Source organism: Pyrgilauda ruficollis, unplaced genomic scaffold, assembly GCF_017590135.1.
Source record: "Pyrgilauda ruficollis isolate IOZ18807 unplaced genomic scaffold, ASM1759013v1 scaffold9, whole genome shotgun sequence".
Classification (NCBI taxonomy): Eukaryota; Metazoa; Chordata; class Aves; order Passeriformes; family Passeridae; genus Pyrgilauda; species Pyrgilauda ruficollis.
Genome location: NW_024531043.1, coordinates 6,091,706 through 6,235,884, shown reverse-complemented (window position 1 = coordinate 6,235,884; position 144,179 = coordinate 6,091,706). Strand labels below are relative to the sequence as shown.

At 45.2% G+C, this 144,179-nt stretch overlaps 4 protein-coding genes across 8 annotated transcripts; 1 reads left to right on the top strand and 3 right to left on the bottom strand.

Annotated features, from left to right (window-relative positions):
• Nucleotides 1-46,068: 46,068 nt before the first annotated feature.
• Nucleotides 46,069-49,023, bottom strand: GP1BB (glycoprotein Ib platelet subunit beta). The gene is made up of 2 exons (XM_041489109.1): nt 48,400-49,023; nt 46,069-47,694 (listed from the first exon to the last, which is right to left on the bottom strand). The coding sequence occupies exons 1-2, from the start codon at nt 48,486-48,488 to the stop codon at nt 46,923-46,925; spliced, it is 861 nt and encodes a 286-aa protein (XP_041345043.1). The 5' UTR covers nt 48,489-49,023; the 3' UTR covers nt 46,069-46,922.
• A 953-nt stretch (nt 49,024-49,976) lies between these two features.
• SEPTIN5 (septin 5) lies at nt 49,977-92,551 on the bottom strand. 4 transcript variants are annotated; one of them, XM_041488284.1, is made up of 13 exons: nt 92,456-92,535; nt 92,312-92,322; nt 71,914-71,977; nt 60,550-60,646; nt 59,936-60,022; nt 59,271-59,394; nt 59,031-59,165; nt 58,241-58,358; nt 57,833-57,934; nt 56,848-56,944; nt 55,459-55,594; nt 53,821-53,923; nt 49,977-53,516 (listed from the first exon to the last, which is right to left on the bottom strand). In XM_041488284.1, exons 3-13 carry the CDS (start codon nt 71,926-71,928, stop codon nt 53,460-53,462), a joined length of 1,071 nt encoding a protein of 356 aa, XP_041344218.1. In that variant the 5' UTR covers nt 71,929-71,977; nt 92,312-92,322; nt 92,456-92,535; the 3' UTR covers nt 49,977-53,459. The 4 variants fall into 4 exon arrangements, with proteins under 4 accessions (XP_041344218.1, XP_041344217.1, XP_041344215.1 ...); XM_041488283.1 differs by lacking the exon at nt 71,914-71,977 and having other exon boundaries at nt 92,456-92,551; XM_041488281.1 differs by lacking the exons at nt 71,914-71,977; nt 92,312-92,322; nt 92,456-92,535 and adding an exon at nt 65,144-65,827.
• Nucleotides 92,552-95,435: 2,884 nt separating this feature from the next.
• On the bottom strand, nt 95,436-130,613 carry LOC121364770 (septin-2). 2 transcript variants are annotated; one of them, XM_041488286.1, is made up of 13 exons: nt 130,509-130,613; nt 125,680-125,731; nt 124,464-124,563; nt 122,929-123,015; nt 122,221-122,344; nt 117,490-117,624; nt 116,883-117,000; nt 112,096-112,197; nt 111,139-111,284; nt 110,052-110,135; nt 109,060-109,117; nt 102,758-102,851; nt 95,436-96,218 (listed from the first exon to the last, which is right to left on the bottom strand). In XM_041488286.1, exons 2-12 carry the CDS (start codon nt 125,704-125,706, stop codon nt 102,783-102,785), a joined length of 1,050 nt encoding a protein of 349 aa, XP_041344220.1. In that variant the 5' UTR covers nt 125,707-125,731; nt 130,509-130,613; the 3' UTR covers nt 95,436-96,218; nt 102,758-102,782. The 2 variants fall into 2 exon arrangements, with proteins under 2 accessions (XP_041344220.1, XP_041344219.1); XM_041488285.1 differs by having other exon boundaries at nt 95,436-96,215.
• A 9,155-nt stretch (nt 130,614-139,768) lies between these two features.
• On the top strand, nt 139,769-143,487 carry CLDN5 (claudin 5). The gene has a single exon (XM_041488701.1). The coding sequence runs from the start codon at nt 139,857-139,859 to the stop codon at nt 140,505-140,507; it is 651 nt and encodes a 216-aa protein (XP_041344635.1). The 5' UTR covers nt 139,769-139,856; the 3' UTR covers nt 140,508-143,487.
• Nucleotides 143,488-144,179: the final 692 nt, after the last annotated feature.

Here is a 144,179-nt window from a genome sequence, read left to right as displayed (position 1 = left end):
CCATGTTATAATTCAATTCTCATGAAGTGGTACTATCAGAGCAACAAAATATACTGCTGTCCTTTCATTCCTATCAATCCATCTGTGTTTACAGTCCATTCTGTAACCACTGAACTTGAGTTTCCTCTGGTAAAAAATCAGTAAGAAAATTAGGAAGGATTACACAGCAAAAAACTAGTCTAAAAACCCACTCTGGTGGCATTTCTTAAAATCTGTGCCAGATGGAAGACTTTCAACTAAGAGAAAAACTTGGAAAAGTCCCATGTCTTCTGGCTGAACTATGAGAAACTAAGTTCCATTGCACCGACATGAAAGGCAGTAAGAGGCAGTTCATAAATTACACTCTGCTGCTGCCATCATGAGTTACCAATTTGTAATTTTGTAGAGATTACACCAAAGCCATGGGCAACATCAACCTGTTCTGAGCTCCCAAACTCATTAACACAGGACCATGTCACTCCCAGTGGCACAGGTAAAGCTATAGTGCATATCCCCTCTTAATAAAGCACAGTCCAGCCACACTCTGAAACCCAGAGCTCCCCTGTGCACAGAGCAGTGTGAGGTTTATGAGCTCACACATCATAAGACACATCAATTCACATGACTGCAAAGTGGATTTTCACCTATTTTGCAAAGTGAATCAAAAAAGCAGAAGTTTTTAACACTTTATTTAAGTTTGATCCAATCCCAATTTTTTTTTTTTTTTTTTGAGTAGCTGGTGACTTGCCGAATGAGCAAACACAAAGCAGCTCACTGGAATTCAGAGGGAGCTTGGAGAAACTGCAAAACCCAAAGGTACGAGGCCCAGCCCATTCATTCCTCCCTCTTTAGGCAGGATAGAACATTCCCATACTGAATTTTCCTCATGAAGGAAAGGAGAGAAGGGAGAGAGCTGGTGTCAGGTGAGGATTTCAGGGTCTGGCTCATCAAATTCCAGGAGAATGACCACCCTCGTAACCCAAAACAGCTGCTGTGTTTATAGTAAACATAAATGATAACTGGGTGGCCTTTGAAGCCACCATGTCCAGTCCTGGTAATTATGGACAAGTGGATACAGCAGTGATGATCCAGAGCATTTGTTAAACGTTCAGACATAATTAAGGCCATTATCAAATTTCTGCCCCTTCAGCAAAAAGGGGGAATGGGGTCAATCGTCTGATACCACTGGCAGAAAAGCAAGGGAGGAGTTTCTTCCCAGAGTAACTCACACTGGGTAAAATTCCTGAGTACCACCTGGTGCAGCAGAGGCCTTCACTTGGACGGAGGCAGGTGATGATGGAAGGCCCCTTGGGCACACCAGCCAAATGGATTCAACACCAGGGCCTCCCACAGAGCTGTCCCAGCCCCTGTCCCTTGAGTCCAGGAGACAGGGTAGTTCAGACACCAAATGCATGTCTTGGAATGTCACTTCTTGAGTGAGGGGAGGGGGCAGTGGCAGCATTACTAATTGCAAGGAGGTATTGCCTGTGTGCACTGGGAAGGACTACCCCCCCAGTGCCACCCCCATCCTGACCCATGGTGACTGGTTTGTGAAGGATGCTTTCCTTTCCCAGACACTCCAGCTTTATGGCAGAGGGAAATACCTGGTTTGCAAAGGGTTATCCCAAACACCAGAGCTGATGAAAAGGTAACTACACAAGGCCTTTATGGTGGGAAATTGAAATGACCCATAGTGAGAATTATCAAACAAAATCTAACCAAGTATGACAGTGAGAAAGGCTGGAGGGATGGGAAATGAATTTTACCTTCTCAAAGTTGGAGACCTAGTGCTAGGATCCATGTAACATGTTTATTTCCTAAATAAAACTATATGATTATAGTGCATCTAAAAATTCTCCAGAAGTTGGCAGGAGCTGCAAATGCCCAAACTGTCAAAACCACACTTCAGCCACACTTCAGTGAGATCAAAAGCACCATCCACAGATACCTGAGCATCCCAAAGGCCTTTTTTATTGTGACCTCACAGGATTTGCTTTCTTTCCCTACTCAGAGGGAGAAGACCACAGGTTGGGAAGTGGACTGAGATGTTAAAATGTGGCATGGATTGCCACATCTACTTACCTGAAGTAAGACCCCTGCAGAGCTGCTCTGCACAAACACAACTTGTTGCTGAGCAGTCTAGCTGTGGAACACCATCTAACTCCTCACTTGCAGGAGTCCCTGGAACAGACTGATACTGCCAGCAGCACCTCTTGCTCCATCGGAGGGGATGTGGCTCCAGTAGGCCAGAGGGGCTGAAGGGATGGGGTAGCTGCTCCCTTGGGAGCTGCTCCCTGAGGTCAGGGCTGGGGCACAGTGCCAGAGCAGCACTGAGAATGCTCAGAGCTCTCTGCTCAGAGGATAAACAGAGGGTTGAAATCTCTGGGGTTGTTAATCTGTCACCTTTCCCCAGCACTGAATTAATTTTTTTAATGTGTTTTTAAAAGGAAAGTAAATAAAAAGAAAAAATAGAAGAGATGATAAATGGAGCCCTTTCTATTCCCTTCATCACTGGGCAATACCACCCAGATGTCTGGCAGGGACAAAATATGAAAAGGTTTTTTTGCCTTGCCATCCCCAAGAACGATCTGGATTCACAGAAGCTCCAATAATCTGTCTATCCCAGATTTAACCTCCTCTCCCTGCTGCTACAGAAGCAACAATGAAGTGGCCCTGCTTTTTCCAAATCATAAAACTGTGGACTGCATGAACAGTGCTGCTCAAGTACAAGCTGATTTAACACCATGCTACGCTAGTCCAAAAAGATCCTGAGTTTCCATTGTGCTGCCTGGATTTTCCTACTAAGAAGCTGGAAGAATGCATCGCATAACCTGAATCTATTCTGTGCAAAGCTTGCAGCTGTTAAAACAGCAAACAGTTTCCCAGAGCGTGTCTGTCTTTGCTGCAGAAGGGAGTGTGTGAGGCTGCCGGCCGCACTGGGCAGTGAATCGGCCTGGGACCCGCGGGACCCGGCCCAACTCTGACCTGCTGTGTGACCTTGACCCTGTTACTGCACTTCTTTGTGCCTCTGCTCCCTTTGCAGTACTTTATCTGGCCTGCCTGTTTACCCTGTCAGTTCTCTGTGCTGGGTTTGTCTGCTGCAGCTCATACACATGACACAGGCAGCGGCTGATACCGTAATATTAACACTTGGTAGCCAGGTTCTGCACAACTCTTCATCCCGGAGCAAGGGACTTCTTTCCACAGCAGTGAAATATGGTAAGAGCTAGTGTAGACTCTGCCATCACCCATAAACACAGACTGACTGACACACAAATCCTGACAATTGTTATCATCTATCTCTAAAAATCACTGCTTCCACTTTAGGGAAGGCCTTCTGAAACCCACTGCCTCGCAGCCAGGTGCTGTTGGCCTTTTGGATGAGAGGTGCTTGAGGAAGCATGTTGCCACAGGGAAAACAGAGTTTCATTCCATTCATCTTCCTTGAAAATCTAACTGAAATAAAGCAAGCCCTTGGCAGCATGTAACAGGAGAGGAATATGCTCCAGAGACTGCTGGAGTGCACATGGTCCTGGTGACACCAGTGGTCCTTCAGCTGGATTGTTTGTTTTCTTCCTAACACAGCTGCCATTAAGGAGCAGAAAATAGACACAACTTCAGCCCCTGCAAAGAGCACTTTCATCTGTGCACCATCTCTCCAACTGTCAGAGCCAAATGTTTACTTGAGGCTCCAGCCAATTACTGCTGAAGACACACCAACAAGAGCTAGTTCAGTGGGAGACATGCAAATGCATGCTGGGGTTCCCGTGAGGGTGTGAAAGCTGCAGACCCATGTGCTGCTCCTCTGAACACACCTGTAATTGCTTCTACCCCAATATTTACCTTCCTGAAGAGAGCAGTGACCAACCACCCAACAGCACCTGGCTACTGTACAAAGCCCCAGTGGAGCTACTTCCTCTGTTTTGTGTGAAGGAGGAAGTGGGGGCAGCTAATAATTTCTTCTCTGTAGCTGTACCACACAAGTAATCAAACAACTGTTGACAGTTGGGAAGGGAGATGTTGGGGGAAGGGGGGGCGGGAAAGGACCATGTGTTAACCTAACTGATAAGCTTTGCCCAGCCACAGCTCAGCCTGTCTTGAAGGTGGGGTGATGGGCACGTGGATTTGTTCTTAGCAGTTCACCTGCTGCTGGCTTTCAGCACTTTTTATTCCGTTGTTTTGTTTACCTTACAGGCCTATTGTCATCACCTCCGCGCTGCCAGCGCGGGCCTCAGGTGCGAGCGGTCCACGAGCGCTTGAGGTGCAGCCACCACAGGATCCTGCTGGTTGTGAAAATTGCTTCCTTTGCTGATGGTGATAACATCAGGCAAACAAACGTTGTGTGGACTATTGAGCTTGTCTTTCTCCTCGGGACTTGAATTGCGTGGAGCATTCAAAGCAGTATAAATACACCTAATGTCCAGTAATGAAGCTGGCGCAGACACGAGCAGGTCTGAGTACCACTTGATGACAGATTCTGTTGTGGGATTATTGCATGAATGGAGGTGCTAAGCATGGTTATTGTTTTCAAGTAAGATTCAAAAAGACTGCTTCCCATCTTTTGAGCTCCCATTTTCAGATGTAAAAATCCTGCCCAATAAAGTCCAAGATATTTGCATGGGATTTTTGGCTCACTGTCCCAATTACACAACACAGGCCGAGGGAAAGGCATCCTGCCTAACTCAATTTTGTAAACTTTCTGCAGATTGGGTGTGGGTGGGTGTGTAATTGGGAAGAACCAGTGGATGTGCCTTTGATACAAAAGTGCCCAATAGATTAAAAAAACCCCATTCAGAGGTCTGTCTCCAATTCACTTATGTGTCCTTAAGAAGGCTTTCACTAAAATACAGCCCACCAGCTTTCAGTGTTAATGAATCACCTGCTTCCCTTGAATTTACTCCCATTGTATTGGCAGAGCACAGCCACATTCCCCCATTATTTATTCTGCTAGACAAAATAAGCAAAATTCTGTGTATAAAATCCACAAACAGTACAGTTTCTCGATCATTTTAGGACATCTTCTCTGTACTTCCTCCTGTATCAATCTACTTCTGATTATGGGTCAACCAATATGGAACACAGAATTAAAGATGGGATTTCCCAGCTCTCCTAGATGGTGTTGACATGGAGACAGTGCACCACCCACCAAGCACAGGCATTCAGCACTGCAGCCATAACCAGTATCTTTAATGGCACCTCCATCACCATTTGAGCTCTTCTCCCCCCTGTCCCAAGTACCTTCCCTATTCTGCTCACACAGCACAAGGGTGGCTGGTTCTCAGGCCTCATGCTCAGAATCCTACAGCAGCCTAGTCCACAGCTGCTCAACCACTCAGGGATAGTGGTGTGCAGCTGCTGAGCCTCAGAGCCAGCCTCCAAGAGTCCTGACATGGATTTTAGTGGGATTTACTGCACTGAAATGCAGAAAATCTTGTTGCCTTTAGGATTAGCCCCTTCATTTGCACATACAGTAGTGCATGCTGTTTGCATCCACTTCCTTGCACATGGTGCTCAGTCCTTCAGTTACCACCAAAGGAACTACTCACAGGACACCCACAATTTTAATTCCATCTATCAGCAGTCATTGCAGCTGGGCAGCTTCCAACTGTTACTGGAGCAAGGACCATCAGGAATTTTATCTCAGTCAACCTAACTTAGGTTAATTTATACTCATTATGAATGATCCCAGGTCATCAAATACAGATTAGTGATACTGCAGTATAGGAGTTTTACAGTGCTCTTGGAACTAAAATGTAGTAATTTCATTACAAATGTTCTAAGTTTCCATTACAAATGGTAAATAACAAGGTTGGAGCAAGGTGGGCTGAGGAAAGGCTGTCTGGGCAGGAGCAGTGTAGCCCTCAGCCTCCATGGCCCCCAGAGCCTGCTCAGGGAGCACAGCTGCACTGCAGGGTAGCATCCCACAAGAATAACAGATAAACACACTCACTTCACAAGCCACTGGGCACTATATTTCTTCTGATGAGAACCATCCATTATTCTTCCATCCTCCTCTCTGTGTCACATTAGTGAGCAGTTTTACAAAGCAAGTCAGGGGACAGCTTTATTTACTCCCAGCTGCACTGCACAGCACCCAGGTCCATTGGTATTGGTTACACATGACCTCGGGTCTTCCATTATGGGCTAATGTCTGCAGCCCTCTGACCTCCGGAAGTGCTTGAGGAAGAGCTGCAGTAAATCAGAGCAGCACTCAGCTGTGGAAGACGAAAGTCTCTCCTTATCAATCTGCCAGCGGGAGAGGAAGGACTCTGGCTGGGCTGCTGAAGGGTGATGTGCTCACAGCTGCTCGGAAAACTCCACAGACAGAAGCAGCCCTTGCATTGCACGTTGCCAGCATGGACTGTAAGAGTGAAGGCAGAGTGGGATGAACCTGGCTGCGTTCCTCTCTCAGCCTGGGCAATCCCAGCCACTCGCTTCACGGGGCAGGTCCTGTCTATGAACGCCTCTGCTTGGCATGCACAGACTCTGCTACTGCCTTCCCTTGAAGGATGCCTGGTCTCACACACTGACTCCATGGCAAAGCGAGGGACAACCCAAACCTAAGGCTGACCCTGCACTAAGGTCTATAATCAATCCTTACCACTCAGCCAGAGGACGTGAGCGGTCTGTGCAGTCTCAGCAAATTCATCATCATGGAGTTAACCCAAGGATGCTATTAAACACCCTGTTGGGCACAGCATGAGAAATTACAGGTGGAAGCAATAATTTAACCACAAAACATCACACTTGCAAATTATCATCAGTACAAGCAGTTCTTCCCGTGAGGGTGGAAACAAGCACATTTGTCACATCCTGTGCCGACAGGTGGAGCCCCAGAAGGACACAGAACAGGGAGAGCATTAGGGAATGAAGCACCAATCTCTGCTGGTCCTGCAATTAGCAGGGGAATTCAAAACTAGTAACAAGTAGCTATCAGGGAGGCCCAAAGAACATTGGGATGGGACCAGGCACTTCTTTGTTCTGGATGGGCCCTGAAGGGGAGAGGATGAAGATCTGCCAATGAAATGCATAACTTATCGCTTACAATCAAGGCAAGAGGACCTTGGAGAACAAAACAGTCAAGGTGGCAATATCACTTTCCTTCCCCATTTATCTCCTACACAGTAGTAGTCCTTATCTCTTTCTCAGAGTGCCTGGCTCAGTCAGGTCACAGGAACTCCTTATCCCAAAACCAATCCTATACCTCATACAGTATATTTCTTTAAATTTTAATTTTGCTGTCCAAGAAACAAATAAAAAAGCAGCTGATCAGCTTGATCAGGTCTGGAGAAGGCTTGAAGATCCAACATCCCATTTCCATCCTTCACCCCTTGTCTCCGTCTCTCTGGGTGCCCAACCCCTAGAGCAAGAATACTACTCAACATAAAAAGCAAGGGAAGACAAGGTAACAAAAGGATTTTTAATATATTCAAATGTGTCATATGCCTAAAAAGTATTCTGCTATGTCATATACATGCATACACAGATCACTTTGTATGTTTTTTTCCTTCTTTCCCGTCTCCAGAACAAACACTGCAATTTTACTCTCCCATAACTGTTTCTTGGCTCCTTCTACACATTCCAGTACAGCAGCATCACAGACTCACTACAGGAAGGACTCACTCCCTCAGCTGATGCAGCTCACTGCCAGACCAACATTATCCTATGTGTATGAGGACTGGTTCTTTGGGGAAAGGCAGGGTGCAACATCTAGCAAAAGGAGAAGCTCCACCCTTAGGATACAGGAAATACTATCAGAAAAATTTTTTTTTTCTGGCAGAGCTGAAGATCCATACAAGATTCTCCAAGGGTGGGGAATCACCTCCTAATGACAACTCATTAGGTCACCTGGAGGGGTTTTTTATGGTTTATATGCTTTAGGGTTTTTGTATTCTATTGCAAAAGGAAGTTTGCAGTGGGGAGGTTTTTGCTCAGCTACAGCTAGAGACAGGCCCAGACCAAAACCTCCTAATTACAGAATCCCAGATCTTGGAAATGCCCACACATGTATTCAGACATCCAAGTTCAGACCCAATTTTCCACTACATAAGGACCAGTAATTGGGGTTTTTTTAACATGTAAATATTAAAACCAACCAGCAACACAAACAGAGACTGCAGAAGGAACACCATGTTTCTATACAAACAGTGCAGGAAAGAGTTTTTAAAAGAATCAGCAGCACTCATTGGGATCCTAGGAGCCCGGATTCCTGAAGACAGCAAACGTGACTCCCCTTTTTTCCTCACCTTAGTAACTATCTGCTTGCTGTTTACTTGGTGTTTCAGAAGTACTAAGCCACAAGATCCTGTCCTGTCAATTCTGTCACATTTCATGTGACAGCTGTCCCTCTTCTACATGATGATAACGACTTTGAAATTCACTTGGCGTTTCAGCTCCCTTCCTGCTTCTCTCAACAGCTACACAAATGATGTCAACACATACAGAACAACAGTGAATCATGAGCTGATAAGCACAAAGTGCACAGGAGTCTGTTTCCACAGGGTGATCCCCAAAAACATTTTAATGCACACATTAAAAAATGTATAGAATCACCATTTCTCATGGAAATAAGGGAACCAGAATTTATTGCTCTGTTCATGTTGAAGGTCCCAGGTGTTGTTAAGCACTGATGCAGATGGATCTTGCAAAACAGAAAGCTAAGCTAGGTAGACCCAAACTGTCTCAAGGACAAAACTGAACTGTCCCACATGTGTGTCTCAGTTGTCACAGTCACCGGGGCTGTTACCTGCTGCTACGCCTGAAGGAAGGAGCAGGACCACAGCCCAGCTCCCCACACCAAACACACATTATGTGACATGTACATACATTTACACAGCCCAGCCCCCCACACCAAACACACATTATGTGACATGTACATACATTTACACAGCCCAGCTCCCCACACCAAATACACAGTATGTGACATTTACATACATTTACACAGCTCAGTTCCCTACACCAAATACACATTATGTGACATTTACACTACAAGCCAGAGTTTCTCAAAGGCATACACTACCAAATTAATGCATAATGATAGCTTATCACAGTCATATACTTTCCCTGCAAATCTAACCTAAGATAAAACACAATATATGGTGTTCTTCAGAGGTTTCTTGTTTTGTAGTTACTTCATCTTTTTCAGTGCACAGGTTGATTCAAATATTTCTCTAACCCAAAAAAAAAAAAAGAAAAGAAAAAGAAAAGGAAAAAAAAGGAAAAAAAAGGCACAAATAGAAACCCAATTTTTTTTTTTGTGGTGCAGGCATTTAATGTCAGTTTCATATTATGGCAACTTAAAGTCCTGTGACTGCCACCTAAGACACTATCTGAAATAAAATAAAAATTGTGGCAAGTCTGTAGCCAAAGAAAAGTATCACCAAGGCAATAAACTCCTGACATACTATCTTTGGCAGTGGAGATGTCCTCGCCTTTCACTGCTTCAGCCTAGTCCCAGAGTGCTTTTATAGAGTATTGTTTTAAAATCAGAATCATTCAATGACCGGATTTATAGCACAAGTGGAAAAATCATGCCAAGGGTTCAGTCCTGCTCCATAAGCACTGCTTAAAGGCCGCCCCTTCTTTATTTTTTAACTTTTCTTTTTTTTTTAACAAGAGTTTTCTGTCACTAACACATCTATCTAGCAGCCATCAGCAGCGACTGGTGGACAGTTAGCATGGGCACTTCAAATACCAGGGCCACATCAGCTCCTGCATCAATTTTACAAGTCTCTAAAATAGGAATAAATGCAACTCAAGTGTGCAAGGAAGCTTTTATATAAATATGAATAAACTGAATTTGAGAGCTTTGAAAATTTGATAGTGCCAGTGAAATCCTGCTACTATGAAGACAACCAGACTTTGCTCCCTTCCGTACTAAATCATTTTGAAATCTGTTTGCTGACTGTTTTTATAGTTACTGTAAAAGTGAGAGAACTTCCAAATTCACACTGCCCCAAGTATTTTTTACCACAGAGAATCTTACTGCAATTAGTCTGGTTTGTAATGGAAAACAGATGAAAGGAGAAATTGAATCAAAACCTTGCCTCATATCTAAGGTGTTTTCATGCCACACATCCCAAGTAATTTTCCCAAAACCAACAACATTAAATTAAAAGCTCAAATATTTCTACCAGACCAAACAAATACAGATTAAGCTGAAATTTAAATGGAAAGTGAAAAGATTTTTCCTTCTCCTCACCTGCCAAGTCTTCAAAGTTCAGGGCTCTGTGTTTCTCTTTCAACACTTAGCAGCAGAAACACCTAGGGTTGAGTGGAGAGATTTCCTCCTCACACTGGCATTATTCATTATTTCTGAAGTGTCGACAAATTTCTTCAACACTACACAATGCACACAAACAGGAGTCCCTGCTCCAACAAATTTACAGTCTGAGGTGTTATCTTTGTTGTGTTTTGGTATATCACCAAAATTTCAACAGGGTACCAAGTGAGCCCAATCCACCTTCCACCAGCAATTTTCCACTGCTTTTAATATGAGCTGGAACAGCCCCAGTCAGACTAAGTTATAGAATTAGCTATTGCAGGAGAGAGCAGAGTTCTTGGCATGTCTGCAAACAGCAAAAAACCTGATTCTCAACAGTTTTGTTTGAAATTAGGTGTATATTTGAATGTTTTCACACATAATACATTTTGAGAACTTAAAGAGCTCCCTTTTCACTCTGTCTTTCAACCCTAGCAGTGCTACAGATCAAGCAGAAGCAGGCAATTTCTGAACCAAGGCAGGCTGGCAGCTGCAGTAACAGCTCCAGCTGGTGGAAGTTGGTGAAAGTTTTGGTTTATTTTGTGCTGAGCTTTCTGCCAGGACATTTCACACATTGGAAGTGTGTATTTTCTCTGACATTACTGAGAGTCTCCAAGTGTTCCTGCAAATAACCCCACAAATTTATTTCAAATTCAAATTAGGGCAATTTCTGCTTATCCAAACCGTTGGACTGAGTTGTTATCCGTTCCTTTTCTCCAGCTGTACCCTGTGGAAGAGAATGCAGTCACACAGCCCTGTGCACTAACACACACAAAAGGCACATACACCTATTTACACCCAAAAAGCTGTACAAGGATAGCACCAACTGGAGATGTTGCCCTCCTGGCTTGTGCTCCAGCTGGGGCATGGATCCTTGTCAAAATTCCTGTGTAAACCAGACAGGATTTTAAATGTTGTCATAATTAATTCTTGCAGTTTAAGCAGCATTTCAAACCACAAGTGAAACAAATTGCAGCTAAAGGCAGTAGGGACATTACTGGGAAAAGACTGAGGAAAAAAAGCATCCTAAACCCACACCCACCACGTCCTAGTGACTACTGATTCACATGATGCCAAAGCTCAGCACCAGCACAGCCAAATGCCAAATGCCACAGCTCACAACAGCCTGACCCCACCACTCCATAACCCGCGCTGAGTTCAGACAAAGACAATGTGAAATGACTGAGAAAACGTCACAGTTTACAGAGCATCTTCAAACTCAGAAGCCAGCAGTATCCACACCCAAAGCCCCCTCCAGCCTACCTGGTGCTGTCTTGTGGTAGAGAGGGATCTGAAAGGGCTTTCCTGCTTGCAGCATTTTGCTGACCTGTTCTCCCTTCCAAACAGGGCATGGCCAGGAACTGCTGTGAACATCCAGACAAGATGCCAGGTGTTCTTCTTCTTCTGTCCTCTAGCACTTCTTGCAGTTATCCCTGCTTACAACCAGTACTTTCCTGATTTACTCAGAGATCTCCTCCTCCCTCCAAGATGAGAAATCCAAGGGGTTTCCATCCTTTTCCTCTACTGCTTTGCTCAGTCACTCAGCCACTATGGAAAGCAAAAATCAAGATCATGAGACTTGTGTGCAATAGAACAGACAACTTGTTTGCCATAAGATGTGAAAGTTTTCTCTCATAATTCTTACATTCAGCTCAAACAAATTCCTCTCTGATCCTTTTTAATGGCAATTTTTTTCTTCTATTTTACTGATATTTCCAAAAGCTCCAAAACGAACATAGGCATAAATAGCTTTCATCAGAAAGTATTCAGTCTACTAATCTAGAAACACTGCTTGGGGATTTAATAAGGTAACTGCTTGTCTATAGTGCATCAAAATACTTAATTTCCTGAACAAAGCTTTTTAATACTTACTAAAATTTTAACTTGTATTTGACTTCCTTTTTTTGAAAAGCTTTCTCAGTTTCTTTCTCTGATGTAGCATCACCCCATTGACTAGACACCTCATGAAGAGCTGACAGGACCAGACTCACTGCTCAACTCTGTTCAGTGTATAATTCAATGTCATCTCTTTCCATCCTAAACTGATCTGTTTACTGTGGAACCACTCTGGGATACAAACCTAGTATCAGATTAGTTATTTGGATAAGAAGGGTTTTTTTTGCCACACCTATCAGATGGAAATTAAGTGTTCCAAGATGCATTAGGTTTAGCTTATTGTGAAAATGGGATCCACTGTGAAGGTCACATGCAAGCTTAGTTTCTGAATGACTATAAAATTTTGGATACCCAGGTTGAAAGCACACGTCCAAGTTTTATATAGAAGCTGCCTTCAGGTTGAAGAAAATAAAAACTCCCAGGGAATGAAAGACTAGCTGACTTCCTTTATAAACCCTGAAAAGTCTTTGGGGAGAAGAGACTTGGACTACACTTTTGACATCTAGAAATAACCTCCTCTTTCTCCCTGTCTCCTACCTTCCACTTGCCCATTTCCCATAAGGTCGTTTCCAAACACAATTGATTTGAAAACTCAGATTATAGTGTTAAAATTGCTGACTGTGTACTTGGCACCCTGAGCCAGATTGGGACAAACCCCTCAGGTCCTTTTTCCAGCTAATTTATAGCAATTTTTGTTGAGACAAAGAGTTATGGCCTGTAAAAGTCTTGCTGTCAGCCTCTCATAACACCCCAGCACCCTGTCAGAGAAGGGACAGAGCCTGGGAAGAAAGTTTCAGCAGTGATCAGCTGGTTTCCAGATGGGTGGCCTTCTACACACTGTCCAACCCCATGGGTCCAATAAACCGGCCCTGATTTTGCACTTTAAAAAAAACAAAGATACAAACCTTCCTCTACTCTCCAATAGGGTTTTATAAACATGGTCCCAGTCTCTGTGTCAAATTTATTAGGAAGAAATTAATTCTGGTGTCTCTCTCTTTGCATGCATGTGGCCAGCCCCTTTTGCTCCAGTTTCTCATTTTTACATGGGTGGAGAGACTTGCATCATGATTTACACCCTTCTGGGTTGTTTTCCCATCAGAAATAAAGAAGGGGCGAAACAAGTCAGCAAGTTGAGGGATTGGCCTCCAAGGTATAAACCACCCACATGAGGCAATGTTTGTTCTCAGTCTGGCATAAATTCTCCTCTTGTCTGTCCTCCCCACCTTAGCAAACCAGAAGAGCACATGATTCAAGAGGTACAAGGCTGATCAGCAGCACCAGTAGTGAGAAAATGGCCCAGTTCAGAGCAGGAGAGCATCCTGCCCCTGGAACAGCACTGCCACTGTAACAGCGCTGCTGCTCGGGGGCTGGCTCTGCCTCAGCACCAAACCACAGATCACACCAAACCCGCACCTACAGATCTTCAGTTCCCTTCTAAGTACAGAAATCTGTACCAGCCTCTAGACAACTATTTATTCAGCTAGTATGTCTGTCTGTTTACATTAATTGTTGCATGCATAATTTTCCCTGTATTTAGCCCAATTTCCCCTTTTATTTTCAGCTTATTACTCTTACTGGCATCACTCACTTCAGCAGTGCAAAGATTTCACACTTGGCATTACCCTGAAGAGAGCCAGAAATGGCTATTGTCACTCTTTTGCCTGGTAGGTGTCCCAGCCAATATTCAGGCTTTGGACTTTCCTCATAAAGCTGCAACTTCAAAGCCAATTTTATTCTTCTCTAAACTCAGTCCAAGAAACATTAGTACTTCTACATAGGAACCATTAGGACTGTTCTCTCAACTGTCCCATCAGGATGATGACCCTGATTATAACATGCTCAGAGACTTCCAAAAAGTGCAGAAGTAGAAAACATAATTGTAGGGGGAGACTGATTGTCTTCACAAAGAGTGAGTAAATGTCATATTTAATAAAGATGTTGAACTAAATTTTTAGGCATCATAAATGTCTGCTCACTAAAACTCATAATTATGGATGATCCTGGAATTTGAGTATGTAGGCTTTGTACTGAAGAAGTTAGTAGAAACTATGCTAAGGAACAGAATTAATTGTAAATATGTGATAATGATAGCACCACTCCCTTAGAGCTCTCTGAAGGATTCACTGTGTGTATGGGTAAGAATGAGCCAGCTGATACTGTATAAATATATTCTTTCTTTAAAAAAAAAACCACCTTTTTATGAAGGTCCCTTACAAAAGTTTAATTATGGTGTGAGAAGGAGACAATTGATAATCCCATCATTTCTCTGATATATCTATTAGAAAAAAAATCCAGATTTGCTTGCCATGACTTGCAGCCCCCTGAAGGCTATGACCAGCTTCCCATGGACTTGGCCATGGCCAGGATTTCATTCTCAGGTATGACTAAACCTTAAAGAAAAACATGTCCCACAAACAATTACAGCATTTTTCATCAACACAAAACTCATCAACCTCAGCAGCACAGAAAATATTTGCTAGAACAATGAATTTTTAGCGGGAGCCTACAGAAATCTCATGACATAGGACCAGGGTTATTATTACTTTTTTAGAGGCATAAAGTTCCCTCACTAGGTGCACTGAAAACCAGAGCTCCCTCACAAAGAAAGAATGCTTCACATCCACTATTAATAAGCTTTCACTGCTGAGGTTCAGGACAGCCACAAAAAGTTAATATCAATCTTTCCTGTGAAGCTCTGCCCATCTGCAGCATTTGGCACAGATTTTAAAGTACAGTAGACTCGAGTTTTCCAGGGAGCAGCCATCATTCCTGTGCTCCCTCTAGAGTGACTACTGGAAGCCAAAAGCATTTAAGCAAAGCTAGATAAAATCAGCAGCGCCCAATGTGGGTTCTTTCTGGTTTCCTGCAAGTAAACAGACATGTTTACAAGGGGCTGTACATTCACATCAATCATAAGGTGACTTTGTTTACAGTAGAGGAATTTCCTGCAGGCTTTTGCTGTCCTGGTTTCTTTCTCTCTGTATTTACTTTTGTTCAAACGCAATTTTAAAAAGCCATAGGTACTCCAGCTCAATTCAAAATGTGACACGCTGAAATCTGAAGCAGGCTATAATTCATGCCCAGATTTAGTTGTTCTTTTTCTTGTTTGTTTGTTTAAGCTAACACACGCCTCCGCATTAAAAAGCCACTTTTCTCTACCCATCCAATTCATCTATACTTGGAAAAAGGCAGCTTTAATTTACCACTCCATTAAGAACTGCTTTTCTCATCAAACCTACAAAACAGCAGAAGACCACCTTATATAGGGATCAGGTTTATAATTCAGGCATCTAAGAGACAGATTCCTCTGGAGGAATTAAAGTAAAAATGTTAGTGAATGCAACTGAAAGACTGGTATTAATAGCACCTGAGCAGCTGGGATTAAGGACTTCTGCTGCCATGAATCAGAGTGAACTATTTCTCCACCACTTCACTGCATAAAAAATTATTTCAGTGGGAATTTAATTTGAAGAAACACTACAAAATTTGGTTGCAAAGTTCAGAACTTGGACAGGGAACCATGTTGGTTGTTCTGAGATACACACTTTGATAAAAAATAATGAACCAAAAGTTCACTCTGCTTAAGCTACTGGATACAGATAGGAAAAGACTGCAGCAGTCAGGCAGCCACCACACCTACTATGATGGCACAGATCCTACAGCTGCTCCATCAGCCCCCTGAAGTGAAGTGCTCACTCTGCCTGCGCTGTTTGCTCTCCATTCTGCTGCATGGTTCAACCACACTTTAGGTCACTCTGAATTATTATCCCTGAGTGCAAGTGTGCACTAAGAGGTCAAACACAGGAAGGGCCAGGAAAGGACACTCCTTTAACACACAGGTTTTAGGAGGCAAGACACATCTAACCCCCAAAGGCTACAAAAGAGAGATGCACAAGAATATGAAGAGCAAAGCTGGAGATTGCCAAGAAGGAAGTATATTGGTGTTTATAAGTGGCAGAAGTGGGAAGTAGCCCCCCTGTTTGCTACTGAGAGGCTAAGTTGCACAAATAGGAGCACAAAAGACTTCTGGAATTTCTTTTCAGTAGTTTCCAATGCACAAGCCATGATTCAGTAAAAAATCAGCCTAGTACAGGCTCTCTTTGTTAGCATCTGTTAGCAAGAATGTCAGCTAATCAATACATTTTTATTGCCAGATACCTACAGGGCTGGAATAGACACTATTTCTGACATTATGTTCAGTGTTCTTCTTACACCTCGTTTTCCTGGAAGCTGTTTTCCTTCAGCTTGTGTGGCATCATTATTCATCTTCACCGATGCTTATCTGCCTCCATAAATTTGCAAAAGGCCATCCAGGGAGCTGAGTCCCTCTGGACAGGCTAACAAACTTATGCAGCTAACTTCTCTTCCTCACCACTTCATGCTTTCAGACTGTCACCTGCACTTGGGTTGGGCTTTGGTTCTTCATGGTGGTGGGGACCCCTGGTAGTTGACTTGCAATGTCCCCACAGAGCAGTTTCCCTGCTGTAGGTGACAAGAAGAAACAGCCAGGACTTGGCAATAGACAACAAAAAAATCTTCACAAAGCTGTAATCCAATTTACAAGCAGCTCCTCGTACCACATTTGTGTGTCACAGGTGAATAGAGCCATGAGCTATATCTGTTAGCAGCTCCTGCTGCAACCAGACTTCTGCAGAACTATTTGGCACCCTGGAGAATATGTTAGCAAGCCTGGAACTGCCTCCTGGAAACTTCCCAGTCTCTCTGTTTGCTTCTCCAGACAGACACCTCTTCTCCCATTCCAGGTACCTGCGTTTTTCTCTCCCATACACTGGCAGAGCCCTAGGTTCTTCAGTGCTTTGTGCTTTTGAGGAATCCTGGCTGCACACTCACAGGGCAGAGATAAACTGGCACATGGTGCTTTTCTGTTCCACAAGTGCTGTGTCCCAGGAGGATTAGCAGCATGAAGAGCAGGACACTGAATCAACTGGGGAGCCCTGTAACCACTTCCTGCTGACCTCTTGGCAAGTCACTCATCTCTCAGGGTCCTGTCCTGCACCTCAGCTACTGAACTGTCTGAAACAGCACCTTAAAGGCACAAGCTCCAAGCTTTATGCCTCTGCTCAGCTTTTCATGTTTCCTTTGATATTATGGCCAAGTCAGAGTATTTGTGAAACTGCATCCCAGCCTGGATGGAGGGCTTCTCCTTCAGCAAGGAAAAACATGGAGTGTTGACACCACAGGGGGCACAGAAGGGAGACAACACCAAAATTTTTTCAAATATGCCCATTGCCATCCTAGAAGCTACAGTGAGCAAGATGTCCTCTAGTCACAGGCTGGTGAAACCAGGCACCCACCAGGCTGTGTCACTTTGCACTAAGGCTCCTCACTCTATAAATAATAGTTATTGGTGTGTGGGCCATAGTCAGTAGAATAAGTACCAAGCATATAGGATATACCACTTCCAAGTTAAGTGTCTGAAGGGAGTAAAATTAAGGTAAAATTCAACAACTCTCATTTCAAATAAAGTGAATAAGGCAATGTCATTTAAATGAAGGGGGACACAGACAACTGTGCCATGCACACTTTGGGAAACACATCAGTATCAACGGTATCTTGGAATAATATATTTAAGAGAATTATTTTAATTCTGAATACTGTCTTGCCTCAGGATCAGTTTCTATTTGTTCCAAGACATGTTGAAACAATAAAGAACATTTTCTCACCAAGCCCCTGCAAAAAATTTTCTCTTAGGGGTTTAAAAAATTGGCAAAAAGCCTTCTGCAAGAAAAGTGGAAATACTCTTTATTGCAAAATCATCACACTCCCTCAAAATGTGCACACAGATATTGGCAACTTAAAAAACCCTCATGTTTAAAACAAGGTCTTTTTCTGGTAAATTCAATGACCACTCAGCCTTTAATTTTAGAAAGGGACAACATCAAGCAAAACTTCCCAGCATAGTACACAAATATATGATTTCTGTAAATACTTACACTGATGAAGCATGTGCTGTATTTGACAGGTAGGTTGTGATATCTTTGCTTAGCTGCAGGACAACGAGATTCTGGAGCTTCTATGTGCTAATACAATCCAGACGATCATCAGGTATTTTGAAGGTTTAGAAATAACCAGGAGATCACAATGAACACCCAAGTGTTTGGCATTTGCCTCACATTATCTGACTTAATAAGTCATCTGAATAAACCTGCATGTACAGAAAACTCAGGGGACCTGATCAAAATGAAGAGCTACTTTGTATCATGTCTGGCTAGAGCTTTAAATTCTTCTAAGGAAACTGGCTGAAGTATAAGAAAAGAGGCTTACTTCTTCTGTGAACCTCTTTAGAGCAGTATCTGCCACACAGAAGATACTGAGGAAGAAGAAACACATCCCTAGCACCCCACATGCCAATATTTTGGATGGAAACACTAGGTGGTAGCCTGAAATTCATCAGACTTCAGAAGAAAAAATGTGAGTTACATTAAGTTCTTTTTAAAATCACTCTTTTGCTGTAGAGAAGACCATAATGGCTGTTGAGCAATATACAGAGGCTCTATGGAATAGCAATGGGTACAAGGACATGCTGCGGGTCTCTTTGGCAGTGCCTGTCACAGTAGCTCAGAGCTAGCCAGCAGCAGGAGGAGGAAGAAAATTAATTGCAGTGTATCAAACAAAAGACCCTGCAGTTATTACCATCCTGAGGCATCCCTGACACAGAGCGGGCTCACTGCAGGAAAAGAAAAAGCAGCACAGTGAACTGACTCCCTTTCCATCGTGTACTCAAAGCCTACACAGGAAACACAGACAAAGCCTCGATAGTTTGCAGGCTCCCAGAGGCACCCTGCCTGCCAAGAGGAGGGGGTTCATCTATCCCATAGACAGGTACAATGTGCACTAGGGATAGGGGTAACAAGGAAGAAAACCTACTGAACGCAAAGCAATGAAGTCACTGAGGAATGGCTTCCTTGTCCTTGCACCTCATGTGAGGATAAACAAAGTCTCTTCCTTCCTTTATTCACAAGTACTCCAGTGAGCCTGGGTTACTTATTTCATCAGAAAAAGCACAATCTATGCCATGAAGATAAATGAGCTACAACTGGAGGTGTTTTCCATGTTTAAAGCACAGTGGGCAGCAGCAGACACCTAAGTACTTGGTATTTCTCCTCCCTGTAAGAAAAGGGTTTCTACAATTTTCTAAGAAAAGCAGAGGAATCCTCAGCATTCCAATCTCCTTGTCATTGTTCACGGTGAATATTTGCGTAACAAATCCTGCATACCTGAATTTCCTTACCCAGGCCGTGTGCATGCTCACACCTGACAGCAGTTCTGCTGTGTTTCCTGCCATAAAGATTGCTTGGCAAACATCAGAGATACAGCAGCAAACTCAGCTATCGTTCTAAGGAATACAATAAATTCTAATGTAAAAATTAGTCAAGTGTTCTTCCTTTCCCCATTCTGCTACTGATTAAAAGTTGTAATGAACTTCACAGACCTCCCACCCTCCCCATCTACTAAAACCATTTGTCTATTTCACTGGTGGGTGTGGCATAACCATTTGCACTGCCCTGCAGCATCAATTCAGAAAAGTGTTTCAGCATACGATTAAGGTCCTCTGAGTACAACACCAAAGGTAAGCAAGTGCCCAAGGACACTGCTGGCCTGGCTGTACCAGTGAATCAAGATTTTTAGCTGTCAGGCTTTGAATGAGCATCTTGCTGGTGTACCCTGGTCTCAGGGCATGGGCAGCAAACAGCAAGCAACACTAGGGCAAAGTAGTGCTGGTGAGCATAACAGAATAGCATTAAAGCCAGGAAGGAAACACTTAAAGATTCAAATCCCAGGATGAAATGTAGGTAGCAAGAGACATCACAGCTAACAGGAAATGTTTTAAAGCCTCCTCAGTATCAAGATAATTGGACCAGAGGATCCACTATGGTCCCTTCCAACCCAAATAATTCTGTGATTCTGAGAAAGTGAGAAAAGAAAGTGCTGGTGGCTTGCTCTCCTTCTCTCAGGTCTGTGATCCCTGAGCTCAGAAGGAAAACTCGAGTGGAGCAGGGAACAACCAGCCCAGACTGCTTCTAACCCCTCACGTCCAGCTGTCCTGCTGCCACACAGACAAGCTGATGTGGCACAAAGGAGCACAATTTGGAGGCAGTGTTGGACTCCTGGGGGCAGAAGATGATCACTTGTGCTGTGCTGCCAACCACTCCTGGGATCCCCTCCAGAGCTCTGCTTGCCCTGTGGAACTAAGAAGCTGACGTCTCTGGGCACCGCACACAATTCTCTCCGTGCTTTGGCGTGGTGTGCCCTAGGAGAGCACACACCTGCAAATACACTCCTCCAGGAGGCAAACAGAACAGGAAAGTAGATCTCCACTAGAAAACAAAAAACCTCCTGATAATAAGCTGTGACTGAAGTGAAATTCTCTTTATGCAAGGCCATGTGATATCCAAAACCAACCCAACTGTCCTTCATTTTGATCTTTACCAGGAATTATTAGCACCCCTCCAGGAGAAAATCCACCTCCTGTATTCTGTTTCCAGCTGGCTCCAATTCACTCATGTTCTAAATGTCCCACTGGATTCTTCTAACATTTTATAAGGTGTCAGCTTAAATTCCTGTAATTCGTGGCCCAACTACGGCTATTAGCATACAGTATGAAAAACAATATTTGGGAATAGGAGAGCCAAACTGTGAAAGTGCAGTCTCTAAATATGGCTGCAGCTTCAGAAAGAGTTTGCAAATGCCCAGAGATTGGGCTGCTCTCATGTAAACCAGGTCACTTAGACATCAGATCTCCTGATCTGATCACATGTGTTGGAGCTTGTAAGAAGCAGGGAGAAGGGGAATATGTGGAGCTACATAAAGCCTCCATTTGCAACAACTGCCAGCATACATTTATCTTGAATATGTCTCCAACAGGAGAAAATAAAAAAAAAAAAAACAAAAACCTCCTGTGTCTGCTTGGTCTAGGACATAATAAAAAGTGGCAAAATTTCTCTCTATCAATATAGACTACTAGGGTTTTTTGTCCCAAGAAAATGGAGGATTCCCTGCTATGTAAATGCTTGTTTCTGATAGCAATTGGTCAGCTAAAAGATGGGGGACTGATAGAAGAATTATTTGGTGAAATCTGATGCCTTCTTTTCTGCCTTCTCAGGTGCAGCCGAGGGCCAGCTGGCTAGTACCTTAACTCTCCCCTACCTAAGCATCTTGACAAATGGGTTTTTAAACAGCTCTAGTCCCTCTGGAGGGGGATTTTCTACAAGAGTACACAGTGATAGAAGAAGAGGGAATGGCTCTAAACTGAGAGGGCATGTGTACATGAGATACTAGAAAGAAATTCTTCCCCAGGAGCATGATGAGGCCCTGGCACAGGCTGCCCAGGAGGTTGTGGCTGTCTCATTCCTGGAAGTGGTCAAAGTTAGGTAGGATGGGGCTTGGAGCAACCTGGTCTAGTGAAAGGTGTCCCTGCCCATGGCAGGGGGGTTAGAACCAGATGGTCTTTCAGGCCCAGTCCAACCCAAACCTTCCATGACACTGTGATAATAAATCAGAAAACCTTGTCTCAATTGATACCTCTCCAAACGGGAGGGGAGTGAGAATAGAGAGGAAGTTTAAGTCTTGGATAAGATCCAGATATTATTACATGGAATGTAATACAACAGAGTGAGAACTAGACAAAGCTAATAATGAAGTAAACATTAATAACAAATCTGTCGTACCCTAAGCAATAACATATCATCTGCCTGCAGCCTCAGTTTAAAATGCCATATGTACAAGCCCCTTCTGCATGTCAGATTTTGATTTTTTCTCTTAGTCACATTCAAATACAGTGTCCCCTGAAACTACCTCATCCCAAAGGAAACCACAACTTTAAAGTGCAAGCTATGAATATCCCCATGGCTACAATGATTCTCAGCAGCATTTGGCATTAGAGCCAAGGTCATTTATTCACCAGCTAGTAAGGGATCATTAGTGACCTACAAGTGCAAGTCTATTACAAACCTGTAGGTCTTAAATGAGCTAACAGCACATACCGTCTCCAACCTTTTAGGGTAAGTGTGAAGATGCCTCTTAGATCAGATCCTCAAGATAGCCTGGGGATACTGATGCGTTCAGGTTTGAGATTCATGCCAAAACAGCCACAAATAAAAATGCTGTGAAAAAAATCCAGTGTCAAGGTGTCTGGTTGGGAAACAAGAGTGCCAAAACCACTTATCTTGTCTGGAAACACAGCTTTTAGAAATTGCAGGCCTATTTTAAGGGTGTATGTGGGACACTGTACAGAAACACTCTTACTACCAAACAGTAAAGAACTAATAAATGTTTCAAGTAGGATGAACTTAAGGTTATCTCCACTTTTTGTTGCTGTTGGGAGTAATACGATACAGTGATATTAATGGACACATTTCCCATGAGTGTCCTGGTTGCACCTTTATACTCCAGTGTATGGTTATTGATGAGCAGTATTGTATGCGCACTTCTTCCCATCTGGGTGCAAAATCTGCACTTGCTATATTTGGAAGCTGAGTAGAAAGCCAGTTGGCCATCTCCCCTCCTTGCCCTCACAGGATGCCCCTTTATAGCCCAGCAATCACTACCCACTAGGCTTTATCTTTAACCAGTCACTCATCTTGATTCAAATGTTTGTAAAGTTTCCCATTAGCCCATTTTCCTCTGTTTCACACCACCAGTATTTGAGCTCCCATTAAACTGAACCAAGGAGACATTCAAACATGACAGATCATCTCAGGATACTTTATATTTAGAAATCAGCCTCAGGCTACAACAGTTCCTGAGATTCCTACCTCCCTTTAGACCCAAGTTTACAATGTACACCCTATGAATCACTTTAATTTCAAATTAGCACTGTATAGTCCCCAAAAGCCACAGAGAAGAATGAGGCTTCCACTGAGCCAAAAACCTCACAAATGTCAGGAAAACATGGCCCTAACCATACAAAAAATCCAATCTGAGTTGTTCTGTTCATTGGAAAGTTGTTCTCACAAATACTTTGGTCTTTTCCCTACTCCATATATTTTATAATTAGTTGCTTGTTTTTATTTAACAAAATACTTTTCTCACACACTGCCTTCAAGGTTACCCTACTCCGGCCCAATGTGAGCTGGCAAAAGATAAACACGAGCTGCCTACCAGATAAATCTAGAGAGGAACACACTCCATAGTAAAATCCTCCATTGCATCTGTTCCCTTCACATGAACAACTGCTGCAATCTGGTATTTCTGTTCCAAGATATTTATGTGTTTCATACACCAGTGGGAAGCAATTAGGGAAGGCAGTCCCGATGCTGCAAAGTGCTCACCAGCTGAAGCGTGCGTGTGTGGGACGATCAGCTGTCAGTCTGAATCCACATGGATTTTGTTACCTGTTGCCCCTGTGCAACACAGTAATCAATATTAAGGGATTACACTCTAAGAACATGAGTGGGGTTCAGTTTTCTCTAAGTGACCCAAGCACATGCTCAACGTGTTTGTATGAGGAGATCAAGTGAAAGATCCATTAGACAATAAAGCAGCACAAGCCCACGTTCCTGTGGGCTGAAATCAAGGGCACATTTTCAAGCACTGAGTAGGCTAAAGAAACTCGATGCCATCTGAAACACCCCTCAGCCAGTGTGTGCTGGCTGGATAGAAAATTCTTATTATCTTCGTATCCTGCTTTGTCCTTGCTAGGTTTTTGTGGTCTCAATAATAAAACAGCAAAGTAACATCCCAGACAGAAAAACTAAAGTGCCACCCCATGTTTTCTTTATGAAATGCTTCATGTATTTGCCTCCAGTAGCTTTTTCATAGAAGCTAAGGATATTCATGGGGAGAGGCGTAGCGAAACCAATCTGTGTCTGGAAAAGTTGATATGCTCCTTACTTGTTGTAACCTGAAGCCACTGCCTTCTTTTTTTCCCCTTTTTGTTTTATTTTTTTTTTTCTTTTTAATTACTGGTACATATTTGAGACCTAAGCCAAAATGATATAAGAAGGAATCCTGCTGTGGCTTTGGTGATTACTTGAACGGGTCCTTTGATGGCAATAAACACCCGTGCTGATAGCAGAGTATAAGATCATTTCAAATCAGGCCATAAAGCAGGAAAAACAGGTGACTGCTGAAAAAGAAAATCCTAATGTAAGGGCACGTGGCAGTCTACTACTGCAGTGTAACCCCAGGTGCTCTGGAACTCCTTGTCAAGGAGGCTGCAGTGCTTTAAAAACTTTCATGAGCTAACCACTGCAACATCCCATGGAAACAGGGAGGTATCCTTCACTCTGTAATCTGGTAGAGAGCTGATGTCTGCTCCCTCCCCTGTGGGGCTGGGGACTCTGATCCCAGAAGGACCAGACAGTGCTCATCCAGGAAGCCTCTGACAGCACTGGGACTAAGCCTGCAAATCCCAGCCTTTTCCCTAACCAGAAATACAGTCCTTCCTCCAAGACGAAGGAAGAAAATAGACAAAGTTAGGTTGATAGGCTAATCTGATGACAGATGCTGTGCTGAATTTCCACATTAGACAGTGATAACAATAATAATTCTCTATTGAATGCACAAAAAGATTAATAATGCATTTATTTTAGTAAATATTTAAAGCACAGTCACATAGTGTCATACCTGAGCACTCAATTTTATGATTTTGTCTCCAAACCCATGACATTAATATTAATATATCATAACTTGTTGGGTTGTTGTTTCTTTTAAATTTGCCTCCTATTTCTGAGCCTTCAGTCTTGTTTTCCAGCTATTACTTTTTTCCTATGACAAGGAGGTTAGAAACTGCCTTGGTTTTTGAAAGCTGAGATTCCCCATTAATTAAATGCATGGCTCTAGGAAATACACCAAATATCACATAACTTGGCATTCTTACCATGTTTCATGTTCAAAGCACTTAGCAAAATTCAGTTAATGGGTCCTGCTAGCACTGCTGTATTTGGAGTTAGTGCAAAACGATTGCTCTGAGCAGGACTTGGGACCCTGACAAGGCTCTTTGGAGGATCAGGCCCTAAGCAAGATTTCTCAGGGTCACTGGAGAACTCATAACTGGGATTACAGTTTTGGATTCCTCCTGTCCTGAAAGCACACTTCTCTTATTTAAGATTTTAGCACTCAAACAGAGCCTCATCCACTCCTGAGCATCTCTTTATACAGTCTAGGTAATTTTTGCTTAGTTTTTTACTGACATACAGCTCTAGCCAACCCCACAATAATAAAGCAGTATACAACATCAATAAAAACAAATCACAAAAGAGGTTTTTAAGTTGAAATACCACACACCTCTGTAAGATCTGGGAAGTAAAAAAGCACAAAATGGCAGCTCTTGTTTCCACACCTGCCTTTCTTTCCCATCCATTCACCCAAAATTTTAACAGAGGTGTTTATTTGGAGAAAGGAAAATTAAAAGTTAATAGGTAAGAAATGCACACTGGGGATTCAGAGTGCCCTGATCTAGGAACAGGGAAGGTCTCGTTATACCTGGAGAGCCCTTTTTCCTTTCACTGCTAAATCCCATTCTTGGACATCCCTTCTGGAAGGCTTTCTGAGGTTGGTAGTGTTTGCACTGCTTTGAAATGCAAGTCTCCCTGCTTTGTTTGTTTTTGAAATGGCTTGAAAGGGAGGAGCAGACGTCCTTGGCTACCAAAGCTGAGCTTTCCCAAAACACAAGCTGCTGCTCTTTGTTTGCTTCTCGTTAATTAGCTGTGTGTCTAATTAGTGACAGGTTCCCTTTGGCTTTCCTGAAACCAAAGCCGCTCCATGTCAGTAGAGGTCCATCAGGGGACTTGTCAGTGACCGAATGGTTTCCAGCTGCTCTGGGGCTCTCCTCAGGAGCACGGTGCACACACACTGCCACTTACCCCGAGGGACTGCTGATAGCCCTGACAAAGGAGATACCAGTCCCTTTATCTGCACTGAACCCCTGATTTCAGGCAGGTCTAATCTGTAATATCCTAATCCACATCACACCTTAATTCACATCACATGCTAATTCACCGTGGAGACAGTTTCACAGCAGGATAGGAAACAGGGGCTTATTTTCTAACCCTCTGCTCTAATCCACTTTCCCTTCCCAGTATTTTGCTCTGACACTTTGGTCAAGATTCACCTCAGTTACTGCAGTCCAATAACACAAAGTTCACCCAAGGGTGAAAACTACTTTTCAGCTGCACAGTGCATCACTCAGCTTTCAGGGCACTCACCATAGGATACTGTTATTGCAGTTTGTTTATTTAAACTGAGGTGAGCTTGGCCTATTACCAGCTTTAAATGCACCTTTTTGGGGATTCATTGAAAAATCCCTTCAGCTGTACATGCTGGTGTGAGAAAAAGGGAGGACACAGCCTTGCACCATCCCAGGGGACCACTGAGACTGCTTCTCCCCCACGAACACACTTCCTGCTCTTCTCTGCTCACTTCCCCCCTACGGGTTTCCATCAGCAGATCCCTAAAGAGAGAGGAGTTTATTTAATTCCCTACTGATGTCAGATCCTGTTGGTGCCAGAATGATTGATGGGCAAGCACCATGACTGACGGGAAGATGCGCTTTCAATTAGCGCTGTGTGGGCCCCTTCCCTCTCCTGCTCTCTCTCCCCAAAGTCCCTCTGGGGCAGTGCCCTCATTGCAGGGTTTCTCTTTGTACCAGAATTCTGTATTCCCTACTGTCTCTTAGATCAGCACACCATTTTACAAAAACATGGCTTATTTTAAGCTGGGCAAAGCTGAACATGGAATTGTCTTGGACATTAAACAATCCCCAAACCCATCAACCCCAGGACACCAGAGAAGACATTTCTCCAAAAGCCACAGAGTTCATAGCATTTTATTCAAAACCTCTCTGAAACCCAAGGTCTGTGAAACATGGCACATGACAGCTCCAGGGAGCCATGGAGCCAGGAGAAAAAGCATAATCTTTACATGGTTTTGACTCCTGTTTTGCAATAACTACTCTAAGAATGGACTACATATAAAAATAGGGATTACTTCAATGAAACACTATCAAATGCAAGGGAGATGGGAATTCATCCTATTCACTTTCTTCTTTCTGCAGAACTTGTAATATCTTAGCTCTTGCTCTCATTCTTGGTTAACAAATCCAACCCCTGGCACAGCCATTTGTGCAAATACGATGGCATAAAAACATCAAAAGAGCATTTTCTTTTCACTTTTTCAAAGGTGATTTATTTGTGTTTCTTGCTAGGTTGCACTAGAAATAATACAGTTTCCTAGAAATATTTTCCTGCACCAAGATTTTCCATGAAGAACAAACAGTGCAATCTAAACATTGACTGCAGCTCAGAAGACTGAAACCATTTTCCTGCGTCAGAGTTTTAGCAATAGCCAGATGTTGATGAACAGCAGGTGCCAACAGAAAACATCAGCTCTGAGCTCACATGCTCTTCACCAGCCAAGTCCAAAGCATGCAGCAAGGTTATTATTTCACTTCCCAGAGTAAAAGTGATCTAGTCAGTAACAATGGTGTGGAGATGAGAGAAATCAGGGCACTAATGAAGAACTACACTGTTCTTGGACAATCAACTCCAGAAACAATAGCACCGGGCTTTTGAAGATGAAGAGATATGTAGAGAGACTTTGCTGGTGATGTACTGGAGATATGAACATCTAAGACCTCCTCTGTTGATCAAATAAAGCTGTTCTGAGGAACTTATATAACATTAAATCATGGCCAGATAAACTTATCTTAAACCTAAATCTTCTGTAATTGGTTCTCTGTGCCCCATCCCTCCATCTGCAAATGAGGTTTGATCATTTCCAGTAGATCTACACATTACAAAGCTCACTTCTCCCAACCCACTGGCTCTATATATTTCCAGAAGCACTGTTGTCTTCTGGAGTTTACAAAGCATCTTGAATTCAATTCTGGAAACACACATCTAGAGCTTGCCTAGAATTTATATGCAATCAATAAATTTGAGACAAACATTTCTGTACTGGCTGGTACAAAGATTCCTTACTTATACAAACTAAACAGTGTGCCAGTATTAATAGCAATTAAGTACAGTAACAAAATCATCACTTCCACCAATGAACCAAATCTTCCTTGTTTTAGACAGGCAACATAACTCAAAGTCAGTAACATTATGCTTGTACTGTTTGAGGAAAAACACTCCAGAAGAGTGGAAAGAAAAAGCTTCTACTAGAGATCCTTTCCCAGATTTCCAGATGGAAAAAGAAACCCCAAAGTATGTCTCTACTGCAGCCTTCCAGCTTCTGTTGCTTTTCTAGTTCAAGTTAAAAAATTTCCACAGTCCACAGAAATGCATGAAAAAGAAATCAAGCACCTGACGTCCTTGGTTTAGGATTTAAGTGATGTGTATAAGCAGATGTGTGAGACTTTCCTGTATGACTCATTGCTCATCCTTGGTCAACTACAATTAGGAAAACAACAGGGTGAATTAAAATGGGACAGAAAACCATGAAGGAACAAAAGCTGAGTCATCAGTCAGCCTAACCCCAACCTCAGTTACAGCATGTGAACTTGGAATAAGTCTGCTAAAATTAGAGCTATTCTTCCAGACTTACATACAGAGATTAGGAGGCAGTTCTGACAATAAATCAGAAGATGTGCAGTAGCATCACTAGTTTCACTGCAGCTGGTGTACTGCAATGCATGCCTCTGGCAGGGGAATGCTATAAACAGTTGAAGCCTAACAGTCAGAACTGTTTGGACTCCAAAGATTGAACTGCTTCTTATAGGTTGCACAGTGAGGGACGGCAGGCTTGTCTACACACTGCCTGCTAAGCAGTCTGAAATGAACAGGAATCTGGCTTCACTCTCCACTGTTCATCTGTTGGGAATAGAATTTCCAGGAAAAAGAAAAAAAGAAAAAAAATTTTTCTTCACTTTCTGTCAGCTTCCCCTGCAATTACACATGGCTCAAATCTAGTGCAAAGGACGGACCAGGGAACAGGGAAATAGGGCTGTCTTTGGAGAAGCAACTTAACTCTGTGCAATGTGGAGTCAGATCCTACATTAAAAAGGCCATACTACAAGCAGGCCATGAGGGAAATAAGAATTTGAGTTCTAATAAAAACAAGGAAAAAGGAATGTCTTTTTAGATATCCCATGCTTTCAAAACCACGACACAAACCTATAATGAATGCCATTAGTGCCAGCCACTGCAACACGTCTGGCTTCAAAGCTGCCCTCGTGACACTATATGTGTTTTGAAAAAACAGCAAACAGTTCTAGCAGAGCTGTGTTTTGGTCAGATTTGGGATAGAGTTAGAAAAAGCCAAGTGCAGGCTAAGTAGGGAGTGCTCACAGAGCCAGTACTAACTCCTAAATAGCTTGTCTCTTGACCTAATAGAAATTCACACTGGAAAATGCTGTACCCTGATCCAGATATGTGTTCTCTGTGAAACATCTCTAAGATCACCGGTAACATGAAGCAAAGGAAAGGCAGAAATATCTAATCCAGCCACTGACCCTGCCAACAACATTTGTTTCAGCTGCAGCAGCAGAGATGAGTGGGCACAGGTCTGTGTGTATGAGCCCTGTGGGCAGGAAATAGGATTCAGAGAATCCTTTAGTGAAGCAGCCCCTTGACCCATTCCCCCAGTCTGGCTGGCTGGAATGAGCAACCGAGTGGATGTTCCGGCTGGGGACATTTCTACCCAAATGTCGCAGAATCTGCCCCAGAGCAGGACGTCCCTTTTTCTCGTCCGCTGGCCTGTGCTTGGCAGAGCAAGCGCATCCCAAGGACCGTCTCCAGGTTACTGGTGCCCTCTGCCGACCAGCGGGAGGAGGAAGAGCCTGATGAGATAGCGAGGGGAAAGAGATCCCAGGCCTTTGCCAGTCTGCGTAGAAAGGCCTCAAACACAACCCACAGACCATACTCTGGCGTAAGAAGCTCCTCCCCTCTCCCCAGTCTGACTGGGTACCCCACGCAGCAACACGTCTGCCAAGGGACGACATGGTCACTGTAAAATCACGTGCATGAGATGACTGAGGTTCCTTCTGAACCTCAGCCCTCCAACCAGCAAAGGTATTTAAAAAAATCACCACCATCTGCGGGTTTGTTGTCAAACAGTGAACAGCCCCCTCAGCACACACTGAAGTGCATCAGCCCCTGCAGTCCTGCACCACAATGGGGCAGGGGAAGGCAGTGTGGCCCAGCAGCACTTTGTTTGTTCTGAGTGAAAGAAGGGATTATCTGAGTGGGGCTAGACAAGTGTCCTGAAGATTCAAGCGATGTCCAGAGACAGCTGAAAACAAGCTGTACTGCAACCACTCTGATGGCAAAAGATAAAAGGGCTGATGGCTTAAAGAAAAGGGCTCATTGCACAGAAGAAATGGAGGGTAAATTGGTCTTTTTATTTCCTGCTCATGTCAGCTGGTGATGAATTAGGAAGAGAAGAAGAACCCTGGCAAAGATCTCCCATAGGCCAATCAGCAGGCTGAGAATTTGGGAGGTTCAGGTCTGCAGGGACCCCATGGCTGCCTTGTCACACATGCCCAGCTGTCTGTGGGCTTGGAATTTGACTGCAGGGTGGGTGAAGAGGCCGGAGCTGCCTGGGGACTGCTGCTGTGACTGGCAGAACAGCTTCCCTCCCAAGGCTGATCAAGGGGCTGAAGGAGAGAGGAAGAGGAGCTCTTTGCTAAAGTGTACAAGCCTCTTGTGGCAGGGTCAGCCAAGCAAGAGGAGTTGCTGAAAATTTTCCCCTGGCCTATCAGGGTTTTTTACAGGACAGAACATTGCCCTCAGCACAGCTTCAGGAGGGGCAGCACATGGGTTTCACACCCCACCCGTTCTGAAGAACAAGCACTTGCTGGCAACCCTTCAGCTCCAGCCTGTCCCTGTACCCAGCAGCTCAGGAGCAGCTGGAGCAGGCTCAGAGCACCTGCACTAGATGGCTGTGAAAAACCCCAAAGCCACATTGTTGTTTGCCACACAGAAAAGGGTGAATCAGCCCTTCCAGACCGATCTGCCACCTTCCAGCTTATGACAGATTCAGCCCTTGGCCACCCACAGCAATTTTATATCCACTTTGTTTGTTAGGGTGTCACTGGGCTGAAGGAGCCTTTTCCCTGACCTGCCTTGAAGCCAGCCAACCTCCGTAAGAGTCGTACTTCCTCACCTGCGTCAGTGCATGTAAGCGTGCATGCCACACTTTAGGTGCCAAAGAAGAGCACTGGCCTTGGCATCTGCTCTGCAGGCCCAGGAGGTATGCACTGAAAGACACCTGCTTTCAGGCTGTGGGAACAGCCCTCTCAGGTCTCCATTAGAGAAGGTGATGACAGTTGAACTTATACAGGTGACTAGGTTTCACCCATAAGAGACAGGCAGAAGGATGCTTTAAAAAAGGGCACACCAAAGAAATGCACCTTCTCTTGGCTTAACCACTGCCCTCCTGGTCCTTGCCACCCACAGTGAGCTAAGGGTGTTCCTTGAGGTAGAGGAACCAGTTCTGGTGGCAAAAGCTTGGCTCAGAGCAAGAGCCAGAACTTGCAATAAACTGTTCTTTACAAGAGCACTTTCCTGCCTATTTTCCCTTTGGTGGCACTGCAGCACCTCCCCTTCCCAGGTGCCCTCTCCTGGACTGGACCTCAATTAACTCACAGCCTCAGGCTATAAATCAAGTCAATAAAAGGGGCTGTAAAATAAACATGAACAGATCTTCCCCTTTCCATTCAAATGTAGTGAAGTGGCAAAGCCTTTTTCCAAGCAGAGCTTAGACACCCTGTACTTCACTGGCTTCACAAGAGGGAATCCAATGTGCTCATACATTAATAGAGGTGACCTGGTCACAGGCAGTGCTAGGAAGTGCCCCATGGCTTGGAGGTCAGCCTCAGGTCGCTTATTCACAATTTCCATGGGGTGGACAGTTCTAATTTACAGCTCACAAGAACTGGAAAATATTTTAGAGAGGGAGGTTAAATAAGCAGTGTTGTTGGGTTTTATTAAAAGGCCTGGCCTACCAGAACATAAAAGCATACATTTCATCCAGCAGACCTACCTGACACCTCAAATAAGAAAGAAAAGTAGATCTTCAGCACCGGAGCCAAAATCTGCTCCAAGGGATGCCCAGGAGGTCAGTAAAGTTGGCTGCATGACACTGTAAACACAAAGGACTAAATTCTGCTGTCAAAGCAGCAGCCATGAGAACTGTGACATTTTCTAATAATTTGCAAAGGAAGGGATCAGAGGATATATAAACTATTGTTATTTGTAGTGCTCCAGTGTCTAAAGCTTCCCTGTTGAAAACAGGGCCACTGCATGCCAGGTGCTGTAAGCCAAAGTGAGAGAAACACCCTGCTTTGAAGTAGTGGAGTCCCTGTAGGCGTGAGGGGGTAAGAAGATAAAGCAAGGAGAACAGAACTTTGTTCTCCTGATGGACCCAAGGCCCTGTATACCCTTACTGGGCTATACAGCAGGATTACCCTTTCAAAGCCTGTTGGGAACAATCTTTTAAAGTAAGATGACCCAATTTAGGGAAAGTTCTGCCTTTCAACCAACTCTCCACATTGTCCAGCAGCACAGCAGCCTCACTCATCTGGTCTACAGAAAAGAAACCAGCTTTATTACTCCAAATCACTGCCAGTTCTCTCCATGCTCCAGAGCCTGCATCAAACATTTTTATAGCCTTAAAAGCCATATAGAACCTTGAAATACATTATCTACCTTCCTGGGTCAAAAACAGCAAACAGTAACTGTAACTCCCCAAATCTATGCACTACCACACCCTTTGGAAATCATCCATCTCCCTTGTAGCTCATAATCCAGGCCCAGGGAGTGTCTAACTCATAACGAGACTGTTTGCTTGGAGCTAAATCCTCTGCATGTTATTGTTAGGAAATGGATGAGGCAACTGTAGCCTGTTTTCATTAGCAGAGGGTCCAAAACCTGTTCAGAACTGAGCTGCTCCTTGCATTAGGGAGTGAGTGACCATATGTGCACATACCAACAGTGGAATGAGAAGGGTTAAAATCCTTAGGTCTGTCCTTTTGTGGCCACTCTTTCTCCTTTATTGTTGGTTGGAAAAGAAGGGCTCATTCAAAGAAGCAGGTGAGACACCTTTAGAGTCAGGAGATGGATCAGAAGATACAGAAAAAAAGAGCTCAAGAGAGGAAGAAAAAGCTGAAGGGGACTGAAATCTTCATTCAAGTCTTTGTCCCTCCTCTATAAATGGGGAACTATGACAATGCTCCTGTAGTTTGTCCAGTTAATTATAGAACAATAGGAGGACCTGGGCTGTGATGGATTGGTGATTTACAAGATAGGACTGTGAGAGCAGAGAATGGCAATTACACGAGCACTTCCACACTGCCTAAATGACAGAGTGTTTGACTAAGGAACTGGCTGCCTTCCCCTGGTGATAAGAGCCGAATGCCTCACAGGCCCAGGTAAACAACACCTTGGCTTCACTCAGTCTGGATGGGATGCCCGTTATCCTTCCCCCCACCCATCCTGGAGAGACACCTAGGGAGAAGGTGCAGCACTGGCAACTGCTCACCTTCCCTGCAGGGAGTGGATGCCCAGGACCAAGATAAGAATCACTGAAATAAGGCCACAGGCAGGAGACAATGGCCGGGCTTGGGCCACAAAGCCATCCATCACCTGGGAAACAAAACTGTTGTCAGCAGGGGTGGCTGCATCCTCCAGGCATGTCAGTTGTCGATTGAGTTGGATGACAGGCACGTCAAGGACAGAGAAGGCCTCCAGGGAGATGCCAGGAAAAGAAGAAAGACCATACACTGATTGTCACTACTCTGCACCAGTGCCAGGAAAGGCCACACTGCTTCACAGATTCCTTCCAGGTGAAGAAAGCATAAATCTCTTGGTATCAGGTTTGATTTTTCTTAACTGAAGTATTTCTACAGTAGCTGAGGATGCAGCACTTTTCCTTGGCAGAAGGGAGTATTGTCACTGCACAAATTAAGGCCCTTCATAATTTCTGACCAACAAATCCAGGCTCAAAGTATTCAGGGATTCTTTTTTCCTCTTTTCTGAATGGTGTGAACCTTTCCCTACAGTCTCTGAGTACCCAAACAAGAATCACCACATGCCTACAGCTCTGATACAAATTTGCTCCAGTTACCCCATCATAAAATAGAGGAACATGGAGAGCACTGATGGCTCCACAGAAGGGTTGCAAGGGAAGGGAGCTGTAAGATGGTATACATATCTCCTTCACACTTCATGCATATCCCACACCATTACTTAGGGCTTGCCTGAGGAACAGTTTATCTGATAAGCCCCTTCAATGATTACTTTTATTTCAGACTGGCAAAGCAGCTCTGTTTGACTTCCCGACCCACTCATGTCTAATTGCCCCATATGGACAAGCCCTTGCACAAGTACCTTGGTATATCTGTAGTTCCACCAAATGATCCACCTTGAGGGAACAAGAAAATTTCCAGCAGGTCTGGCTTCCACATGGAAGTGATACAAGAAGAGTCAGTACTGGCCAGAAGACAAGAATGAAACACATGTTTCTGATCATTTCAGAAGCTCCAAAAGAAGTCTGGTTCAGAGAATGGGCAGAAGTTCGAAGGGGAATAGGGGAAACACATGTCCTGTTTGAATTGTAAGGTCTCATTTTATTATTAAGCCATCTTAGCCACTCTTAACACATGCATGTGAAGTGCCAACCCAGGGCAATGTGCAGAGTAGTTCATGATGCACATATTAGAAGTTAAGACATCCCAGAGTTTGGAAACTGCTGAATTCAACTATGTGGTCTGAGCTCATTGTAAAGAAAGATTAAAATGGAGATGAGTCTGAACTTGGACTCACAAGTACCAGGGCTTAGAGCAGGGTATATCTCAAATTATAGGCCGGTCTCTCTCCTTCCTTTCTCCCTGTTGCAGCTCCTGGGACTTGCCTTCTCTGTGTCATGTGTGGTGACTTTTTGCTTATTTTTCTGCTGTCGGGAGAGATGCCACAAACCTGGAGCTGGGCCCTTCCACCCATTAATCAAAAGCTACAAGTGCTCTGCAGGGAGACAAAACCTCTGTGTGTTTTCTCTGATATTTCTGGAGCAAGGCATGGAGGGCAGGGGGGCTGGGCCAAGGACCCCTAGTTAGATTAACATTTTATTCAGAGACCTATTAATCAAAGTCAGAAGTGGCGTGAAGCAGCACCAAGGGAGAAAAATAGCTGGACAATCAAGGCTCTTTCAAAAAAAACCCCAACCAACCAACCACCCAACAAAAAAAAAAACCCCTCAGCTTGTTCTGATTTACTGCAACTCACTCACAGAACTAGGTGGGAAAGGGGGGATTTGCAGCCTCTATCCAAACAGGACTGGACCATGCAGGTAAATTCTGGCTTTTTTCACTTTAAGCAAACAACTCTCTGTATCCTGCCCTCAGCACCAGTCAAAAAGGTCCCTATCTTTCTTTCTCCAGAGCATAACACGCTTTCATGCAAGCTTATACTTTTTAATTATTATTTTTGGAAGACTGCACAATTACACTCCTTTTTCTTACAAAGAAAGACAGGCACAGTTAACGGGAACAGGTCTGGCCAGAGTTCTGCAGGGCCTTTTGGGGAGGAGATAAATGACCCTAACAGCACAACACGGACAGGAGTCAGGCATGTATGTGTTGGGAGCCTGAACAACCCCGTGTTTGTTCCCTCTGGCACCGGCATTAACTCATCATGAGACGAAGCACAGGGACACAGGTGGTGTGAGCCTGAAAACACAGAGATGCACTGGGCACAGTGCAAAAGGGGTACTTTGTTTTAAGACAGAGATCAGCCAGGGAAGAATTCAACCCTCAGCTCTACAGTTTGCCTCAAGAACACAGCCACTGAAGCTCTGCATGTCTCAGTGAGAGTCCAGTCCCTCCCTGACTTCAGTCTCTTCAGGCTGTTGCAGGATCGTACCTCAAGGACCTCTGAAATCTCAAGGCACAGAAGGGAATTGGGCCCCATGATCCCAAAGGGTGATGGCATTAAGAACATTATTCTGTAGGGGCTCAGCCAGTAGAACCACATAAATTAAACAATCCTCAGAGGAAAACCTTGTGCTTTCCTCTGAAAGTGGGGCAAGCCTTGTGGAAGACAGAGGGTAAGGACTAAGCAGGACAGCAACATTATGACCAGTCACGCCAGGCAGTTTGTGGGAACCTATAGCAGCTGCCTTATACAAAGACAACTCTGCCACAAAGGAGATGGGGGAAACTGTATTCTCATATTCTTTGCCCAGCAAAAACCAAGGCATCTCCAGGAGCTTTGGGTTGGTTTTCTCCCATGGCAAGTTCCTGGCAGCTGATGACAGCAAGGAAACTTAGGGACCTTGATCCCTTCTCTCTTCCTCAGGCTTCTGCCACCTCCAATCCCAAAACACAAGTATATGGAGGAAGAAACAGATTTTTCCTGTACAGATACACTAGACGTCAGGCAAAGAGAGGCTTGTGGAATGCACAGTCCAATGGATCTAGTTTCCCAGAAAGACTGGCCTGGCCTTAGCAGAGGGTTAATTAACTCTGGCAGCTCAGGGCTGGAAAACGTCCACTTCATGCACTGGAGTGCCTGGCCACGGGTGAAGAGAGGGCCAGGCAAACCATAGGGGCAAAGATCCATCTGCAGACATGTATAAAAAGCTTGGCTGGGCTTGTGCCTGGGTCCTGCGGGAGGAACACAAGAAAGATTTAGCCAATTGCTATAGCCAGTGCAGGGTCTTGTGGGTGCAAAGGGAGAACAACAAAACCACAAAAGAGCTAGAAAAACACAGCCATGCCAGGCGTAGGTGGAGACACATTATCATAGGAGGCAGGCGTGCACTCTGCCCTCCCTTCTCTAGGCATCACAAGTGTCATTGTACCTCAGCCTCCATTAAAAATGGCTAGGGGTCTGATGGGGCTTAGAGAAACATTCCTCAGTGGGTACTGGGGTTCACAAGTGGGGAAGCCAAGTGCCTCACTGCGGCATAACAAAGAAATGGAAATCAAGTCACTCCAAGGCCATGCAGACCTGATGAAAGCAGGATTTGGCTTCCCTTGCACACTGAAAGAGGACACTGTCCCATATCTCTGTGCACGCTTGAGTGAAGTGTGTTCAAGACAGGAGACCTCTGTTCCCATTGCTAGTTTTGCACATTGCCAGACTGCAGGATACATTTCATGGTCAACAAGAGCAAAGTCAGAGATTTTTTCCCAGTGCAGCAGCTCCCAGCTGCATCACACATGAAAAAATGCCCTTGTTCCCTGTTATTCCTCTAGCACCTAGCATCTGAGTACTTTGAGAAGACTCCTGGCAGCGTTTTACAAGACTTCTGCAAGGTGGCAGCAGCTGCCCATGTAAGCCCAGGGTCTGGAGACAGACACTGCTTCCCAGACCCTGATGTCAGCCGGTAACACCAACTCTTCCATCCTCTGACTTACTGAAACCTAGCAGGAGATTGGCAATTAGCTTAACCATGAAGAACAGGAGAGCATGGTGCCTCTTCTCCAGTGTGTCAGTTATTGAGAAGGAAGCAAGGAAGAGCTATGTGCAAAAAATGCACCTTGGGCTGCACATCCTTCCCTCTCACTTCTGAGGAAGGTGGTGCAAAATGCAGGGGTGCTCAGTCCCAGCTCTGCAAGCTTCCCCTGCTTCAGTTTCTCCATCTTTGCAATAGGTGCAACAACTGGTATCCAGGTTGGCAAAGCTCTCCAAGATCCATTGATAAAAAGGACCTATGAGACAGCTGGTATTATTTTACTAATTATGTTCCTCACACTTCCTAAAATAGCAGGTTCATCACAAGGTAGGGAAAAGGAGGAACAGTGCCTGGAGCTATTTTAAAGTGTCCCACCATCCAAAAGATAAAAGACAAAATCCTTTATGCTGTGTTAGGACAGAAGAAGAAGCAAGTTGGGAGCTTACCTATCTGCCTGGGAAAGGCGCTGTGTAGCAAAAGGAGAGTGAGAAATTAACACAGAATTTCTGTGATTCCTTGGCTTGCTACTCAAGATGAGTATCACAGCCATAAATATTTGAGGGAAATACTACACCTAAACAAAGGAAAGTAAGGTTCAAACGGAATTGTTTGCAAAGAATAGGGAAGAAAAAGAGAAGGAAGACAGGCCAGGAGGTATTGGACAAGCCAAGGAAAACATTTTGAGAACACCATGCCACTTAGTGCAGTCAAATATATTTCAAAGGCAAAGAAATAGTTTTTCAGAAGTTACTGCATAGCCCAGCTGTAGACAGGAGGTATTCTCTTGCCCCTGCTTTGAACCAGACATATCCTCTCCTTCTGCCCAGCATTTTGCACTCACAAATTTCAAAGCACTTACAGATGTTCAAACTTAGCATACTTCCAAGATTAACTTACTAGATTAAGTTTCTTGATAACTCTATTCCATAAAATAGACTTCAGCTTTTTCCTTCTGCTCAGAAAGGTCCTGCAAATGCTGCTTTGCTATGAGGTATTCATGGCAGCCCCCAAGTTCTACTGTTTTCCTCTCCATTGCAAGTGCAGCAGCTCAAGTGTGTTTTATGTACAACTTGGCACAGACTGACTTGGGTACAGTGACTCCAACAAAAGAGCCTTCCTCTCCTGTGCTCTGAAATAGGGCTGGATTCGCCAGAAAGGTAGGAGTGCAGGGCAAGAGGAGAGAAAGTGAGCACCAAGACAGGCAAAGGAATCCTGGCATTCCTCTCTGAGCCTGTAACCAGATCCTCCCCCCTCTGTTATTCTTGCCACTCATTCTCCATCTGTAGGAATTGCTGAGAAGACAACTAGGCCAGCTCAGTAGGCACTGATTCAGCATTTGTAAATACTCAGTAATCAGCCCAGATCAAGCTCTTGTTGCTGGGAAACTGCCCATCAGGTCTACTCCTTTATTCTGCTCACACCTGGTCTTTTCCTGGTTGTGTGCACAGACTTCATCTTGAGGGCTGTTTGCTGTCAACTCTGCAGTGAGGTTCTTCCTTAGCTGAGTGAGGAAACCTTTTCCAGGCAGCTCACAGCAGCAAATGAACAGCCAGCAGGGAATGCTTCCATACACCTGCCAGGGACCTCTTCATCTTTGCAGAGCTCAGGTCAGACCTTCCTGGCTCAGGAAAGCCAAGGGGAAACGGCCAGGTAGAGAGCAGCCCATTTCATCCCATATGAGGATCATGGAGAATCCACTCTTGGCCCAAGCATTCTGGGGAATTGCTCTTGAGAAGACAGTGCCCCATGGCATAAGCCACCTCCCCTCAGCAGCAGGCCATGAGGTCACTGGTGGTTGCACTACCAAGTTGCATTTACCCCAGACAGAGCCTTCTGGCTGTGCAAGATAAAAAGCTGGTGGAAACCATTCTGTGAACTATTTATTTTTTAATATGAAACCCTCAGCTTGGCACAACCAAGGAATGGTCACATTTATTTTTAAGACACAGATTAAAAAATATATAAATCAATTTACTTGTTTAGCTGTCTGTTTTCCAGTTAACAAATACTGAGGCTCCAATTTTTGGATTAGAGTTATTTTTCACTTAAGAGAGTCAAGTGTGTTGTTAGCAGGCGAGTGAGCATGAAGATGAATGCACCAGTTGTATGCTCTGGGTTTCAGCTGAATTGCTTCCAAGATAGATTTTTTTTTCCTCTAAGATGGGAAACATCCGAGATAATTTCCCATCCCACATGGATTTCACAATTTCCCATCCCTGGGAACATAAAGTACCTAGTACATGGGGCCCTACAGACTTCTACAGAAAAAGGCAAGGCAAGGTAGGAATGCTGGAAACTCACAGACAAACAGGGATTGAAATTACATGCTAATTTTTCCACAGCTAATTAATCACTGGAACAAGTTTAGGGAATACAGTGCCCAACCTTCATCCCAATTTTCTTTCATTTTGACAGGACTCAGATGCTTTCTGTGGTTTTAGAAATACTTGCTTTACTATATATAACTGATGTTACACTACCAAGACATGCATAATCCAGTGCTCTTGCCCCAGAGCTGGGCCTCCCTTCTTAAAGAGAAGATCCAATGCAGTTTGTGTGCACAGCCCAGCACATGCTCCAAAGGCTGAACCCTGAGCTTTACTGCAGTCAATGGCACAGTAGACAGGGCTAGGATTTCACTCCACTGCCTTCAAGTTTCACATGCTTTCAGCAGATGCATCTCCAAATTATTTTTTTCCTGCACATCTGGAACACAAAGTAGGGCACTGGATTATTGCAACACAGAGCAACTTACCCACAGCTGACTTCTTCCAGAGAGTGAACACCACCACAGAGTTCTGCACTTATGAGGAGCTTCCTTTCATATATACACACAGGAAAATACATCTCATGATATATTTTAAATTACAGACAATACAATGCCCTCTCTCCATCTCTACCTGATGTAGGTATATCTCTTTATTCCTCTCAACATAGAAACAGAAATCAATACAGTATTTTTATTTTTTTGCTCAAATCCAGCAATGGACGGAATACCAAACATTATCTGATGTGCTGTAGGAAACTGCATGGGAATTTGCACACTGAAATTCACACGCAGCACTTGGAGAGAGTTTCCCTTCATTTAGGCAGCACAGAAATGACAATGCTGCTTCTTGTGCTCTTTGAAGTCTCAGGAAAAAAGGAAAAGAAGCAAAGGGATCATTAAAATGCCGTTCTTGATGGATAGTGGCAAGAGGGGATGACAGGAGAGGAAGTAATCAAGAACACCAAGGTCTTGCTTTCAAAGCCTCCTGCACTGCATGATCAAATTAATAAGTTTGGTGGGTTTGCTGCAGCTCGGCCATCAGAGAGCCAAACAGGGGAAAGCAGAAAGCTGTATTTTATGTACAACTTGGGAAATGCCAACAGCAGGGGGAAGGGTGTGGAAGAGCAGGTACAGACAGAATAGGCAGCAGCTCACAGCAGAGCTAAGGATGAGGCAAGAAGGACAACAGGAGTTTGGCTGGAAGTGAGCAGCCAGCCCAGGCAAGAGGCTTTGGGCTGGACCTGGAGAGAAGTGTCTTAAGGCAGAAAAACACATACAACTGCACAGGGAACTTGCCCTCCACTTTGTAGGGTTAATGGGTACAAAGTCCCTGCAGCACATGGGGATTTATGGAATCTAAATATAAAGCCCAAGTCCCACTAACTCTAATTTTGTCTCTGTCCTCACAGAACAAAGATTTCATGTTTTGCTTCCCTTCTCTCTCTCTGCAGGAATCAAGGCAGCTGACCCAATATGAAGATTCACCTGTGAGAGGTACAAAACAGCCCGGAGAAAAGCCTTCATTTCACCAGCAGGTTCATTCAGAGAGATCACGACACAGCACATAAGGGGGCCATTGTTTCTGGAATAAAATCTCCATTTGAGCTCTCTTCTTTGGCCATGATCAATGGGAGGGAATTAAAGTCTCATCCTGGGAAAAAAAAATCAGCTTGCTAACACTGTGTTGAAAGATCAGGTAATGGAGATACAGAGCAAGTGTGGGTGCCCACATAATCCTTTGGTGAGCTTGAGAATGCTGGAGGTAAAAGCTCCCCAAACACAGGCACATCCCTTATCATACCCTATGAGAGACAACCAAGTCAAGGGCTAGGGGTCCTAACAGGACTTGTTGGTATTTCACAGTCCTTTGATCCAGATTTTAGTTCCCCACAGCTCCTCCCAGTGCAGGGGCATTTGAATTCCATGGGTGCTTACACAGCTGCCTGTTCAAGCCTCTGCATTTTGATCCCACAGATGCACAGAGCCAACCCCAACAACTTTGAGTCCTCTGTCCTACATAACCCTGGGGCATTCTGAGAGCACTAACCTCTCACTCATCCTCCTGGCCCAATATGAAGACTCACCTGTGAGAGGTACAAAACAGCCCAGGCACCTTCCCATCTCCAACAGGTATGTCAGTGAAAACCCACTGCTCTCACCACTCAGTGATGATGGCAAGAGCTTTTTCTACCACCTGCCAAAGGATGGATTTCCACCCTTCAAAGCTCATCAGACTAAACATCCGCAGAGAACCAACCCCATTTACATCATGGCCACAACATCATAATGACCACCTCCTCCCCCTCTCTGTTTCAGTCTGATGCTTTGAAACAACAAGAAGAAAAGGAGCTTTTTACCTAGTAGTTACTGGTTCAAGAAGCAGTGCCTGCTGCTTGGCCAACTAAGTCTGGAGCATCTCTGTCATCCTCTGGCTGACATCACTTGCCTTCACCCTCTCCCAGGCCCAAATCTCATGTGTATTTTACTAGTCAAAGCAAACAGGAGTTTAAAAGCGATTTGCTGCCCTCTCCTGAGCGAGCCCCAGTGACTGTCAGTACTGCAGTGGCTCAGGAGACAGACTTTCCTTCAGCGAGCACAGCTGCTCCCATGCAAAAAGAATGGTGTTGGTGTAGAACCAAACAGCTGTGACAGGGCATGTTAGAAGTGATCATCAGCTGTGACAGATGAGGATGGCAGATCAGCTACACAGCCTGAACCATTTGGTATCCACAGAGGGCATTCCTGGCATTTTGGTTTTGTAACTCTCAGGTTAATTTTCCTCTGTGGAAATACAAAGAAATACCTCCCAGCATATTCTGTTCTCAATTGTCACAAATATTTCAGACCATAAGCAGACCATGAGATACATAAAGAAATAGAAAAAAAAAATTTACTTGTAGATTTAATTCGTAGGGTAAATTGAGGAGGTTTTTTTGGACTAAACCCACTTAAATCTTTTATGTCCTCCAGTAGTGCTCTATCCTGTCCTTCAGGGTGCATGTAACTTTACCTAGACAGACAGTATGTACACACACACTATCTTCAGAACAAAACACTGCAACCTGCTGCTTTCAATGCACTTCCCCATGATAACTAATCTTTTGCAGAAACGTGTCAAATTAAATTGTGCTCTCCATTAAAGCCCTCCAAAATAAGGCCTGTGAACCTGAGGGAACCTTTGTTTTCATATGCAAATATAGACATAAAAAAGTAAAAGTCACTTCTAAACATTTCTCAAATCTTTGTTTTTCCATGTACCCTAGGACAGATAAGATGTCCCACAATGTGGAATCAACACTGTTTTCTTGGCACTCTCTTTGGGATGCCCTTCATGCTTCAATCCTGAAGGGAAATGAGGGGTTTAGAAGGCCAGGCAGCCTCATATTCGTGACCAAGAAAAATGCCTCGTACTATTTGTAAACAATGCAACCAGTGCCAGATCAGGCTGCCACCAAGGCATCCACTGACAGTTCTCACTTGGGCACACACAGTGCCCAGCTCTGACTGCATGAGAGGGATGTGCCATGCTCCATACTATCTCCAAGCACTGCTGAATCTCCAAGCGCTACATGGAACTGGCCTGTCCCAGCGACCAAGCCCTGCAGTGGGTGATAATGGGGTGCTGCCTGTGTGTACAGATGTGATATTTCCATCGCACGCCTGAGGGTGCAGACCCATGGAAGTGTAAGTAGAACAGGGGCAGGTTCCCAAGGGTCACATGGACACAGACAATCTGTAAACAAGGGCCTGCAGCAATCTTGAAGCAAAACAGAACCACTATCCATATGGTACAGGGACTGTGGGATTATGGGTTAAAATTCTCTAGGCTCCAAAATCAGCTTGCTTTGCTTTCAAGCCTTCTTTTTCTCTATTAAACATGCAGAAGTCACCATAAAGATAACTGAGAAACAAGGCATTTGGAGGAAGGAAAAAGCAGCATGCCTTCCCCAATGTCATCTACCAACCATTTGGTACTTCACTTAGGAAGTGCTAACCTGATTTTTAGACACCTCAGGTTTGGAGCTCTGCATCATGGAGGCTGGAAACACCTTGGTCTGGTCTCCCAGGCTTCTTTAACCTAGTAACTTTCAGAGAAAGGAGCTGCTTGGAAGCATCTGAACCTCTGGCAAGGCTGTCCAGCAGGCCTGGCAGCCCAACCCTGCACGGCATGGACTTGGACTGGCCTTGATACTAGAAAATTATTTGCAAAGCAGCTTAATAGTTTGCGCTTATTATGTTTGCCATGTTTCACCACTGCTTCCCCTTCAAAGCATCTGTGCATTCTTGGACAGTGTCCCTTCAGAATGAAAGCCAGTTCTCCTTTGAACGACATCCCAGCAGATCCTCCACTGGGTAGCAGAGCAAGAAAGCATCTGTGATATGCAGATTCCTGAGCCAGGAGAAGGCAAGATATGCAGGCTCTGGATTTATGGATTAGACATGCTGCCATGGCACACAAATCACTCTGCACTCAGTGCAATTCATTATCACAGTGCCATGGCTGGTCACATTTTTCACAGGTGCAAATAATGCCAAAAAGGCTTTTAAACTTCTGTGTGCCAAGATTTAGTGATGCAGAGTCAGGAGCCCTCCTGCCTGCTCAGGGAAGCAAAACCAAAGTCAGCAGTTGTTCTGTCTCTCTGGACACACTGAGCCATGAAGGATTTTCAGCACCCCATGGCAGCGTAAACAGAGTAAGCTGTCACAGGGCTGGGACTGTGCCTGCTCCCAGTTCAACCTCTCCCAGCAACTGAATCTGTTGAACTGCCCACATGCACCAGCAGCACCTTCTAACCCAGGTAAATTCAGCTAAAAATCCGCAATCCCAAAAGCACCAGGTGTTGCAGTGAAAAGCCCCAGGGGACTCAGGGCAGAGGTGCTGATGGAGCTGAGGCAGGAAGATGGGAGGCCTGTGGGCCCCCTCACGGGGCCTCATGGCGCACCAATTTGGACCTCTCCACAGAGGAGGCTCCTCAGTAGTCCTGTGTGCCTCCTTGGAGGTCATGCTCATAGTGATATTGCAGAGGATACTGGTGCAAAAGGTGCAGTCCCCAGAAGAAAAAATAAATCTGAACCGGACCCCCATTTCCTTGGGCGCCTTGCTACCACATCCAGTCAGGCCAATGCCACAGGGGTTAGTGCTGGAGGGACACGGGGCACAGAAAGGAAATGGCAGAAGGAGACCCCAAGGCAGAGCCCCATGTTACTCACCTCAGTCAGGCTGGCTCCGGCACACACAGCATGGGGAACGTCCTTCTCAGCCATCGACCCCACCTGCGCGCTGCCCGTGAGGGGACCCACAGGCCTCCATCTTCCGCCTCAGCTCCATCGGCACCGCCGCCCCGAGCACCTGGGGCTTTTCCTTGCAACACCTGGTGCGTTTGGGGCTAGCGCGGCCCCCTGGGCTGAGCTGAGCCGAGGTGAAGCAGCCTGAGGCAGAGAAGCCCCAGGACTCTCTTCTTCCCCTCAGGTGGCCCCGGAGTGCCCGGACCGGCTCCTTCAGCTCCTTCCCCCCTCACGGGCTCCCTCAGCGGCCTGGGGCGGCGGTCAGCGGGCCGCTAGGGGGCGCTCGGCGGCCGCGGGGCAGCGCCGCCTGGCGGTGCTCTGTCACTGCCCCGGGTCCCGCACTGCCCTCCCTGCCCCGCGTCCCACCACCGTCCTTACCTGTCCTGTGTCCCACCACTGTCCCTGTTCGCTCACTGCCCTCCCTGCCCCGTGTCCCACTGCTGTCCTTACCTGTCCTGTGTCCCACCGCTGTCCCTGTTCGCTCACTGCCCTCCCTTGTCCCGTCACTGCTCTGTTACTGCCCTCACCTGTCCCCTATCCCATCACCTTCCCCCGCCTGTCTGGTCCCCGCCTGCCCCATCCCCTGACATCAGCTGCCCCGTCCCCACCGCTGCCAGCAGCCCCTGGGCAGAGCTCTTTGGTGGCCGAGCTGCATTCGCGTGTGAGCTGAGTGGGGAAGGGACCCTGTGACTTGGGTTGGGGGCTGAAGGGCACACACAGGTTGTTCACTGCTGGTCCCCTCACAGCCTGCTGGCCCCACCAAATGCCCTCCCCATTCCAGCTGCATCACAAAACAAGCAGCCACGAAGTGGCTTAGGAAGAAACTCCCAGTTTCTCCTGGCCCATGGTAGAAGCCAGCAGCTGCCAAAGTTTAACCCTATGGTGCACTCCAGTAATTTCTCCACCTGCCCTCAGGATTTGTTTTGCTTGGCACAAAGTCTGAGGGTGAGGAACAGTCTCAGGGAGCACAACAACAGGCAAAATACACAGTGCAGAATAGAAAAATAAGCCATTTATATAATTGTGCATAATTTTATTGAAATTTTGCTTTATTTCAAAAATAATTAAGGGACACCATAAACAGCAGTAGACACATCAGTGGGGTTTGTAGTTTTGAGTCTCTCAAGATCAGATCTCTTGTGCCAGGTGCCATACAGGCACAGTCAAACAATTCTTGCCTTCAGGATGAATTTGTCATAAAGATTCAGGGCCCCAGTCTCGCTCACTTAAGTCAGTATTAAAACTAAAGTAGACTTAAAGGAATGCAGATAAGGTAAAATGAGTGGGCTTCTAGACATGCCCTCCCTCCCCTAGAAGAACATTGGAAAAGATGCATCAAGCAAGAAGATATTTCCTTTTCCTTTTCCTTGGGAAACCAAGACAGGAGAAGACTAAATCCCTAGTCCAAAGCTCTTGATGCTGTCTGTGGTAGCAGAAGGAAACTGTATTTCTCCATTGTCCTAGCTCAGTACTCAAACAGTTTGCTGCCCACCTCTGTCCTCACCTGACCCAGCACAACCAGAAGCATCCTGGGGAATATGGCTGGAATACTGTAGGAGGGCAGGGATCGAGCACTGGAGCCCCTATGAGCTGTTTGAGTCAGTTCTGGTCACTGTAGTTCATTACTTCCTTAGTCTACAGAACCACTTCCAGCTCAGACAAGCAGTTAAGATCATGCTAAAGAATTTAAAGCATTGAAAAAACCCAAGATTGATTATTTAGAAACACAGCAAAAGTCTGATCAGTTCAAGTCCTGCTTCAGACTGCAGTCAGGATTAGATGCTGTACTAAATTGTCCCCTCTGGGTATCACAAACTACAGGACTTTGGCACAGCGTCCCCCAAAGGGAGGAGGGTCTTCTGTCTCGTGATGTTAATTATTGCTGGAGGGGTTTATTGAAGAAGATACCCAAGGGTCTACCTGCTGGTCTAGTTCTCGGGTGGTGCTCCGGGCTTCAGCTGTCATTCTCCGAAATTTCTGCAGGTAGACAATGATGAGGATAACCAAGATGCCCTGGAGGAAAAGGAGGATGAAGAGTGAGAGCTGAGAGAGGAGAGCCAGGCTGCAGTACCAGTGCTGGCATGTGGAGACGATCTCATCTTCTGTCAGGTAGGCGATGATGCGGCCCTGCAGGTGCTCCGGGGAGCTGCACCTCACATCCCTGTACAGGCTCCGGTTCTGCTGCCACTGCAGCCAGGAGCGCAAGTAGAGGATGTCACAGGTGCATTCCCAAGGGTTGCCCTGCAGGTAGACCACCTGGAGGCTCCTCAGGTTGTCAAAGAGCCCATTGGGAATAGAGGTGAGCCTGTTGGAACCGAGGTGGATGATTTCAGCCGAGGGACGGAACGCAGTGGGCAGGTTTTCTACAGTCAGGTTTTGCAGTGAGCAGTCAGTAATGGTGGTGGTGCACTTGCATGGCACAGGGCATATGGGTGTCACAAGTGGGAGGAAGCCAAGGAGGGACAAGAGAATTCCACTGTTCATTTTCACCTGCAAACACTTCCCTGGTGAGATTGGATAAGGCGGAGACCAGACACCACACACTCCAGGACTGACACCACAGCCAAGGTCTTTTGTTGTTTTGTTCTGAGGATGAGCTTCTAAAGTTGGGTGAATTTGGTGTCCTCCACTGGCGACGCAAGAGCTGTGAAAAGAACAGAGTTAAAAGAGAGCAAATTCTGATCTCTCACTAGAGGTGAAGGAATTTTCGTGGTCTTGCAACCCTGGATTTGAGGAGGGATAGGAACATGGCTGCTGGAAGGCTTAGCTGCAGCCATCAAATACATTTTCACTAGTCCTCAGAAGTGCACAAGAGCTGCTTGTGTTTTCAGCATTACTGGAGGGGCACTATCAGGGTAGCCAAGAAAATTTCTGTCAAGGAATCAAAAACTAGAATATGAACTTCCTCATGTCTTATCATAGTTCTGGATAACATCTGTAAGCAAAGCATCGTTCATGCCAACTGCAACAGGAGATTCAGAAATAAATTTACTGTTACCACGAGTAAAAAATAGCCTTTCCAGCCTTGAAAAGAAGTAATTAACAGTCTTTGGCTGCAGAGAGGATGTTGACCACTGAGGATGGAGGCCAGTGGAGTTTTTCATGCCATACATTGCTCCAGCAGGTGAATAAATCACTTGTGCTGGGAGACATGGGTCAAGGAGCTTTTTTTATGTTTTTTACAGGCTCATTCATGCCACTGTTGAACAGGAGCAGCTGTAAGTTCTCCAGGAGAACAATTACACATACCTGCAAACAAGGCAGCATTTTTCTGTGCTTGACAAATTGTAATTGTCAATCAATTAAATAAAATTTTTAAAAAGAGTAGAAGGTAGCATTATTGACTTACCAGAGTAGTTCAAGCCTTGTTTTCTTGCTGGCTTTACACCCCAAGAGAAAGGTCTCGAGGCAGTCCAGCCAGTGCAAGAGTGTGTGCATAGCTCTGCTCCCGGATAATCCCCTTGCAGCTGGCTGCCAAGATAAGGGTCAGGCTCATCCCAGGGACACCTCCCACTTGAGGCCTTCCTGCAAGTGTGCTGCATGTCACCGGAAGCTGAGGCTTCATTGAGCAAAGTCTTCCAAGAACCCGGAGCTGACACTGCTCACAAGAACACGTTTGCTGCAAGATGCTGCCAGTACTGAGAATTGTGATTCTGGGCCCACAGGCTCAGCCCAACAGGAATGTTACAAAGTCTCCACGGCACAGTAACTCAAAATGCTTCAGACTGGAAGGTGATGTTACTGGTTTGTACCATACTCCCTCAGCACTGTGACCTTTGGTTTCCCATCTCATCAGGAAAACCTGGCAGAGTGGTGACACCTAGCACTTTCTGGGCGCTGATCCTCAGGTTTCCCTTGAAGCAGTGACACAAATCTACTACTTATTAGTGAAAGATCTGCTGATAGACATGATCTTCCAGTCCATCCGTCTTTCCAGAGAAATATTCTTCAAATGGGCAACAGCCCTTGACAAATGCAGTTACTGAGAAAGACTGACCACAGGCTTTTTTTAGAAGCTGCATTACACAAATACTTCAACAGGTAAGTCCAAGGATCAAAACTACATTCAGGCAGAATCACAACTTCTCATGGCCATCACATTTTCACAGACACTTCTCTGCATCAGCCTGGCCAGGCATACACTACACTCCTTAGCCTAAGGCCACCAGAATCACATTATGGAACTGTCGCCCCATTGAACTCAACTCTGTTACATTGTACTGTGGACATCCTAGAGACCAGAAATTATGAATGCCCTGAATGTGCTCATGGTAAGAGAACTCAGGGGACAAAAAATTGCTGAATGTGGCCCTAACCAAGGAAATTTTTTATGCTCTGAAGAAAGCAAGTAAACTTTAAATTTCTACAAAATTGGAGCAGATAATTCCAGTTGTTTCACAGTGGTGGCCAGGCAGAGTGGGAAAGATAGGCTAACAAACTAACCCAGTTTTTCCTGCAGGGCCTGCTTTCCACTTGGGAGCAGCTCAACTACAGCAGGGTAAGTTTGTTCAGCAAACTTTACCTCATCTCATGTGTTTAGTGCAATGTTTATTCACAGGCAGGTGTTCAGGCCAGGTGTGGCATGGAGCTGATCTAGAGCCAGATCCACTGTGGCTCTGCTGCAGCATGGGCTTGGCAATGCTCTCCTGGCTACTTACAAACTGGATTTCCTGGGACTGGATCCTGCCCAGCTGACCACTGATGATTTAGATACCACTCCTAGGGGAAGCTTGGATGTAGAAGAACCTTCAAGATCATCCTGCTAGCTTCTGGAATAAACAAGCCAGAAATCCCATGCAGGAAACCTGCCTGAAACCTGCTCTGACTGAATTAGATAAAAGGAGAAACAGGGTCAGTTTTGCTCTCTCCTACAAATAATGTATCACCAATGCTGCTCAAGGGGGGTGAAAATTAAACAGAAAGAGGTTGGATTTTTGAATGTATTTATTTCACTGATCAATTCAGGTAGTAAACATTAATAATAATAATAACAATTATCATTTAATAAAATGGATATGTTTAAAAGGTTTCATTTTCTTTGTTCACAATGACAAAATGTTCAAACAGAAATTTACAAAAAAATATATAATTATAATAACCCAACAGATGGACAGGAAACATAGAGCCTAGGAATGGAGCAGGGGGTGAGAAAGGTGCATGGCAGGAGCAAGCCAGCATTAAAGCACAGCAGAGTTTGTGAGGAAGAGCAGGGAATGCCATTGCAGAGCACAACGAGTGGGAGCCCCTCCTTTGAGGGGAGGCATGCAAGGAGGCAGCAAGGACTGCACAGGCAGGACCAGCACAGCAGTGGCACACAAGGAGTTCATGCCATGGATCCATCCTGTCAGGCACAGCGGCCAAGATGTACCAACAGCCCCAGCTGCAGCCTGGGATAGCTGTGGAGTGGGACACCATCCCTGCAGCCACTCACTCAGCAGGGCAAAGCTTGGCAGAGGCATGGGAATGTGCCAGGGGGTGCAGGGATTGTATGTGAGCCTGTGGAGGGTTGTGTGAGGGGAGGTGTTAAATTACTTTCCTATCCACACTTCTCACTGCCAGAGCCACATGGCTAAGCTCCCTGTGTTCAGGAGTCTCTTCTCCACTTACTGTGAGAATTGATGCCACAGTACAACACACTCCTTAAACAGATTCTACCTTCCAGGTCAGAATCTGAACCCCTGATGTCCCCCAAAATCAGTCTCTAATCCCTTCCAAGCAGTCCCTAAATTCTGGCACTCAGGCCAGGAACATCCTACAGAGACATGATTTCAGTGGTACCACCACTCCCCTGTGGAAGCCATCTCTGGTGCCTCACTCCTGCATGGTTTTTCCTAAAGGCAAGTTGAACCATCTTTGCCATCTTCAGCTCTCTGTAGAGGACAGGCCTGTGACCCTTGACTTGATGGAGGAGGCATGTGCACTGAGCTGATGGAGCCTTCCCCAGGTGGAGGGATGGGCAGATCCACCCTCAGCAGCCCTGCCTGGGACCAGTGTGCCCTGTGCTTTCACCAGCACACAGCACCCCATGAAAGGTGCACAGCCCAGCATGAAAGGTGTCAGCTGCTCTATGTCCATGCTAAAGGGAAAAGGTCTCCTTTGTCTTCTAGGAATGAATCCGTTTGAAAGAGGAAAATCTCCAGTGGACAAGGCTCATTTGCAACAGAACATCTCACCAAGATTAGGGTAAGAAAAGAGGGGACAGGTACTTCAAGATGTTTCCTTTTATGTTAGCACAGACAAAGCTGAGAACTCAGCTGTCCATCTTTTTGGAAAACCTGGAGGAAGTTCCTGTTTCAGGCTACTCCACTGCTCAAGTAAGCACATCATGCAAAGAAAGGTTACACTTCCTCTCAGGTGCCTTGGTCCTTCATGTTACTGAAGTCAAGCTGAATCCTTCTGCTCGCCTAGGATGGCACTGTCACTTATGAACCCAAAATAGGGCAGCATGAAAAAGAAAAAAAACCCTGAATATTGTTGAACACTGCTCTTGCCCAGCTTGCACAGTTTTGTCCAAGGGCTTCCATCCTTCCACACGGTGCCAGGGTCTCTCCCCTGCCCCTACAGCCCATGCACTGGCTAAGCAGAGGCTCTGTACAGTGAATAACTGGAACCAGCCAACCTACTCACCTCCTGGACAAACCCTGACAGGGACTCTAATGTCCCAGGGAGGAATCAGACAAATGCAGTGCCTAGTAACAGAATCTAGGGCCTGGCTATTCCTGGCCAACACTGTGCTTCCTACCCAGGGAGATCTACTGGGGAGATCCAGAGATGGAGGAACAGATACAAAAAGGGAAAGGGGGCAGAGGAGTCAGCCAAGGAGCAGAAGGGCCCAGCCCATGTCTGCACTCCCTGGAGTCAGAGGGAAGAGCCAAGTGTCTCTCCCTCCAACAGCCCAGACTCCTGTGAGCATGGCAGTGTTGCTGGCGAGCCCTGCCCTGTCAGGCACATCACACTCCAGGGCTCTGCTCTGGCTGGACTCAAGTTAAAAATACTGCAGGAAGCAAGAACAGGACAGGAGCTGCTGCCCAAAGAGTGCTTTTATCTCTGACCAGCAGACCCACCAGCCTTCCCAGCACTAGGGCAGGAAGAGCCAAGGAATAAGGAGGGGGAGAAGGGCTGAGTGCCCGGCAGAAAGGCAGGGGAGCAAGAGCCAAGCCTGCTGGGCTGTGCTCAGCCCCACTCAATGGCAGTCCTGCACCCGCCAGGCTGACCCAACACCTGCCCACACAGACTGCCTGTAGATCTCTGATACAAGCCTACAAAAACTGCCTCTTGCCCCAGGAGAAGCTTGGAGCCAGCAATGTGCTCATGGGACTGCAAAGCCTGGGGGTAGGGGGCAGGTCTGCATTTTGGGTTGGATTTCAGCCCTAGGGTTTCTACCCCCTCCAAAGCAGTCTTGGCAAGTGCTCTGGATGCCAAAGTGCTTTTCAGGGCAGACACTGAAGACACACTGCAGGTGATGACCAGAGCTAAACCATGAAACACCCTCACCCAGCTACTGCAGGGCCTTAGGGTTCCTCTACCAATGCCTCCAGCCTGCTGTGGGAGGAAACCATGGCAGGGAAAGTGCTCACTCCCATCACCTCCTTGCAGGCAACAGTCAACAACTCAACCTCTCTGCCAGAAAGATGTAACTGAGAAGAGTTTTCTTGTAACCAGCCTCAGGCACTCAGTCTCTTGCTGTTCAGTGCAAACATCCTGGAGTTTTCTTGATAGGAAGAACAAAACCAACCAACTAAACAAAAAATCCATAAAAACCTGGACAAGATACCAGGCAATCATCAGGACTCCTGAGCAGGTCAGTGCACAGAGGAACCCCACGCCCCAGTTCTCTGAGCCAGCACTGTCCTCAGGCTGAGAAGCCAAGCAGTGCAGGTCAAACTCACAGGAGGGTATGGCTGCCTTTACAATCCTTGTGCTGGCCCCAGACAAGGGGAACAGGGACAGAGGCACAGCACCTTAGTTGGGAGTAAACACTTACGTGCATTAACACAGATACTCTAAGTTTGTACACCAGAGAAACCAGGACTTTAAATACCAGAGCATTCCCAAACAAGAGATTAGTATACATAGGAAAGGGGGATCTTTTTCTTTTCTTATTTTTTTAGGATGCCTTAGAGATGTCCCAGGCTAGTTTCTTAAAAAAAAAAAAAAAAAAAAAAAAAAAGGAAAAAAAGAATAATTATTACAAAAGAAATACACATCAGTAAACTGTTAAGTGAACAGCCTCCTCCACAATCCAGCTGGTCGAAAAGCCAGCACTGCTGCTAATAAATTAGAGGGTGCGGGTGCAGCTCTTGCCCACAAGTCTCTATACAATAGGAAACCTTTTCTAAATGTTCACAGCTCTTGCCAGGTCTCAGATGGTCACTGGGGGATCCCCTCTGCCCTCCAGGTACCTGCCTCTCACTGATCCTGCATCTGCTGCTGCATCTTCTGCAGCATCTCTTGCATCCGCCGTAACTGCAGGAGACACAGAAGAGAGAGTCAGAAAGGGAGCAGTGGATCCATGCTTGGCAGCCCCCCGGAGCTGACAAGGGGATCCCTCAGGGAGTATTAACTCCTGCCTGAGCACAGAGGCACCTGTGTCTGGGGTGGAAGGGAGCTGTGTTTCCCTGACAGAGGAAGCCACAGCTTTCAACTCTGTCCTCCACCCCAGGAGCCCACAGGAGTGGGAAGCCTCAGGACCCTCTATGGGGGAACCCTGGAGAAACTCCTGGGATTCCAGCTCCAGCATCCAGGAGGCACAGGCAGAAATGGTACTCACCTCCTCATCCTTCATCTTAATCAGCTTCTCTGTCTCCGTGTCTGGTGTTGGGAGAGGCAGGATAGGAATGGGGCTTTCTATCCTGTTGTCCTGAGTCAGCTTGCTAGAGAGATGGAGAGAAGGAGGAAGAGCAGTCACTCATGGTCCAGGATGGCTGGCTTTGGTGTCACTACATAATGACTGTCACTCCCCATGGTAGAGCCACCAGCAATGCAGCATCACACACCCAACCAAGTGCAGGGGTCATAGGGCAATCCAGTCCAGAGCTGTGGCATGCACTTGGATGGAGAATGAGACCTCCTGTTCAGCAGGTGGGAGTCATGAGACAGGCACAGCACAGCAGCATTGCTCTTAGGGCTGGGGTGCCCATGGCTGCAGGTAGGGGACACAGGAAGGAGATTATTTTATTTCAAAAGACAGGAGTTCTCAGTACATGAGGAGGGAATGGTAGTAGCCAAAGAAGTCTGGGCTGAAATTGGAACTTCACGATGCCACTTGCATGTGTTCACCACTTGGAGTCACCATTAGCTCATTATTGAGACAATTCCAGCCTTGGAGCTTAGGATCTCCTACCAAAACAACTCCCTAGAACTGGCCCTATGCTGCTTTTATGAAACTTGTTCACTGGCAAGGAACTAATCATGGCATGAAAACGGTACCAAACTGAAGCTTCCTCTAGGCGTAGCAACCACTTTTTCACTGTGCTCTTCTTTTAATAGACACACAGCCTAACTAAATAGCAGCTGTGACACTGTTCACCCAGCTCTAGCATTTAGCATAGTTATTTTGGGACTCCATATACTTGCTGCTGAAAAAAACAGGCTTGTCTGCTATGCAAAAGTACAGGGATACACTGCGTGTCAGGAGAATGTGCCAACCTGCACGTTGGCACACATGCAGGACTGCTCCTTGCTGAAGCACAGCCATTCTGCTCTGCAACGTGGCAGCACAGAGCTCCCCAGCCAGGGCTGGCAGGAAGTGCAGGGAATGGTTCACAACAGAGGAGCCAAGACCTACTTAAACACAAATTTTTTCACCAGTATATCAGTCATGGAAGGGAGAAGGAAAAGTAGAGGTCTCAATGAGAAGCCTGTGAGTGTTCTCTTCTGTTTTCTGATCATTCTGACTTAAACCACAGAGCATCAAATGCAAAGGAAAGACAATGCAGAGAAATCTCTGAAACTGTGTTGTCTTACTAATTGCCTGGGCCCTGTTGCCTGAGAAACAACAGCATCCCAAGGGTCATGCTATTATTTAGACATAACTACAGACCATAGAATGCATTCCTGTTCAGCAATGCACACAGCTATCCCTCACCAGAGAGATGGTTTATCCCATTTTATTTGGCTGGATGTATTTAATCCACTGCTCTTCAAAAGAATCTTCAAGCCTATTTCTTTATATCTGCATGAGGAATCCTCAGACAGGAATGTGGATTCTCAGAAGCATTCCTGCCTTGAGTTCAGGCTGTGGGAAACGTGCTTGGATTTGCTATTTTAGTTCCCAGTGCCATTCCTGGAGGCTGCAGCCCAGCAAGTCCCCAGCAGATCCACAGCCTCCTGACCATTGAGCTGTTGTGAGAGCAACCCCAGCTCTACAGAGGGGGACAGACCCTTCCCAACAGAGGTGGGGACCCACCTGGTCATTTGCTGGATGCACTGAGCTCGGTAGTTCTCGTAGTGGACATCGCAAGTGACGTCCTTCAGGTCGTGCATGTGTGTCCGGATCAGCATGTTCCGCAGCTTCACGAAGTCACAGTGTGCCTGGTTTTCCACTGTGGAAGCAACAACAGGAGAGTGCTTGGATATCACATCTCACCAGGCCTCTCCAGGGAGCCCCTTCTCAGCTCCTGGACACAGACTGGACTAAAGGCCCACCCCAGGGCTCCTTCCTCATCGTCCCCTGCCACTGTCCTGGCGCAGGCCTCAATGGTGCTCTGCACTTCTCACCCGGAGGCCAGGCTGCTGAAGGCACCGTGCTCCCAGGCCCTTTTCTGTGTAAAAGGATTTATTAAGCACATACAGCAGAGGCCTGAGAGGGGATCCCATGTAATGGGATGTCACTGTTATAACCACAGTGAGCACAGCTGGTGCTGGAGGTAAAATGCTTGTCTGATCAGAATTTAGGTCTTATCAAAAGGCCCCTGTAGACAAAATCAGCCTCTGAGGGGCAAAGCCAAGAGCAGGCAATGGAGAGCTGAAAGAGCTGCTGTTGCCATGGGGAGCCTGACTCCAGACAACGCTGTGGGAAGCACTGTGCTGCTGTGATGATCTCCATTTGCCTCTGCAGGGCTGGGGAAAACCAGCTGTATTAGGCACAGGTGTTCACAAAGTTGCTCCTACTGCCAAATGCCAGCATCCTAACAGGCACATCCCCCTCTGGAGCCATTGAGGGAGCAGAGCCAACAGCTGAGCAGCTCAAGCAGCCAGCACCAGCCCATGAAGCTTTCGGGATCTAAAGCTGCAAAGTCTTAAAGCAACAAACCAGCAAGGGCAAATCAGCAACAGCAGCAAAAGCCATTCCAGGGTTATTCTGCCTAAGGGCTTTATGAAATTTCTCCCTTTAGAAGGGAAGAAAGTTGGAGACAAACACTGCATCAGCACAGCCTTCAGCCCAGCCCACTGCACTTACAGGAGCAGCAGCAGAGAAGGGAGTGCACGAGGATTTCCCATTGTTTGGCTGAAAGCAACAGCTTCTCCCCAGAAAATAAACAGGCAATGCCCAGCCTGCCCTGCTTAATAAGAAGCCATGTCCTGGTGCACATTAAAGCTTAGGCACTCATCCATTCACACTGGAGCCTCTCTTCCTCAGTCTGCAATGGGAGGGTTATTGATATACTCCCAGTAACACAGACCTCCCGAGCCAGTCCCAGTGCCTCTGTCTCTGCCCTGCCTTGTCCCCTACCATGTCCCAAAGGTGACACAGACAATCCCAGCTCTCCCCTGCCATCCCTGTTGGAAATGCCTGCCTGTCCTTGCCCCGTCCCTGCCTGTCCCTCCTCCCAGTGCTCCCAGGCTCCATGCTTACCTTCCACAATGCCCCAGGGGTAGAGCCGTCCCCGGACCCGCTGGCCTTTCGCCTCCACCACGGTGTTGCTGCCGATGACGGCAAAGGGGGCGCTCTCCTGGAACGAGAGGCACCGCTGAGCCCAGCTCAGTCCCGGCTGCCCATGGATCCCTTCTCCAGGGGCCAAGCTCAGGCACAGCAGAACAGCAGGAGGAAGGTGCTGGTAGGAAAGGCACAGGGACATCCACAGGTGCCACAGAGCAGGGTGCACAACCCAGCTGCAGAGAAAAGCCTAAAACACTGGGATCTACAGGCAGCCTCATTCCCAGCCTGAGCTCAGCTGTCCTGAGGGAAGCTGTGTCTCTGCAGGTGCCTGCATCCCTTCATTAAGGGGAAGCTCTACAAGGAAGCCAGAGCAAAGAGGCTGGGACACCAAGCAAGTGGGACAATGTATGCCAAGAGCAGGAATGTACAGACTGTGCTCCTCTCTGCTCAGAAGGGTGTCAAAGCCCATTGCCCCCCGTGACAGGAGAAACAAGGCAGTACTGCATGTACACACAGGCTTGGGAGGCAGTGAGGACTGGGCTGCTGGGGCCTCCAGATATGCCTGTATGATCATGTTGTGTCCCCCCAATGGAACTAATGTGTCACAGTGGTGCCTAATCACTCACAAATCTCTCTGCCTTGCTGATGGCATCACCCAGAAACAGGTGCTCAGAACTGCTGTACAACCCAGTTTTCATCTTAAACACACAGGCTGGGGCAGATGGAGGAAAGACTGACACTGCCTGGAGGGAGAGCAGAAGGGCCATGAGTTCATGCCACACTTGACTTCATGGCACCAGCAAGAACATCAGCACCTTCTCCAGGCCACCTGCCACATGAGCTGTTCCCTGGGTATCAGTAGCACAGGCCTTCAGCACAAGTAGGGCAGCTCTGGCTCCTTCTGGACTGACCACATACCCATGAGCCTGATTCCCCACACCCTGCTGAGCAGATTCCTTACCTTCAGCTCTCTGTCTTGCTGCTTGAACTCTTCATCTTCATCAGAGTCACACTCAGGAAACTGATACACTTTAATGCCAAATTTGTCTATTTCTTCCCGGATCTATGTCCATGCAAGACAAAAAGATGTAAAAGTGAACAATACAGAAATGTTGGGTTTATTCTATTTGTGCTACCATGGTTTGCTATAGCCTAAAGATGGCAAAAGGATTTGATGTTTCTTCTACAGTCAGCCTCTCTGCTGAGAGCAGAGCACGGCTGCAGCTGTATGTGCAGATACTGTGTGTATATATACACACACAAACATGCTGTACAGACACATAAATACATATATGTCTATCTGCCCTCCCTCCTCAGCTCATCCCTGCCACTACTTCAGGTATAGCCCTGTACAGAAGGAGCATCTCACCCTCTCTTTCAGCTTCCGGATCTCAGAGGGGATCAGGCAGTCGGCTTTGGCAATCAAGGGCACAATGTTGACCTTCTCATGCAGAGCCTTCATGAACTCAACATCCACAGGCCTCAGCCTGCAGCAGGGGTGAGGGACATTGTTAGCAAAGACACACTGGGCAGCTCCCCCTCCAGCCTCTCTCACCCACCCAGCACTAAGGGAAAAGGACAGCACTGTCACAAGAGCCTGCAGCAGCACTGGGAGAGCCCTCAGCCAGGGCTGCACCTCCAGGAAAGCTCCCTCCAATTTTAGCTGCTCAGTGTCTCATACAGACACTGGCTGGGTATTTGCTCCCTTGCAGGCCAAATACTGCCCATGTCACAGCCTGGGGTCTCCCTCCAGCTGTCCTGTACCACAGGCAGCCAACACAGCCCCTTCAGCTGCTCCAGGCTAGGCTGACACATGAGCCAGCGAGGGCAGGGACTGAAGGCAGCTTAAAACTCCCTTTCCTACATATCAGTCCAACTTAGCTAGATAGGAACATACAAGTCTGCATGGCATTATTTCTCCTGATTTTCAAATCAGGCTGTAAGGCCTGAGGGAGATCTGCTGTGTCTGTTCAGGCAGTCTGTCCTGCCAGTGAGGGGAAGGGAGTGATGTGATGCTTAGCAGAGGGAGAACATCCAGACAGCTCCTCTCCTGTGCAAACAGCCCTGGCAATGTACAAACTGCTACAGGGCAATCCTGAGGCACAGGGGTCTTCCCTCTGGACTGAGTCACCCCCCAGGCCTGGAGTTTGGGCTCTCACCCGTGCCCGAAGGGAGAGATGAAGTAGAGGCAGCAATGCACTCGGTTGTCCTGGATGTTCTTCCGGTTCAGGCCACTCTCATCACGGAAATACTGTTCAAACTGCTGGTCAATGTAGTCAGTGATGGGCTTCCAACTGGGAAGGGCAATTCAATCAAAACAAAATCATCAGTAGTGTCTCCTGTCTCCCAATGACTGTGAGGTCAAGGACTAAAAAGGGAGGCAGCTGTGCCCTGCTCACCACTCAGTGTTGTTAACAGCATCTCCAAAGCCTGGTGTGTCCACTATGGTCAGCTTCAGCTTGACACCCTTCTCTTCAATGTCCACTGTGTGCTTGATGATCTCCACTGTCTGGTTGATCCTCTCTTTGAACAGGAGCATGTGAGTTAAAGCCAGGCAGTAACACTGGGGATCCCCACTACACCCAAGACAAGCCAGCTCCCTTTTACCACTGAACACAGGGGAGTAACACAGGTTTCAAAAACCCCAGATCATGCTCTAAGGAGCCTCAAGGGGGTGGTACTGCAGGGGCCAGCAGCAGGCAGACAGACTCCAAGATACACAAACCTCTGAAGTGCCTGTAGCCCAGCTGTTCTGAACATTCTGTCCAGTCACCGTGGAAGGGGAATCCCTACCATACTCCAGCATCCAAGAACAAAAGACAAATCTCAGTATCTCATCCCAAAGGACTAGTGCTGCTCTGCAGCTTCATCTTCCCTTCAAAGGACAGAAGAGCCCTACAGCCAAACCGTTTTTGCTCAGTTCTAGTGCCTTAGCAGACACAAAGGAGAGCAGAGCCAAACAAGAGGGCTGGGATCCAGCCAAGCTTGTAGCTGCTGCTGAAGCAAGGAACCAAATTGCTAGTCCTTAGAACAGTCCCATTCACCCCACTTTGCCTCAACTTACCCTCTGCATTGAGGAGCTTTCTGTCTTTGTAGAGGTCTGTCAGGAACAGACTATTCACCAGCGTGGATTTGCCCAGACCCGACTCTCCTAATTGACAGAGCGCAAAGGGGAGGAGGAATAAGCAAGCAACATGACCCACTAATTGACTTACAAATGAAACTTTGAACAAGGCTTTGAATCCTGAGCCAGAGGAAGCAAGAGAGACAAGCTGTCAGGAGCTGTTTATTTGCACTACATTTTTCCAGCAGTGGAAAGACTTTTGATGCAAGATGTCTCAATCCTTGTAAAAATGTGATCTCCCAGCTCCCCCATTCTTCCTCTCCTTCCTTTCCCTCGCTCCCTGTTCAGCCCTGCCTTCACCACCCAGAGCAGTCACTGTTCCTCCTTTTTGGAGGAAAAGCTTGCTCGAGTGGTTATGGGGGGTCAGGAGGGGCCTGTTCCTCCTGGGGGAACTGCCACAGGCTGGGGAGCAAAGCAAGGCCTGGGACAAGGACCAGAACAGAGTGAGGGGAGGATCCAGGCTCTATGGGAGCACCTAAGGAAAGTGAGGAGATCTGGTTCCCTCCACATACCCACCGTGAGGCCCAGCCACCTCCATCCACGGGCAGTCTCACCTGCAACCATCAGGGTGAAGTCGAAGCCCTTCTTCACGGATTTCCGGTGGACCTGGTTGGGCAGAGTGGCAAAGCCCACGTACTGCTTCTCATGGTCCTGCGGGGCAGAGGTGCATGGCAGCAGGTCAGAGTGTGCCACCCCTTCTGCCTGAGCCTCACACAGTGACAGGGAGTGGGACTCAAAAAGCCCCTGGGGCAGAGCCAAGGGCTGGAGGAGAGGCGGGTCCCTGTCCTGGCAGCAGTGCAGGGCAAGGCACACACCTCCTCTGGGCTCAGGGACTTGGCCCTTCCCACAGGTGAGCACAAAGGGACATGTCCCAGCCACAGCCCTGCTTGGCTGCTCTCCCAGCAGCTTCCCAGCACAGAGAGCACAAGGGAAAAAGCACATCCCACCATTCTCACCAGAGAGCACGTCCAGGCTGCTGACAGACAGCCTTCTAACTCTGCTTCATCTGCACAGTCACAGGCTCCCTTCACAGCAGTGTCATCAAATGCCACCTCTCCCCAGGTCATTTTCACATCCCTCCCTCCAGAGGCACGTGTGCTACATGATGGAGAGCTCTGTAATTAGCACCCCCGGGCTTGCACAGTCCTGAGCCATGTCTAGAGGAAGGTACAGTGGCTCAGCTTCTGTTTGACCTGAGAGGGGATTATTTCTTGCTGTGTCACAGCCACTCCTGGCTGAATAAGAGGAAATCCTGAGTAATCTCTTGTGTTATTTCTGAAGAGACCAAAGTTCAAGGAGCATGGGAAGTGGAAGGATGTGGAAATATTGATAACAGAACTAAGATAATTTTGGTGATGGTATTACTTTTAGTATTACTGGAGTGTCACCCACCACCCAACCACTCCAGACAGAGCCCCTTGTCACTGAGTGCTCCCTCACAGCACAAAATCCACAGGCACCTCACAGGCATGGCACATGCTCTGTACAAGCATACTAAGCCATTCACAAACGCCTGAGCTAGAGACATGATAGACTCTGCATTTCAACATCACTGAATATAATCATACCACTGGGATTCACACCACAGACACATCCACGGAGCCAGGAGTCCCTCAAAACTGGCCCTAGCTCCTATTCCATGGATGCCTTCAAGCACATGACTGTCCTTACCCAATCTCCAGGCACAGCAGGGAACACCTCAGATCATAAGTTTAACTATCTCCATTCCTGGGCCACACACTCAAAGAAATACAAAATATGATCCAGGGTGCTGAGCTCAGGGCAATGCTGACTTGCACCTATTTCCACAGTGCAGGTGGCCAATGTCACTCCCAAGCAGCTCTCTACAGCTGCATGTTCACGTGTGAGAATCCCTGGGCATCCTCAGTCTGACAGACTGCAAAGTTCCACTGGGGACACTGAGCAGGGAAGACAGAGTCTCCTCCTCCCAATTTATGGCTGCTCTGGAGCTGCCCACTGAGATGGAACAGATGTGGCTGATGGCTATTGTGGTCCAAGGACTCTGTCATTTAGCACTGTCACTACCTTCCAGCCATTGAGGTTTGGTTTGGGTCTGAAAATTGATCATTTTAGCCCTGAGTGATTGTGGGCTCTGATCTCCCTCACCTCCCATAGCTGAAGCAATATTGTTTCACCACCCCACAGTCCAAAAAGGCAGGAAAAGACAGAGAAAACTAAATTAGAGAAATGGGGAGAATTAGAGAGCGCCCAAAGTGCTCTGCTGGCAGCTGTACTGACTGATCTAAAAGGCAGTGACATCCTGAGCAGCAGTGCAGCGAGCGGCAGCGAGACCCCGGGTGATGAGTGATGGCAGCTCTGACAAGCTGCATGCAGCAGAGCTATGCCTGCCTGGGGGACACCACAAACTGCCACCCAGAGGGCTCAGTAAAGGGCAAATGAGGTGTGCAAAGCAGAGTGAGAAACGTGATAATGGCAAGGTCACAAAAACAAGGAAGAAAAGGCTGCTTCCAGCCTCTGTCTCAGTACCAAAGCTGTCTCCCAGCTGCTTCACTTCCTGGTAAAACACATCCATGAGCACAGCCAAAGTGGACACGTAACAGCCAGCTCCTCACAGTAAGAGGTCCAGTGTTTCCCAGCAAGCACCACAAATATACAACATGCTTCCCTTTTGTGCTTCTCCTGCCCTGATCTTTACCAGACTTTGGAAAGACAATGATCACTGCCCTCTACACTGACCTGACATGTGAAACAGTATTAGCAATGTGCTAATGAAACCATGGCTGAGGCTTGGGGTGTGTTTCTCTTGTTTTGCTTGGTTTTTAACCTAGATGACTAAGGGCTGATAATGGAGACACTGGGGAGCTGTGCTCTGGTGCAACTCCACTCCAGGTTCTGCCAGGTGTAACTGGCTGAACCTGATCTCTCATTTCTGTTCAGCCCAACCAAGAGAGCATGGATTTGCTGTAGCTCTGGTTGCCTCCCCATAGCTCTGTGGAATCACAATATTCAAAATGAGCAAATCCCAGCTGATGCAGGACACTGCCCTTTACCCATGACTCATGTAGTCATTTCCCTTACAGAAAGGAAGGTCAGTGCTGGGTGCAATACCAACAGAAGAGCTTTTCTCACTATGGGAGGAAGCCAGATCTGTGAGGAGAAAACCCCTGTCCCCAGCCATGTCTCCCTCTGACCAGCCATGAACACACTGCAGAGCCCTGTCAAGGGTGAAGGCAAGAGATGCAAGGCGAGTTGTGAGGAAAGATTGCCTTCTTGTAACAGCCCTCTGTCAGGAACAGCAGCGTGGTCTCTGCACCTGCCTTGACTTGTGGTTCTTCACCTTCACTTTGATACACTCAGTGTGTGCTCCTATCCCAGTCATATTCAGGCACTATGACAGGCATGTACCACCACCTCTGCCAGCATGGCAACATCAACATGGCACTTAAGGAGCCCAAGTAGCCTCCTGAGCCTGTTGTGTGGCTTGCTCAAAGCTCTACGCCACCCACCACCTCCAGGTACTGCCTGCAGAGCAACTATGCATGGGGTGGAGAGGCCTGAGAGGGCTACTGACAGAGACAGGGGGCTTTCTGGGTTATGAAAAGCTAAAATCATTAATTAGACAAGAGGCTTGGATGGAGGGAGTTCCTAAATGAATCACAGCCCCCTCCTCATGCTCTTGACCCTCACAAGCCAGGTCCCATCAAGCTGACAAAAGCCAGGACAGCTGGCTCCTGCACTGCGCTTCCCTTCCAGCTCCAGCTGTCAGGAAAGGGCCTCAGCCAGCCAAGCCAGCAGCACTCTGGCACAAGAAGCCCCTCTCCCACTGCCTGCTCCATGCTGCTGCCTTTGTTCCCCCTGGCATCCCAAAAGCACAGGCCTGGGAACGTGCCCCACACACCACCACAGAGGCCACTAAGAGCTGTGGCCAATCTTTGGGACCCTGTCACAAACCAAAGCACCCAGGCCAAGAAAAACACACCCGTACTCTCCCTTGGCACACACTTGCTGGTTCACCAGACATTACAGCAACATGTCACATCCTCACATCCTCCAATCCTCCAATCGGCCGCTGAGGTGGCCAGGGCTCCCCTGGCAGCCAGTGCTCTCTCTGGGAGTTCAAGTCAAGCAACAAAGCCCTGGGTGGGCTCAAGCCCTGTTCGTGTTGGGGGTGTAGAAACACCCAGGATGTGTTGCACAGAGAAGCTATCTTGGTACTGAGATGTTCACAGGGCTGTCTGCATCTCCAAGGCAGAGCACAGCCTCCATCACTCCTGTCCTTCCCAATTCCCTCCTCTCGTCTCTGGTGGATGTGCTGTTTAAACCAACCCAGATCTCACGTGACTTCATTCAGCCTGGGGATAAAAGGGGCCTTGCTGGGTATATTCAAAAGGGCTAAAATTAAACATTATGGGACCACAGCAAATTTGAAGAATAATCCGTGTCAGGGTCTGCAGCAAGCCCCAGAAATGACGGAGCTGTGCTAGGACCCTGGTGCCTGTGCCTCTTCAGGGGGAAGGGGCCCGGTCGGTGTCACAGCCTTCAGCACAAGCCACCCAGCTCCCCCCCAGGCAGCCCTTCCTCCAGCCTTTCCCCCCGGCCAGGCACGGCTGCCACATCCGCGTCTGCACGGACCAGCACAGCCCAGCCCTGGAGGAGAGGCAGACCATTTGCTTCCTTTCATTGCAGAAAGCTGCATAAATTCATAACACAAACAGCCCCCGAGGCATCTGCCACGGACATCTGCTCCTCGGGCCTGGGGCTGAGCACAGGAGAATCGGCAAAACCACTCGGCCACCAGCATTTGCTGAAGAGAAGGAACTCGGCCAGCAAAGCACAGCGTTAATTACCACAAATCGGACTGCGTGTGGGCATACATAGCGCTGACTCCTGCCCTGGGCCCCCCCACGCACGCACACGCCATTCAGACAGGAATCACTGCATCCAATAACCGCACAAAAGCGCCGCGCATCTCCCAGCTGCCCACCGCGCCCGCGGGGCTGCTCCCCTCCTCTCTGCGCCCGCCGTCCCTCCCTTACCGGCGTCTCCCCGCTCCTCTGCTCCTCAGAGGTCTCATCCTGCGCTGCGCGCGTCTTCTCGGGCACCATCCTCCCCCCTCCTGTCCCCGCTGCTCCCCGGCTCGCGCAGCGCTATAAATACACCCCGTACCTTCAGCTTGCCCGGGTGGCTTCGCTGTGCCTGCGTCCGGGGAGACAGCAGCCGCTCCACTAACCGCTCCTGAATAATGATCGAATCCATAACCGCGGCGGGCAGGACGGACGGACAGCCACGGCGGGCCAAGGGAAAAAACCCCAACCCATGTGTTCCCTCCCAGCCTTCGCTAAATCCATGCGGCAGCCCCCCCGCCTACGCGTGCACACACACGCAGGGCCGGCTCGGCTCGCCTCGGTGCCGAGGCGAGGCGGAGAGCCGAGGAGAGGCGAGGAAAGGCGAGGAGGCTCCCAGGCAGCTGCCCGGGATTTCCTGCCTCCGCCTGTGCCGCGGGAGGAGCCTGCCAGCGAGGACAGGACAAAGGCCACCGCGGCCGCAGGCCAGAGGCGATGTCTCTCGCCCCGCCAGTGTCCCGGGGAGAGGCTGTGCACGTACCGGATGCTGTCCCTGCCATCAGTGCGACTCCGCGTGACAGATGGGCCTATTCACTGGAGGATTTCTTACATACCCTGCCTGATGCAGCCGAGACAAAGGTTTGCTGGAGGAAACTTGCTCTCAGCAAAAAAGTGCTGCTTGTGGCTGTGTGGGTGAAGGTCTCAAGGGTCCACAAAGCCCCTAAAAAGCAGGGTTCAAATATAACCCCCAGATCGCAGTCCTGGTTGACATGGCTCTGTCCCCACGTAGTCCAGGCTCTATTGCAGCCTCATCTCTGAATCCAACTGGAATAGCAGCAGATTCATTCTGGATCCTACAGCAACCATTCAAGCTCTGAAGATGTTTCAGAATAAGGAAGCATCTGTGTGTTCATTAAGCAGATGAACCCAACCCAACTGTCCAGCACACCAAAAAAGTTATTCAAATCTCAACTCTGGGTTCTGAACCTTTCTATAAAATATGCCTTCCAGCTTTTCTGTGCAGACATAGAAACTGAACAGGAATATATATTAAACAGACAAAAGCTCCTAATTTCATATAATCACACCATTCTGGAAACTGGGGGGGGTTAATACCACAGCATGTATAATAAAGTGACAATACCACAGCATGTATAATGAAGTGACAGGAGATGACAGCACTGGTGGTGCTGGAGGAACCTGTCCCTTGCCTCACGGGTTCCTGAGCAGCTCTCTGCTCACCAGTGGGAAGGACACAGGCTGCAGCCATACTGCCTCGCTCTCAGCCAGAGTTCCTGCTGCTTCTCTGGGATCTGCGTGACTCCAGCAGTGACTCCACAGAGTGCCAGAGCAGCAAGGCCTGCCCTGGTCACCTTGGGCCACAATCCAGGGCCTCCACCATGTGCCCCAAGTCTGGCTGACACCAGGTTCTTTTACAAGGCACTTAGTCACTATAAGGTCCAGTGGCGTGAAGTCTGGGAGCAGCTGTGAGTGTGCAAATGAAAGAAGAGAGGAAAAAGCCCCAATGTTTTACCTACATGCTGCCCTATAAGCTCACAGAGGGTGATGTCAGAAGTCAAAGGCACAAGGTCCTAAAGGCTGATAAAAATAAGTGGAGGAGAACTGGGAAACACTCTCAGAGCAGGAAAACCCCTGCCATACAACAGCTGTCATACCACATGCGTGAAACCCTTCTCCAAACCTCCCTACTCTGCCAGCAGCATCCTTAATTACACCCACTGAGTTTTGTTCCCAGTTGTTTCTGTGTGTAGCAGTCAAGCAGAAGGCCTAGACTGAGACACAGGTGTGGCAGGAACTGCCACTGCTCAGAACATGTGCCTGTTTGGCAGCTCTGCCCTCCCTCTGCTGCATTGCTCCAGTCCCCAGGGAGCTGACAGCCCAGCATTGGTCTCCCTGCTCAGTGATAGGTCAGGCCATACTCATGACATCTCTTCTTCCTCCTAGATTCACCTAATCCTTGCTTTCCAGGACTGGGGCACTCTCCCACCAGGGTCTGCAACTGGCGCACGACTGAGGAGCAGTGACAGCACCATGCTGCCTGCACTGGGCAAAAGGAGCAATGGCTTGTGGCACACCCAAGGTGCATCCAAACCTTCTTAAGATAACAGGAGGTTTCACCAGTCCTCCCACACCATAAACCACAATAGCTGCAAGCAAACCCTCTCCAACTCCGATGAATTCTCATGGGTTGGAAAACTCTTGTCTGAGTACCACAGGCCACATGGCCACCAACCACAAGCATCTTCCAAAGGCACATGGAGACATGCTATGTCCCCACGAGCCCACTGCACCAAATCAAAACATTCTTTTGGGCTGGGATCACAGATGAAGTTGACAACTATTTGGTTGCGACAAAACCACAGTGTTGTTCATGGCCCAGGAGCTTTGCTGACAGTGCAGAGAGAAAAAAGGAACGACTGTCTCAGAGTGCCTTGAGCTCTCACACATCACACATACCCTCAGGACTGGCAGCAGGGAGGAATTCCAGCAGAAGGCCATGCCTGACAACTCAGAGAACAGATCAGGAAAAGAAACAGAAGAGTAGGTCTTGGCTACAGAGATCATCTTAAGACTGAGTGGCCAATACTGTGGCTTCCAAAATGCTGAAGCATAGTCAACTGGTCTCAGCCTCTCCTGTCCCTCCTAGAGACAGGAGAGATGCTCATCTGGCATCCTCAGAGTCACCAAACCATAAATGACAGACTCATTTGTGTCCCTCAGATGTGCTGCATGACACACCCAGAGCTGTTGGCTCAGGCTGATCTGTGTCCAAACTTCCAAAGATAGCCAAGCCAATCTTGTTTTGCCCCTGTCCTTTCTGATCACAATCCTCTTTCCACACAGCCCTTAGAAATGCCCAGTGTAATTCCTGGCCTGCTCCTCCAACAAGAAATCTGATGTACACCATCCTTAAAAGAAGAAAAACAGAGGACATCTGGTGAAGTATGCAGCAGAGCTCAAAAGGGAAATACTTGGCATTTCCAAGACCTAGAGCAAATCCAAAGTGTTTTCTTCCACTGGCACCTCTAAGCTCCTCTCCAGGCAGGTGCTTGCAGCAGCAGCTCGGGAGTCAAACTGGCTGCAAGATCCAGGTTTCTGAGTGTCAGAGCAGACAACCCCAACCTGCCAAGCAATCAGCAAGGGCAACGCAGACCTGGGGTGCACCGAATCCTTCCCACCTCACAGACCAGCTCTTTGTCAAACTGTGACAGCAGAGAAGTCCTCCACCTGCAGGGGAGCTGTTTCCTGGCAGAGATGCTGTGGCTTAGGGACTGCAGTGCTCAGGCTCCATCCTTGGATGAACAACCAGGAGCGTGTATGGAAGGAAAAATCTTCAGCCTGATCCAGACAGACGCTCCTGAGCAGCACAGAGCCAGGCAACAGGGTCCCACCAGGGATGCACCCAGCCAGCCTGGCTGCATGGAAGAGTGGTGAAACTGCATATCCATGGCTTGGCAGGGTCAGCACAGTCATGTAATAACAGCATTTGTGTTTCTTCCTCTGAAGCAGCTAAGCTATTTTCAGTATTTCCCACAGAAGGGAAATTTTCTTTCTGGCTGTTTCCTAGGACAAAGGGAAGGGCAGTTCCAGAGAAGCTGTTTGCTCAAGCTGAACAGGAGCAGCAGCAGGCAGCAAACCCATTCCCAGCTTGGACCAGGGCAATGGAGGATGAGGAACAGCCAATATCCCTCCATGCAGGTGCATAGCTGGGAACCTCCAGGGCTCAGCTACCACCTTCTTCTGCTGTCTCCTCTCCCACTATAATGAACATCAGTGCTGACTTCAGACAGATGAATCTCATGGGTATCACAAGGTCTGAACTCTGGTGCTCCATCACCAGCAGAGCTGCACACTCACCCTGAGGCTCCTGCTGACCTGATCCAAGGGAAAAAGCCTTGCTGATCTAAACTCTGATGAATAATTTAACCTCAAACTTGCAAGCAAGGCACTATCTAAGTGGCTTCTGGGAGCATCAGGCTTTTAGCCCTGACTCTTTAGCTAGGCTTCATCCTGTGATGCTCAGGAAAAAGCAAGATAACAGACAAGAAATGCAGAAATCCCAAAGCACAGGATTAATCCTCTGTATGTTCAGTGCCATAAGCACAATCTGCACAGCAGCCAGATCTCATCTTTTACCTATTCCACAGGTCAAACTTTTAATTTCCGCTCAAGGATCACTGCTGCTTTGGCACATAATCCCTCCAGAAATGTATCAAATTCTGTTTCAAAGGTATTTATGCTCCCTGCTTCCTCTTGAAGTGCCTCGTGCTTCCCAAGAAGCACTGTGTGACTCATGCCATGCCTCCACTTCCAGCTCTTAAAAAGGAGCGACGACCGTAATTTGCCTCCTGCTTGTTTAAACTCGTGACTTGCTCTGGAGCGAGTTCACAGAGTTTCTCACACCCAGCTTCTCATTTAGGATAATCTGCGCGATAAAACAAACTGGGCAGACGTGGAGCTGGCTGGTTCTCTTCCAGCAGCCCCCCGGTCGCTGCCCGGGTCTCTTCCAGCATCCCTCGGTCGCTGGCCGCTGCTGGAGCGGGAGGAGCCGCCGTGCGGTACCGGAGCGCTCCGCGCGAGGGAGAAGCCGGCGCACGCAAGGGCCGTGTCCGAGCGGGGAGAGCCCCGGCGGCTTCCCTGGCCAGGGCCACACGGACATCAAACCTGTCACCCTCGCCGCGTCCTCCGATTTCGAACATATTCGAAAGGACAGGACAGAGGTTTCCAAATATAGCCTGTTAAGACAGAAGGAGAAACCAGGTGGTGCAAGAAGGTCTGCGGCAGTCTCGGCACTACTGCTGCTCATCTCTCCTTCCGATTCATCCTCCAGTGCTGCAGCACAGACCAGACTTAAATAGATACCCGGCCTCTCATCTCAAAGCTACAGCTGGGAAAACCAGGGAGAGGCAGAGCAGAGCCTGCCAGCCTAGGAAGCCAGGAACAGTGTTTGGGAGACAGACAGGTACACATTCCTCTGGGGCACAGAAGCTGGCTGGGCTGAGAGCGGTTTGGTGAAAGAGGATGGAAAATAATGGTGATTTATCCTCTGCAATGGAAAGGCACTGCTTCTTCTAGCTCTCAGGTTCTCCATCCACATGACAAGAACATCAGTTTTGGAAGTTCTTGGTGCATGTTAACATACATGAATAGCAAAAGGTTGGGGACAGGACCCTACAGAAGGTGCAGTTTAAGTTACAGGTAGTGGTCCCAATCCTGCCATCCTTACTCACCGAGTAGTCCCTTTGAAATAGAGACGACTGCTCACGTGAGTAAGGGATGCAGGATCAGGCCTGTCTACCAAAGAGGCTGAATCCCGAACCGGAGAGGAGCATTGTGAGACACCTACACCTGGTCCAGCAGGAGCTAATCCAAGGGCACCACAGGGGAAGACAGTCCAGGCTGGGGCACCACACCTGCAAACAGCACACCGAGCACAGGCCATGGAGAGCAAGGTAGTGCACAACAAAAGTGCTCCACTCAAGCAGAAATTCTCCTGATTCATTCCCAGTTCACCCATCTCATGGATACTCCCAGGTCTGAAAGGATATCTTTCTTAACCCTGCTGTCCTCCCAGCAGGCTTCCAAAAACCTTATTGGAAGAATTGAAAGCTAACTGTCTTGGGAGAATTCTCAACCTCTATCTTCCACCTACAATTAACATAACTTCTGGAGTAGCTGATGCCCACAAGAGAGGAAAATAAGCTCACTCAGCTCACCAAATAATTTTTAATTCCATTAATAAAGGGGGAAAAGGCAGCTCTCTATAGCAACTTTCAGTTCTGGGAGGCACCCAAGGAGAGAAAAACTGGCCTCAGACTGTGTGAGGAATAACCCCGAAAAGCTGTGCAGAATAAGGAGGTAAAGGCACCTTCTCCTTCCTAGGGGGTCTCCTGCAGGTCCCCCATGAAGGACTCAAACCCCCACACTCCAGCCACACACCCTCCCTGCCTGCTGTCAGCTACCTCTGCACACTCAGTAACATGAAGCAGAGTCCTTGTGCACCTTGAGACAGCAGAGGCACACAGGGACCTTCACCTTCCTTCCCACCCTCTCTCCTGGGCTTGCAGCCCCAGCCCACTTGACCAAGATGAGCCTGCTGAGAGGGAGCCACGCACTCACCCTCCTCCCTTTGCACCAGCACAGCTCCACCTCCATCTCCACACCCCACAGCTGTACCTGGCTGTGAAGTGCTGTCCCTCAGAGCCCAGCACAGGCCAGTGCTCCTGGAGAAAGCAGCTGTGTGCCTTCCAGTCTGCCCCAGCTCGCTGTGATGTGTGCTGGACCATCTGCTATCCCACAGGGGTCCCCCAGGAGCCCATTTCCCAGCCCCACCATAAAAAGTCTGCAAACGTCACTGCCCACATCAGTCTGCCCAGGGCTGGGCCCTGTGTCGGGACTAGCATCTGTCTTTGCAGATGGATAATTAGATTCCCTTACCATTTCCTTTCTCCTCCTGATGGTTTTTCTGGCTGGCAGTTTCCCCACAGCCCTGCACAATCCAGCAGCATTAGTCAGAGGGAAATTTTGCTCTCTTCCTCCCCAGGATGTTGTTCTTGGTTCAATATGAACAGCAGAATGAACTGCATGATGATTTGAGTGCTTCATTGCAGTAGCATTTGTCCTTTTCAGCCTGGCAAACACAAGCTTCCCTCCCATAGCTGCACCCTGCCCCTTTTCCCCAGGTGACACAGAATGACAGTGTGAATTCAATGAGTGTGATGTTGTTGGCAACTGGAAGCAATTAGCTAATCAGCAGGAATATGCAATCAGCTGGACTGGGGCTGCAGCACACCTCCATTTATGAGCAGTGGTGCCAAACACTCCTTTTGGGCAGGGCCTAAAGAAGCGTACCTGATTCTCAGCCATGGTGTGAGATGCTCTCAGAAAAAGATCATAACACCCTCCTGCAGGAAACCTGAGGAAGAGATGGAGCAATGTTGAAATTGGGGTAATTTAACACAGAGCTGTATCTCAGAGCTCCCAGAGGAGAGGACTGTGTGCCCAGATGAAGTATCCAAAGAGATCCTCACTGAGCATACAAGATTGTCTGTCCTCCCCTGCCACTAAGAAGTGGCTTTCTGGGAAGCAGTACTGACACCTGAAGCCTGATGGTTGCACAAGCATCCCCAGGACCTGCAGAGATGCACAGACACATGAGTTCCACCTGACAGAGAGAACTTATCCTGCTGGGATCCACAACTTTCCCACAGTTTCCCCCTCACAGGAGATGTACAGACTGAAGCTTTCAGAGACAATCTGTCAATTCTGTCCTCTTGTACCCTGTGACATCCTGTGTTCTCCATGGGCAATGTCCTGAATCCATGCAGAGCTTACAGTCCTCCAGTGCAAACCATCAAGACTTCCAGCAGCTCCACATCACTGCCTGGGTTTGGTAGCTTCTATTCTGCACACGGCTGTAAAAACCAAACTGCTGCCTGCTCCATGCAAGGAGCTTTGAAATGCCTTTCAGAAGATTCCAGGAGCTTGCAGCTGACTCCCTCCCCTGTGATCCATGCCAGCCCACTGCTGGCTGCAGCATTACCCAGCTGTGCCAGGCTCGCAGGCCACGAGGCTGAGGCACTGCAGCCATGGAACAGTCAGTGCCTCTTGCATCATTTGCAGCCTGGCCGGGCTTGCCAGGGCCTGGCACACACCGGGGCCCACACCGGATCAGGGTGGCAGCGAGGCGCGGTGTTCCCAACGGGCATCACAGCCCTGGCTGCCTGAGGAGGTCCCCAGCACAGCTGTGGGACCAGCTAGACAGACACAGAGCCTGGCAGTTTGCTGCATGAATGAAGAAAAGGTAAGGGCAGCAAGGCAGCTGGGGACCAGGATGGTTCCCCACTTGCCTGTGGTTTTGCAGCCATTCAGCACTGACATCAGCTCCTTGTACCCTGCCATCGCAGACGCTGAGGCTGTGCCTGGGAGGCAGCTGTCAGAATAATCAAAAATGGAATCAAGAAATGCTTTCCAACACCTTTCTCTCCCCTTCTCAATCACCTGCTTGCTCCAGCAAACACCAAGCCTGGTTACACCTTTGCTGCACAACTCACCTCTTCCCTGTGCCCTGCAGTGTGACTGGAGAGTCACATTTTATGTGATGATGGGAGAAAACTTCAAGTCACTGAACATCTAAATCAAACTGTGCTGTCAAAGGAAATTTAAATGAAGTTTCTTCCAAGCTTAAGAGCAATAGTCAGTAACTGCTGAATGTTGCTTCTCCTTACCAGGAAGATATTGACCAGTAGGGCAAAAAGAAGACTAGTTAGTCTGAGTTTGTAGTGAAACAGAGCAAAGAACCTTAGATGAAGAAGTATCGGGCTCAGAGTCTCAGCAGATACTAGAGGGCTCCCCATGTCCTTCCATAATACAGGTGTGAATTGGAGGGTCTGGAACCTACAGTAAGGATGGACCACACAGATCATTTACCAAGACTGACAGCTCCTGATGGCTCTGCAGTACCCAGATGAACACCCTGCCTGAGGCTGCTACAGGACATAGCACAGTTTGCCAGGCTAGGGGGTCAGCTCAGCAATCTTGGTACTGTTGTGACAGGGGGGCAGTAACAGGCACCCCAGCACAGAGCTGGAGCCCAGCACAGCCCAGCAGCACAGCAGCCTTGTCTGCTCCAACCCAGCCCCAGACTTCATTAGCAGTTTTGCAGCAGTGAGAGATTCCTACTAACCGCTGAGATGGAGCCATCTGTTTCCATTTATGTGCTGGCTCACAGGAGCAGCTACACAGCAAAGGACTCTAGAGAGGGTTTGCTTTCCTGGGCACGCAGGAGTGAACAGCCAGCCAGCTGGGACAGAGGCTGAATTCACCCTCCCCAGTGACCTAATACCTCCCTTCTGCAAAGTGAACACGTGGGAGGCACTGCAGCCCTCCCCCTTGGATTTTGTGACCAAGCTCCATCATTAATCCACCTACAGGCCACGTCCCTGAAGGCACAGAGGATTTGCTCCCAAGAGCAACTTATACCAAATTATTGCTCTGCATGGCACCACAGCAGAGGAGGGGTTGATAAAGTTGCTCCCACATCTCTTGGCCTATCCTCTTAAAGCCAGAAGGAATCTGCCACTGCTAAACCAGGATCCCTAAATTAACAGCTACCAGGCCCTGTTTTTTCTATATCAGGGTCCTGCAGAAATCACGTTATGCAAAGAAATCTTTACCCAGACACCTTTTCCATGCATTCCTTTTTATGTACTTGCTGCTTGGGCCAACCACCTACCCAGCCCCACAAAAGAGCAAAATGTGCTAGTGATGTCTGTGCAGCACAAAAGCACAGAGTGGGGATGAAATTGGCAGCAGGTACCATGGGAGAGTCTAGGCAGCTTCCAAAAAAGGTAGCAGGAAGAAAGGGATAAAAACTGGGGATACCCTGTGTGGAGAGGGCTACAGAAGTATTAGTCCTGTCTGGCAGCTGAACTTTGGGAGGACTTTGCCACCTTGCTTTACCAGTCACACCTGCTTGGAGGGAAAACAGTCTTCTTGCTCAACAGGAGGTTTCATACTATAAAACAGATTGCTTAACTCTTGACAGTTTGTGTTCGGAAACTACCCTTTTCCTGTGTTTGCTACTTCCTCTCTGGGCAGACATTTTTCCAGAGCCAGAAAAGACATTATGCTCCTCTCAGCCTGCCCATGGGCCCTGCAATTCCCTTCAGAGATTCCTTCAGTTTGGAAGATCTGGCGCCTGTGGTGGACTCACAAAAACAGCAGAGAGCAGCAGAACATATCCTAAATTCTCCTTTCCTTCACAATAAAACCTTCCTAGTCTTGACTAGAGAGAGCAGAACTGAGTGTTCCTGGAGAACGTTGCTCTTAGGTGAGAAAGGATGGAATATCAGGACATAGCATGAACAAAACACAGCAACACCCTGTGATATTGCAGTAGCAGCAACTGGCTGGACAAAACTGCCACAAAACCAAAATCCTAAAACATCCTACACAGCTTCATAGAGGGATCCTTCCCAACATGATCTTGTCTTCCTGTCCCAATCCCATCACCAACTTTTCTGCCCCATTGTGGTTTTGGTTATCTCACCTCCAAACAAACCCCTCTGCAGAGGGCAATTCTGGATCACCTGGCAGACACCACCATGCTCAGTCCCACAACAACATGGCACTGATGCTGGAGACAGAGGTGGGGGAGCAGCCAGACCTCAGGTCCATTCTCAATAGCTGGAAAAGAGCATTCTCTAAAGGGTAGCCTCCTGTAGCTCATGTGTCTGGTCTAACAGCCTGAGCACAGGAGCTTCCCTTGCTTCTCCAATCTGCTTTGCTTTGCTGTCACATATTGTCAAGCTGTCCCACTCAGCCCTGCTCTGCTAAAATCTTCCCAGGAGACATTTCTCCTCAAAGCTCCAGATAGAGTGACATTGCCATCCTGGTCCATTACAGCCCTGTCCCAGTCACCCTGAGGCTGCTCTCAGGGACTTGATACACTGCAGAGAGCACACACAGCTTCAGGCCACAGAGCACAGGGCTGCTGTACCTGAGAGACCAGGGGAGCCCTGCCTCCTGCAGTTCGCAGCCCACCGGGCAAAGCTGCGCTCAGGCAAGCAGGATCTGCTGCCAAGACCTCCCCCAGTGAAGGAAGAGCCAGTGACCCTGCCCTGAATCAGGGGAGGCCCTGAGCAGCACAGCAGGGCTGGGCACTGAGCCCTGAGTTACCATCCTAGCTCCAGAGCTGACAAACTCCCACCAGAGGCCGTGCCTGGTACAAAGCCTCTTTTGTTCCCGGCACACGAGCCCGCTCCAGGCTGCCGCCGGGACACATCTTTATTGTGCCCTCCTGACTTCAGCAACAGGCAAAGCTTGGGGATAATGGTCCCTTTCTGGGATGCTGCTGGGGCTCACACACAGAGGCTGCAGATGCAGGGGGCTGCCAAGGTCCTGAGCCCTGCAGGCAGCCAGCTCTGGCACCGTGCATCCATCACCACTGACAGCAGCACAAACCTCTCCTGAGGCTCCACTAGCCCAAACTCCTCCTCAAAGACATGGCAGAACTCCTCTGTAACCCAGCCAGCACCAGTCTCCTGTGATTGCACTTCAGTGTCAAGGGCACAGCTGTGGGATGCTAAGCAGAGAAGAAAAAAGGGGCATTTTTTATACAAAATGCCTGTTTGTCTATGCACTTTGGGACTGTTTCATCACATACAGGCATGGAGACAATTCTGAGGCAGGAAGGAGGAAAGTCTGCAAACTCTTGTCCTCACTGTGACATGGTCACAAGAAGATTCATTTTCAGTCCCTGCTCCCAGTGCAACGGAAGAGGGGCAGAAAGGTTGGAGAAAGTCTCTTGCTAGATCCCATGCAAGATTCATTTTCAGTCCCTGCTCCCAATGCAACAGGGAAGAGGGGCAGAAAGGTTGGAGAAAGTCTCTTGCTAGATCCCATGAATGGTTAAACTCCCCCTATTTAGCAGTGGTGGGAGGGGAATTTATCTCCAAGCAAGAGTCTTGATGCCACCTGGGACAAGGCCAAGAGAAAAGCAAATTCTTCCAGTCAATTTATTCCCTTCCAATACTGCCTACCCAGCTACAGGGAGTTTCTGCAGCCACACAGCCACAGAGACATGAGAAAAGACTGCTTTTATTTTCCCAGCCATTGCCTACCACAGCCCAGCATCCCTTCAGCTTGAGCTGGAGCCAGAAGACAACTAAGCTTAAGGGGAAGTGGCTGGACACCCCCACACAGCTTGTGAGACAGCACTTGGAAGCTGTCCTTACTGAAAAACATGGACATTTACTGGAGTCCAGAGCTGCACCTGGCAGACCAGCTCCAGCATCCAGGATACAGCTGGGCTTGCTGGACACCAGCAGAGTCCAAGGACTCCAGGCTTCAGCTGTGCAACAGAAAATCTTGGCCACCTCAAAACAGCAGACATCAAGGCAGGAGGAAGGGCCCTTTTCCATGTCAGGAAGCAGAATTATCTGGTAGTTTCTGCAAGTGGCATCTGTGGTCCAACGTGCTCCTCATCACTATCTGGACCAGCAGCTGACACCCCAGCTGGCTCCCACCCCATGCTCCAGATCCTCAAATCTCCCAGACTTCTCACTGACATCTTGAGTCCCAAAAAGCAAAACCTCCAGGAAGGCTCTGATCCCCTTTTCTGCTGATCCACAGGATCCTCAAATTCAAAGAACCCAGCAGGGACTCTTCCATCCATGCACATACCTTCAGCACCTTTCCACACAGCACGTGACCAGACCTAGTGCGTATTCCAGCTGGGCACAGCTCAGCACCCTGCAGGACAGGGCTGGACCTCTCATCAGGAACTAACTGCTCTGTGACATGTCCAGCTGTGTTTTTCAGACTCTGCTTCTCCTTCCTACTTCCCCCCACTCTAGCATGGAGAAAGATGAGAACAGAAAGATAAAACCCCCACAGCCATCACCCACTTACCACCCCCTTACACAGCTGTACACCACTGGCCAGGCGGCACAGGGCTCTCCTTGAGCCTCACCCCTCGCCTGCATCTTTCAAAGAGTACCATAAGCTCTGGTTGGGCCTCCAAACACTGCTCCACCTCAGAGCTGGAGACAGATGAGGTCACCTCCAGTCTGAAATCACTTCCGTTCCCAAACTGCTCCCAAGACTGTGCCACAGATTAAAAAGAGTGGAATGGGTGGGGAGGGAAACCCAAACCAATGGAGCATGTTCCCCATTAAGAGCTCAACACTTAATTTATCTCTGCCTCCCAGTCGACTGCCATCCGAACCCTCCACCCTCCCTCCTTCCCCTGCAAGAACAAATCTGGCAGAAACTGCTTTGAATTAACAGCAGGGTATGGCACAAGCTGCACAGGACTACACTCAACACCCAAATCCCCAAATCCAAACCCAAGCAGAGCAGTGGGGAAGAATGACAGCTTGGTGTTGTCAGATGAGCTCAGCCACACTGCTCTGCCTTGTGCCAGCTCCAGCTGCAGCAGCCCAATTCTATCTCCCCACACACAGCATTGGAAATGGTTTGTACTGGCAATGCAGCACTGAGCACCAGCCCCACAACCCTGTGGTTTCTCCAGCACAGCCCCATTCTCCACTGTACAAGTGGCCACAGTGGCCGAGGTGGGAGCAGGATTCTCCCACCTGGACCAGACAGCACAAATGCCTGAGGAACCAGACTGAGAAAGGAAAATGAAAATTAAGGTCACCAGCATGGGGGAGTCCTAAGGAAAAGAGCCCTGCAGTGGTCACACTTGGCCAGGAGAAACCAGACTGACAGTTCAGTAGCATTCTTTTAAAAACACATTGACCAGACATGAATCAGTGCCTCATTGTTGGAAGCTCTAACCCGACTGCAGTACCCAGCCGTGCCTCAGGCAGTAACAGCCACCACACATCACTGTCATACACACACTCCTACACAGTCATGGGTATTTCCCCTCACCCCAGACTTCGCTCAGCACAGGAAGGCACCCAGCTTTTGTTGGTCCCTTCCAGAATTCCCAGTCTCACTGCAATGGCAGCCATTGGAAGGGGCCATTTTGTCAGCAAATACAGCTGCTGTGATCCATGCCCTGTTTGGAATCCAATCCAGCTCACACACACACATGGCCTTGGCCTCACTGGTGACACAGCAGCCACGGGGCACAACCCCACAGGGTGGTAAGAGCTATTGCAAATGCAGTCTTAGGAGGAACAAGGGGCAGAGCATGCTCGAGTGCAGCTATCAATCACATGCTGGGTAATTTTAGACTTCCTTCAAGCAGATGGAAGACTGGGTTGTGTGTGCTGTCAATCCTGTGATAGTTTCTTTGGATCACACAACAACCTTGGGGCTGAACAGCAGAAGTACAGCATGACTGCATCTCCCAGAGAGCACTTGTTCCTCAGCTTCTTTCCAGAGGCCAGCCCTGGAGAACAACTAGCCAAAACTGCAATGAAAGTGAGACCTTTTTTCCTTGTGGCCTTCAGACCTTCTAGAAGCAGTGGGAATCTGAGAAAGGAATCTCTCTTGGCCCCTGGTACCAGGCATGGACATGTGCTGTTCACGTAGCTCCTCTTCAGCATAGACTAGGAGTAAACACACTGCAGGACAAAGGGGTTTCAGCAGATGAAGCAGCAGGCTGTTCCCACCTGGCTGCATTCTCACCAGCTTCTTTCTGACAGTTCTGGCTTCCCACCTGTAACTCAGTAAGACGCCAGCAGAAGTCATCAACACAGTGAGGACCTGGTGGGGAAGTGACTGTCCAACAGTCAGGCTGCCTTGGTGGGGGGATGAGGAACCACAGAGCTTCCACACAGCAGTGCCTGTGAGCTCCCAGTGGGAGAGCTCCAACAGCAATGAGTGGAGAGGGGTGTGCTTCACACCCTGAGAAACACCAACCACGACATGGAAGGAACAGGTCTGAAGTTGAACATTTGGGCTAAGGGGAATCCTGAGGCTCTGGGAAGCTTTAGTTGTGGTGTGATTGACTCACAGGGGAGCAGAGCCACTCCTTCATCAAAGTATTCTGTGTATCCCTAAAAATCATGGCCTCCAGACAGAAATGCCTCTAGACAGAGCTGTTATATCCTGGGCTTCAGTTCCACCACCTCTGGTGGTGCATAGAGAATTTCACTGCAAACACCCACACCTGCCCTAGCTGGGCCAGTGCTGTCTGCTGAGCCCTCAAGAATCTAGTGCTGCCAAGCACTGAAGAAGAGTCATACTCTTCACCCTGCACCCAGACACCCTGGAGAGCTCCTAACCATGTCCTCTGACCCCTGAAAAGACATCAACACTGCAAAAGATAAGAAAAGATCTGCAGAGCCTGTGTGAGTTTTCCATGCTGTGATGAGTCTGGGTGCAGCAGAGACAGGCACATAAGGCCTCAGGGCAGTGCACTGCCTGGCTCCTCAGCCCTGGATTTGTCATCCAGAGAGCAGACTGCAGTCAGCTCCACACCCCCAGGGAGCACATCCCTGTGTCAGGGTGCAGAGCTGGAGCACAGGGGCGATCCCAGCTGCAGAGGGCCCGTGCTCAGCACACAACACAAGTGCCAGGCACAGAGAGCAGTCAGAAAGCAGCAAAGCCACTGTGCTAAACAGTGACTATCCACTAGCCAGCTCCTGCCATGGAGACACAGGAGGGGTTTAAGGAGAAATCTGAAGGAAAATAAAGAGGACAACTTTCAAAAGAAGGTGAGATGAGCTTAAGAGATTAATCTGCAATGGAACATCTCTGCTGAACAGGTCCCTAAAATAGAAGCAGCATTGTAAAAGTTTCAGTTCCAATACAGAAACCAAAATGTTAAATGGGTCTAACACTCCTGAGCACAGCCATGATCCTTTCACAAAGCTACAACTCTCACTGATTTTTTTGAGGCAAAGATGAAAGAGCCATTCAGAGCAGCCTGGAACACACCTCTTGCAGTATTTTCCTTCAGCAACCCCTTTCCTGGACCTAATCCCTGGACCACAGCACATGAAAGGCAGCTGTAAGCCTGGCACCAGGTGTGTAAATGCAGAGGCAGCAGCAGCCTCCTCATGGGAGATGGTGAGAGCTTTGCTACACAGCAGCTTAGATCAGAGAGGGATGGTGGGGGAACAGCAGTGACAAGGCTGCTCACCAGAGCCAATTTTATAAAAATACAGGAGGTATCTAGCTCCTCAGTTTCAAAGGAGTTAGGTACTTTCATCTGTATTAAAAGAAGGCTGCCCCTTGGTTCCTATTATTGCAAATTGCCTGAAAAATTTGCCTTTTAAATAACTACATTGTACAATGGCCTTTGTGGGAACGCTCATGTTTCAGCCTATTGCCTTTCATCTCCACACCACCGACCCAGACCAGAGGAATGTGTCAGCTCCTTGGTTAATCCAAAATGTGCCAACAATTTCACAGGCATTGCAAGCAGGATCACTTCATTTGTGGCGGGAACAGCCCACATTCCTGGACTGGCACAGTGGGAAACTGCAAAGCTGTGGCCCAGGAGTGGCTCCACAGACACCACTGCCATGCAAACACTCAGTAACTGCCATCTTGCCACAAGGCCCCATTGAGCTTCATACTGGAACAAGAAGATCAAAGCTGCTCTGATCTTCAAAAAAAAGGCACTGGGTTTACAACGTAACTCTGCAATTTTGGCCAATCTCACCACTGATAATTCAGTATAAAATACTGCAGCCAGACCAGGCAACCCAATTTGACCAGGACAGATGTGGAGTACGAGTATTGTCCTGACAAGGTCTCAGGGATGGTATCTTCTACTGAATTCAAGACTGCCATTTTGGCTCTCTCCTTATCAAAAATTACAGCCTTAGGAACAAACCTTATCACCCAGCTGGACTGCAGGAGACAGACACTAAAGCTGTACATCTTGCAGAGCATTATTAAAAGACAGACATTCAAAAGTGCATTCTCTACACCACCTAAAATCCTTTCCACCTTAAGATAACAATTTCTTCCCTTATAAACTGAGAGAGAAAGCAATTAAAAAAGGTTAGTGTCCCAAGCTGAATAACTACTGTCCTTGCATCAGGACCACAGCCCAGCCATTGAACAAGTAGGATTCTCCATAACATCTGTTCTTTGCTGATAATATCCCTGTGACACTGGTCTTTGCTGCTATTTCAGTCTTGATTTCCACTGTATCCAGTCAGAGTCACCAATATACTCTCTACTTGCCCTGTAGAAAAACTGTTATCAGCAACTCACTAACAGAGTCCTGATTGTAAGGAACAGATAATTGTGGGATCCTCCCTCCTGAGAATTTTTCTGTAGTATTGCTGATTTCATGAATCTCTTTCTGGGCTCATCTGAAAATAACAAAAATGGTGAAGTGCATGAGATGTAAGATGAGAGATGCTAACACAGCAGGCACTGGAATAGCAGAGTTCATGAAGATGTCACCTTTGAGATGATTGCATTGGATTTCTAAAAGTCAGAATGAAACCAGATTAAAAAGGTATTAGAGAAGACAGAAAGTCATTTGACTGTAAATGCTGTGGCTGTTGGACACACAAGGGGCACCAACATGCAATGTTAGAAAGAACTTGGAAGCAATGGAGTGGAAAAAATTGCATTTGCTAGACTGTGTTTTCCTACAAGGCAACCCAAAGGAAATGGAAACAGTCGTGTAGGTAAGGCAGAGCAGCGAGGCAGGGTGGGGAATGCTCTGCTCAGTCCATGGGTTAGCAGAGAGCCAGCACCCCCATGCAATGTCAGCTCAAGTGACAGCCACAACAGGCCAAGAGTAATTTGTCACTCGCAGCTCTTTAACGAGAACTGGGTGCAAAATCAAATTAGATACCCACGAATAGCTCTTAGGACGTGCAGCACAGCGTGAAGTCAAACCTTTATGTGTTTTAGGAATCCAAAGATAACTATCTTCAAGCAAAGCCTGGAACTACCATCACATGCAAAATGAGGAGGGGTTCTCTTGGGCTTCTAGCCTGGGCTCTGACTTGCCAGGCCAAACAATGATCTCTTGGGATGTATTTTCTGGGATTTATTTTCTGAGATTTATTCTTTGTGTGGGTTCTCACCCCACTGCCCCTCACAGGCTTTTCAGGCTCATTTATAAACCATTGCCTTGAAAATACAAAGCAAGATCTGCTTCCTCTTCTGAAGAAAACACATGCTGGCCTATTACTGGAGGATGCCAGCCAAGAGGTGGGTGGATGCCCTAATTATTTTATTTTTTGAAAAATAATGAAGAAAAATAGTTATTTGTCATGAAGGAAAATCCCTAATCAGCTAAGGGACAAACTCTAGGTACCCAGTACATATGGATTCACTGGAGCCACACGGAAGCTCAGGCATACACAGGGTATCTGAGGAAACAAGAGCAGCAGACATTTCCTGGATGCCCACTGCCATTAATGTCATGATAAATGGGATCTGAGTCCTCCAAAATGCCCAATATGTGCTGTGAGCTCTAACATGCAAGGACACACTTAAGTACCAAACACACCCAAGTGCAAGACGCAGCTGACAGGAGGAAGCATCCACCCACTTGGCAAAGAAGCAGAAGATGGCTCATTAAACTTTCAAACTAACAAGCCCCATGACATCCCTCATTAGCAACCCCATGCACACACTGCACTGCTGCCACATGAGGGGCAGCTCCAATAACACCATCACTTGTTTACCAAGAGAACAATTCAGCTATTGCCTGACACCTGCCCATGACAGTGAGACCACGGGAGGAGCAGGGAGATGTTCAGATGACACTGGGCATTGAAATGAGGCAGCAAAATGCCTGGCACTGGCTGGAACCTCTGAGCAGCTGCTGAGGACCAGCCCCACCACCTCAAACAGAAAGGCTTTCACTGACATTCATGAGAGCTGCTGCAAATAATGCCATCCCACAGCTCTGAGATGGCATGCAAGTGCATTTGGGCACTGGCAGCTGAACAGAGCTGGCACTGAGGAACAGGAACGCTGGGCTCCATCCATTTGCTTCTGGTTTACTCAAATTGCTGTGAGATCCAATGCTGTGAACCTGGTGGGAGCCAAGCATGGTGGGGCAGGGCAGATGAGGCTTATCCAGGTAAGATAACATAATATCCAGGCAAGAGGACACTCCTGCTGCACAGTGATGGTCATCAGGGTCCCAAGCAGGTCCATGGGGCACTACTGGGGTGTATGCACCAAACAGGTCTCTAACTCACTGACCTCCACGGGCCTGCTCTGAGCCTCTGAAGTGTCAGCCCCAGGGCTGTTGGCAGACCAGAGCTGATCCAGAGGGTCCCAGCTGCTCAGTGAACCTGGAGTGTTCCCCAAGCGTGTGCCTGGATTAACTGCTCAGTAAAAGCACCAGCTTCTGCTAAATGACTGTCCTCCCCAATACCCACTTCCCTCATAAATACACATGCTGCCAAGGGCTCCTTTCAAGGGGAGGGGAGCTTTTTAAAGCAGCTGAACAGCACAGGTATAAACCTTGGGATAGGACACAAGCAGTTTCTCTTCTGCTTGCTACAGCTCCAGTGCACTGGTCCAGCTGCACCACAGAAACCATCTCTGAGAGTCAGAACTGCAAGAACAACAGCCAGGAGACCAGAGATCATCCCTGACAGCATCTCTCACTGTCCCAATGACACACTCCTGGTCATCTTGGCAAGGCTTTGCTGCAGACCTGCTGCATCTCTTGAATTAACTCCTGCTGCCTTGATTCAGCCCACTGCCTACAAAACAGGGCAAATACCAGCTTCTGAAGACTCTGATGCTTCTTCCATTACTGTCTGATCCCAGCTGGCACGAGACTCCCTAAGCAGCAGGAACCTCTGAGAATCTATAGAATCTTAAAAGCCATAAATCTCCCTGACATTTTTTACATCAGGCCTTGGGCAGAGAGAAATTACTATTGGTCCAGATGGGCATTTCCAGGACTTCATATCACTGGCAGAGACTCAGGAGAGCTTCAAACCAAACAGAAAGCACAGCTAAGGGGACCGTGCATAGGGCAGGCAGATGCCTTTGTGACTCAATTTCACCTGAATATATGATTAACGTAGTATGTAATTCATTTGAAAATAAAAGTGGATGTAAGACTGCAGGATCTAAAGAGACTACGTGTGTGTACGTATCACAGCAAGAATGAGCTCAGTGCGTCAGGAAGGATTAAAATAGTTCCCACGCTGAGGAAACAGTGAGGAGACATTACAAAAAGCTGAAAGCAAAGTGACTTGCCTGGGAAGTAACCTTAAAAGCAATTGCAATACAAACTATAGCAGTAAAAGGCCTGGCTTGTGCTCACACGGCTTCATGCACCAGAGGTCTACAAGGAAAAATCAAATGTAATCACTGAAGCCACATCTGTACTGCCATGGGCTTTGCCTCACAGAATGCAGAAGGAAGATGTTAAGCCCTTGGAGCCTCTTTTCCCAGAAGCTGAGTGGATCTCTTTCCCCTCCCTTGCTTCTGCACTGAGAACGTCCAGAGGTCAGTGGGACGGGCTCACTCCTCATGGCCAGCCTCCAAGAGCTAGCACTCATGATCCTGTGGATTATTTGCTCAGCCTGCACTCTCAGCTCCAGTTTCCCTGCCAGGAGTCATTCTGAGAGAATGGCACCAACTGCCTCGGGTGGGGTCAGGCAGAGATGGGCCATCCCAGCTCCATACACACACCCAGGACACATTGAATAACAAGCTGCAAGACAAACAGGGCACTCCCAAAGATCCCCGGAAGAGCAAAGGGCTGAGCTGCACAAAGCTCAGGTCTCCCTCTCCTTGGCACCGAGTGGTCACACAGCACAGGCAGGGCCGGGCAGCCACTGCCCCTCTCTCCCCAGCAGGAGTCAGGGCAGGGTGAGCACGGCTGTTCCTGCCACCAGCCACTGCCACTGTGCACAGAAACAGCCCAGATTTAAGAGCTGAGTGAACAACTGGAGTTAACTTCTAGTAAGGGCTTCCCACCTCTGACTGACTTACAACTATTCTGGCTCCCACCCCACAGAGCCCCAGACTTGCATGAACCAGAGCCCAAGATCCTCCAGTGCTACATTTCCAAGCATTACCCCTGAGCCTCCCTCGGCCCTGGCTGCCATGGCACAGCACCAGGCTGGGGCAGGCCAAGGGCTCCACAGCTGTATCCAGAGAGGTCTCTGCCATCCTGAGCATCCCTGCACTGTCCTGTCCTGCCCAGCCCAGCACAGCTACATCCCTCTTCCAGAACTCAACTTCAGCCTCAACTTCTCTTATTTCTTTTGACTTCAGGAGTGGACAGCTGTACTCAAGCCAGAAACTAAACAATTCTTCTCCCCCTCTTGGCGTTACACCCTTGCAGATGCTTGTGCAGGGTTTCACTTCCTCTTCAGCTTTTGGCCAACAGTTAGCCAAGCTTAGCTCATTAGCAAAACAGTCCCTGCATCTTCTCAGCAGTGTCCCTTCCAGCCACCCCCAGCACTTGGCTGCTGTGATGCTGCTGGGTACCAGCCTTGCAGGCAGGGAGTGAGGACTGAGGGAAGGGATAGCAGTCTAGAGCTGAATGTTAGAAGGTCATAACAGATATCAGTTAATGCACTGGAAATGCAAAAGTGAAGGAATGAAGAATATCACCCCACTCAGTCCTAACACAAAGACAGCTCTTACTTAAGCAGCAGATCTGTTCCACTTCCTGCAGCCCAGCCCCTGTGGTCAGCACTGTACATCCAAATCTTCTCTCTCAGTGTGCAGTGCTGCCTTCCCCTGTTCATGTTGAACAGTGTTTCTGGAAAGCCAAGTCATGGATGAACAGCAGCACACATACATACTGATGAGGAGCATATGTTCTGGCATCTGATCCCACCACCACACACAAAGCCAGCTCCTGAACACTTTTGTGGGAACAAGATGACTGCAAACCTCTTCACAGCTCCAGGGACAAATCTCTGGGAGAAAGGAATGTCTAACAGCAGACAAACATTTTTGCCTATGCTTCAAGGCTAACCACACTGTAGACATGCACACACACACACAAAATCCAGCCCTTATGGGAATTATTCCAGTATGCTATGAAACAACTTGCATACACTTCACAAACATCTAAAGTCACACAAGTATTAGAGGTGCCTCACGTTTCTCTTATGAGTAGAGCATTACACTGTGTGGTTTCACAGTCACAGGGAAACCTCTGCCTTGGGCAAGAAGGGGACAAACACTTAATGTTGGTCAGGAAAGAAAACTCTACAGGTAAGCAAAGAATGCGCCCTCCAGTTCATGCTCTGTTATCCAAGAACAAAGGCAACACAGAGGCCACTTGAACTGGAAGAGAAATGGGAATGGGAGAGGAATCCTCTCAACTTAGCCAAGAGGTATCTCAGCAAGAAGTACCTGAAGTACTAAGGACGGAGCTGAGCTCCCCAGGCTTGGTTCCAGCACATATGAGCAGTAACTGCAGCATGGTTATAGGAGCCACCACTGTGGGGTGTCCCAAAACAGCTGGAGAAACCCCTTGGAGTGAACATTTAAAACTAATTTGGCAAAGCTCTTGAGATACCCAGCCTGGCCTGGCACAGTGACCAACCAGCTGGCTGAGATGGAATCTCCCCTGCATTTCCAAGATGTCCATTTCACTGGGTATTTAATGAACAGCACCTCAGACTGAAACTGGGCAATATGGGTTCTAGAAGACACTGAACTCCACCAGTTCTTTCTCTCTCTTGACTTGCCATTCCTCAGCTTTTCCAGGGAACAGTCATAACACAAACCCCTTACATTTACTGCTAGAACCACCAGATGAAGAACAGCATCAGTATGAAGCCAGTAACATTTTTTTGAGAGCATAAGTGGTTGTAAGAGACTTTAGAGACTAAAACCCAGGGACTGTGTTTCTCTTTTGTTCAAATGGCAGCAACATTTTCTCCTCTGCAATTGCAAGCTTTTGCAAAGCCCCAGCAGTCTGGAACCCAGCAGCTGAACAAGTGTCACCAGCATCTCTTGGGGTTAAATGAAGGTTGTTCCTACTCCCACAGTATCAGCAAGGATCAAGCCCTAATATCTGTTGAACTTACACATTTGGTTAATATGCCTGGAACACTGGAACAGCCCTGTACAACTCTCATGTGCAGCAGAATTTTGGAGTTGCACACAAGTAGCTGAGCAGGGAAACTGAAGTGACAGAAATCCTGTGCAGGAAGCACTTACTTCTCCTTTCCATAAACTGCAGATTGGTACTTGCACTGAGAGGGCTGAACATCTCCCCTGCCCTGCACTCACAACTGTTTCATCCATTTGGAGCATAAATAATTGAAGAGAGACAGCAACAGGAGACAGAATCTGTGCTCAGCTCTCCAGCACTTCTGTTTCACCACAAAGTCCAGGCACTCACCTCTTTTTACAGCCCTTTTCTAAGTAGCCAAGCAGACAAAGAATGGAAAAAAAAAAAAAAAAGTCCAAGTGCCCAGGATGAACTTCCCTTCCCAAGCCAGAACAGCCCATCTGTGACACAGGGCCTCCTGCAGCCAGGCTGTTTAGACAGATGCACAGCAGAAAGACAGGCAGGGCTGAACCTCCTGACCTGCTGCAGTTCCAGCCACTCCCAACACTGTTCTGAGCACTGAGCCTCTGCCCAGCTCGGAGGGCAAGGGACCAACGCTGTCTTTTGAAATGGGCCAAAAAAAATGAATGAAACACACAAGGTTTTTCATAGAGAAGTAAAAGCTTCCACTCCTATGTTGCATCTGGCCAAGATACACTGGGACATCAGAAAAACAAGCAGGGATATGCTGCTTTAAGAGTGTTTCCAGTATTTACCTCCAGATTCTGTGACTAATTTGCTACTCCCTTTCTGGCAGGCGCATCTTGGTAGCCAGGATGCATGACCAGGGTTGGAAAACACAGAGGTTGGAAGAGAATTAATGTGGGGAGTCAAAGAGAAACAGCCTCACCCAGGGCAAGCTATGACACAGTGAGAGACTATCCAGCTGTGGTGAAATATCCCATTAGACAGCTGCAAACATAATTTTGCTTTCTCCGAGGGGAAAAAAAAAAAGCCACCCCACCACAACCACCCTGAGTTGACACAGAACAGAAACACAGATCCATACTGCTGCTCCCAATGACTCAAAGAATCACAATTATAAAATAATTGGTTTAATTCTGAGAAAATTAAAGAGTCCGTGGTAGTCTGTTCTCCTTCCAGATTCCAAACTTTTCTGCACAAGCAAGAAAGTTCCTCTAGCCACAAGACTACAAGAACTGTTATTGTCAGAAAAACATTTAGGTGAAAGATGGCAATGCCACAAAGGAACAGTGCAGGAGCAAGTCCTCCAAGCTACTCCAGCAGAGACTCTGGGGAGATTCTGTAAAGACTAAGCTGTGCTTATGGTCTTTGTTGTACAGTTGCTGTACAAGAGAACCAACCACTCTCATGATACTTCTCATCTCAGGTTTCACAAAACTCAGCTAATCAATTTTCCCCACATAGGTATCTGCATAGAAACTGAGGGTCACATTAGGTCGTATTCAACCAGCTCAAGGCAAGCACAAGGAATCAGCACTTTTCCCTTCTCTGTCTGCACTGAGTTGTCCTCAGTGTGATGGGCAGTATCTACAACTACCCCGGGTGTCTCAGCTCTATGCAGAGTGAAGTCTTTCAGGAGATAAACTTACCTGTAGCCCATCTGGGCTTATTTCTCCATAAGTACAGTAGAGAAAAGGAGAAGGCAGTTCAGAACACATGAGCAGGGAACTGGGGGATTTCCACCAGCCAGTGTTCTCTGGTAGGCAAGGCTGGGGTTGAAAGTTGACCTTAAAAATGACACTCTGTGTTGGCACAGTTGCTATTTTAGATAGAAGACCTCTCTGCTGTTGCAACATCTGCTGTTCCAGGAATGATAGAAATCTCTGCTCCATTTTTAATAAGAAAAAACCAAAGGAGTCTGAATGTAAGATTTTAACATATAAAACCCAGATTCTCAAAAACTGAAACACAAAGACAATGAATTCAGTTTTAAATTACTTGCACTGAAACCACTCCAATCAAACTACTTTTTGCACAGCATCTTCTCTATACACAGACCCCCATATATATTTTTACTGACAAGCAGACCACTTAAAAATAAGTTCAAGTAGAAAAAAAAGACTAAACTAAATGCAAAAGGCACAGCCCTGTAATTTCAAACCCACTGAAAGAACTGGATTCACCAGATAGTCTCTGCTCCCACACCCAAACAGCTTTGCAAGTTGATGGGGTGGGGAGAGATCAACTTGGGAAGGAGAGGTTCCCATCCTCCTGATTTAAAAAGAAACAATGACTTCAAAGAACATGAGAGACATGAACCTGAATGGGCAGGAGCCAGCTTCAGAGACCCAGCAAGGTAACACCCGAAACACACACACGCCAAGAACACGAATTAGGAGGCATGTTCTGGAGCAGTGTGCCAGGAGACTCCAGTTTAACCAGGTACTTGGAAGGTTTCACCTTTACTCCTCCCACAGCAACACCTCTGGCTTTGGCAGAGCATCCATCTGCTGTACTTGCCCTGTCAAATTCTTGACAAATTGCTGGGTTTCCTTACATGGGGCCTACTCCTCTGCACATGTGACAAATGAAGTTATTGCTTCATTTCCTACTCAGCTTCACCATGAGAATCTCTCTTAGTGATCCAGTGGTAAATAAATTGCTAGGAAAGAAACCATCCCCCTCCAAGAGGTGCTGAACTGAGGTATAATAAAACTGAGGAGCTTGGTGTCACCAGGCAACCTGCCATAGAGCTCTACACCAGCCCATGCTCTTAAACCACAACCCTTCCCCTGGGAATGCTGGATGCTCTGCACACAGAGACCAGGATGAAACCTCCACTGACTTCAATAATTAGGAGGTAATTCCTTAGAAATCAGAGAGGTGGTGAATCTACTGTTATTTTTTCCTGATGAATGGTAGTAATTAGGAGCCCAATCTGCAAATCAGAGTACCCTGAACCCACACAGTGCATTAGCCTAGACCATGCTGTAAGGGAGGATGAACACATTTTTTGACACCACGTTGTTCCACTCTATGGACTCAGTAAGTCATGAATATTATTAAGACTTTACCAAAGGCAACCCTACTTACATGCAATCTATTGTACTGCCCTCTAAGAAGCTCACTTCATTTCCTAAATATTCATTAAAAACCAGCTTTTATAATAATTTTTTTTAAATCAATTCAGACAAGAACTATAGCTTTAGTAAATCATTTCATTATCTGCTGTCAGATGCAAGAAGATTGAAAAAAAATGGCAAAGGCAGAAAAATCCTGCTCTTAAAAAATGCTAAATAAAAATCATGTATGCTTTTGTGTATTCAGTTTAATTTCAACAGATTGCTTTGTGTTCACAGCTTGGTTTCCCCTTTCCATCCACAAGTATCAGGCCTGGCCCAAATCCATAATGAACTGTGCTCTGTCATGCAAGACCCACTCTGCACTCAGCATAAGGCACACAGATACACACACACCTCCTCCACACTGGAGGAAAGATCTCCTCTGCCCAGCAGGAACTGCACTGGCCTGCGCACACGGGCTCCTGGGGTACAGACTCCAGCCCACTTTTGCCTATGCAGTGTGACAAGAGCCTTCAGGAGTTATGATAATATCTACAACAGACTCCTCTGATCTCTACCTTCTTCCCCTAGGGAATGCACAGAAAGGAGCCTTATACATAACCCGCTTCCCTCTTAATTTAAAAACATGAACTGTAGAACAGCGTGGTTTGGGGGGGGATGTCACAAAGCTTCTCCCCACTTCATAGCTTACACTAGATGTTCCACAGTGTCAGAACACATTCTGAATTGCTTTCATCCAGAAATAAAACAAGAATTAACTGCAACATTCACAAATAACTACAAAATACTAGCAAAATTTCAAGTACCTTGGGAAAAAGCCATCTGGTGATCCCATCATCCTATTACCCCTAGGTTTACTTTCTTCTTCTCATCACTGTGATCAGCAGCACAAAAAAATGCACAGTGCCAAGTCTGCATTATATAGGGAAACACCATCTCTTGCCATGGCCAGGTGAACACCCAAGCTGCTACAAAGCTGGTTTGCTTCTTTGTGGCCCAAAAAGGCTGTGCAGTACTAGGGTCTTAGCAGGCAAGGTGTTTGCTTCATACAGAATTGGAGGCTCAGAGAAAGACTGGACTCAAAGGCAACTGTAAACCAGGCTGGGAATGGGTGAGATTCTTCCCATGCACTGCTCTGCCGTGTTAACCATCATCTCCATCCCCACCCTTGTGAGACAGAAAGGCTCTTTCATTTACAGCAGACTTCTCTATATCATGATGATGGGTACTGAGGAACACACAGGACCCTGATAACCCCTTACCTAAGCATTCAAGCTCTGCAGAGGAAGATTCCTCTTCTTTTCAAACATCCCAAATCCCTCCAAATACCAAACAGACAACAAAAAAACCTGTCGATGTCATCTGATTGCATCACCCCTCCTCTCTCTCCAGGACTCAAAGGCATGTCTCCAAATAGCTATTAGCTTTGCAAAGCAAAACAGATGTTTCCTAACACCCAAATCCTGGCCGCCTGCGAGGTGCCGATCGGCTGCAGCACCAAGGAGCGGCAGGACCGGGGCTGTGTCTGCGCATCTGTGCTGCGGAGGGGAGAGGGATGCGAGACGTGCTCCCAATACCCAAACGCCTCTGCCGGCCCCGCGCTGCCTTTCTCCATCCGAACCCGCTCGACACACCCAAAGGCAGCGACAAAAAAGAAACCCAAGCCAAAACCCGGAGGGATGCGGCAGGCAAAGCGCCTATTTCCCGGATGAATGCGGCCAAGCCGCCGCTGTGCCCAGGTAGCTGCCGCATCCCCGCGGAGAGCCGCGCCCGGCGGGAGCCCACCTACCTGCTTCTCCTCTGCGGGGCGGCGCGGCCAGGGCGGGATGCCCGCGGGGGGGACCGGCAGCGGGGAGAGAAAAGGAGAGAGAGTGAGGCGAGAGGGACGCGCCGGGCCGCGGGGCGGAGCGGCCGCGCGTCCCCGCCGCCTCACCTGGGTTGACCAGCTTGCTCTTGTACCGCATGCCCGTGCTCATGGTGCCTCCCTGCAGCGACAGCCGTGCCCGTGCGTGCGAGGGTGGGTGGGGGACTGAGGGAGCGCGAGCGGCGGGGCCGCCCCGCGCCGCCGCCGAGGGGCCGGGGCCGCCCGGGGCCGCCAATCCCGGGAGCCGAGCCCGCCCCGGGCCCGCCCCCGCCGGGTGACAGCCGGGCCGGGGGCTGCCGAGCCGGGCAGGGCAGCGGGACCCGCCGGCCGGAGCACCGGAGCGGTACCTCCCTCCAGCCCCGCCCCGAGCCAGCGGCTGGCGAGCACAGCCCCGGGCCGATGTGCAGGAATAACCCCCGCAGCCACCCGGACCCGGGCAGGCTACACCTCCCTGAAGGTTTAAACGCTATAAAAGGCAGCACTCGCTGCTCTGGAACAGAAACACAGCACCGAGAAGGAGGAATACAGTATTAAAAAAAAAAAAATTACAAAACCCAAACACAAATGGAATAAATAGGAAACGTGTTTCCAGATTTAGCATCTCAAAATACAGTGGGAAGTCCTGAATCATACTGCAACCATGCTGTGTGAAGTAGGAATGTGTGCTCTGTTTCCATTAAAAAATTTTAAAGAGGTTATATGAAAAGTTATTTTAGGTAAAAGCTGTCAGCATAACTCTTTAAGACGAGGCAAGAGAGAACTTAAACGAAAAGCAGCAGTTGCACATGACATGAGAACAACTAACAGAAAACAACAGAGAAGAAAGGAGAATGGGATGGGAAGACTAAGGATACCCAGATCCTTCCCCTGACTTCCATGGCTGCAGGGAGGGGTCATGTCTTCCCCATTTCAAGGACAGGCAAATTATCAGACCTGAAACTCTTCAGAATACAGGACAGGATAAACTTGGAAGGGTGATGGCGTAACTGAAGGGCACTACCCTGCCTGGGAACAAATGTGACACTGATGCCACAATACCAACTGTTAAAATCATTGTAGTCATCACAGCATTTATCTCGGCATTTCTTCCACCTTCTCATTCAAAACATCCCTCATAACAATACAAGGAGACACTTCCAAGGCCTGGCAATCCAAGGCACATACATTTTAAAACCACATTAGCTCACCCTGAGCTCACTTTTAGCCATTGATTCAAAGCATCAGAAAAAAATTAATCAGGTAATTGTCAGCAAATTTCCTTGTTTTTAAACGCTAGAAAGCTCAGACCATCAGAGACTCTGCACCACAATTAAAGGCACCAACGAGCCAATCAGCCTTTCATGAGTTGTTTTATAGTCTGCCACAGTGTTTTAAAACTAATGAAGACTGAAAGGACTGCAGTCAAATACTCTTTGATCCTGCTGAACAGTCATTAAAAAAGTTACATGTGGGCACTTTGTCCCAGTGCTGGAGAACGTCTGTCTAGAGAAGGCCAGGATGAAATTCAGAGAAAAGGACTTGTCTTGCAAGGCCCTGGTACTGCCAACACCTAATGGAGTTGAAATGCAAAGTCAGAAAGCAGGCTTTAGCCAGTGTTCCCTGTCCAGAGAGCTCCACAGTACAAAGACTTGGCTTAACAACTAGATATTCCCCCAGTAAGCTGTTAAATATTTTAACAAAACCAAGTTCAAATGTAACTGAAAACTAACATCAGTCAACATCAAAGAAGTGGTAGAAAGCATAAAAAAATAAAACTACCTTGAAAGGAAAGTACTCACATATGGAATCAGCAGCTCTACAAGCCCTTCTTGGACAATTATTAAAATAGATCTCAAACTTTGAGCCAAAATTCTCCATCTGGAATCCACAAACCCAAAGAAAGCACAGACAATCAATCAGTACTCAGTATCACCAAGTAAAAACCTTTTCACTGAGGCTTCCTACACAAGACCTGTGACTGACTTTACGTGACTTGCTTTAAAGACAGAGGAAAAACTCCTCTGTTTTTAATAAAATTAAAGACTAGATGCTTTTGATAGTCTGCTTCTCCATTGTCCTAGCTGGCTTTGAAAGGCAAAGCTTTCATGCCACCTTTGCTCAGAGAGCTAATCTAGCTTGTAACTAAGGTCTCCAGCTGAAGTCTGGGTTTCTCAGGAGGGGTGTGGCTGTCCTGACTTTCACAAGAACAAACGGACAGCACATAATTAAGAGGGTTGCAAAACATGATGCAAAATCCTGGAAGAAAAACAACAAGAAATGCGCAAATAACAGCAAACAAATTATGAGAAAAAGTTTGCCATTAAATCTCTCACCTTGGCCCTCTGGACAGACATGGTTAAATTCAAATCTTCATAAAAATGGTAGAACATTTGTGTAAATGCAAATCTGTCACTCCAGTTCTTCTTTCAACTTCATTATAGCAGCCACTGAAGTAACAATGTAACATCCATTTTATGCAGTTCAACTCCAAGCAAGCCAAATATGCATCTCAGTAATGCCAATCATTTATGAATCCTGTCCTGATTAAACACTCATTGCTAGACAGCAAAATTAGGGGTAATCATTACATGAAAGACACCCCAATTTAGTGCAGAAGACAAAGTGTCTCAATCCCATATTTGGAAAGTAATTTACACTTGTGCACATATAAAACACACAAGACTACAAAAGCATGCAGAAGAGAGCTATAACTCAGCAATGACATAAAGGAAATAACAACATTCATGAACTTATAAAGTAAGGTGTGTGATCACATTTTCCAAGATATTCACCCACCCAAAGACATCAGTAGGTGCTTAATGAACTTTGGAAAAAAATAGATGTGAAGCTTTGCTACCTAACTTATAGGTAAAACACTTTTAAAGTTGTTTTGAAATTAAATCAATGCAGTTTGCAGGTTTACAAATTTTAGAAAACACCTTCATACCCCAGGGTAAACATCACAACTCCTTTGAATATGCACTGTGCACAATGCCATTACAGCATTTCATACATTAGCTTGAAAAGGCAAAATAAAACACGAAAAAACACCCCAAAAAGAAAATCAATGTTTTCCACATTCATACAATTTATTACAAAACTTCAAAGTAGTGCTATGGTATATATAAAAAATCAGGACATGCCATCGCTCAGCTGACAGATAGAAATGCCTGTGACAAATTTTTGCCATCAATTCTTGAGACCTGAAGCCAAAGCTCCAGAGGCATCCACACAAGTTGTTGGTGTGTGGAGTGTTTATGGTGTGTTAAGGCACGGAGATTTAGAAAAGTCAGCTTTTTCCAATCACTGGTGAATCATCAGCGTTTCGTACATTTTCTCATACAAATGCAAATCACCAGAGATGAAACTTCAAAAGCAACAAAAGCACAGAGGAAGTTCTGAAAAACTGATACGATACATAATAACCTAAAATGGCAGGTGAAAGTTATAATACTGTGCAAACACACATACATTTACCGTAAACAGGCCACAAAGTCTTAGTATTAACCACGAAACTGTTCAGAACAACCTAGCAGATAAATGATTATTTCATTAAACCCACCACAATGACTAGTCCAAACAGTGTACTCTTGGCAGTTTCTGAATAAAAAGGTACAGGAAGGATAATAAAACCACAGTGGTAAGTATGAAGACAGTGTTAAGGAATTAGAAAAGATACACTATAAGTTGAATAACAATGATTATATAAAACAAGCAGTTTTACAACACGATCTTCAGACTTTGTGTTTGTTTTAACGCAGGTCTTGGTCTGTGGCATCCAGCTTTTGCATTTGAACGTTACCACTCGGGCAAAGAAAAGAGAGCACCCATCCACATAGAGAACTGTATGCTGCTGGAACAAAAGTGGAAAACAGAGCATTAGAAAGGACAAACTTGGCACTGTCAGAGCACTGGAGGCTGTTGGAGCCCCTCTGAGCAAAGCAGAATAATCCAGGGAATGGTGAGGTTCAGTTCCTGCAGCACAGTCACCTGCATCACAGCTAGATCAGCTGAGCAGTTTGGTCCCAAATATTTATCACCAATGTCCAATAAGAGCTTCTAAATGAGAACTTATTTTTAGCTACATACTTTCTTAGGCACCCACACCCCCCCTCAGCCTGCAGGAACACAAGAAGAGCGTTACAGCTCCTCTCAACAGTCCTGCGCACAACACATGGACCTTGGCCTGCTCTGTGAAGCATTATTGCTGCTGAGGGAAACAAACCACCCAGCTAAACAGGGCCAGCAGCAGGCAGCAAGCTCAACATCATGCACCAACACTGCTAAGGTAAAGCAGGAAAGAAGATTTTTTTTTTTTAAAAAAAAGGATACTGGTCTGTAATTTCAAAAATAACTCAGTTTTGGATATTTCTACAGTTACTTGCCAATCAAAAAGGCTGCTACAAAGAAAGCAGAATCCCAGCTTTCTCTGAAGGTTGGATCCTGGTTAAGAAGTTGTGTCACATTTGAAACTCAGGGGAAACGCCTCAAATCCTCCAGTCCCAAAAATATACTCATTCCTGACAGAAAAAGTTAATCTAAATGTTCATCTGGATAGAGAAAATAGAAATATCCTAGAAAACACTATTGTGCGAACTTGTAAAACACACTGTAACACTCATCCCGACTACAGTGGGGATAAAGAGCAATGTGCTTTGCTCTTTGCCCTTCTCACTCTGGAGTTCTGTTCAATACACAATTCCTTCTCATTTTAAGGAGCTCATCACTTCTAATAACAACTAAAGCAAGCAAGCTAACAGCAAGGCTTTAAAGCCAGAGTCCATAAATTTCTAAACAAATTCAACACCCAAATTCAAACTCAACCTGTTGTGCTACACTGCTACTTTGAGTTTGAAAGAGAAACTTGGTTTCTACCACTACCTGCCCAACTCTAATCTGTTACAGAAGATACCTCAAGAAGAAACTGTAACTCATGTTTCAGACTCACAAAAAGACTGGAATTTCCAATAAACATGAAGACTTGGGTTCTAAGCACAGCTGTGCATTGATGTTAGCAGCATTAGCTACACAATACCTACATTTTATAAGCTCATAGAACACACTTGAACAAAGTACGTTTGTGTACTTTTAACATGGATTTATTTCACTGCTCTTTCTTCCTCATCTCCTTGTAAGGCAATATTTTATGATACAATCAGGTTGATACCATTCTTGACAAGTTTGACCTCCAGCTTTACTAGACCAACCTTACAGTCCCCCATGCTCATTTCACCAACACACAGAGTTAACAAATGCCTCCATCTGCAACGTGAGTTCATACCACCATTGAACAAAGGGGATATTTCTGCAGTGTGCCATTAAAACAAAACTCTCTCAGTAAGCAGCATAACTAGCAAGTACTACACACACCTGCACTCTGATCCAGTGGTCACATAGCTCAGAATCTTGTATTTGTGAAGATTTTGAATGCCTTGTAAAGGAAACGGGTTTGTCTCCCCCTCAGCTCTTCCAAGAACACCACTACAACTCAGGGTGACTTGGCACCTCTGTGTTCACTTCTCAACTCCAAATGAGAGAAATTTGCTTGATAAGCTGCTACATTTTCTCACTCACCTCAATTGTTTTTCTTCAAATATCACCCATTTTATGATAACTACCGCCCTTTGAGCGTCCCATCATCAGCAAGAACTTTGAGAAATGGCATCTTTCCAAAAGGCAGGAGTGCTGGATGACACTGTAGGTTTTGACTCATTTTGTCACCACACCCCAAACAGTTTGGTCTTCTGGTGTTTCATTCACCCTCATTCACCACCCACTGCTTCAAGTTTGTTCCCTTTCCTTTGCTACTCTGTAGCAAGACCTCACACTTCCCCACAGCAAACATCGTCAGCCGAGTTCACAGTAAATTACAAAATTGGCCCTTAAACTGATTACCAATGCTCATCAGTTAAATATGTCAATGGGGTGACGACCACAGAGTCACATCTACGTATCAGGATCCAAGCTTCAAAACTATCAGAAATGTTCCTCTGTTTCTTTAGGGAAAAGTGGCCCTGACACATTTTCAGGTTCCCCACGTTACCTTACAATTTCCAACTGTTCTCTAAAGGTGAAAAAACTTGTGCCAGCCCATCAATGGGCTTGCTGAACAACTCCACAGTCAGAAGAGCTGAGGAGAGCTGGACACAAACAGCGTTCTCCTGGTCTAGTTTCTAGCCAGAGAAACATCCACTGGCAGTGCCAGGCAGTTGTTACAAATACTACAAATTTGCCCAAGCTTCACATTCTCTAGGCTCTCAATTTCAGCTGCCAAAAAACTACAACATCATCTCTACTTCCTCAAATGACATTTCTCATCAGATCAATTCAGCATTCAGCAGCATCGTTTTAGAAGGCTGGTTGCTATGACAGTGCTTTGTGTTGTTCTGTTACATGATGTCAATTCATTGGTAGAAAGAAGGAGCAGTTTGGTGTCTTTAGTTCTGTTCTTATCAAGAACCAGAACAGTGTTAATGTGCTCAGGAGGCTTTAAAATACTTGTGGAAATCACAAGCTATACTAAAAGAATTTTCAGCATCCTACAGATATTTTAAGTGCAAGATGCTTGGGTTTCTTTTTTGTCTGAACATATTTTCCTAACTATAACTACATTTCCAGATGGCTGTATTAGCATTCCACAGCCTGACTTCTGTTACTGATTTGTCCCAGTATGATCTTGAAACTGAGTGAAGACACAAATCAGATTTGTAAGAATAACAAGAGGAAAACAGATTGCAAAGAGATACACTTTGAGAAGCAGAGAAGGAAAGGGAAGAAACATGCACCAGTAACCATTTCACTTGGCACAATCATTCCAGCTTTTCATAATAATTGGTTATCTGAGAGGGACAAGTTCAGAAACTAGTAAATATTCTATTGGAGTTACTGCAGGTTTATTTCAAAAGCATTTCATATTGCACCCAAATAAAACTAAATGTGTTTTAGCTTTTGCTATCTTATTACATCCTTCCATCTTTCTCTTCAATCCTTCATGTGAACTGTCAAATATAAGAACCAATAAGCTCCTACACTTCACAACAGTATCTTGTGTTTTACAGGAAAAAACAAATCCAAGAAATATTAGCAAGGGGAGTATATCAAAAGTCAGGGTAAAAAAATTGTTACTGCTTATTCTAAGAATATTCCAGTGTCTAGCTGTGCTCTCATTGCCTGCTCCACCTGCACTAGTTGCACACAGAAGCTATTAAATGTTTAGAGAAAAGAGACAAAAGTGTAGGTCAACACACCTTTGTCAGGGCTGCACTCAAAAGATCTTAATCACCACAATCTGTTCTCACAGGCTTTTGTCAGAAACTGCAATTGGAAACAGGAATGACCAGTGTGCCAAAATCATCTTCCTTTCCTACCTCTAACCCAGTCTCCACCAGCATTCATCTTCATTCCCTTTCAGGATTCTACTTCTCCACAGCAAGAAATCTGTCTGCCCTCTTTGGAAACTTTGAATGTATTCCCTGCATCTAATCTTTGCCTTTTTCACTCCCCTTATTCTCTTACTCCAGCCGTGAAAGTAAAGGAAACTGTTTGAAGTGAATTCTCCCTTTGCTCTTTCCATAAGACCTTTAAAGATGGCCCTATTCAAAAGGGATCAGGCAAACCAGATCTTCCAGTCATCCCATGTGTGTAGCACTTTTGGGTAACACAGACCTGTCAGCCTTTTTGGCAAGAATTTGAGTTTAGCACTTTTTAATCATTATGCAGTGCTCCTCCTAGAAAACCCCAAAGCATTCAGCAAACTCCTCCCCACTCCAAAATACATCTGAAATCAGAAGTGGGTATTTCACATATTTGATATTAACACATTTCATTACCCTACTGTTTATTCTCCAGCTCTTACCTATGAAGGTCTTCATACACCCCACTTTTCCCAAAACACCTGAAAATTGTGCTTTATGTAGTGGAAAATATTTTAAGGGACTTTCGAAGAAAACACAAAAATTAGGTATGTATCCAAAATAAAAAGAGTGAAAAGATGAGTTTTTACATAAACTCTCTGTTTATAATGTCACATATTTTTCTCAGCACAAAGTAAGGGTGCAAAAGAGCAATGGGAAGAGAGACTGTGCTTTCAGTAGCACAGGTGATCCTTTAAAATTCTTGTAAAACTAGAACCTGAGAGATGTTCAAGATAAACTGCGATAGAACAAACAGATTAATACCAACTACATTTAAATTTGTTGGCAGCTTGGCTCTGTTAACCACTGTGTTAATTACAAGCTTCCTGGCTTCTCTAGAAATAGTGATTTCAATAAAATACAGCAAATAAATCTGATAGGAATGGTGGAGGTTGAATTCATCACACCTCCTAAGTTGCAAAGTCAGTTAACATGCATGAGAGAAACTTCCTAAAGTCTAAGCTCTGGATGAGAATTCCCTTCCACATGCTTCCAGGATCATAGAGCAACATCCTGGTTTAGCAGGACTGCATCTGCAGTTCTGACTGTATACTGGCCAACAAATTACTCTAAAAAAAAAAATCAATCTATCTTTCACTCTCTCTCTCAAGGGTAACAAAACCAGAAGTTCCAAAGTCTTTCCTGAAAGCAATCTGTCAAACCTGTCACAATTTCCACAGCAGCTTAGCAAATTCCAAAGTAACAGCAGGACCTCCATGTATGAGGATCTCATTCAAATCCTTCTCAAAATCATCCATACTCAAGTATTTCAGCCCAATTAACTTCACCTCAAGATTTAGTTCAAATCACAACAAGATCATGGGAACACTGTTAAATCTCCTGCTTAACATACAGAGTGGTCCAAGCTGCAGTCCAGATTAGCAGAGTGAGGTATCTGCAGAAGAACATTTCCCTTAGACAGACATGAGTATGCTCAGAACTCTGTTTACTTAAGTAGCCATGGCTGCAAATTCAGCCTGGGACAAACCATGCTCCAGTTCCTTTTTATAAAGACCATATCCAGTATTGCCAGAAGCTGTGAAACACAGGGGATCTGGGGCCATTTCTGGCTAACCATTAGTGGGAATACTACATCACATCAGCCCTCAGATACTGATTTCACAGCAAAGGCAGCATCTAGGAACTGAGCAAAGAACTCTGAATGTATCTGTACCCCTTGCTATCCTCTGCCCTGCCAACAACAACTGTGGACAAGGGTGGATTTATGGTGTGTTTTTCTTACTGAGTATCAGTCTGAAGGTGCCATGTGATTAAACTTGATTTCTAACTCTTATGAAGAACTTAGCAAAAAGCAGTAACAATAATTTACACTAAAAAAGCTTTCCTACACTAAATAACCATTTCTACAAGTGGTAAGAATTTGGCCACATGACAAAAAAGTCACAGTGAAAACTTGGAACCTTCAATTCAGACTACAGTATTTAACAATATTGAACAGGCTGCAAAATGACCAGCTCCTGGCTGGACAATGAGAGCTTTCTGTCAGACACTGCTTTCACATACACCATGTGGTCAGCCACAAAATTATCCTCAATGTTTAGATTTCCAACTCTAGGAAAACATATCTTAGTATGGAAGTTGGAAGATACGATGTGAAGACTCCTCCATCTGCAACAGTTGAATCTGTGACTGTAAGAAACCTGAGACTGAAATACTGATTTCCCCTTAAGTACTTCACTCAGAGATAACAATGCCCATACCAGTAAAACCATCAACTTCTGCTTAAGTGAGAATCCAGTGAATAAGTTTATTTCTTAATGATTTTTTTCTTTTTTTTTAGTGTAAACAGGAAGACTGAAGGTTCACATGAAGGCAACAAAAAATCTCCTTATTTTAGGCTTGGAATGTTGGCAGCTGACACAAGGTCATAAGGGATAATATAATCCATTTTATTCAAGCTTTACATTCCACAAGACCAGCAATCACAACTAGAGTATTAAACTGAAGTATTAAGCAACAAGACTTCTCATATCCTTCCATTTTTTTTTTTCTTGCATTTAAAAGAAAAATTCTACCAGAAGAAAATGAGTATGTGCTACAGGAATTTTTTTCTTCACTCACTCTGATCTCCCCTAATACATCACACACGTCATCAAGGTAATCTGTATTCAGTACACCTGACCAAAATTCTGTCTGGCTTTTTGAGAAAACTGTTAAAAACTCAGCAGCCTACATACCCCAAAACACTCTATCTTTTGTTTACAAATCAAATTAACTTTCTGACCAGCTTGTGCTAACAGAAGCAAAGCCTGATGATCCAAAAGTAAGGCACTGAAGGGAAGGATTTACAGGTCTTAAAAGCATCTGGAAGATAACACTGGTATATATCTTTTCTAGTCTATTCATGACATCACTTTTTCCTATTAAGTACAATAAATGCAAGGCCAAAGTTCAAAATTAACAATAATCATTGCCAAAATCTTAAGTAAGAGGTAAAAACAAGTCAGAAAAGCATTACCTGATGCATGCAGATGCTAAGCACCTTAGTCATCACCAGGCTTCATCCTCATCTGGGCTTGCATCTGGGCAATCATCTCCTGCATGCGGCGCAGCTGGAAGAGAAAGACACCCAAGTGTTCACAACAATTTCATGGGAAGCCCAAAAAATCCAAGAAACCTTAAAACTTCTTTTTCCATGGTAGAACACAGATCCTATTTTCCTCTTCACAAACTGAAAATGTTCAATAATTCACAAAACTGATTACTTTGTTTTCTCCATCTCTTATTCTTCAGTTCAGTAAATCTAACCTTCACAAAAGATTTGTAAGAACACTTATAAAGAAAATTAAGCAACAGAATCCAAATCTTTTGAAGCCAGCTATGCTTGCAGACCTGTGAATCAACATTTAACCCATAACAAGGAAAGCATGTCCTTTAGGTGTGCACAGAGCTACACCTGAGTGTAGCAGCTTTGTTCTGATACAGGTGCTCAAAGCATAAGATTTACAAACACTCATCCTGTGACTATCAGAGAACTCTGTAAATTTTTAGCAGCAGTAACAGCCAAACAAGAAAACAAGATTTAAAAACTATTTCAAAAGAGAAATAGAAAAATGTTTATAAAATTTGGAATGCCAGACTAAACATATTAAGCACCAATATTTTTTACATCTAAATAATTACTTTTCCTGGAAAAAAATGTTTTCTTAAGGAATTTTCTTATAACACTTAAAAATTAGTTTCCATTTCATAAAAGGCCACTTATATATAATGCTTTGTTGCTGGTTGTTTTTTCCAAAAAAAGAGAAAATATTAATCAGAACAAATGTTCCTAAGACAGAAGAACACTAATGTGGATTTTCAAAGTATATATGCAAAAGCCTCTAATTTGCTTTACAAATGACTGGGTACTTCCTTCCAAATGCAGGAGGGGAAGCCCCACATGCAGAACTACAAGAGCCCCATTTTACAAAGTGAGAAGGAAATGGGCTGCTATTTCCATACACATTGTGTAACCTATGAGTCCATCTCAGACTTGATATCATGTAAAAATCTGAGGCTTGTACAGCAATTTCTCTTTTTTTTATTTATGTAGAGAAGCGCTTTCATTTATTTTCAGGGGGGAAACTAACTGAAAAAGCACTCTGTCTAAACAATTTTATTCTATTTTCATCCAGTAAACCACATTAACTGTTGTGATGCTTGTTACTCCACCAGATTCAATACAAAATAATCTGAGACAAATGCTTGATTATATGCATGTGGTGTTGAGCTGTTGTTTAAAAAAATCTAACAAACTGAAAGAAACATCACAGAACAAGAAAAACTAGCTCCAAGTGCCCATATCACTTTTTCTTGCCTGCTCTCAGATACAGATTTAGGAAAGAGTAAGAAACAGAAGATCAACTAAAGAGTAAAAAAGATTGCAGCACAGCCAGCAGTACCAGAGCTTGCCTAAAACTCACTGGCTTATGTACTTATCCTCTTGCTGCAGCAGCACAGGGCTCAGGAGAGGCTAATTCAGGTTCCTGTGACTGCTGCAGAGATGCCCTCTGACAAAAGGAGATTCGCACAGAACAGCATGAAATTCAGCTAAGTCTGTGGGGATTATTATAAACCCATCTACATCTTTCTGCTAAGTACTTAAAACAAAAAGCTTCTGATCAAGAAGATGGCATAACACTGCAAGAAGGAGGAAAAAAAAGTAGAAAATTCCCAAAATGAGTGCTGCATTGATTTCATGATACAAAAAAAAAGAAAAGCTTCAAAGATCAACTCGTAAATATGTAAGACACCTGGTCTTTTGAAATGCCTCTTTGCAGATTTACCATCAGAATAAAAGTAGCTTTTTGTAAGCTCTCCTACTTGAGCTTTCCCAAGAGCACTCCAAGCTGAGCCATGAAACATTCCCAAAATAGAAACCATTCAGTAATCACAGGAGGAGATACTGCTGCACACATATTATGGTGATTGCTCAAATGCAGAATTCTGCTAATAGCCAACATTATATTTTAAGACTTAAATACAGCACTGAGAATTGCATTTTCTTAACTTTAACTGATAAAAATATGCCCATAGCACAAAATAAATCAGATGCTGCATATGACACAAATATAAGGTAGCACAAAAGCCCCAGGAAACCCCCTCTGCTCTAACATTAAGAGCGTAAAAGATTTTCCTTTTCTATCTTCATGTGCTGTTTTTGAGACCTACTGGTGAAGTCTCAGTCTTTTCCATTAGTCAAGGAATGACAAGTTTCTGAAGCTATTTTAGAATAATCCAGTAGAAAACCTTTCAGGCACAAGGCCTGTGAAAAAAACAAGGCACATTGTTGTCAAATTAAAAAAAGGGAATCAAGCTCTATTGTGCTCAAGGAGTAACCATGCCAGTCTCTTCAACAATTCCTCTTTGAGTAGAGGACAGGACACAAGAGCTGCTCCTCCACATTACATTACAAACAAAACCAGCTCATGTTCACCTTACTGGACCTACTGAATAAACAGAAAAACCTCTGCTCTTAATAAAGGAGCATGTAAAAGAATCACACCAAAGACTGAAATCGATGTCATGTCAACATGTGCACTCCCTTTGCTGTTGGGGACTACAAGCATCAAGGGCAGAAAGTGACTTTGATCTTGCCCAGCCGAGTCCTCTCACTTGCAAGAGCAGCATTGATATATTTGTGTTCATCCCCTAAAGAACAGATGCTACAACATGACAGCATAGAGCCAATGCACATCATGAGTGGAAGGAAGCTAGGAAACAATGTTTGGAAATCTGTTAAGACAAATAATTCCTGTTAATTCTCAGATAACAAAAGGCAAAAGAATAAACAGAACCTTGGTATAAATGCCCCTTAGTTTACTTATGCCAGGTCTACAATTCAGTTCAAACAATCATGTAACTACTGCAGCAAACCAGAAAGGAAACAAGCATTTAAAATGAGAGCTAAGGTTACAGAGTTAAAAGTGAACCATACATCTGGTTAGCGGCCTCCACATCCTTAACAGAAACCACAGACACACAGCTCTGCTGTACCTACAGAATTTCATCTCAATACCAACAGACACTATTCCTGTTTAAACAACATGAACAGCTTCTCAACCAACACACAGGTATCACAGGAGGAGAAATATTAAGACAGTAACAGTATTTACTTTCCACTGATATGTTTCCTCTCTACCAAGTCTGATTATTTCTGCCCATGCCTTTACATAAGAAAGGCATAAGTGAAGATGCTGCAAGAACAGGGAAGATGGAAAACTGCAGACAGTGGATTTTCTAGTGAATGTTCCTGTAAGGGCTCTTTTGATTAAAAATACTTCCAATACCAAGAATACAAGTAATTTTGTTAACTGAAGACAGGAAAAAATATTCCTGATGATTTGGAAATGGGGCTACCATTAAGAAAAATGTCTTCCATAGGACACGTACACAGGGCAAGGCTGAAGCATTCTGCCCCCTGCACTGGTCAGTAACACCCTATCAAAAAAATTAAACTTTATACCCGTTTTTATTTCCCTCAGGTCTGCAGGTCTTCATCAGAAGTCATGCTGTCTCCTCCCATAGAAGTCTGGCCCTTGTTTCTCAAGACAATGCTTCCCTCAACCCCAGCAGCAGCAGGCTGCACACATCAGTCCCATCCTCACTCCCCACAGGGCCACTGCTGTTCCCCCTCCTGACTCCCACACTGACCCAGGGCTCTTTATCTCATCTGCCAAAGGGTTACACACATTCAGAAAGTGGAAGAAAAGAGAGAAAACAAGTTCAACATTGTGTTCATTCTGCTATATACAGCCCACTGCTGACCAACTCCACTGAAAACAGAAGCGTGGAAAGATTTGCCCAAAGTCTCAGGGCAGCTCACTAGAGAAACCCAGAGAAGTTTACTCCTTGCTGTTTTCATGTAATCACAGCCCTAACATTTTTCTGGAAGCACTACCTGTCAAAACCTTCAAAGGTTTTTATTAACAAGATATCTTCAGAGTAGGAAAAACATGGCACAAAACTACAAACTTTAAGTTTGTGCCCACTTACACCACAACATCAAAATAATCTGTTCTGCATCATATTTACAGTAAGGAACAAGAATATCTTTATGCCTATTTTCATTTTCCAGCTCCAAAAAAACAGGTCATCACTTGCAAATGAGCAAAAGCACAACCAGACTAAGCAATAAATCCAAAATGACAGATTAGCAATCACAAATTGGCTGAACTGGGGACCACATCCTTTGGCATAATAAAAGACCATTTAGCAAAAGTGATGCCTTGATAAAGATGATCCTGGCACTAGTTCAAGCATTCATTCCTTCCAAGGTTATATAAACCTCACAAAACTGTAAATAGAACATCAAGCACCGTTACTGATGGGAATGCAGAACAGGAGGGGAAATGGATATTTGTTTTCTCTGTGAAGGCCATGGAATGCAAGCCCATTTCCTCTGTGCCTCTTTCCTCTACAGATTTTTCCCAGTCTGAACCTTAGGGATGATTTGGAGATGAAGGGACTTCATACCAGCTTATCCACAGAAGATTCAGCAAAGCCTCTTGATCTCTTTGGAACAATAGAATGCAGAAGTTAAAAATGTATTTGTTTTTTCAAGTTCTAACCTAATCCCCTGCAACTTCAGCAGCAGTTATTCAGAGACAATTAGCCCTAGAGGAAACTTTCAAAGACTGTCCCCTGAGAAATTCAAAATTTCACCCCTTTAAGCCATGTTATATAAAAGGCACATTACATATTTATATACTGGTCAATTTTGACCCTCTGTGTCAATGCATAAATAGAATATATACATATATATATATATAGTACCTGCCATATCAACAGTTTCCAGGGAAAATATTTATAGGGGACTTTCTTCAGACATAAGTCTTAAAACAAATAGTTCTACAAGGATACCCAAAATTCTACTTAACTACTAGGCACGTACAATTTACATAGTTCAAATAACAGGAGAAACAGTTATGATTTAAATTCTTTAAGTCTACTTGTCTGCTTGGAATCATTAAGGAAAAATAGAAAAACAAACATTATTTTCAAAAAATGCTCTTGACTTTTTCAGAGCATTCAGTACTGCTGGCTATCAGCTGATGGGCTCCTGTGCTTTGCAGTAAAGGGGAGGCAGTTAATTTGTGTACAGAACACTTGCAGAAGTCCCACTCTTGTACGTGCACAGTCATCAAGTGTGCTTATGCTGCTGAAATACAGTTATATAGTGATAAATACGCAGCTCACTCAATTTCCAGTAATGCATATTATTAACTACTAATTATGGTGATAATCAGCTGCTTCTGTATTTCCTTATAGGAAATTTTTTTTCCTATTTATAGCAACATGCCAGGGTTAGCCAATAGCTAACCAGGGTCAGATATTTTTAAATATGGATGCTATAAGGGAAAAAGGAAATGCACAGACCAAAGTAAATTTCAAAAATTTCCATATATGGGAATCAATTTTCCACCTCAGAAACACACAAAACTGTAGGGTTTTTTTTTTTATTCCAAATCACTGCACATGTGCAATGATCTTTCCTGCAGTTATGGATGTGGGTCCAAGCTGAATTGGATAAAAGAAGGATAAAGAGAAAAAAACCCACTACCTTACAATTGGCAGTAAGTCTTCAGTTTTCACACTGCAAGTAGTATAAGCACTGGCAGCGTACTGCTAGAATTTTAATACCATGCTAAAAATTTCTGAGTCTCTGTAACTTCAACATAAAAATACTAAGTTAAAAGGCCTAGCAATAACTTGGAAACAGAGTGAGAAATCAGAGTTTGAAAACAGCTAATTTCATAAACTGACAGACACAACAAAAATACTATGATGTAAGTCAAGGTTAAGATGAAAAAACACATGTATTCATTATGTTATGGGATTTTTAAGACTCAAGAGCCTATTTCTACTCCATAGCCACAAGACATAAGAATAAATTTACTGGTAATGTGCTTGCAGTAAGCAGCTGCACATCTGAAATGACATGAGACTGCCAGTCTATCCCACCACAGCACCCAGCATGTGCAGCTGACAAACATAAATTGATTTCAATACCTAAAATAGCAAATATCCTTATGGCAAATTAGCACCAAACAGGAAATTATAAAAATTCTGCCTGCAACCAAGAGTGCACACCACCTCCCATCCACAATGCAAGTGACTATAAACAAAACACTGTAAGGGCCACTTGTGTGGTCAGGTTATGCCTGTCATTTTGCACAACTCCAATCCTACCTGCCACAGGCAGTAGCTGATGCAGAAAACTGAAATTGGAACCTAGCATGTTATATTAAATAACAAGTTTTAGAAAGCTCCTCTTACCTCAGCCTCTTTCTGCTGGAGGATTCTATCCTTGTCTACCACTTCCTCTTCAACAGGCCTATTGAAGAAAAGAATGCATTGACAGCATAAAATACAAAAGTAAAAGTCTCCAAGAAGAGATTCAAGAATCATATTTCAATTAATATATCATCAAAGTCTACATTCTTCCACACAGGACAAATTAGGACATTTTAAAAATCACGCTGCCCTTTTGTAAAAGGCCGTCTTTACCTCAGAGACTCCTGCTATCCACTCTCCACTACTTAATATTTGATTTCTTTATTGCTATATGGATTTTTTTCTTTTTTTTTTTTGCAATTTACTTTAACGAAGAGAGTTCCTTCACTATCTATCCATGGTACAAAAATCAACAACTAAAATGCTGCGTAGGCTATTTCATTTCTTCTTTAGCATCAAAATGCTTTGCTGAATACTTGAAGAACAAGTGGAATGTGAACAAGAGCAAGTTACTATCCAAAAAGATGCAGCAAAGGTAGTTGTGGATTTTTTGCATTAAGTTGTCAAGGACAACCTTGCCAAGAATTAAAAAAGATATAATAAACTCCATAAAACACATAAATTATCAGAAAAGATTGTTTAGTCTAAACTTCTCTCTTTGGCTACATATGAAGGAGCAAGAGAAGCAATACCTCCCTAAGCAGATAGACTGGGGCCTATTTAAATTTGCCCACCAGCATTCATTTTCTTCAAGCAGACATCATTACATAAAACCTATCCTGCTTGCAGGCACCTTCTTCCTGCACATTCCAATTAAAAGCATAGAGAAAAGGGGATTTAAGCTGTTTATAAGCACAGCAGTTCGCTATATATTATTCCTCTTCAAGAAGAGCATTTCATACAAATTTCAGAATTCCACAGATTGAAATCTCATCAGAAGTGATTGTTTACAGGTGGGATTAGTTAGGAGGAAGAGCAAGTCCCCTGTCAGTGGGCAGTGAGGAGCAGCAGAGCCCAGGGCAGCACACACTTACTTGCCAGTGCGCTTTAGCCTCTCGGAACGGAAGTTCTCATAGTGCAAGTCTTGGGTCACCTCCTGCAGGTCCTGCATGTGTGTCCTAGAACATGCAAAGGGCTACTGAACACTCAGCAAAGCAAAGGAAAACACCCTTTCATCTTCTGTTTCTCTTTTGTCTAATTGATATATTTACCAGAAAAGTAAATCCTTACAGAGCAAACCAGCCAGAATTCTGCTTTCAAGTTCATTGACATTTAATTCATTCATAAGTGCCCCACCAATATCAAAGACCCCAAAATATGCTGCCCTCCTCTTGGACATTAATTATTTCAGATGAGTTGTTTATACCAGTTTTTGCAGTGTTAAGAACTTTCAAAGACAGAAATTCAGAAAGATACTTTAATTCCAAAAGTATTTTATTACTCTTAAAGTGCTGTCAAATATCATTAGTAACTGGGAACTAGGTGGAGCTGCTTGGCTTGCGCAACAGCTGCCATTGCTTGACAATTTCCAATTACCAAGAAAAAAAAGAAAACCCGTTTGCTCCCAGTGCCCAGCAGAGGGCAATCCCTGCCCAGTACAAACCCAATTTGGAATGACACAACAGAACTCATTTCCAACAATAGCCAAACACAGTTTTTAAAAAAAAATCACTTAAAACCATTTACGCAGGCAGAATATCCGTATCGGCTAAAATCATAACGGGGTGGGGTATCATATTTAACAAAGGATTTCCCCTACTGCCAAGAAAATTGCACTTTGCTTTTGGAATATTCATCACTTTGAAGAGTGTCTTAAAAGCCTCTCTTCCCCACCAACTGCACTATAATAAACTTCAGTTGGTATGCATAGCCATCAGATCAGTTCACATAAGGTATAAAACCATCACATACATCTGGCAACATAAAATATAGAAAATATTGCCTGAGTTGAGAGATCGGAGGGTACAGCAGGAAAACAAGCTGCAGGGGACCAAAATGTAGCTCTACATTCAGCTGGCATCAGGGCTAGTTTTAAATTAAGGAATGAACGTTGCTATAGGTTTTCAGTCATTGTGGCAGTTACGTCACCACAGGAGATGGGATCATTGTACCATTACTCACACCAGCATTGTGCGCAGCTTGAGGAAATCATTGTGCTCTGGATTTTCAACCTCAACAACTCCCCAGGGATACAGGCGGCCTCTGATTTTTTTTCCCTTCACCTCAATAAGTTGATTGGATCCAATAACAGCAAAGGGAATGCTAGCCTAGTTGAGACAGAAAAAATAAGTCACTGTTTTGATTTTTGGCTGGTTAGTTTTTGTATTTTGCTTTGCCTTTCTTTTAAAGAAAGCACAGCGATTCAAGTAACAGACAAGAGGGGGGAAAAGAAATGTTGACAAACTCTCTACTAAAACCCTCTCACATCAAAAAACTAACAAATCCCATTCTAGGCAATGGAACCTCTCCTTATGAGCACCTGCAGCTGTGTTAGGACCTATTTGTTTTAACAGAGGCCCAGAAGGAAATGACGCTTCGCTTTAGGAACACTCGACTGTTGTTAAAGTACGGTTTGGGCATAACGTGTCATCTGACATAACATCATGCATGGAGCACAGCCAACAGAAACATACTTCAGATGCAGAGTGAAGTAGCTAGAGAGAATTTCAGACACATTCTTCAAACACCTTTGCAAGCACAAAGAGGAAATTACTTCAGTAAAACCTTGATTATCTGCTTTAACACAAGGCAAGTTGTTAATTAGTACAGCAACCATAACACCCACAATCTCTCTCCTTGCTCACATGTTAAAACATTTGAGTCAGAAAACAGATTGCAAATACTAGTTCAAGGTGAATAGTGGTTTACAGTTAAAAGAGGAAAGAAGAGAAAGTCATGACACACTACACTTGGAATTCTGGTGAAGCAGAGACTGGAATAAAAGGGATTATAATTCCAAGTCAACACACAAAGGAAACTGAAATTTTCAACACATTGTGAAAGGAATAAAGTACCTTTAGGCATGTTGTAGATTGAAGAACTACAGCAGCAAAATGATAAACTAGGAGTGAAACTTGCCTTTAAAACTCTAGTTTGCTCTTTAAACTCCTCATCTTCATCAGAATCTGCATCAGGGAGTTGATAAATCCTAATGCCATGTTCAGAAATCTCATCCAGAACCTGAAAGTTTGCAAAAAAGAAAGAATAATACTCTTATTTAATTGGAGAGATATTCACTTTAAAATATATGAAATTGATTAACTAGTCTGTCACAAATGTTCACCTGACTCAGTGTCTAAACTGCAAAATAGCACAGGCTTGAAAATTTTTTAAAAGGCACAATAGATAAATGTATTTTTGGAAAACACAGCAAGTAAATAATTTTAAAATGCCAGAAGATTTACAAGGCAAATACAGAAGCAAAGTGAGGTTAATATGAAAAAAGAGTAAAAGTAACAAGAAAGAATTCATTAGTGACAGAATCAAAACCATTCACCCCGTGTCAAAGTATATTTTGGTGCATTTGATACATTCAAAAATGTAGAAGACAGTGCCTAGTGCGTCTTGAATCAAAAAAGATAAAAGCTTATTATCCACTTAAAGTGAAGAAATTAATTAAAAATCCACTAAGAAAAACACCCTGTTCTTAAACAGTTTTCTTTGTCATTAATGTCTGAGGGTAACATAAAAAATACAGTATTTGTATTCCTGGGCACATTCTTTTCCTAATGAAATCACTGCAGGGGTGAGCAGCCAGCATAACTCCAGGCCTTTTGCGGTTTCAAAAGGTGGCACAAGTCAATTCCTTTTTCAAAACCAAAGAGAATGTTTCTGCTGCCACACTGCTGAATATACTTAGGTCAGCTCTTGTCACTGCATCAAATGCACTGACAAGAGTTACTTTCAGTAAAGGAAGTGTGGTGGTATAAGGAGAGCATGAAGAATGCTGAGATTCCACAATGACTCTCCAAAGGGATCTTGGATGTTTCAGCAGAACAGGGGAACTGTGCAAACTGCCTAGAGCAGCAACTGTAACCCCACCAACAGCACCTGATCCAAGCAGCTGCCCTGCTCAATGAACTCTCAGCATAGACAAAGTTTGGGCAAAATCAGGGAGAGTTTTGAAGTAATGGCAAAAATATTCAGAAGAGCCTATGTAAGGACTTGTGATGCCATTTACTGTGTGTACAACTGGAAATTGGTAGTGTGAAAACAAACAGACTTCAATAGAGAGGTCTTAATGAGCCTTCTCCAAGCATTGTTGGGTTCCTCCATCCATACAACTGGAAATTGGTAGCATGAAAACAAACAGACTTCAAATAGAGAGGTCTTAATGAGCCTTCTCCAAGCATTGTTGGGTTCCTCCATCCTCTGTCATGATGGCAACCGACAGCTACAGTATAAATGAAAACTGTCCAACCAGAACTTGGTTATGTAACAGGTGTTTAAAAGAAAACAATTCTCCAGACCATTAGCAGAGGAAAGACCATGTAGGAGCCACAGCTGTTCCCTGACAATGTTTTCCTGCCAGGTATGTAAACATCCCCCGCACTCACACACGCGCGCACTGAGTGAAGTACCACGAGCCCCCACCTGCACAGAGAGCAATATTTTATAGAGAGAAAAGAAATCTGGGAGTAAGTGTTGCCAATAAGCAATGAAGACATTCACACAATGACATTTAAATCAATGGATTTTGTTACTGTTTTGCAAAATGAAAGAGACCTGAACTGTCACCAAATGACAATAAAAGATGCACAGCTGGGATGGGTGGGGCAGCACTGCAGTTCGATGCCTTTAAGTAGTTGCATAAAACAAGAAAGCACATTTAATCTGGCTGAGATCTTTGAGATAAAATGCAAGTGGAACAATAACGGGAAAGCCAACAGCAAGGGGTGCTAGAATAATATATTACAGCTGTTAAACCTAGTGCTTTCCTGAAAGGAAAAAGAATTGCAATAAAAACAAACTGTATTTTATGCTCCTAACAATGAAACAGCATTTTGCTTCTTCAAATCTGAATTTTATTGGCCTCAGAGGATTCTGTGTTCCTAAAGATTAGCCTTCCCATGGGAAATTAAAAAAAAAGTCAAAATATTAGTTCCCCTCTCATGAAGTCATTCTTTTGAGCATGTTTCCTTAGCACTCTTGCATGGCACAGCTTGTGAAACTGTCGTGCATTTCTTCCCACTCAAGAGTTTGAAAAAATAACTTTGAATTCCAGAAAGCCCAAACAGGAATTACTCCAAGCTGGGTTTCCTTTGCAAGCACCACAAGCTAATCTTGCTGCTTAGTCCATAGCGGCAAAACAAAAACATTTTACTTCAGATTGATGGCCAAATGGCAGAAACATCTAAAAAAAGTAAGGCTTCAAGCTGCGTCAGCAAAGCAGGACTTTGATTCCTATTCTTGATTAGAGACTCTGTTGGCCAAGATGCTTTGAGTTAGAACAATATACAGTAGCTTTGATTTTCAAAGCTTTGGAAGCACATTATACATTTGACTTAATATAAACTCAGTTTGCAGAGTGACCTTTGCCAGCAGTATAAAAATAATGAAAACTTGTTTACCTGCTCCCTAACCACTCCCTTAGACTACAGATGCCCTTCATATTGCTGTACTTAGCAGTGCATAAATGTGGTGTCCATATGTCTAAGTCCAGACTGTTTTAAAGATTAGTTAGTTAAAAGTTAGTTCAATTCCCAGTGAATTATATTTTAAAATAATTAATGTTCCACTTAAATGCCTCCTTCAAATCTTTCAACATCATTCTGCTCCCAAATGCTGAACCAAAAAGTAAGCAACTATGAACACTGAGCCTGAAGTACACTGCTGAAAGGGTGAATTACGGGGCTTTTACAAAAAAAGTGGCAGCTCCACAAACAATGTGCGATAAACATCTTTCACAAAGTCAGTACAGTAACAGAAAAGGAAAAGCAATAAAACCTGCACAATCAAACACATTTTTGCTTTATGATTTCCCTATGAGTTCCTTCAATTTGAATGCAGTGCACCTGTTGTTACCTTATAGTATTTGTGGAGGAACAAAATTAAAGTTCAAGAGCCCGGACAGAATTTCTCCCAGCAAGATCCAAAGGTTCTTCTTGTCTCAATGAATGGACTTTTTAAAATTTCCTTCCTCCTTTCACCTGGTTCATCATAAAGCTGCTCATTTCTGTATAAGTATCTCCTCCTCTCTTCAGTGGATCTTTGCCTGCATTGCAGACAAGGTTCATACAGTCACACTATCCCCACTTTTAACTTTCTCAGCTATGAAGGATCCATTCCACCTCTTGGGCAAGTTTTCTTACATCACTGAGCTTTATCAAACACAGCAGCAATGCCAGCAGTACCTCACATTGTCAAAATGTAGTTCTTCACACAAATGGAGTGCCCACACAAACCATGGCCACACCTGCCACTGTGGCACTGGTTCACTCAAAAACGCTCCAAACAAATCCCCTGAATTTAGGTGGAGTTCAGCTAATGTGCTGCTTTGCAGCATGATTTTATCTATACTATTTTCCCAATAAATAAAACTGTAGTCCCTCCTCAAGAAAATAGAAAAATACTCCCAACACAAACACCCTTGGAATAAAGATCTAATAATCATTCTAAAAGCCTACAGGAAGCCACAGGGTCACAATCAAAACTGTTATGCCCTGTATGAAAATGTAATATAAAAGATATCTTACCTTATAAAAGGTTTACTCTGGTGTAAAATACAGACTGCAATTTAGAAGTACTAATTATCCCTACTCTACCTAAGGAATAAGTCATTAAATTTGTAAAAACTCATAGGCTTTAGAGGGTTCAAACCCACTAGACTTTACAAATTATTGTACCAGTTTTGAGTCAATTGAACGTGGCAAAGCTTGTGATCTCAATAAATGTTACTGGGCCACCTCTAAGCATACATAATACAATCACACCACCCACACATTCCTTTAACAAGGTGCACGAAGTCATTCTCAATCAAACAGAATAAACCAGAATAGATTAAATATTTACATTCACTGCTCGGAAATTGCAATAAAATGGAAATTCAATTTAAGGTTGAAGACTTGTACAACCACAAATATTGACATTACTTCATTTAATTCGCTACAAGGTCATATCTGGCAAAAGTTGGGCTGTCTTGGAAAGGCTTGTCAAAAAACAAAATTTCAAGATGCTGAGTAAATCTTGCAAAGCAAATTATTTTAGTACTACTGTCTGGAAAGACAGACTGTCTCCACTACAACCCTGAGTATGTCCTGGTGTTTCAGGTGAACACATAACCCAGCACACAAAATGTTCATACAATGACATGCATTTTCCCTTAACAGTGGAGCCACAAAAGCACCCTGCTCATACATTAACCCAACTGTCCTCTCTCTGCATTAGTGTTTCAGTTTGTACCATGAACCATGTACCACTTATTTTAAAAGTTTCCAACCACATTTTGCTACAAACCATGCAGCAGAGTGCACAACCCAAGTACCTCCTGGATGAAACTGAAGATATGCCCTCAGAACACACCTAATGCACTCCCAGCACTAAGGGGCACTCAGGCCACTGCTCTCAGAAAACCAGTCTGAAACATCTCCACCTCTCCTTTCAGGATTGTCTGAACCCTTGTTACAAACTGTGTTGCTACTGGGTGCACTGCTTTGCTAAGATACATGAAGCCAAGAACAGCCACAGTCTTAGCAAGTGTAACTGGCAAAGCACATCAGACTTCAGTGAAGATTTCCCACCTCACACTTCCCCAAGATTAAGTCCTTGGCCAATATAATTTACCCCTCTTCAGTCTGAAATTACTTTATATTTGGCTTTAATATTGTATGGGTTGGTCTGTTCTCATGATCAAGTGTTAGACCTACTCTTCTCTTCAGCCTCTCCCTCTCCTTCAGTGTCAGGGTGTCAGCCTTGGCAATCACAGGGACAATGTTGACTTTTCCATGAAGAGCCTTCATGAACTCCACATCTAATGGCTTCAGTCTGCCAACAAGCAGGGAAAAAAAAAAGATTTAAAATAGGCATGGAGTCTTGTATTGTTTGCTTTATATCAGACCAAATGTACTAAAAATTATTTCTTTCAAGTGTCCACATAAACAGTATTTTCATAATAAATTAAGCTTAAGCCATTAAACTTAATGCCCTTGCTTATCAACTTGGTTGCGCAAAGTTTAAGTTGTAATTAAAACTGTCTCTATATAATGAAGTGGGTATTAAAAGCATTTATGTTTCTGGGTGACAAACTATACAGTACTGCCTTGAAACAACATTAAATGCAAAAGGGGATGAAGTAACGGAGAGCACTAATCTCCATGGACTGTTTTAATTGCACTGGCTAACTGACAGGTTGGTAACTCAATTAACATTACTGCTAAGTTACCAGTTCAAGTAATGAACAGACTTACGATCTGTACCTTCATCTGTTATGAAGGTACAATACCCTAAAGTACAAAAGCTCAAGCTTTTTCTTACCCATGCCCAAAAGGAGAGATGAAGTAGAAGCAGCAGTGCACTCTGTTGTCTATGATGTGGCGCCTGTTCAGACCACTCTCATCATGTAGGTATCGCTCAAACTGGTTGTCAATGTAGTGGATAATTGTTTTGAAGCTGTGGTATGGGAGGGGGAAGAAAGACAGGCATCTTACATCAGCTTTAAATAATAAGGAAAGAATCATTAAAAGATAAGAACAGAATGAGAAACACACTTTATTAAAAACATTGCTGTTACAGAAAATTCAACTTCCTAGCATTTTATCTAGTACTGAGGAAAAATATTTTGATAATGCAAAAGGGTGTTTTCATAACAACAAGTGTCAACTTATGCCTAGAGCCAATTTCAAGTGTTACTTTGTTCACTGGATAAAAAGTTCAAGTGCAAGCTCAGAAAAAAAGCACTCAGTGCTGAGACAACACAGGGACAGAAGACCCAGGATTTTTCTGCCTTTTTTCCTGGGGTAGGGGCTGAAGATTTGTTTTTAAACTGGCTGATATGTTTTCATAACAACCACCAAGTGTCAACTTATGCCTAGAGCCAATTTCAAGTGTTACTTTGTTCACTGGATAAAAAGTTCAAGTGCAAGCTCAGAAAAAAAGCACTCGGTGCTGAGACAACACAGGGACAGAAGACCGAGGATTTTTCTGCCTTTTTTTCTGGGGTAGGGGCTGAATATTTGTTTTTAAACTGGCTGATGGATGACATATCCTGGATAGCCTCTTGATTTACAACCCTGACCCTAGAGCCAGGTTTCTATAGTTACCTATGAAAATTCTGGTATTCTGTTAGAATTAAGCACAAATACATTTGCAAGTCATGCACTCAAGCATCACATGATTTATTAAGCTATTTTTGTTACCTTCTTTTCTGTTGGCAAAGAAAAAAAACTCCTACTTAGTTCAAGGCAATTTAAAGTATTCCCTACAAAGAAGTAAATGAGCACAAAATCTGATCACAGATAAACCAGACCCAGAGAGCAGTAACTAGAGAGAAAAGAAAACAACACATAACTAAGATCATTTTAAGCTATTCCAGAGCATGCAGACACCTGCAAACACCATTTATATAAAAGGACACTTGATATTAGGTACTGCAGGAGAAGGGAAGTGAACAGCTGACGTAGATATGTCAGCTGATGATTGTGTATCATGAACATGTTTTAAACTACTTGAGAAAAAACTAAGCAGAAAGCTTGAGAAATAGGAACATCCATATTTCTGTTACTGAGAAAACACAAACTTGATGTGATACGTTTAAGGAGGAAACAGAGCAGATAACAGAAACTTAATAATTTGGAAAATGAACACAGAATGCTGGCAAACACTGCGATAGGCAGCAACGTTTGACCCAGGGCTGCATGGCTGCAAAGGAAAGAATAAAAGAAAGTAACAAGAATGATGGAAGAGATCCTGGAGGGAATTTGATTCTCCAAAGCTAAGTAAGCTTTTGGGTCAAGAAGGAAAAAATCCACAGTAGAATATATACACACACACACATTTACATCATTGCAAGATTTGGCTATTCTAAGTCATATTACAGAAGACAACAAAGCAAAAGATGGAATTCATTGGGTTTTGACCTTAGTGCTACTCATTAGAAAAGAGCATCTTAATACCTAAATGTGCTGAAACACATGAATATGGTTTTTGTTCCTGTTAATCTTCAGTACTTCTCATAGCTGGTAAAAGGTAACGAGACTGAAGACATACAAATATTAGGACAGAAACCAAACACTAACAATGGGAAAGAACTATCACACATTTCTCTGGCAATGTAATTAGTTTACGTGCAGTTTTCTAGGTCTAACAGCTACAATTTTCCCCATAAATACGGTGTCAGTGTCCTGTACCTCCTGGCTTCCGGGAAACACCTGGCTTACACCACAGTGCTGTCATTACTGAGGAGATAGCACATCCTGTATGTAACAGCAAACAACACAAATGCTGCATTTAAGTCCACGGGGGGAAAATGAACAATATTATCAAGCTGCCAAAACCCATAAAATATAACCTTAGTCAGTTTTTTAAAAAAAAGGCAAAATAAGAAAGAAAAAAAAATTTAGCAGCAGCCAAAGAGCTGAGAGCAGCTATCAAAGAATGATCTGTGACACTGCAAGCAAGATGAAATAGTGTGATCAGCAATATCTAACAAGTTCACCTGTAGTCTGTTTTTGTCAACCACTTTTTTGAGGCCAGATATCAAAGCAACAAGCAATTTTTTTCCTCCCTTGATTAGATCCCCTCTGTTCTCATGGAACATGTTATTTTAAGGACACACTTTTCTCATGATCCCAATGTACTTATGCATTGAAAGATGCTGAATGCGTCAAACCTCTCACCACAAAGAATTTTGCTGTTCTCCAAACACACCCCTAAACTGATGCCATGAGCAATCCGAGGTGTGGGTCTGATGCTAGAATACAGAACTCCAGCCAGCACTAAAGCTTCACACAGAATCTTGAAAAAATCACCATGGTTAACTGTGGTTCACCTCCACCTTACCTTTCATATTGTTTTAAGTACAGTAGCATCCAGAAAACAAGCTCTAATTCAGAAAGTACGCTCTATCAAATCTATAACAAATCATTTCCCAATCCAACACTGTTGTTTTTCCAATCCAATAGACCTCCTGGACACACTCTTAGTAGCACAAAACCCTTATCAGTATTTTTTCTTTGACACAAAATACATAAAAATTTACCTCAGCTCCCATCCCTGAAAGTCAGACTCTAAAATTTAGCCCTTTCATCAATGCAAAGACACTAAAAGCCATTAGGGAACCTACTCAGGAGAAAGGTATTTGAAACTCTCCCAGTGATTGCTATCTCCTGGAGACACCGTGCCAGTTTGATTTACCTGTGTTCAAAAATACCCTTAGGAAAATTTGTCACCTCAAAAAACAAACAGTCTGCACAAATTGCAGCCTTCCCAAAAAAAGGGCTTTATAAATCTTGGGTCATGATCAGCACTATCTACCAGTGAACCACAACTTCAGTAAATGCTCCTGAACAGAAACATAAGTTCAAGAACATGAACTTGCTCCTTCCTCTGAACTAGCAAGGAAGGAAGGTGGTTGCACTGGCTTAGTCTTCACTACAGCTCAAAACAAAGAGTCTGCCCATCCAAGTCCCTGAGACATCCTGTAAAGATTAACAGACTTTGTCAAAATGACACTTGCCATGGCTGAAAGGCTTTTCATGTGACATAAGTAAACTAAAGAGATACCACTAACTGCATCTTTTTATTTTGTAAGTACTATTTGTTCCTGCAGTGTATTTGATGTTTCAGATTTGTCACATAAAACTACGTATAAATTGTTCTGCTCAGCTCTGAATCACCACAGAATGATTCTATTCAGAAAACTTCCAAAAAGAAAGGGGAAAATCTGAACACGTAGGTCTCTAAGAAACATCTGAGCAGAATAAACAAAGGGCATTAGAACACAATCAACAGGAAGAGCTCTCTATAACACAATGCACAGGCTGCAGAGCTCTCAGCTCCAGCGGAAGGAAGCTCTAGTCAACAGTGCACAAAATAAGCAAGGCCATGATGCAGCCCAGAAAGATGCCTTTGTGTTATTCCAAAAGTTCCATTTTTTTTTTCAACTTACTAAAGTAGGAAAAGTGGGAGGAAAATAAAAATCTCACTAGAGCTTCACTTTCAGACTTTCATTTAGGGTATTACAGAACTTCACTGCCTTCACTTTTGCTGTGTTCCTACATCTACACCATAGAAAGAAGAGAAAAGCCATCTGATAATAAGAACACTGCAGATACATCATTCTGCCACTGAAAGATTGCAAAACATTCTATTAGCATTATATATGTTTATTTTATCTGCTATTTATCTGTTTCCTGGTCTGTAAGTGAAGGACTCAAATCAACCTGTATTATGTTCCATTTCTCTGCACAGTGATCCCTGTTTGCCTTGGGATTACCACCACCACCACAAATAAAGTGTCAACAAAATTAACAACTGAGTAAAATAAATAGTTGGCACTTCTTAAAATGTGAAATGTGAAAATTCAAAGTTTTAATCCACTGAAACTAGAAGCGTCCCCGTAAGGATATCTCATCTTTATTTGAAAAAAATTCATCAGCTTTCCACAGTTAAAGAGAATTGCCTGAATGTGATTATTTGGAAATTACATTTATTAATTTAGTTTGTTACAAATTGCCCCATTCTCTCTAGCTGCTTTACAGATTTCTTTCTTCATAATCATTTTGCTAAAGCAATTATGTATATTTTCCAGTGTATCTACTGACAATTTTTTCATCCATTAAAGATTGTCGTTGATATTTAGGCCAGAGAGAGCCAAGTGGTATCTTCCTGATAAAAAACCACCAGTTTTACCCAAGCTGCTGGTAGTACCTATAGAGGACAGAGAATGAAAAGAACTGTCTTAAAAACATGGAAACTGGACGGGTCAGAGACACAGAAAGTAAAAGACAAAAAGTTTCCACCCACCAGAATTTTGTTCTATTGGAATGGCCATAGAGACAAAAAGCTGACTGCAGTGCTGAGAGAAACTTTTTGAAGGAGAGGCTGTGAATTTTGAGGCAGAATCATAGACACACCCTACAAAACTTTTAAAAACATCAGAAGTGGTTAGAAAATTTAAACTGGAAGTTGTAGAAAGTACCAGACACACTGGAATAGCATTTGTGTAAGACACACACTTTATTAACAAAGCAGTATTCACACACATACCAGTCCTGGCTGTTAATGGCATCTCCATATCCTGGTGTGTCAACTACAGTTAAACGCAGCTTCACCCCTCGCTCCTCTATCTCTACTGTAGAAGCTTCGATTTGAACTGTCCTCTCTATTTTCTCTAAAATAAAGGAACATTTGGATTGTTATTTGCCTATCAATTCCTGCAGAGACCCCCACAGGAGGAACTGCAAGCTCAAGTGTGTTGTAACCTGCATGACATAAAATATTTTATCAAAATACACAAAGTAGTAAGCAGAATTTAACACCACGTTTTTGTAAGTAAACAAGAAACAATGAAGTAAAACATGAGTTTACTTATGACAATATGCAAAAATAAAATAATAATACTCAAAAGCACAATAGATTCTTTGCCAAAAGGTTATTTACACCTCTAACCAGGATTTAAGGCACTACAGACAAAAAGCAGTAAGAAGAAATGGGGATTAGAGCAAAACCATATTTAGGTGTATTGATACCTAAAAGGTTTGGGAGGTGTTTTTTTTAATAGCAGCTGATAAACAAAAGCTGTCTTTGAAAGGAAATCTAAATAAGAAAATGACAGCTCAACAAAACATAATTTAGAAAATTTAAATACAGCATGACGAAGTGGTGTAATGGGTAAAGAAGGAAGCAATATTAACTGAAAGAGCATGAAATTTTATAGGGTGGAGTGTGCTGGAGGAACTGCAAAACCACATTTACCTGCAGCTCCAGGAATATAACGTTCTGGATAAAGATCAGTCAGGAACAGACTGTTAATTAAAGTGGATTTTCCTAAGCCAGACTCACCTACAAACAAAATAATTCAGGTTATTAAGCATATACACTTTTTACTCCAAGATTTTTAAAGCACCTTGTCTTTCTCCAAGCCACATTATGGAGGAAAAATAATTTGTTCATCAGGATCCACCCTAGCTTTTGATATAAAAACATCAAAGGTTCAGCTAAGCACTTTGAAAACACCGGAAAAACAAGCTTCCAGTGTTTTCATAAATGTTACATGAAAATTGTAAGTTTACTGTAACAGATGTCACAATAAAAGCTGAAAGGTCATACAGCACTTGGACTATAGATCTAGAGATAGCTCAGTTACTTTAGGGAAATTACAGCTTTTTTCATTTAAACTTAAAAATCAGGAACTGCAACTCTCTTGCTGAAAATTTCTGAGAGCTTGAATGTTTTCCTAAGCTACCAGTTGAACCTGGAACACTGCTGGGAAGAAAAATGAGTAAAGCAATTCCAAACTAACAGTCAAGTTTTGTACCCTTACACTTAAGCCCACATAGGTTCCATGAAACTGAAAATAATAAAGCAAATTATTCAAAATTCACCTGAGAAGTTTCAGAATTCTGTAACTTCAAATGATACAAATTTTGTCCTACATCTAAGTAATGAAGTTAAACATGTATATTTAACTCCTAAATCTGAGTTACAAAAAATTGCTTGCTTCCTAACTCAAGGAATCAAAGGAGCCAGCATTTAGACCAACTGGCTGTATTATTTTAGAGGCTACTAACCCGATATTAGAGATGAAAAAATTATTTGTATTTCTCATCGCAAACTACATGACACAAGAACTCTACAATTATCACAAATTACCTGTTTATCTCACAAACACTGCTGAATACTGTCACCAAGTAATCCCAAATGGTACTACAGAGCACATTTTCATTTTGCACTAACTGTTACAAAAGGGTAACAGTACTGTGAACTCCCTTTGCACATGCAAACCACTAAACTGATTTAATGTAAACATAATTCAACATCACTAGGAAGAGCTTTATGCCTAAAGGACTCTCCATCCAGGAGACTCAGAGGTGCTCATTGACACAACAGGCAAATGACAGGTTTATCTCTGACACCAGAGTGAGTCAGTACAGAACAGCAGAAAACACACCAGCAGCATCACCATTTCAACAGCAAGACACTCAGTGTGTGCATTCATGCCTTCACTGGGGAAATGAGTGAAAGAAAGACTAAACAACTATCCCTGTCATCTGACGATGAATCAGGAATGCCAAAATGTCCTGTTGGCTCCAAGTCATCATCTTTAATCATTATAAATACTCCCTCCCACTAAACATGACAAAACAGTAACAGATGTAATTAGAAAGTGTATAGAGGTTCAAAGCTTTTTCTACTGCAGAACAGTAAATTGCTAAGTAGGAAGATGTACACATCTATGTGAAAGAAATGTTGTTGTATAACTGTCAAAAATACTTAAAGAGCTCACTTACCAACCACCATGAGTGTGAATTCAAAGCCCTTCTTGACAGATTTCCTGTGAACCTGATTGGGCAGATTAGCAAATCCCACATAGCCTGCCGAGTCGGAAAACTGACAAGAAAACAAAGGTTGAATATAAATGAGATCCCTTTCCCCATAAAAAGTTGAAAAATCGTTTACTTGATTCTACACAATAAAGTGCAGGGGTACATAAAGAACAAGGAAGAATAGAGAATGAAACCATTTTTGCTGCAATAGCAAAGCAGACCTTAAAAAGGCTCATTTACCAAGCAGGCTGATATAAATAGAAATCAGATAAGTCCCTTGAGCTACACAAACAAAAGTCTCCCCTTGGATAAAATCAAAATCTGCAAGCTTGCAAGAACACACTATTATTAATCTTAAGAAATAAATACAGCTCAATATAAAAAATTCTGTTAAAATTTGGTGTCTGCTGCTATTATCTTCTATAAAAACAATGCATATGCTTACAGGCAAAAAACAAGAACATTGTATTAAGGGGGGGATTACTGAGATACATCTCTGTGTGATTGTATCTTTTGCTGCTTAAGTTGTTCACCTATCTTCACAATCTTTGACTTCTAACACAAAAGCAGGAAAAAGAAACATGTCTGAAAAACTTATCAAAGAGATTTGGGCTATAAACAGGGGAGTCTGCTCCAACATCTGTTACCCATTGACTGAAAACCTAATAGGAGCCTAAATAAGAACTGCAGCCACCTGATTTAGGGACCTGTGGGCTACCTGGAACCAGATGTCTTCTTCACAGATGAGCTTATGATGAGAACAGGTTTTTTACAATGCCATACACTTCCAGTGGTGTGGGGGGATACAAGGGAAATTACTTAGGAGGTAATTACTTATTTGCTAACAACCCTTTTAAAGCCCATCCAGGTGGGCAAAAACATTAGGAATGAAGGTTTGGGTAAAAACATTAGGAATGAAGGTTTGTCACAAGAAATTTCCTTAGGTGAAGGTACAATTTTAACTTTGCAAGCAGAGATTGAATGTCTGGTGAACACCAGAAAGTCTATCACTAAGATCACATACAATCTCTGTTTCTACTAAGCAGTTCCTTTTAAGAAACACATCTGAAGCAATAAGGTATAATTTATTCACAATTTTAGCATTTCACTAAAGCTACAAATGTTTTCAGAAGTTGAAAAGATTCTAGACAAAATATTGGCTATGCAACCATCTCTTTACCTTTACTTTTTCACCTGACTGAGACATGTTTCTTCACTTCAAGTTTCAGACACTGGAAGAAAAAAAGCCATAGTGCCATGTTAGCTGACTTGAAGATTACATTACTTTCCATTTTGAACTGATCAGCTGCATGTAATAATCACATTTTATTCTAGTAGAATGAAATGTCACATACTCAAGGATTACCAGAACAAACAAGCCATAATCAAAATGCCTTCCTTCTGAAATAAATCACAGGAGTACTTAATTTAAATACTTAAAAATTTCAAAACAGAAAAATTCTTTTAAAATGCAAAATATTAAAATTTAGTATCATAACAAACTTTCATCCATCCTGTCTTTGTAGAAGGATGGTTCACAGATAGCAAATGTAATGCAAATGTTGTCCAAACATTACATTTGAGAATTACTACCACATCCAAAAATTCCCATGAGAACAGGACACCTACATGATTCCCAGGTAAGGATCAGAACATAACATTATTTTCAGTGACTTCAAAGTGCTGTTGCTGAATAGGACACTACACTTGGCTAACCCATGCTGGACACAAAATTCATGCCAGTGTGAAGGACTATCAAAAGAGATTTGTTCTCTACTTTCAGACACCCAGAACAGCTGGACTTTGGCAAGCCCTTATCTCTTTACTCAAGGATGTTAGCTGTGCTATAGATTAGTTATCAGGGCAAAAGCAAAGCCCTTTCATTTGGAGCAGCTCCAGAGTAGGGACAGGAAACACAGAAGCGGCAGGAGCACTTCACAGCTTGGTTTGTTGACAATGCAGCTCTTGGCCTGGAAAAGTAGGGAAGTGACCTATGCAGGCACCTGTGTGTTCAGACCTTCCTGTTGGGTAGCAGGAGTCATTTTAGCAGGATACAGTCCAGTTTCTGACACTGGCAGTTTGACAGTCAAATCCTGGCAGAGTCCAAGCTCTGGACCGAAGGAAAAGTTGAAGTTAGCATAATTGCTGCTTGGAGTTCTAAAGAAAACAGATCTTCAGCTCCCATGCTATTTCATTTGCCCTGCAGCAGGCATTTAAAATCCTGGCAGCTGTGCAGGTACCACCTACCTCATAAGCAAGGAAAGTTGTTTTTTTCTCTCCTTCAACTACTTTTCCCCCATACCCAGCTCATTTGCTTACTAACGAAAGCCCAATGCATCCTTTGCCATGGAAAACAGGGAGGTCCTCATTCTAATGATCTGTCAGCCTCTAACTGTGTATTCCTCAAAACATTCTGGAAAGCATCCCTTCAGAATGGTTTTGAAAACCAGAACTTCTTTTCCTGTGACCAGTATGCAAATACTCATTCCAGCCTCCAGCCAATCATTGCCACAGATCCTTAAGGACACTCACAACCCCACTGAAAGAAGTAACTGGTTGCTCTGTTGACATCTTGTTTCTAAGTTTGGAAACCTCTGTTGTCACCTTGTCAATAAAATTAGTAACATAGTTCAAGAGTTTAGAAAAGCTTGTAGTTACTGAGTGCCAGTGTAGATATACCTGACCCATTTCTCACGGAGGAGAAGTCACCCAGTCCCTCTGTCCATAGATAAAGGAGAGACGGGGGAATGATTCAGGTTTCAGTATGTATGGCAAATTCCCTACTTCTACTTTAAACTGACCATATAGTCACATCCACTGGAGCATTACTCAAGTTACTTGATTAAAAAGCAGAAGAGTCAAAATTGCCATCAACTGATTATGACACATTCAGCTTCAAAGTTAGTCTGTTATCACATACAGAACTTTTTTCATAAAATTATCTGTTCCACAAGTACAGCTCACAAAACCTGTTTCCTACAAGGCAAACCACATCACCTTGTGTCTTACTCTGACTGAAAAGTTGCTGTAGCCAAAGCAGCAGCCCAGCTGCTCTGATCACATCGTGACTGCAGCTCATACTTCCAGTTAGTAATTTCCCAATGTCTCTTGTTGGAATAGAAATGTGCTAGCTAAAAGTTACCTCAACAACAACAAAACACCCCACAGAAACACCTGCTGTTCCACAACACTTAAGGTGCCAGGGTTCATTTGGGAGCTCAGTTGCTCAGCCTTGACATTTTGCAATTCCTAATACTGCCCTCATGAGGTTTCCTCGAAAATCATTCCACCAAACTTCCCATGACCATGTGCTGCCTTCCCAAAGCTCTACCATGCAGTACAAATCAAAAGCTCAGAATGAACAAAACGCCACACGTTAAATCTTCTCACAGCACCAAACAAGCACAGCACTCTCAGCACTGCTCACAAGTGAGAGCTTGGCGCTGGAGCAGTCCCTGTTGCGCAGCAGTGAGCACAGAAACCCACAGCTCTGTCTGCACACAGCTGACTCCCACACCAAACCAAGGTGAAGCTGAGTCTCTGACAACACTCTAGGGAGCTCACACACCTGGAAATTGTAGCAGCTAATTTCTTATCAATTGTCCAGAACAAAATATATAAAAAATCCCCATAACTAAGGCAAACCAGAGGAAGAACTGTATCTGTTCTGTTTTCTTTAGATTTTCAAAGTACTCTTTCAATCAGTATGAGATATGCAAAACAGCACATACAAAACAGTTCAAGGAGAAAGGACTAGATAAGATACATTTGCAACAAATTACAAAAAGCCGTGAAACTTTATCTGTAAATAATGCTGGGCTCTAATTAGCAGGCCAAGCAGAAATAAAGGGACACTGCACTACACCATAGGAATGTTCAAATCTGGTTTTGAACAGCAGATAATACAACAAAGTTTCATTTTGGATTCCTACAAATTCCTATCCTGAACAATTTGATGCTGGCAATGAAAAGGAGCAAAGTGCCACTGAGTTCAGCTGCAGCTGGAACGTGCCATCCCACTGTCCTGTGCTAAGAGCAGTATTCCGGCGAGAGAGAAAGAGAGAGGAAGGAAAATGGGTCATTTCCTTTGTTCCTGTCAGGATGCAAGAAGTAAACTGTGAGGAACAGGCAGACTGGGAGCTTCTCAATAGGAACGAGCACAAAGAAAGCACTACAAACATGTACAAAGAGCGTGTCCATATAAGGATATCAGACAACATTTTCAAATAATCACTTCAGAGTGACCTTACAGCCATCTCGACAAGCAGAACAGCCCTCCTGATTTCTCAAATGAGGCTTCTTCCTTCTACCAGTGGCTATATAACTCAGATACTTTTGTGGCAGTATTTAATAGCCACAGACAGGAGTAAAGACTTAAACAGGTTTCCCAATGCTGGAAATGGTCTCAACAGCATCAGCATTCTGAAGTCACTTTTCAGACTTAAAGCAGACAGAAACACCAAGATATCTCAGTAAAACAGCAGTATTTGTGGTTTCTGACTAAAAGAACTACAAAACCCAAGGAAGAAATATCAAATCTGAGTCACATCAATAATAATAGAAAAAACTGCATGATTCTGTGAATCACTGAGTTCTAACAAATGTATCCAGCACAGCCTGTTCTGTGTGCCATGCTTTGTTCCCGGCATGTCCTCACGTCTACTGTGAGAAACCTCCTCCAGATGAACAATCCCAAGTGACTTCATTTTTCCTCATTAGAAATAGGTATTATCAGTTGAAGGAATTCTCTTTTACACACTAAGAATTCTGCTTTACTCTTATTCAGGAAAATGACTGTATCACTTCCACCAAACATGGAATTTACAGAAAATGCAACAACCCAGGTGTGACTTTTGCAGACAGACCACGCTAAGTGTGAGCCAATGCTCTGGCTTGGAACTGATGTTCAGAGCTCATAAGTTCTACAGACTTCCTTCTGGTAATGTACCTGAATCAAGGAAACTGTACAGGGATTACTACTGGGAATGCATCAAAATTTGAGACATGCCTGTGACTCAACAGCACACATATGCACAGCAAAAGGAACAAGGACTAAGCAAGAGTTCAACCACCTGTACCAGCACTATGCTTAAAAGGTCAAGAAAAAGCAACACGTGAACCTAAAGCTCTAATCTTAAATATTTTATTTAAAGCTCCATTTCAACGCTAACACATGACTCTAAACAACTTCCTTTCATAGTGTTTTATCAATGAGAACAGCTACTTGAAATGCACAAAGGAGGCAGTGATACCATTCCCGTCAATAATCAGTTTTAGGGATGATGTTTCCATACAAGCAGCGTTTGACAGTATTTTTGCCGAGTTACTGTGTCAAAAAGCACTGTTAAACCGAGCTGTAATTGTGAAAAACAGGGGCTTCTTTAAATTAAAGAGATAAACACATTAGCCACGATCACTCATCAGGAAATAGGCAGCTCTGCCTCACACCCTCAGAACTTAAGTATAATTGTGTACATACTGCCAACGCACAGCAAACTGGTACGTTTGTATTTAAATCATTTCCAAATCATGCTTAAGTCTCACGATACCATGAAGTCTCTGACCTATGAACAGTAACTAAAGACAAAAAAAAGCAAAGCACGGGTTCGGTGTTCTCGTCGCTCCGTGCATCCCCGGCTCCCGGCAGCCGCACTGCCACGGTGGGTGCTGCAATTTTAAAAGCATCCGAGGAATGCCTAGTGGGGACAGCACTTCCTGCTCCATCCCCTCCTCGCATCGCCGGCTACCCCAGCAGCGCGGCCCTGTCCACAGCTCAAATTAATCCCTGCCTTGCTTTAAAAACAAATCAAGGTGTGCGCGAAACGGCCCCACCACGGCGTCCCGGGGCTCCTGCCCAGGCTACACCTCTCCCGTCCCCACACACCGGCTGCACAACCCGCCCCGCAAACGGCGGCGGGGGCCGAGGCCGTGCCCTGCACGGGGAGGCCCTGCAGCGCTGTGGCGGCGGAGGCGCCGCCGCGGGGGACGCGGCCCCTTCCCCGCGCTCACCTGAGGCCGCGGCCGCTCCCGCCGCCAGGCCGCGATCCGCCGCTCCGCCCCACAGCCCTCCCGCATCCCACCAGCCACCGCGGCGGAGCGCCCGCCTACCCCGCGCCACTCTATGGTCCGCGCCCTGCCGGAGACAGCAGCGAGAGGCGGCTCCGGGAGCAGCGAGAGGAGGGATAGAGCGTCCCCCGCCCGCCCCGCCGGGCGCGGCTATGGCGGCCCGCGGGCCGGGGCTACCGCCGAACCATGTTCCAAAGTGCCACATCTACACGGAATGGTTTGGCTTCTGTTTGCCACCCAAACATCGTTGAGTTTTGGGATTGCTCCACTTACAGCGGGTTTTAGCGATACTCCTCAGTGGTAAACATGGCTGGTGTGATAGCCAGGGGGAAACCCAGCTTAAACTTTGTGCTGTTTGACTGTATTGCAGTATGTAGCACCAGCCTGGCTGGTTTGCCAATGCTCATTCACACAAGAAGCAAATTCCTCTCCCGAACATTGTACAAAAAATCGCCGGTATTTGTTTAGTTACACTGTTCCCTCCCGTCAGGCTTTCCCTCTGGTTCCGGGCGAGCCTCGGTCGCTGTGACCGCGGCAGGGCCGGGTGGGACTGCCAGGTTGGGATTACCCGGGTGGGATTACCCGGGTGGGATTGCCCGGGTGGGACTGCCATGCCAGGGTGGGACTGCCAGGGTGGGATTGCCAGGGAGGGATTGCCCGGGTGGGACTGCCCGGGTGGGATTGCCCTGGTGGCACTGCCCGGGTGGGATGGGCCGGGTGGAATTGCCCGGGTGGGACTGCCAGGGTGGGATTACCCGGGTGGGATTGCCCTGCGAGCTCCGGGAGGTGTCAGGGACTCCAGCAGGAGTGTCAGCGATACCTACTGTTAGATTACAGACACAGATCACTTTCTCATGGGGAAACAGTGTTACACTGCCCAAACTCTAAATGCAACACTGTCAAAACTAAAATACATTTTAGCAGAAGTACTGGAAAGGCTTTTTTTTCCTTGCAACTTCTAGCTGCAAGAACTCCATTCAGGAAGGTTCCTGGACATCTAGCCACATATTTTGAGAGGACAGCTTGTGTATGTGACCTAGCAACAAATCTTTTGACTTAAAATTCTGAATACCAAGAAACACATTTCTGTCATGTCTGTATTGCCATCCATTAAGCAAACAGGGTTGCAGCTTGCAACAGGAAAATCTGGAAATGAAACAAATGGTGCTGAAGGCAGACTGGCATTATCTGCAATTCACATTGTGCTCATATTATCAACTGAGCATTGATGGGATCTGAGTAAGAACAAGATAAAAGCCAGTGAAAGCACAGGCAAGCTCTATTTCCTAGGACAAAATGTAATGTTATAACTCAAAGTTCTGATTCACACTTTCTTCCTGGAGGAGTTAAAAGATGGCATTTCAGTCTTCCTTAGACATTAAGGTTTTATTTTATATTATTCCATGGATTTCCATATAGATGTTTTGTACTATCACTAGAGAAACAACTGTGGCAGTTTTTCTTTCACTAAATTAGAACACTGTGGTGGACACAAGATTTTGCACCCATGCACTGCTATTACAAACAACTGCTTAGTATTTGAAGAAATTATAAAAAATTGGCCCAGACAATGCCAAACTACAGACTGCCATCAACACAGGTGGAAGCTAGTGCTTTCCCATGACTGTCACTCCTTTTCTTTGGTAGGATTTACTGCAAGGGGTGAAAGAGTCTCCAGAAATTTCAAATCCTTTGCTATTGATGCAATAATTTTCCCAAGTCATGGCTGAATTGGACCGCTGACCAATTGTCACACAAAATGTTCAGGGAAGCCACAACCCTTCCAAAGAAGTCCCATTAGGCCAGAAAGGGATGTAAGGCAGGGCACCTGGGGTAAGGGCAGAGGTCAGTCCTAGCCAGTGCCCTCCCTCTGCAGTGCCCAGGAGCAGATGCTTGGGAAAAGATAAAAGCAGCACTGTGCCTGTGTATCCTCCCAGATTCCAGCCATCTGCAGCTCAGCAGCTTCCTGAGCCAGAAGTTTTATCTTGATGGTTCTCTCTTCCATGAATTTTTCTTCTTGCTTTTTGAACCCATCCCAGCTTCTGGCATTAAAGAGCATCCTGTGACAATGAGTGTTACAGGGCATTACTCACTTGATGAAAATGTACTTTTGTTACCTTTGAAACCTGTTATGAGACTCATCATGAAAGTGCAGTTCCCAGGAATGCCAGGCAACAGAAGTGGAATTGTTTGGGGTGTGTGACTGAGAAATGCTGCACTGCAGACACCTACAGCAAATGCAGCCCCCCTAAACACATGCTGCATGGTTTTTATTTCTCACACCAATATTAGCAGAGGTGCAAACAGAAGAAGTGCTTGTACTGAGGAACACTTGTTAAATAGTCTAGAAATGTTCATGCTGTGAACAGCAGCCTGACTGTGAATCACTCATTCCCAGAATTACTATTTTTGAAAGAATTTTGTTTCGCTTTTCCCTTGGAAGTTCCAATGCTTTTTCTTAAAGTTCCTGATACATCAGGGTTTACATTATCAAAAGCACAAAAGTGCTTCCTTGAATTCAAATCTTAACTTTGTGTAGAGTCACATCTTAGTAAGTCAGAAATACCTCATACATTCAGCAAAAGACATCATGTGTCTTTTGTTCCAGTTCTTACCAGAGAAAATGTTGATACTGATTATAATAAAATAAATACAGCCATAAACTGAAACCTAAATTGAGTTTTAATAGATAAACCCACTCCACATTCCTCAGCATTATTTTCCTTAAGATATGTTACATAAAACAGTTTTTGTTTTTCAGTTGTGAGATCCCTTTTAACTTAATTTTATTTCAGTGAAGTCTTTTCCTTGCATAGATGAACGTTTGGGTTTGAGCCTAAAATTCAGTGTGATTGCTGTAATTAATGGCTGCACTATAAAATCATCAACTCATGGATCTATTGACTCAGGACTGTAAGACACTGAGCATCTTGATCTCTCCCAAATCTCTCTGCAGATAAAATTGCCCAAGGGCTGATTAAACAACTTAATCATATACATAAATCCGTTTCATTTCCATAAGATTTCAGTTTGTGTTTGATTCAAAGTATTTGTGTCTGCTTTCCCAAGTTACAGTACTTGGCTCCAGATCCAAACCTTTTAGAAATAAATCTGCTGCACACTGTGGGTGACATCCTCTTTTAAAGGATTAGGAGAGAAAAAAAAAAAACTTTTAATGTAGCTAGTGGGAATGTCAGATTAAGTAATTTAGATATTTCCTGGGTTAATTTGTAGGATTTGGGTGTTCTGAAAGACAGAAATTTAAGGGTGAAGTTCCCATTGATTTGATCGAAATACTCTTTTTTGTAGGGCTTTATCTATGGAGTCATTAATGGGATGAACCATTATAACATCTCAAATTTCCTGATTTTTGCAGACATGCTGCATCAGGAATCAGAACTGTCAGGTCCATGGAAAGCTGGTGTCACTGATGAGCCCTTCTGAGACCTACAGCTCAGAGCTGGAGGCTGGGCAGGGTAGGAACAGGAAGCCACTATCTGTGCATGCACCAGGATTTACAGACACAAGCTGCTTTACAAGAAAATCTGCAACAGATAAGTATTTTCCCTTGCTGCAAAAAAATGCCCAAGCCTCATTTTCAGTGAAACACTACAGGAAATGAAGATTATATTTGATTTATAGTAGTCTCAGAGGAACAGAATTGTTTCTTTTGCATTTACCAGCACATACAAGCCCTCTTTTTCAAGATGCTACTTATGGCAATGAAGAAGCAATAAGAAAAGCCTACAAATATTCTCCAGTATAAGAGACATTTTGCATCTTTCCACCAAACAGTCACCCTTTCCTTTTACTGGAAACAAAATTCCCTTTTAAGAAGGAAGTCAGGATTGACCAAACAGATGTGCGTTATTCCCGAAAGTAAAGCTTGTCTGAGGTGTGATGGGGCTGCACTGCCGAGAAGAGGTGTCCCAAACCCCCACATCTTCTCAGCAATGCATATTTCTTCAGACACGAGATAAATGTAGTATATTTCCCATCACTAACCCTGAATAGTTTTCAGTAACTTCATGGTCATGTCTTTATTAATTACTTTCAACATCTGCAATGTATATTTAAAACAATGGCATTTGTCCTGGCTGACGCTGCTCTTTACAAAGTGACATCTCATCTGATTTCCCAATAATTACATGGGAAAGAGATCTACCAGGATCCTGGTACACCACAATCTGTGGAAGGAGGCTAACTCTGGAAAAGGACAAAATTAAACTATAGTTGTCCTGAAGGAAACATGATGTAGAATGGACCATTAGGCATGAAACAATGTGAATTTCCTATAGCTTCCCCCCATCCTGCCTATCCAAGCTTTAATATGTTATGTTCTCAAGGTCTGTCCATAGCATTAAAGAGAACTATTTAAAGTGGCATGGCCTAAGCACATATTCAGTGTGATCTTCTGATGAGTGGGATAATCAAAGTCATCTACATGACATTTTAAACTTTGGGAAAGGGCCTTCATTGGCCATATTTACTGCCCTGGAACACATTAACATGGGGTTATGGCTGTCTAGTGACACCACAGTGTTCTCTGCAAAGCTAAATCCAGAAAAGAAGGTGCTGAAGGGTCGGGTGCTCAGCAGCTCACCAGTACAGCCCAGCTGGTCCTGACTGCTGACTGGAAATGTTCTCTGCAGGGCATGCTTTAACAGAGAGACATGAAAATCAATTCCAACACTGGGAAGTTTCAAATGCTGCTCCAGAAGTTTGTGTGCAAAGAAATTCAGGAGGGGGGATGTGGAACTTAGTCCTAATGATGATTTACCACTATTGCTTTCCTCATTCAGTGAGGAAAGAACCTGTAACACTGTCTCAGCATTCCCACCATGTGTAGTCCTGGCTGCACCAGTGCAGAGTGTGAGTGTAAAGAGTAGAGACTGATCCAGGGCTAGGGCCACTGTGTCTGGAAAGGAATCTGCAGCAGCAAATAATGAAGGCTGGAAGCACATTTATAACTTCTTTCAGTGTTTTTCCAGCTACATATACCATTTCCTTCCTTTCTTTTACCTGAGTCTAGTCACATCACCACTGGAGGGAACAGGGCATCCATTTCTCAATCCTGAGGGGCAGCAGCAACACTTGAACTAAAAAAAGTGTTGGATTGTACATCATTAGTAGCAGACACTGAAACACTACTTGTTCTTGCAAAATTCTGGTCTGGTTTTGTTTTTGCTCAAAAGATGATCTAAGAGAAGAAGTGACAATTTCATGTTAACCACTTCAGTTTGTTTCTGAAATAAATGATCCTGAAATAAATCCTGTGGTGAAATTGAGCACTTTCATTTTGTAATAACCTGCTCATTTGACAAGAACTCACTTCCTATGTGCCAGTCTTGTGATGTGTTACACTGAAGACATGTTGGCACTGCTGACACACAAGAACTTCCTGGAACCCTATCCTAGTATGGAATCTCTTCTGTTGGGAAATTCTTTTGCACTTTAAAGGAAAATTCAGAAAGAAATAATCTTCTCTGAGAAACCTCAGGCTTTCTAAATAAAGAACAGCCTTTGCCTAACCCCTCTGTGTTTGTAAATCTCCCTGCCTTTATTTCAGCACTAATTAGAATACAAAATATGGCACAAAATCAATCTCTAATAGGATTCCTAATTCTTCACCTTTGCTTATGTCTGATCCAAAAGTTATGGTAAGCTGTCTCGAGATCATTGAGCTTTTAATTAATCTTTTGACTCATACTCCATCTTATTCACACAAACAATACAAGGTTTGTGAATAAGATTGATCCCAAATGTCATTTTCCCCTCTGCCTTCCAGATGCTTAATATTATAGGGATTAGAAAGAGCAGAAGCACTTAGGTAAGGGACACTCCATAAATTATAAACAAAGTGTGTTCTGCACACTGCATTTCAGGTCCCCAAAGGCAAATCTATCCAAACATTGCTGGTGGGAGGCCTTGGGGCTGAGCAAAGCCCTGGCAAGGCTGGAGGGGCTGGGCACAGCAGGTCTGTGCCATGGGACAGGGTTCATGCACCAGGACAAGCAATGCTGGTGAGAGCCTGGACCCCCCATTAGCAGCCCTCCCAGTAACTCTGTGTCTGGTGTTTGTCCTGATTGTCAGGAAAGGAGCAAAAACACAATCACCTCTAATCCCAGAGCCCCTCTTGCTATAGTATGGCTCCTGTGCAATTGTTCTCAGCCTGAATACCACTTCCGCTCATTTTCACAGGCTGTAAAGCCCCCCTAAGTATCCCCTTAGAATAATTTAATTAATACATAGCTGAAGCAGAAATAGATGTAATGACAGGAATGGTCATTTGTTAAAGAGCTACTTTGCTGTAAGTGCATCATGCCTTTCAGTTAAAAGGAATTCAGACCTTTCCAGCAGGGGTTTAACTTACAAGGAGGGATTTTCTTTACTTAACAACCCAAATAAAACATCATGCTGATTTGTATTTCCTTTTAAAAAAGTAGAACCTTTTCATTTCTGGGAGTTTCATTTTCAGTGTTTTGACACTAACACCATCAGAAGCCACACCATGCTGAAGCTGATGGTGTCCTCAGGCCCCCCAGCAGCTGTGTCAGTCAAGGTAGCAGTAAGTCAAGTAAGCAAACCTCTGAGCACCTTGCACCAGTGGTCTCATTAAAGGTAGCCTGTGCAACAAACTTTTAGGATCAAGGAATAAAGTAATTAAAAATGGAGGTTGTTGCCAGTAACCAGGATAAAAGCTAATATCTGGGGTAATGAAAAGAAACAGACAAAAGTGAAATACCAGGAATGGAAATGCCTCTAAGCAGAAAGGTTCTGTTGCCCTGTGATTATTAAGCATGAATTTCCCCAGAGAAATAATTGCCTTGGATTAAGTGATTTGTAGGAATCTGTTGCTGGGTTACAGGTAGCAAAGGAAGGTGGGGTGAGGCTTGCAGAGGTAAAACAAGTCATGGGCTGGTTTGCCTTCTCAGCCCAAAGACCCAGGCAGCTGCACTGGCCCCTTGAGTGCCTCCCAGCCAGCACAGGAGCACACACAGGCCGTGTATCGGAGGAAACTCAGAGTTCCGTGCTCCCGGGCAAGTGGCAAGGGTGGGGCTTTCCTGTGCTTATGGGCTAAGATAACTGGCATTTCTCCCCCCTTTCTTAATTGTTCTTCTGTGCTGTTTTCTATATAATCATTATTATCATCATAAATACAGATGTTATTCAGTTTCAGACTGTGATCTGTGTTTCTTCCTGTTCACCTCTGAGATATCTCTGTCTCTGTGGATGGGTTTTTTGCACATTCTCCTCTCCCTGACACCAGGGACTCTTCTGAGTGATTGTAAGCAGCCCCAGTTTGACAAACTGCACAGCCCCAGTCACACATTCCTCCTGGACTTGCACACTGGAATTTGCAGTTTTGAATAATTGAAGTAAACTGTATGTATTTTATATACAACTGGAAGAGGAGATAAATCCTCTGAGCTCAGTTTACCAGGCAGTCTTTGTTAGGAAGACATTTTCCATGCTAGAATTGTTTACAGCTCCTCAGGCAGAGATAATCAAAAGGCTGCAGTCATCATGTGTCCACATGTCCAACTCCATGATGGTCCACAAGCTCCTGATATTCTTGTATTTCTTTTTTTTGGTGTCTTGTGGCTGTTTGGGTATTTTGTGGCTAAATAAATCTTCTGGTTATTAAAAAAAGGAAGTGAAAGGGCTTATTCAGTGTGCTGTGACCTTGTTGTCATCCTCCTGTTACTACACTGGGGTCCTCTGCTGAAGTCACCTGTCAGGATGTGTGCAGGGCATTGCTCCTTGTTACTTCAGCCGTCACATCCTCAGCTGTCAATCCATGTGATTCCTTTAACCTTTGCTTATTCTTTCTTCTGCTGCTTTTTCCTCACATGTGCACTTTTCCATTCATGCTGCATTCATATCAGTCTTAAGATTTGGATCACAAACATCTGCATGCCACAAGATGTGCTGTGCATTTTTGTACAACAGAGAAAACCGTTTATCCAGGGGCAGGAAATGTGTTCTTTTCAACTCTGCAATCTCCTCTACACTGGAAGGACACTTTGGGCTAACTGAAACTAAATCTAGTCAGACCAATTCAAAAGTCACAGTGAATATGACTTTCAATTTTGTCTAAAACATTTAAACCTACTGCAATAAAAAAGCCTTTCTCAAGACATCCAGTGCAAAGCCACTGGGGCACAGTCCCTTGTGAGTTCTGTGAGGCAGCTGATGAGGTCTGTCCTCTTTCTCCAGCTGCTGTAACTGCAGCATTCACACCACAAACATTCCCTGTACCTGCCAGCCTTGGGGGGCTGAGACCTCCTGCTGGCTGCAGGGGCTGCACCAAGACTACTTTGCAAGAACAAACCAGGACACCAGTGGTCCATGAAGAGACTGTAGCAATTACATTTGCCCAGCCTGATGATAAAACCCCTTGCAAATGCAGCGATTTTGACATGGGCATTTAACTCCTTAACCTATCATAAAGATTCAACAGTACTGGAACAATTAAAACAATAAAGTCAAGTTTGGAATCTCTGTGAAAACATGTTTAAATTGTATACCTTGCTCTTGGCTCTAGAATCAGAGCAAACAGTCTCATGCCTGCTGTAAGCTAAGAGCAGTTATTTTTCCTGGACCTATCTAAGAATCTGTCTACTGGTACTGACAGGTGACATGCAGATCCCATATCCAAGGCTCTTCTATTTTCTGGGTGGCTCCTAAACGTTTGACTCCGTTTTTTTAACATTTGCCTGACACAGTGTGCAGGGGAGAGCTGTGCCTGTCCATCAGTGCTTAGTCTTGCGAAACATTATCAATCAGACTCCGATACCCAGGACTTTCACACTGCTGGGTGCCTGTACTGGCGAGACCTCTCCGAAGGTCTGGCTGCGGACTTTATCAGTAAATAGGAAATTCACAGATAACGGCACTAAAAGGAATTTGAGCAGCCGAAATCCGAGACGAGATGCCTCCCGCCCCACGCTTGACTGGGAACGGGCAGCGTCCCTGCGAGCTCCTCCCGGAGCAGGGTGCCGGGGAGAGCAGAGCCAAATTTCCCGGCTCCGGTGGGGACCCCCGAGCAAGAGGGAGGGCCGGACACCCCCCGGCCCCGGCCCGCGGCGGGCGGTGCTGCTGCCCGGCAGGGCAGGGCCGGGCCGGGCCAGGCGGGACGGGGGCGGAGGGCGGGCGCCCCGCGGCTCCTCATATAGCACTGCCCGCGGCCGCGGCGCGCAGAGCCGGCTCGGCAGCCGCCCGGGGCAGCGGAGCAGACCCGTCGCGCTTTCCTTCTTGCGGAACCCGTGGGACAGCGGTGGCAGCAGCATGACTTCGGCGGCGGTGGAAATCTTGGGGCTGGGACTGGGCATCCTGGGCTGGGTGGGGGTGATCCTGGCCTGCGGGTTGCCCATGTGGCAGGTGTCGGCCTTCATCGACGTGAACATCGTGGTGGCGCAGACCATCTGGGAAGGGCTGTGGATGAACTGCGTGGTGCAGAGCACGGGGCAGATGCAGTGCAAGGTGTACGACTCCATCCTGGCCCTGCCGCCCGAGGTGCAGGCGGGCCGGGCGCTCACCGTCATCGTGGCACTGCTGGGGCTGGTGGCGCTGATGGTGACCGTGGTGGGCGCGCAGTGCACCAACTGCATCCGGCCCGGCAAGATGAAGTCTCGCATCGTAATCGCCGGCGGGGCCATCTACATCCTCTGTGGGGTCCTGGTCCTCATCCCGCTCTGCTGGTTCGCCAACATCGTCATCAGCGATTTCTACGACCCCACCGTGCCGTCGTCCCAGAAGCGGGAGATGGGGGCCGCGCTCTACATCGGCTGGGCTGCCACGGCCCTGCTGCTCTTCGGGGGCTGCCTCATCTGCTGCTGCTCCTGCTCCCAGCGCGACGAGACCTCCTTCCCCGTCAAGTACTCGGCGCCGCGGCGGCCCACGTCCAACGGCGAGTACGACAAGAAGAATTACGTCTGAGCGGGGCTGGCCCGCTCCGCGGCCCCCCGGGGCACGGACAGACGGCTGCGGGCCGGGAGCGTCTGCGGGGAGCTCCAGCGCTCCCCTGCCTGGAGGCTTTTCTTAACGGGGACCCCGTGAAGCGGCGGCCCTAGGCAGGGCAGCGCCCCGCTGCCCTCCAGCCCGGCTCCCCGGCGGGTCCGGCCGCTCCGCTGCGGGCAGCGCCGCGCTCGCCGCCGCCGGCTCCCGGTACTGACCGACGGCGCTGCCGGCCGAGCAAAGCCCTCCGCGGCCGCCCAGAGCAGGCGAACCAGCGTCTCCGCGGCCCAGGGCGGCCGGGGGAACGGAGGAGCTCCGGCAAGTCACGGCGGCCCTTACGGGTTCGCCCCGTCCGGGCTTCGGCGCCGCCGCCAGCCCGCCTGGCTCCCGCCGCAGGCCCCGACCGTGCCCCGGCGTTACCGTGACACTTGTGAGTACTTTGCCGCCCGCTGTCGCTGCCGGTGCCTCGGGGCACCGCCCGGCTGCTGGGACCGGCCGTCAGGTGCGTACCAGAGCCAAGGAGCAGCTTCCCGTCTTCGTCATCTCTCCCAAAAGGCTGCATCGGGCAGTTCCCGCTCGGACTGACAAGGGGGGTTTGATCTATTTGGGCAATTAAAATAGGGATCCTGTCCAAAGCGTGACACTAACCTTGGTCCTTAATCCCACAAGCAGTAACTCTTTGGAGAAAGTTCTTTGACTTTCTTCAGTTGTTTCAGTCCCTCAGTGAAGAGTATTGGTCTGTGTGTATTTGAAACCTCGAAAGAGATTGCAGGTAGTTGCTGTCCTTTAGTGGAGTACCAATCAGATAACGCTAGGTTGTCTCTTGAGGTTCTTCATCTCTTCTTCAGCTTATGCTCTGTTTTTACTTGAATATGAACTCATGCCAGAATTATTCAAGGTCTAGATTAAGAAATCTAGGAGATCACTGCATGTCCTGGCTCCAGCAGGGCCTCTGCTCCTCTCATCTGCACTACAGGAGATTGGAAACATAAAAATCAGCCCAGATACTGATGGCTGGGGGGAATGATGTCTTTGTGGCCTTCTTGCCAAGCTCTGCTTGCTGCCAGTTTTGAAATGTGTGCTCAGTTGGACGTGAGCTTGGTTGGCTCCCCACCATGGTTTTGTTAACATGTGCTTTCCTTCATTTACCAAATCAAGCAAAAAATTGCTAGAAGAATTTTACCAAAAATATCTTGACTGAGACTTTACGCCAGACGATAAGTTGTGAAGTCATGAGTGTCACAGCTCTCAGCTCCTCTGCAATGCCCTAGTAACACTCTGCAGACTGGAAGGAAGATGGTTTGGGCAACAGAACTAATTTTCCTGAGGTCAACACCTCCTGAACTTCACCACAGCCTGAAATATTAGCTTACACTTTTTCATTTTACACTGCAGAGACAAACTTTGTTAAGGAATGGGCTTAAGGGGATGGTGCGATACTCCTCCAATCTAATTACTTGTAAATCCACACAGGATTATGCTACTGATTGTGGCAGCATCTGCACTGCCATAAGGAGATTTCTGCCAAGAGTTAGGGAGGAAATGTGCTGTTTATACTCCTCAGAGATCAACCCTACAACCTCATAGGTCCTTACAATCATGTAGCAATACAGCACACACCTGACCTGAGCATTAACTCTTACAGTTTTCTGGTAACACCAAACTTATTGACAAACCATAACTGTGGGTCTGACAGATTTACATTGACTCTGTTCTTGCCTTAGCAAACTTAAAACCCTGGAGGTATCAGCAATACATAAACTAGAATGAGAGACTAAAGCCCCTGCAAATTTTGATGTTGAATATTGAGCACCTTTTGAAGATAACAGCTTTTGTTTTTTAAACACATAAATAGCAGGGTCTGAGCTCATCAGAGAATACAAAAGCAGAGCAATATGTCTACAGCTACTTGTGCTCTATAAAGAGGTGCAGTACTAATACTGTCTCCATTTAAATAAAATCTGTAATATTGTTTTTATTATGTGATATGTAGTTTTGGTACAAGAGTGAAATATTCTGTATTTCATCATTGCAACTTTTTGAAAACAATGTAACCTTGCATAACTGTAAATGTATTTAAATGCATATATTTTGCAAGAAATCTACCAAAGTTGGTTTGTTATATGGTTTGGTGACTTTATTTCATGACTACTTTATTTTAAATTGTAACATCCAACTGTATTTGTCACTCACCCTCACTCAGCACTCTGGAGTCTAGCAAACGAGTCCACAGATATTAGCCCAAATCCTGGACCTCACTCTCTTTTGTCTCAAGTTAAAGAACTAAACTCCACTGACAAAAATGTCTGCACGTCTCTGAAAAGTAGAGCCTTCAGAGTGCTGCAGAATTTGGGGTCTGACCAAAAGATGAAATATTTCTGGACAATGCATTACTAGCATTTCAAATCAAAACTGGTGTCTTTGGGAGAGGGAGGGGAAACCCATGCCTTAAAAGGGAATTTCAACAAGCCAAATTTCTTGTATCGAGGCAGGGCTGGATCCTCTTATAACCAAAATCAGAAAAAATTACAGAGAAATATCTCTTGGAAGAAGCCAGTGCTAACTGTGCATGTGCTACTAAACACAGCATCATCCTACCAAAACTGTAACTCGTGGCTGAGATCAGAGAGGCAGCACCCAACAATACCTGCAGGAAGTGAAGCCCATTTTAAAAAATATATTTAATCTCATCCTTCAGTATCCTTAGTTGTTGCTGTGTTTTGAAAGATAACCTGAGAGAATGCTGTTACTGATGTCACTGGCTTCGGGGTAAAAGTCTAAGTTGGTTTCTGCCATGATTTTGTTTTCTAAGAACAAAGACCTAGTCCTGAAATGAAAACCTTGGAAGTGCTCAGGATCAGGCCTGAACCTCATCCCAATGAAGAGATAAATCTATAGCACTTGTTTACTATTTTTATTTTGTATTTATGATTTCGCATAAAAATAAAAACATGTAAACCAATCCCTGAACAGGGTCACTGTGTTTTGTGAAAGCCACTGGATTTTTTGGGCTCAGGAAGGTGGGGTGTGATATTGGTGCCCTGAGGGAAATTACCTGGGCTACCTTTGGGGAGGAGAGCTGGGTCACCTCTGTGGAAGAAGGAAGGGCTGCTCCCTTGCAGAGCAGAGCAAGCAGCATCTCAGCTCTCCACTGAAGCCTCAGACAAAAGAGAGCAAGTAGCAGCAGCTGGTCTTGTGATGTGAGCACATTAGGAAGTGGAGTGTGAGTCCCAGCTATTTTGGGAACAGCTCTGAGCATGAAGCTTTTAAAGCTTTCAATTTCTACACGTTTAAACTAAAAGGAAAAAAATCCTGCTGCTTGGATCAGCCCCAGCCTGACCTGATACCCTAATTGTTTCTGCCAACCATTTCTTTTTTTTTTTTTTCAAAAGTGCATTCAAGCTGGGGAAAAACATTTTCACAGATGCAGCAGAACAGAACCTAAAAAAACACCCAAAAACCCAAGCCCAATAAAGACTGGCAAATTAAACTACACAGACTAATTGCTAGTGGAGAAATTTGCTTAAGTTATATTACTGCCAGGGAGGACACTCAATATTTTGTAGATTTTTTTTCAAGATTTTTAAGCTTTGTTCTAATAAACTGTTGCTTTAAAAATGAAGAAAAAACATCTTCAAAGCCTTCATTTTGCAG

Excerpts from the sequence above, each read along its gene's own strand:
- GP1BB (XM_041489109.1), bottom strand. The coding sequence starts at position 48,488 with ATGCACACACTCTTGCACTGGCTGGACTGCCTCGAGACCTTTCTCTTG. Across the intron at positions 47,695-48,399 it reads ACAAGGCTTGAACTACTCTG|CTCTTGCGTCGCCAGTGGAG; the intron begins GTAAGTCAATAA and ends TTCTTTTCACAG.
- SEPTIN5 (XM_041488281.1), bottom strand. The coding sequence starts at position 65,233 with ATGGATTCGATCATTATTCAGGAGCGGTTAGTGGAGCGGCTGCTGTCT. Across the intron at positions 58,359-59,030 it reads ATCTCTCCCTTCGGGCACGG|GCTGAGGCCTGTGGATGTTG; the intron begins GTGAGAGCCCAA and ends CCCCTGCTGCAG. Across the intron at positions 53,517-53,820 it reads TTAAGATGAAGGATGAGGAG|TTACGGCGGATGCAAGAGAT; the intron begins GTGAGTACCATT and ends TGTCTCCTGCAG.
- LOC121364770 (XM_041488286.1), bottom strand. The coding sequence starts at position 125,706 with ATGTCTCAGTCAGGTGAAAAAGTAAAG. Across the intron at positions 124,564-125,679 it reads AGTCAGGTGAAAAAGTAAAG|TTTTCCGACTCGGCAGGCTA; the intron begins GTAAAGAGATGG and ends TTTTCTTGTCAG. Across the intron at positions 117,625-122,220 it reads GCCATTAACAGCCAGGACTG|CTTCAAAACAATTATCCACT; the intron begins GTATGTGTGTGA and ends CCCATACCACAG.
- CLDN5 (XM_041488701.1), top strand. The coding sequence starts at position 139,857 with ATGACTTCGGCGGCGGTGGAAATCTTGGGGCTGGGACTGGGCATCCTG.